Here is a 144,179-nt window from a genome sequence, read left to right on the forward strand (position 1 = left end):
GTATTTGCTAGTAAGCACTTAACTCAAAGTACACCGATGCATCTGGAAATGCCATTAGTTGGTAGTATGAAGTCATATATCAAGTATTGGGCAAATCCAAATTTTGACCTGATTATACCATTAGGGGTAAAGTCACAGGGTCAATCTAATCATAATTCATCCTCCTGTGAACATGAATGCCTGTATCAAGTTTCATGGCTATCCAGCAATATAGATATTTCAATTACAACCAAGATTGTCAACCATCTGGTGTTGCTATAGAGACAAAATAAGTGGATCACCAATGTCAGCAGGTTTCATCATCTGGGGGCCATGAATATCTGAACTGATCTACAGACTGACATTATCATCCTTAGACCCATGCCCCTAGCATGTCTAAGAATGAGATGAGTTTAAAAACAGACACCTGTTCGATCTGTCTGTTCTGTCTGTGGATTTTTGTTCATTGTTGTTTCAAAAGTACAAGATAACTCTCTAGATAAAGTCAATTCATCAGTGGAACAAGAATTCTCAGCAACTAAAAAGAAACAAAAAGACTCACTTTGTTAAATGTGAAAAGGTTATATTCCTTTTGCTCCCGCAACAAAAACAACCCATTCTGCAGCGCTGCCAATTTGCACTCATTGTTAGTCTTACACACTTAAAATGCAAGGGGAAGGTGACAGCAGATTGAGTTTTGTTTTGTTTTTCTTTTAATGTCTTCTGGTTTGTGTCTCAACAGTTGCAAAAAACATTTAAGGACACGTGTGTGCCTCTTTGAAATTCAATGATCTTTACCAAAATAGGCCAATGATTTAACTTTAAATCATCAGTTTGACTTGGGTCATACTTTTGTATCTTCGGCCATCATTTCTAGGGGTTATAATAACATGTTAACAACAGAAGTGATTGTTGAGATCTGGGAACACTGGGACATTGAGCGTTCAGTAATTAGGCAGGTTTTTAACAAGCCAACAGTCTACCTGTAAACTGTAAATGTTTGCAACAGACTGTTACCGCTGTCATTTTAAACTTCATTTTATCTACCATATCAATTTGGCCAAAGTGGAGAGTCATATAAAACGTGGATGATCGTTTAACTGCTTGCGTTTCCAACCTGATCTGACATCACAGTGTTCAGATCTCAGTAGTTAACTTTCTCAGATAATTACAAAATCCACATTCATCCCGCTAAATTAAACAAGGAAATAAAAACAAAGGAGATTCTGATGGTCAAAACTCTCCTCTTGACCTTTAGCTCTCACTCTCCGTGCCTCCCTCTCTCTTTAATCTGTCTCACTGTCTCTCTTGCCTCTCTCAAGCTCTCTTTCTTCCAATATTCTGACAAGTTCTGGCAGGCCGACGTACCGACCGAGGACAAATCAATACACCATCTAACAGCTGTCAGCTGAGTCCTCTTTGTGTGTGCGTGCGTGCAGACAAGAGTGTATCTGCTGCCTTGGGTATTGCATTCATTAGTCTTTCCTTCCTCTCGCATTTCCCTTGCTTTTCCCCGACTGTCCTTTTTAGTGTCGATGAGAACCCAATTAATATTTACAATGACAGTGCATCAAGTGAACAAGGAGGGTAAAGAGACCACCATGACATAAGACTGGTGAGGAGAAGTGTTTTAGAGTCCTTGTTGTTCTTTGTGTTGAAAACAGTCAGAGTAAATAGCATCATAGAACCATTTAACTTCTATTTCTACCTGACTTTAATTAAATGCAATTGAAATGTTCAGCCATGCTCTCTCTGTCTGCAACCACGATGTGATCCGTATTAACCTCTACATAGGAAAGTGTGTGTGTGTGTGTGTGTGTGTGCGTTGGGTGTGTGTGTGTGTGTGTGTGTGTGTGTGTTGTGTGTGTGGTGTGTGTGTGTGTGTGTGTGTGTGTGTGTTGGGTGTGTGGATATACCATCCACAGCCTGTCAGTTCCAACAGCCTTGCTCTGCTCTAATGACTAGCTTGACCTTTCACTGATAACTGGATGAATGACACGGCCTCTCCTTCCCTCTCAATTCTGCCCTGGCTCTCGTCTCTTTAGACACTCAACTGGCTGCTTCTCTATCTTTGCTACCAGACTTCTTATCTCTCCGTTTTACAATCCCTGTCTGTTTGTCACAGAGTGTTTTAACTTCCTTTTTATGCTACTTGTTTACAGTACCTAATCTCACTCTTTACTTACACATTTTTCTGCATCTTCATTTGATTTGTCCTTATTCTTGGTATAATTCACCCAGTTTTGAAGCCATATATACATATACATTTAATACATCAAAGCATGTGGCTGGTTGTGTACACTTTTGGTTTTGCTTTTAGCAGTGATGTGTTGTTTACTTTTCCCAAAATCTGTCAAACATAGTTTTTTTGAATGCAATACACATGAGAAACTGTGAGTATTACATTACTTAACTCCTTCTGTTTGAATTCACTGACCACTTTATGATGTACACCTGTAAAATGTCATACAATCCAATCCATCAGCTCTGCCATAAATCTATCTTTAGAATGATGCCAATGATCAGTTTCGATGGACACTGTCAAGGTGTTAATGTAACTGTTAATTAATAATGTTCATAATTGAGGTTGTAGTTTGCAGTGGCGTTAAAATGGACTTCATAAAATACATGCATCTTAATCAAACTCTAAGCTAAAAACCTTTTTCATAACTTTGAACGGCAGAATTTAAAACTATGTTACTTTCATTAATCTGTTTAATTAATATATTTACATTTAAATTTCACACTTTTGGAGAAAGAAATTAAATAAGTAAAAGTCCTGCATGTGACCACTGGAGGGCAGCAGAGATAACCTATTTCACTGTGCGCTGTCTGTGGTGCTGAAACATTCCAATGCTGTCTCTGTCTCTGTTCTTCTGCTTCTCTCCATGGTGCTGAATCATTGGTATAAAACTCTGATTAAATAACTCCTCTGACCTCATGTGACTTGCAAATTAATGAAGACCACCACCATTAAAGATGGTCTAGCGCATTTTGAAGTGTGCAGAAGAATTGGACGGAGCAGAACATCAGTATGTCACATTGCATGAGTAACCATTTGTTAGTGAACACTTAAGTGTGAAAGAATAGGCAAACCAAAAATGTCTTTCTCCTCCTTTATACTGGCCTGAGGCTGACTGTTCCAACAACTGTTGTCAGACTTAAACACAACAGAACACACTTGTTGTCACCGATGTCTATGAAGTCAATTACTGCTAGAACATTGGTGCGTATGGCATCCTCATTCTCCAAACTGTAGTACTTCTTATGATTGCATTGATCTTCAGTGATTGTCACTCTCTTGAACTCTCTTCAAATGTGTGGATTCCAAATTGCCATATATACAAGCTTTGTGAGTCAGGGTTCTCTGAAACTGAAGCAGATATGTCTTTCAAATTACAAAGCAACTGTTAACACTGTCACTCTGTTTAAAACACAGAAATAGAAAATAGAAAAATCAGGAAAAGTGGAGCTCTTTGGTATAAAGAAATGAGAAAAAGCAAATCACAGATTGAATTTGAATTCTAAATGACTACTGATAAAGTCAATTAGAAAAATAGAGAGACAGGCTCATTAGAGGCATTCCACTTAAAGGGATTAAACTGATAAAATTTTGAACTCTTAAAATTGGATTTTACATGACTGGTGAAATGTAAATTTAGTCTGGTGAAATGTAAATGTATTGCATGCCAAATTTCAGCATTTGAACTGACACACCCATTGAAGAACACTTCACTCAGTAGGATTGCCTGAGTTGAAAACGGGAGCCTATATTTTGTTCCAGTTAGGGTTCAATATTGGTGTTATTCTGCCTGTCGTATTCATATAATACAAATACTATCTCATCAAAACCAAAAGCAGCATTATTTGTAAAACAACCTGGGAATTGAGTATTCTTTCTGCACCTGTAAGAAGAGAGCCAGGCTGCAGACAGTGTCATTCACTTCACAAGTCCCGTTCATGTGTTTTCATTCTGTGGTCTCTTTAACCCTCTAGTGGTGCTCAGAGAAGCTGCAGCCACCAAAGGTTAGATCTCTTCTGTTAATGCTTTTATTAAATTACTCTTTGCTGTAGCTAATACAAACACCAGCAGCAAATTACTATAACATATATATTGGTCAGTTACCACATCGACAGTTTCATTCACCCTATGTTGCTTAGCCTTATACAGCTTTGGTTGAAAATGACCAGATATGACAGTGTGTTATTGCAGAATAAAGTTGTACGACATTTTTCTAGGTATATAGTCAATCCCGTGCAAGTTATAAACTTTTTACTGGAGGCTTAAAGTACATGTGTAATAATAACTTTGTTGGCTCACCTTAAGCTCTCCATCTCCAACAATAAAGTTAAAGACTGACCAGTAAAAAAAGACAGTGTTCCACAATGAATCCCTGACAATATGTGGTCCTAGTTTATCTTAGTAATGTTAAATTCAGTCCTGATCACAGTTCAAATCAGGGCCCAGAATGCCATAGGAGCAAAACCACCGTTGGAATATGTGATTTAATATATAGACTATGACATGTTCGACTAAATACTGAATAGGCTTAAAATTGAAATGTAAATATTTAATTTAGGTTGATTGAATTTGCAAAAGGTCACAACTGGACATTTTAATTATTTACATGTTTATGTTATGTCCCTCAAAGATAGAAAAAGTTTGTAACCCAACCAATACCAAACCTATATTTTAATTACATTTCGGTTAGATTCTTAAGATAAAACAGAAGTAGGTATAATATTTCACAACATAACACACTGAAGCTGTGTTAAACTTTTATTTTATTTTATCTTTAACAGATGCTTTTTTAAAAAATAAAAAAAAAGCAAAAAGACATGTGGGACATGGATTTGCTTTTCACTGTTTTTCCAAAAACATACTAGTGTTACATTACATTACTTCGAAATAAAACTGCTTAATGTGCTGGAAACAAATGAGATCCTCTAAAATTTAGAGGATCTCATTTGCATTTTTTCTCTTTGCTACTACAGTTGAGTAGCAAGAGATTAGATTTTTCTTTGAAGTAAATTATTTTTGGCTGTTGTTTGCCTGTAGAAAATGTTTTCACTTGAAATTACTCTGGAAAAACTGCAGATAGAGCCATAAGCAATTAATGAAACTGATTTTATTACTTTTATTTTTATTTATTTATGTATTATTTATCATTTTTATTTCATTTATTTCATAATTAATGTTGTTTTATAGGGAATACTCTATAGGCCATTTCTCTGACGAGATCTAGCTGTTCCGTCCGTGACCTGTAGGTGGCGGCAAAGCGCCGCCAGCACAAGTAGCGTACTACCACAAAACACCACAGAAGAAGAGTCAAGTCTGTGGGTCTGGTAACCAATGCCGGGTGATGGGGTGAGTAACGTTATCGTGATATTTATCGACCGGTTGTGCAGAACTGACTTAAAAAAACACTTAAATTAGACAACATACAATTTAATTATATGTTTTACTTGCAAGCAAAGCGTGTCACATTGTGAAATTCACTGGAGTGACAGCTGCTGTCCGCCTACACAAAGCAGCATCATTTAATGTCACTGCTAGCTAGTTAGCTCCTGGTTAGCTCCTGGTTAGCTCCTGGTTAGCTCCTGGTTAGCTCCTGGTTAGCTCCTGGTTAGCTGTCAGTGACGTCATCGTAGCTAGGTAGGACACAGTTAAAACGGTCTGACTTGTGAATGCCAGTCGAACAGAGATGACGTGCAGACACACAGCAGGTGGATGAAGAACTACAGTAACGTTAGCTAGTTAGCTAGCTAGTTAGCTAATTAAAACATCCTGCTCAGGGGCATAACGTGTGAAGACTGGTGTGACGTCAGCAGTGGCTGGATTCAGACAGGCTGTCAGTGGACTGTGTCCCACATGTTTATATGTCCCCTCTGGTTGCATAAGACAGTACATGAACACTGGTCTCTCACATGGGAAATGAGGAACTGGGAACGTTTAAGAAAATTGTTGTGAAATAGTTTCCTTCACTGTGTTAACATTTAGATCAGGACTCAGGTGAATGTGTCACATTTGGCTTAGTGTCTTCTGTGGTCAATTGTGGTGCTGGACAGGATTATTTTATGTTAAATATTATACCACAATATTATGCTATTTTATTTTAGTGGAGGGTAAAGCCCAACTTTCTAGTCTGTAATGCTCAATATGTGGTTATATTTGAGGCGGAAATATAGAGAGCATATTCATTATGACACTAAAACACCCTCATACTGGAACGTTTCCTATTATATGTATTACCCAATGTGCACTGTAATGTGTGTTGTATTCATTGTTTGTATTTAGATATGTGTATTGTCTTTATTTGTGAGACTATATCTATATTTGATTTTATTCCCATCTTTTCTTGACGCATATTGTCAAAGTCACATTGTCAAAACCTCATGGGAGCTATATTTATTGACCGATAACATTCAGTATTTGTTTCTTAAAATGAGGTGACGTTCATGTTTTACCAGCAGGTATTGCAGTAGATCCAAACAGAACATTTTAGCGGTACACATCTCAACATTTTTCTTTTAATGTAACGTTATATGAGTGCTTTGTGTTTACACATCGGCCCAAAGCCAGACCCCACTCTGCTTCTACTCTTTTCATTTCCCCTCATTAATCCCTCTCCTTCCTTCCTTCTCCAGCCTACCTGACTGTTGCTGATCTTCTGTGGTGCTCGGCCCCCACAGCCATCTGTCAACATGCAAGGATTCTACTCCAAGCTCGACTCCTCCCCCTCCTCGTCCCCGTTGTTGGGGGCGGGCCTCGGGGGCGAAGGTGCTCCCGTACCTCTCAGCCTGGCTGTGGAGACGGAGAAGGCTCAGGCTCTCCTACAGACATTCAGCTCCGCCTCTCTGCTGGCGTCAGCAGGACTTGGTATGTTCTGTGTGGTGGCGGACCACTCCCTCCAGCTGTCCGTCATCCAGAACCACCTGTGGCTGCGAGCTGCCCTGGACAACGCCACGCATGGATTGGTGGGCCTGTGGTCATGGGCGGTTGTTATTGGACTAAGGAAAAAGAGTGATCTGTATGAGGTGCTGCTTGCCGGTCTTCTGGCATCAATCATAGACCTGGACCATTTCTATATGGCTGGATCCCTGTCACTCAAGGTAAGATTTGATAGAAATGTACTGAACATGACAAATCTGCAAGGTGTGCAAAAGTGAGTAACTAATTCATATTGATCACGGAGAATGGCTAAGTCCACTTTTCTTTATCTATTTGAAAATAAATTCAAAATAAAAGGAATCATGACTTTCCGCTCTGTAAGGTTGATCAGTTCATGTTTTGCGATGAGTAAAAAGTATCTGCTGCCCTTTATCAGAGTGTGTAGGTGTTTGCATAATGATGTGTTTGTCTGCCACCATCCATCTTTCATCGTAGCAATACTCAGCTTCTTTTTAAGATGATTGAGCACAAGTAACGAACACTGAACAAGTATTCTTGCTATAGCAGCTTTTCAAGGAGAAAACAATACCAGAGAGAGTGTAGATGAATTGTAAATTATAGTCGTAGCCAGGCTTTTGTCAGTGACCATAGATTATTTAAATTATGTTTTTTTGGAGTATTCTTTTTCAACCAATACCCTCTATAGATGTCATCAAGTGACTGAAGCTACACAGCTGCCATGCCATCTTGCAGATTTGGACCTTTTCTAGTTATAACTGTTCTGACAACTTTTGTTTAATATCAGAGAAAATCTCAACGAGGGGGTGACAACAACAGGGGTGACACATCATTCTGCAGAACTCCTGCAGCACAGGGCTTGCAGTAACACCATTTGTTTCTTGAGTAAAGATGATATTACATCATTATTATGAAAATATTATACTTTGGGGTAATTCCCTCTCCCACTTTCTTGCAGGCTGCTGTCTCGCTCCCTCAGCGTCCTCCTCTTCACTGTTCCTCTCTCATCCCGGTTCTCTGTCTCTCCCTCCGGTTCCTCATGTGGATCGGACGCCTCAAAGACGCTTGGTGCTCCTTGCCGTGGATGCTTTTCATTTCCATGGCAACACACCACGTCCGCGATGCCGTGCGCCACGGCCTGTGGGTGTGCCCGTTCGGCAACACGGCTCCGCTGCCCTACTGGCTGTACGTCAGCACCACGGCAACGCTTCCTCACCTGTGTTCGGTGCTCATGTATTTGACAGGAACCAGGGATGTGATCTCCACCAAACATGGCGTGGCCATTGATGTTTAGAAGTCACCGACTTACCAACAACGTCTCATGCTGATCTGGTATGGATCGTCTCTGGGCAAAAATGATGCTTACGCTTCGCTGTTTGAAACAACTTTTAAGATACTTGACATTAATGGAAAAATCTGAAACTAAGGATCAGATTTCTTTGTCAACCCAGAAGGATTAGGAAACTGTTACTATATGATATTGGAAAACAAAAAAAAACATACAATATGCTTTTCCATGGATTGAGAAATCTGTAAAATAACTATTGGCTATGGAAAGTTCCAGTATGCGTGCCAATCAATTTTTCCTAGTGTTAAGGAAATGTATAAGAACTTGTATCTGGAGATGGTCGTTATCTCCTATAACTGTCTTAAGTGTTATGGAGTGACCCTTTAAAGCTTTGACATATCGTTTTACAGAGTTGTTCATCAACCCAAACCACGATAAGGGACCGGACACTTTATATCACTTCTTGGCCCCTGAACTCCAAGCAGTCTTCACCTGAACTATCACTGTTTGTCAACGTCCTAAGAAGGAACACTCAAGGAAAAGCCCACCAAAGGTCATCCACTAGCTGTAGACACTTGACTTTCAACCTCAGTGTGTATATTATCACTGTTATTTTACTGTGCATTTAAAATTGCTGATCTGCTTTAGTAGTGAAATGAAATGTACTGTACATCATTGTAGAGTACGTTTTAAATCTATTCGTTCCAATGACGGATCAACCATTAATCACCACAGAACACAAATTCTCTTTGGATGTTACCGCCTGTACTAGCCAGCTGTCACCACTCTGCCACCTCAGCATTCTTTCATTTTGCTGCTTGGATGAGCCTTATTTTTTTAAGATTTTCAGATGTTTCAATGCCAACCATTATTGATAAAAATGATTTGCTTGTGTAACCTGGTGGTAATTCTAATTTATAGATTTTTGGTTTTTTTTATATATATAAGTGTCTAGATATTTGCTTTGACATTGTTGCAATTAACTTATTCCAAAGGATCTGTATACTGTGTGCATGGATCCACCTGGAAAGGTGGACAAGTTGTGTTCCCACTGTGTCAATGACAGAGAACTGCTTTTATTTAATTACAATGTCAAACATGTAGGATCCAGAGTATCTTTTTTTAGATTTGTTTCAGTTGTTGCAGCAAAAGCTAAGGATGTAATGACTGTTTGATGGGTGTGTGGTGTCCCAAATGATCTCTCTATTTTACATCAGACATTCAAAAGATTAGGGACCTTGAGAGATGCTGGAAGTTTTCAGGCTTTGCTTGTAAAATCTTTATGTAACTTATTGATAGACAGAAATATAAAATGGGGGAAAGTGTAGTCTTATTGCTGCATTAACTTGCTGTATATTGATCTACTGCAGTTTTTGTGATGTTTCTGTAATTAAACGATTGATACAGTACATACCACATATTGAAATTCATAGTTGGCTTACAGTGGTGAAAACATGACTTGCAGAAGTACATGGACTGTTTATTTAAACTATTTATCTCACATGAATAATATCATTCATTAAGACACAGACCATTTAGAGGTAGGAAGTCATTACACTGTTTTAGATGTAGAAGGATAACACGTGTAGTCCTAAACAATGTTGTATTACTTTTTACATGATGCCCCATATGTGTTAGTACAGTGGATTTAATGGGTTTTAGGAACTTGTAGTTATTTGAATGTAGTTGCTTTGAATATAGAAGGGATGGCGGACTCCTTAAGAGGTTTCTGCTTCTATGTTTTTTAATTGGGACATAATTAGTTAAGCTTGTATGACATAATCACAGTAATCACAAATATCAATCATAATCAACAAATACTTAAGTTTCCATTTTAGTTTTTTAATTTAGTTTCTTAATCTATTTTCTTGTGGAGCTGCAGGTGATTGTAAGGTTGTAACGGTGCCTGTTGTCCATTATGCTGCTGCAGTAAGCTTTAGGGGTTCACAGTTTGCTAATTTGGCACATATAAGTGTGAGAATTTCCTAGTGGGTTGTAGAAAAGTCAATAGGAATTAAATTTAATTATGTATTATTATGTATTAGTTGACTTTTAGAAAGTAAAAGGTTACACAATAGCTGCCGTCCCATTTGAGTCCCCAGTGTTCTTTTGAGTAAAACTGTATCTTTTACTGCTGCTTATGTGACCTTCATTAATGTAATATGTAAAATTTTGCACATTGTGAGGTTTTTGTTTAAATAATGTTTTCTATTATTTGTTGATGTTTTTGTATAATGAAAGTTTGATTTCAATAGTAATAAAGCATAGATATTAACAGGATAGTTTTACAGTAGTGTTCTTTTATCTCAATAAAATATATCATGAGTATATATATTTTTTGTTTCTGCATTAATACATGCTTGACCCACTATGTTATGATCTCTTTATTACTTTCTTTTAACACTTTTGACCTTTTATAAAATTCTTCATGGCATACTTAACTGTGACATATTTGACCTTTTTGCCTTACTAATACATTTAATTTTATGACATTCCATTTTATGACATCTCTATGCCAAACTATGACATTTTTTATGAATGTTCCTATGACACACTATACTTTGACTTTTAAACATGCATGCCAATTTTCATGAGGCTTTTGAGACTAAATATATTAGATTTTTAAGTTGTTTTTATATGTTTTATAATACTTTTACAATTACTTTTATGGCATAGTATACTAGGACAGGTTTTATGACATGTAACTGTAAATTACATTTTGATGCTAACTTATTTTTATCATCATACTATACTATTACTTTTTAATGACAGTACTACACTATTGATTTTTTCAACTTTTTCAAAATACTATTCTATGACTTTTTTTAACATAATATACTATCACTTTTATGACTAAAAGAACACTATCTCTATTATAACTTTTTCTAAGTATTTTAGTCTAGCTTTTTATAGATTCTTTGGGATATACAATACTATGACTTTTATGCTGTTTTTCTACATGCTATACTGTTTTTTTAGGAATAATATAGTAAAAAAAATGTTTTTAGTCACATACTATACTATGACTTTTTTGCGTTTTTAATGACTTTTTAAACATACCATACTATGATTTTTTTATGACTTATATTTAGACATGTAATAGTATGACATTTGCATGACTTTTTGGACATACATTACCTATCACTTTTTTTCACTATTTCAACATACTATACTATGACTTTTTTTACGAGTTCTTTTAACGTACTGTAACATGTCTTTTTATGAATTTTCTCGACATACAATATTATGACTTTTCAATGACTTTCGATATACAATAGAATTACTTTTTAAAACTTTTTTCAACACGCTATACTATGACTTATTTAAACTTTTTCAAAAATATACTATGACTTGTTTTTGTATGTTTTGACATACTATACTATGACTTTTATCAACATAGTATAGTTTGACTTAGATATATATATATATATACACTTATACATTATTTACACTTTCAAGAGTTGTTTCTAAGGAAAAATTATTAAATAAAAAAATTAAATAAAAACTTTATCTTATCTATATTACAGGATCAGGGAAACTAAAGTGTACTGGTTTGTTGTAGATCAGGCATTTTTATATATACAAAAATGCCTGATCTACAACAAACCAAAACCAAAAGCAGATTCTTCTGTAACAACACAGGATAAAACAAACACAAAGATTTATTTGCAGCTCTGACATCAGAAACATTAAACTCATCACAGGTAATTTCATTCTTATTGTGTCAAACATGCTTATGTTGCAACAAACCCAACAATCAAACACACAGGCATCGATACACAGTGAAAACTGAAGAAACGTGTATAAACTGCAGGCATCAGTGACAATTCACACACAGAGGATTTCCAAAAATAAAAGCTCTTAGAGGTACTTGGATTGATTAGTTGTTTTGATATATCAAGCACAAAAACAACACAATTTCTGGTCATCTTTGCCTCTGCTTTGTAATCTATAATTTATAATGCATGAATATTTAGGAGCTCATAAACTTTACAGAGGATCAGACAGAAGAGTAAATAACAGGCACAACATGACTCTTCAAACTGTGTAAACTTTTAAAGTGAATTCAAAAAACTACCAAAATCCATGTAAAACTTATGGAAGAGATGATCTATGAAAAACATGAATCAAGACAGTGAAAATGAATGTCAGATATATACGAGTGGCACGTCTGCATACTGAATTTAAGGAAAAACGCATTAGAGGACAATCTGATGTGCAACGTAAGAAGAAAGGCTTAGATAAAAGCTGGATTGGAAGATTGTCACAATAAAAGGCATTGTCCATCACAAGCTGCGGCGCAATGGAAAATTTCTCAAATAGTGAAAAAAAACACCAAAAAATTGACTTGGCGCTGTTGATGCTTTTCATGTGTTCACTTTGTCCTTGCTTTGTTGTTTTCCAGTAGATCAAGGAATATTTTTAGTGTTTCATATTTTTTTATTAATAAATTTATTAAAATGAATAAACTACTTGCCAGTCATATTGATAAATAAGGCTGCATTTTATTTATAGAAGAGTAATTTCTCTGTAAGTCATGATTTAAACTGTTTAACCAAACGTTTACAAAAAACATGGACCCTTTTCAAGCTGCATTAATATCATTTTTGTAGTGATTATGTAATGTGAAAGGTGGCAGTCATAGTGAGCATAGTGAGAATGATGCCTCATGATACAAAGACTTTTTGAACTTTGTGTTGGTTTTATGGCACATTTAGTGTATGGTTCAGTCACAACCCCCTTTTCAGCAGCAGCAGGCTTCTGTTGTCACCGAACAAACTTTGATAAATAAAACCACTGTTAAGCAACAAATAGCAGACAGACAAAATTTGCATCATGCTTGTGACATGACTGGAACATTTAGCGGCTAAAGAGCAAGATATTTTTCTCAAGAGTTGGGAGAGACCAAAACAGATTTAAAGGAAGCGTGACCATTGGAATAACATTCAGCATAAGCACTCAAACTAGACTCCAATGGGATGAAAATGTTTAACAACTCTGGAGAGTGATAAAATGTCAATGCTGTGTTCTTAGGTAGTTCCACTGCACCAGTTATAAATATTTACTGCAGCTTTAACCACTTGCTAAACTGTAACTTGACTTGCTTCATTAATGAAAGTTGGCGCAAAGGAAACAAATTATAGAAACACAGTATTTCCTGGGAACTTTATAGCAATTATGGATTGGAAGAGAATGTTACTGTGTGAGCCAGCTCCTTTTGATTTTATAGACAGCAAATTTATATTTTGACACACTGAAACCAAACAGTGGTAGGTTTTTAATATGGCACTGAGATCAGCTGTTGCAGGTGACTTTGTTAGCCTTTCAAACGAAAACAGAACATTTTTCTATTTGTGAAGGCATTTTTTTTTTTTGAGTGAACAGCAGAATGAGGTTTGGATCTGTTGAAAACAAACGAATGTTAATTTGGCACACAGGTAGAATTAACATAGGTGACAGTGAGGGGAAACCACAGTACCATGATTATTTAAACTAGGATTATATTCATGATATCAGCAAGCACAACATTTAAATATTACTGATAAAATAATTAAATATTCAAATTCAGCAATTTATAATCTTTAAAATGACCACAGCAGTGTTTTACCATTGACGAGCCACACTTGAAGTATACTTAACATTACATTTGACCAATTTGTCAGCCCCTGGTTTCAGTACAATTTGAAAACCAACCTGCAGTAATCCTACTATTATGCAGCTGTGAGTTGGGACTGCTTTGTAGAACCTCCCCTTAGCTCACTGAAGGACAAAATAAGGATTTAGCTGCCAGCAGGTGGCAAGCGCAATGATAATGTCCGTCGTTTCTGGTGCACTTCAACTTGGCTCAAGATTTTTTATGAAGTAAGGCAGATCAAGGTGTTACTTGATTAAATGAATACTGTTGAGTTGCACTTAAAACAAAGAGATCATCTCAGACTCAGATATTTTTTGACATTGAAATTATTCGTTTTTGGTAAATTCAGATCTAGATGGGTTCTAAAGATGTTTTTTTGCTGTGTACAAGGATAGCATCACGGTACAAAACATGCAGCCTATTGACATGAACTCAGTGGAATTCTGTTATGATAAGGCATGAATTCATAAGGTGTTCTGCACAGCAGCGAATATATGGTCTGTTGTGCAATGAAAAATAGCAAGTGTTAAGCAACAAAAATTGGTCCATATTAACTTGCACTGTTAAGGCCAAAAAGTATTAAACAGTGTCTACTGTACTTCTTCAAGTGTATTTTCTTCATGTTAGAGATTCATTTTGTTAAATTTGTATATTTTGGGTGGGTTAATTAGACAACCGAGTTTAAGAGCACTAAAGCAATGAAGATACAAATTACAAATATGAATGCAGTTGAGATAATTTTCTCGGGGTGTGAGATGTGAAGGATATAACAAAAATATGGCAACAGAAATAATCTGTGTTTTACATTTAATCCATATATATAATTGGTCATGTATGGGGCCTTAAAGCGATATTTCACTTTGTTTGATTATCTGTTATAAAGAGATGAGAGGTCATTACGGAAAATCAGCTGCCCTGAGCTGCTGACGTCACCTGACTGGCATAATGTTGCTGATAAGATATAATCCTCCTCTCCACTCAAAAGTTAATTTAAACTTTTTATCAAATGTGTTTTTTAGGTTTAAGATTATAATTATTATAAGTGTTAATAAAGGTGACATTAATTCCCCAGAGTAGCTGATTTTGTGTCGCTGAATCTTCTCAAACCCGCACAGAGATTAAAGTCTGTCCGCCACAGTGGAATAACGTTTTAAAAGCCAAGGCAGTAGATCAGTTTGGAACAATATCCTGGTCTAGGACACTTTTTTAATGATATACATATATGAAGGCTTTTTTTTTTCTCCACTTCACATGTGCCATGCTGTACCCATATTAGTCAATGCAATACTATCTCTAAATCATAGTAAACTATAAATAGCTAAATGCTATTTTTTGGCATCAAAAGTTAGATAGACAGATGGAATTCAAAGAAAACGTGAATTACTGTATTGAAACATTGCAAACTGTCTTCTTTACTCTGAAACCCTCATCACCTACTTAAGTTAATATAGGAATTATGCTTATAGCCACTGCTAACACTTCCAAGCACTAATACCCTATGTTAGCTAGTTTGTGGCTAGCTAGCCACATGAACTGCTAATCACATGTGCAAACAGGAAGTCTGTAACAGTTAGGTCTGCTTGTCATATCAACATTTATTCCAAGTTTTTTCTCGAAAAATGAGGGTCAACGTTAATATTGTATTTATGAAGTGTTGTTCAAAAGTTTTAATACATGATACTCTTGTACATTATTATCTACTCTGACCAGTCTGGATACGAAATATAAAATACTCCACAGAGGCTATTTAACCTCCTCTGCTTTGTTTTGGGGGTATCTCCATGTTTCATTTACCGTTACTAATATAAAGTTTAATATTGTCGTGATATTTATCTGCACAACTCATTGTGGATTAAGCGGTCATTGCATTAAAGTTAGCTTTAGACGTTAACAAGCTGATATTGGCTTAACAAACAAAACAAGCAATAAGCTGCGAAGGGCACCTCTCAATCAAGTGTCAAATACCTCCACCATGACACCCTAGTCAATATATTAAACACAATTAAGTGCATGTTTAGCAAACAGACAAGCGAAACAAAAAAACTGCTTGGAACGGCTACAGCATCAGAAAACAGTGTGAAACATGGGAAAAAACTGGTCATACAGCCGCTCACTTTGGTCCAGGAGGAAAAGTTTCAGAAGAGGACCAAGACTTAGGCTAATATACACAGACACATAGCCTGACATTAAGCTTTTCATGCCCCAGATCAGACAGCCGAGGCACATTATGTGTCTGACAGTGATGAAACTTACTCATATTACCCTCATATTTTAAAGTCCTCCTAAACAAAGCTCAAAGGCAGACAGGCTGATGCTGTATTACCTTAAATATCCACCAGAGGGGGATAAGGTTGTTTCATAGCCCTCTGACAGACAGTTTGGGAAGGAAAATAAGAACACAGCGGGGAAGAGAAAAAAGAAAGAGGAGCATAAGATGGTTAAGGATTAGTTTTAGTGACAAGAGGGTGAACAGGAGTAGATGAAGAAACATGCACTCAAAGATGACAGAGAGGGAGAAGGTAAAAGAAGTAGGGAATCGTGGCGAGTAGAAAGGGCCGACGACAGAAGCGCTGACTGGTCTCTTCCTTCTTGATCTAGCATGCACATTTCTTCTCATTAGGCTGCACATCGCCGAGCTTTGTGGCCCCGTTCCCATTGGCTGGCTCGGCAGGCGGTTTGTCGACGCACTGCTCCATCCTCTTCATGACCAGGTCCAACAGGGTTATCACCGCCTTGTCCACCTCCGCTCCTGTCGCTGCACTCGTCTCAAAGTACGGGATCCTGTGGGCAACAAGAACAGAATTATTTATTTAAAAATGGTTTTCAGACCATTTCCAAATTATTTTCATCAGTTTTTTTATTGAGTTCAATTAGTTTCATTTCATTTCTATTGGAATCCACATGGGTAGACTTGAAAAATTCATGCATAGACCATAAGAGACAGCAACGATGGACATTTATTGTTTTGTCAAAGCTTCAAAATTATTTTACGTCATGAACACATCTTGAGTAGTCCTCCAAATATTTGCCAAATTGAGCCATTGGTTTATTGATCCGCTTATTCAGTTTAGCAATTAGTCAGCATAGATTTTTAAAAAAACCCACTGTTTCTTATACTAAATGAACCCCAGGAGGCTTTGTAGGGACTGTTTGCTGGAGGGGATTGTTCTTTCACAACATGTTCCGACGCAGGTTTAAACAATCAAACTCGCAGGACAAGAAAACAAAAAGTAAGGATGCAAGTTTTGTGGATTCTGCATTACAAAGACATTAGAAACTCCGACTTTAAACTATATTATGCACACTTGTCGCCCTCACCCTAAGATGTTCATACTGTCCCGTAGACTCTTAACATTTCCCCAGAGTTTAAGATTTTATTACTTCCTGGAACAGAATTTTGTCACCAGTTAACATCGGACCGAGTACTTGGCATGTTGGAATGACATAAGGAAACAATTTAGTTTCCTTGTCTAACAGGAAGTTATTTGTTGAGATATTGTTGGGTGCTGCTCACGAGTCATGCACTGCCTGCCTGTAATGTGGTGTCTTGTTTCACTGTTCGTCTTACAGTTACCTGCTCTTAATGAAATGCCTGCTCTTTACTGTGCCAGTGTAATGTGGGACACTTTTCAACTGCATCAAAGTTATATTGTGATATTAAAAAACCTGTTAAGGGAGTACCCTGCCTCTTGCCCAATGTCAGCTGGGATCGGCTTGAGCCCCACTCAACCCTCTAAGGATAGGCTGTTACAGATAATGCATAGATAATAACAAAAAGAAGCAGAAGAGGAAGAGTCACATGTGTAATTTGAAAGTTAAGGCCCTGTAGGCAAACTGTCAAACTGTCAGTTTGTATAACTGTCCTGACTGTATAAGATGAAAGCAGTTGAAATGTCAACTGATGTAAGTAAGCTGTGAAACGCCTACAACAAATACTGTGCATGAAAAAAAAAAAAACGTACCCGTATTTATCAGCAAGCTCCTTGGCTTGTTTCTCCTGAACCTCCCGCTGGTCGGCCAGGTCTGCCTTGTTTCCTACCAACACGATATCTGGATTCTCACAGTAGGCATTGGCCTGTAGCTGGCCTGGAAATTATTAAAAATAGACAACAGCAGCAAACAAATTCATGCAAATGTAAAACAGGAAAAAAAATGTACTTTGCAAATCTGAATGTGTGACAGGTGCATCCAGGGGGACTAATAGTTTCGAAGAGTTTTTAATGGCACCATAGAGGGATGCTTAAACAAGCTTAAACAATGCAGTTTTTTAAACACACAAAGAAAATATGACGATAGAAACATACTCATCCAGTTTCTGACATTGAGGAAGCTCTGCTGGCTGGTGAGATCAAACATCAGCAGGAACCCCATGGCATCCCTGAAGAACGCAGTTGTTAGGCTGCGGAACCTGGAACACAAATGCCAAAAGAAAAATATTAACACCACAGCTGAGATTTGAAGTAAAAACTGAACTCTGCGGTTCCTGGGCCTCATTGCTGAAGGAAAATTACGAAAATATAGAATTACATTTAAAAAACCTAATCTCTCACTTAATTCTTTTTATTTTGAGGATTCAAAATTAAAATATTAAGTCCAACAAAAATGTTTTTAGTGTGTTTCTTTGGTTTTAGATTTGGGATTTCTCTTGTTTAAAGTGCTTCTCCAAACATGTCTTTTGTGAAATATAACATAGTAAGTAAGGGTAACAAATATAGACACAAATCCAGAATCTATGAATATGCAAATATGAGTCATTTCAAAAGTGTAGCTTCTGGAAACAAGATGTTGATTGAAAGTGAGCAGAAATAAACTTTTCCCATCTTCAGCAGATGAATGTAAATAAATGTGAATAAATTAATATTTTGTATCAACAAGGAAACAAATTACTATGTGCTACTCCTAGTAATTAACCCACGGAGAATCTCCTCAGCTCTACATATACAAAACTTATTTCAACTGGTTGTCTTGGATATCCAACCCACAACTATGCTGTTTTGGTTTAACTCTCACAGCTCTCAGCAGCCTTGTTTTCAGCAGCAGCAGCAAAAAAGTTGTAAAACCCACTGTACACTATTTGATCAGCAACAGACAGATAGTTAGAGACTAGCTGGTGAACATAGTGGAGCATTTAGCAATCAAAGAGACAGATATTTCCCTCAGGAGTTGGAGGATACCAAACATTATAGCTAAAAATAGAGTGAATATTGGACTTACATTTTTCAGGTGGACGCGAACAAGACAAATAAATGCTAATATTGCTACAAATCTGCTGGATGATTAAATAGGCAACTTGTTTCCACTACCCCAAAGTTGCCATACCATCTGTTAATGCAGTTTTAAATGTATAAAATGCTTAGAGACAGAGAAACACTTAATTCAGCTCTATGCAGAACACTGTCAGCGTATTACACCAGCTTATTATTTGGTCAATAATATTTAATCGTCCGATCATAGAAATGACAGATGTAATGCTTTGCTGTAATAGACTTTCGGCTTAGGTCTTAATTAATAAAAACAGGTATGTAATGTATCTTTTGCGGCATGCTGTGCTTCTTGGTGTGACACCAGCAACGACAATTACTCTGTGTAAACGTCACTTACTATTCAGCAAATATGTAATACGCAAACAAATCAGGATAAAGCAGCAGATATGAAGTTGTTTTCACAGCAAACAGTCTGACTAACTAATCAAACAAGTGGAACTACGACTGAAGTCTGTGCTCCATTAGAATATCACGAAGATAAGTTTATGAAAATAGGAATTTCTTCCGTTACACTGAGCTGAAGAAATGAAGTTAGAATTATGTAACTAACACTGACTCATCCTGCAATGAGTCATCAGGCCTTTATAAACAGATCCAACAGATCAAGGCCAGTTCCAATTAAAGACCACACACAAACACACACACATATACATGATTGACACATACTTTACAAACGGGCAAAGAGGCACACTGACACACAAATCTGTTGTTTCTACCTCGAACCATTCAGTGTGATTATACATGTTCGATTTCAGCAATAAGTTATATCATTTCACAGTCTTTTCTCAAAACTGGTTTTGCCATGACTGAAACTTTTCATTGGAGTTAAAGCCAGCTGAAGCCATCTTTCCCTTAGTTTCCAGCTACATCCAAACTAGCCCCAAACTTACTGAGGAAGTAACTCCCGGTTTTCTAACCAATGTCAATACAGTCAGTCACATCAGCTCTGATCTTATCTGTCAGTGGCTGCTACCTAAAATCAACATTTAATAAACGTTTGAATAATGTTGAAGTTACATTCAAAACCTAATATAACAAAAGGGCAGAGAAGATAGGCTTGACTAGCACTGCTATACTTTACATGTTGGTAAAGACAACTGTGAGCAGAAAAAGTTTGAAAAAGTGTGAAAATAAAAACAGTAACTTTGAACTGTAATAATCCTGATGGTAAATGATGAGCAGCCCACCTCTCCTGTCCGGCTGTGTCCCAGAGCTGAAGGTGAACCTTGAAGGTTTTCCCTGCGGTCGTCCCATTGGGGTTGGCTGCTGTGTACACCTGAAGAGAGAGCAACATCACTGGTTTAGGTTTTATCTATTAGTTCTAGGCAATAGATTAAACTAGGAGGGACTTATATAGTGGCGACTGAGTGTAACATATCATATCCTTGAAGAAGTAAATTAACAGCAGATTTGCTGTGTATGACCCCATTTACGGGGCAGCTGTAGACGTTCACTGAGGCCCTGCCCATGTTCTCATGTAGCCGATGACATTTAACACAAAAACAAATAATGAACTGTAAGTAAAATACAAAACCACCTATTCATTTTAAAGTTGCTGTCAGAGAGGATTGACCCTCACTCAACTTTAAACCAACACAGGTCATTCTGGCCACGTGCAAATACGTGCAAGAAGAGCTGAAAAGTCCCTGTTCTGAACTCTCTGTTTGTAGACAATCTGTTATCTGGTTATGAGACATATAGCCACGTGAGTTGGTTGAACAGTGTGGATTCTAATTTGTTCAGTTGGTCGTACCTGGTGAGTTGGTAACGCCAACTAGCCAGCCGTCTGCAGATATCTGGCCTACACAAACAGCAGGGGCAGATAAATCAGTGTGCAGACTTTGATGCTCTAGCTCAGCTCAAACTGACTATTATACTGGATGTCTGCTTCTGACAGTCCATAGCAGCATTGGATATTTTTTGCGTCAATCATGTTTTAGTCTTTCTGTATTTTGCAGTAATAAAAAAAAGAATGATCGTGAATCGTCTGTGCGGTTACCTTGACTCTGTAATGTTTAGTTTAGTTTATTAACTTGATCCCCATTAGCTGATGCCTGGGCGGCTACTAATCTTCTTGAGGTCCACAGAAAGGACACATACATACAATACAATGATGTACTCTTGTGAGCTGCAGCTGGTTGTGTTTGTGTCTCCGGGGTCATTCACACCTATCACGCTCCCAGACGAGGCACTCTCTTTCAAAGCTGCGTCCCCACCAATCACACTCAAAACAGTTAAAAGAACTGTAGAGTGCTTATAGTTCAGTTTTCTGGTGATAACTGACTTCAAGTCGGAGGGAAAATGATGACACTTGTACATCTAACAGTTTGAGTCCTCTATAGTGAGACTCATGGTGCGGTTTCTAATCAAAGCTTACCGATACCTTTTTGTTTTTTCATTTTATGAAATTACTTTAACTTCTCAAATGCATCAATGTTTGATTGTTGTAGAAAATCAATATACTAAAAAAAAGATAATCCCCATTTATTTCATCAAAGAATAAATAAACAAACTCCCCTACGGTCTCACTGACTATTTGGTGTCAGTGGAAATGCAGGTTCAATATCCAGCCCACACTGAAAAAGTGCAGTTCAAGTGAGTCATAATATCTTATTTTTTCAAGCTAAATCATTTTATCAAACATGCATGTAACTTTTCACTGCAGAGTCTTTAAATAATAATAATAATAATAATAATAATAATAATAATAATAATAATAATAATAATAATAATAATAAGAAGAAGAACTGAAAAAATGAACTTCTCATCAACAATAAAAAAGAGAAGTAATATAAGAGATGTGGTTATTGATTCTGTAGCCCTCAGATCCTCAGGGAGTTCCAGTTGCCAAAACACTGCACAGTGGTTTGCAATAGTCACAGACAAGATAGAAAAAGTTAATACTCTGGAAAGTTAACACGCCTTTAAATTGCTAATTACTCCACCGGAAATATGCACTTCCATGTATGTGATTGTTCAACGCAGCATCTATGGCAGACATCTCATTGCAGCTAAAGTATATAAAGTAAATAAAGTAAAGTATACGTATAAAGTAAATGAATGAGCAGGGTGCAGGTTTTTTTTACACAGGCCCCAAATTTGTCTGAACATATTCTTTGGAACGGCCACTCTAACATCCTAGGGGAGCACGAAGCAGAGCATCAATTCAGCTTATTAAAAGATGATCAAAGACACAAGTCCAACTCTTAATTCACTAGTTACCAGTAAAGACCAGGGCAGAGCTAATATGTCGTCTTGATTCTGTACCAACTGAATGTGTGAGACAGTTTATGGCTGAAGACTATGAATTGCATTATTCTAGACAGACACAAAATGTTGTTGATTTAAGTCAGTTTAAAGTTACTACGAGCAACTTTCATTTTGTGTTGTTTTTGGTTATCCATGTGGACCAAAGCGGCAGTGTTTCCAAAATCAACAGAATCCCTTAAGAAAACCTCTTATTTAACAGTCTGCACGGCTCAGTAGTACTCCTAGCGGGTACAAGCAGAGCAGCAAGGCAAAGCTCTGCTCCTGGAAGGAGCTCAGACTGCAGGTCGAAGGTGGCAGTGAAGCCGGGGTCACTGCCAGCGGCCCTACTGGAGACAGAGTTGAAGGAGTTTCTGGTGATGTGTTATGCTGATTTGGACAGAATTGAACCTGGTTGCACTGATGACAAGCATCAAGAATAAATATAAAGAAATAGCCAATTTTCCCGCCAATGGTGTCGTTTACTTAAGTAGTTCATGTAGAAAGAAGCAAGTTAAAAGTTCCTCATAGTTACTTCAATGCGTGACAATGTAAGTACTGTCATGAATTCAGTGAACTGACTCAGTTAAGTGAATCACACAACAGTATCTACTGCAAACATCAGCTAATATTAGCCACAATGAGCTAATGGTAATGTAAAGCCCAGCAGAACAAATTAAGTGGGGACTGGTTATCATATTCAGCTCAGTTTACATCAGCAGGAGATATTGCTTCATTATAGCTTATCAGAACTGTCCATACTTGTTCAACGGCTCAAATGATAATCAAACTGGTCCACATTTAGCATTCAGCTTCAGTCTCCATGAAAGCCCTTAGGAGGAGCCCCTGACAGCGCCGAGCTACAGCTGTGATCATTCGTGTCTGTTTCTGTTAAGACTCCTGAACACGGGGTGTGATCTTCACACACACACACACACACACACACACACACACACACACACACACACACACACACACACACACACACACACACACACACACACACACACACACACACACACACACACACACACACACACACACACACACACACACACACACACACACACAAAGGAGGTGAGGAACAATAATCAATGCTATGAGTCATCCGGAGTGCTGGGATTAAGGCAGCATTTCCGATGTGCGAAGGCAGAATAGCACCAGGGTGACCAAACATCTGACCAAACCGAGCCTCGCCCACTCTCTGATTCAGATATCTGCATCTCACACTTGGAGTTCTCCAAGTATATTTATCCTGATGAGATTTCAGCAACAGGAGTTAAGGTTTTCAACAGGTTTAGTGACGGTCTAAAGTGGTACTCCAACCATCTATGTGAAAACCATCTATAGATTTGAGAGGTAGCTATAAACAGTTTCTGTACAGAGAACAGCAGCTGTGCTAAGCATGGGTTTCTCTCATTTAAAGTGGATTCCAATATTGACATGTTGTTACAGTGGAAAAATATCTGTTTAAATCTTCATTATCAATCAATAAACATGGGGCTAGAGCCAGCAGACTGTTAGCTCAGCTTAGCACAAAGACTGGAAACAGAAGGGAAAAGCTAGCCTGGATCCGTCTAAAGTTAAAAATCCACAAACAAGGAGCTCTGAAGCTCACTAATTACCATGCCATATCTTGTTAATGTGTTAATGCTTAAAGTGGCTAATGATGCAACAGAGATGGAGCAGGCTACAAAGGGCTGATGAGCTTGCTCCATTGTCACTCATGCACTCAAGCCACAAATACGTGACAAACTTTGAAATATGTTTTACAAAATAGATATTTTTTTCAGAAGGCATTTCTTAACTCCATAACAATTAATTCTCAACTTATTCTTTCTTTCAATAGGGTTACAAAATGTGGGCTAAACCTTTGCATTAAGAGGTGAACAGCAAGAGGTTTAAATGTCATATCTGACCCATTTCCAGCCCACAAAACTTTCCTCTCTACCTCTCAACTGTTACTTTAACTTACTTACCACTCTGGCACTCTCTCTTCCAAATGAAACAGCCACGTAACAATTCATGTAATGAAATAAAATGAAATCACACACTTCAGGATTCTACTCCTCCTGGGAATATGCTCCCATATTAATGGATTGAAAGCGTGGCATTTAAGAATGCTGCACATTTAGCAGGAAAAGCAACAAAAGTAATCTTGGTAAGTCAAGAGGTCAAACACCAAAGAACACAACCTTGCAAATAAATTGAACATTATCCAACAATGCAATCCATCAAGTCATATTTCAGGATGTTCTCTTACTAATGATTACATTTGGAGTGACAAAAAACGGGTTGTCTGTAATAGATTCAGATATTGTCCATGACCCAGGTATGATCTTCCTGTACAAGTTAATATAATGATTGTGACTCAGCTCTGTGGGAGAAAAGTAGAAGATAAACCAGACCTCACCTGACCCGCTGTGTGCTCTTTGATAAGTACGGCCTAAAGAAAATGTCTGGGCAAATGCCACGGTACAGTAACTATGGTAACTGGGCCTGTATTACCAGAGTGTGAGGTGAGCATGTGGAGGTTGGCGTTTTGGAAAACTGACGTCTAGTTGAGATGAAGATTAAAATGAATTAGAAAACTTCAGACCTACCAGAGACATGCACACATTTTTCCTGTTTTATTACTTAAATTAACATAAGATATTAGGGCTGAATTGATTCCTCGGGGCTGCATTGAGGCTTCATTTAACCCGGAAGGAAAGTTATAGCTGTTAACTGTTAGCAGTCGCTAGGCAGCACAGTCCTGCTTGGCTAAATAACAGAGCCAACAGCTAATGTTAAAAGGAGGTTCCATTAAGGTACATTATAATAAATAAATTAAATTATACATATATATATTAAATATTTTTCAAAAAAGAAACAAATACGTTGTCCTTTTGTATATTTACCATTGTTCCTTGATAATCAAAAACATTACTTTTTATCACATTACTTGATTAATCGATGGAATAATGGCAGAATACTCAATAATCGAAAAAATTGCAGCTGCAGCCCTATAAGAGATGAGAACTTACCACTCTCTTTTCCCTGAAGTCGATGCCGACTGTGGTGATGAACTTGGGGTTAAACTTGTTGTCTGTGTATCGGTACAGGAAGGTGGTCTTGCCCACGCCGGAGTCCCCCAGGGCAAGGAGCTTTATAAGGTAGTCATAATCCCCATCAGTCATAGTGATGCCTGCAATAAACCTGTGGAAAACAGACAGAAATGCACGTTAACATACAGAGACCCACGGAGAAACTTCTAGCTCAAGTTAAGTTAGTTATAGGCATTCTGGGTGTGTGAGGTGACGTGAGACAAATAAAAATAGAAGAAAAGACTAAATAAGACACAGAAACAATCACTGACATCAGAGTTTGAGAAGTTAAACAAGCCTGTGAATAGGAAACGTACACAGTGATGGGAAGCAGATGATGTATGCCTGTGTGCGCAAGTTGTTTACCCACTGTTGAATTATGGAAGTGTGGTCACAGGGTCGGCCTATCCAGAACAGGAGGTTACTGTGTGTGTGTCATCATAAAGTGTGGGTGGGAACGAGAGTGTGTCGGGTATCGGAGTGTGGGAAAGCAGTAGAAAGTGTAATGTGCTGTAAAACTTCAGGCTTATTATTTTACAGACCGACAATGTCAGATGTCATCCCAACGATTTGTCAAAGATGCTAAAGAGAAATTGCATCGTAAACTGAGTATGTTATCGATACAGAAAAGGAATCTGGTTTTTATGTGAAATTCTTGAACCAAGTGCACAAGTATCTAGTGTGTTGTAGTCTGGGGTCTGTTTGCCTCATGGCATAAATGTGGTATATTTAGAAAGAGGATCACAAGACTCTAATGCACTCAGCTGAGAGGAAGCACATATAACACTGTGCCTTATTACAGTGAGGACAGTGATTAAACAGCAGCTCAGATCTCCTCACAATGACCTCACTGTAGCTCAGACAGTACAGTGAGAATCAGAGTGACACTATTCACCAACCAGACTGAAGCAAAGATAGTACTACACTGTAATTCACCAGCAATCACTCCTTATAATTTCTAAACACAATTACGTTTGTATAAATAGCAGCCATTTACATTCAGTGTAGCAGTGACTGCTAGAGCGGCTTGTGCACACAGATGTTACATTACATTCTATTTGTCAGGCACATTTGACTTTTTTTCCCTTAAATACACTTAGGAGCCTATTGATGTCCAACCCACTTTACCACCTGAGCTACATATAGCCAACCAAATAGAAAAACAGAGAAAGCGGCCTTCAACAAACATCATTTCCAAAAGCCCTGCCATCACAAGTTAAACACCACCAGCTCCCCAAAAGAGGCATGTCCATAGACATGTTCAGTGGCTGTGGCTACAAGATCAAGAGAGGAACGAGCGGTGTGGACATTTTGTTGTTCAAAAGTTGAAAAAGATGACATTTAACAAAAGAGCAGTGGTGAGTATGAATATGGAAGAACCAAAAATGCTGCTGCAAGGTTTCATTTTCATGGGAGCTGTAGTGTTTAATTTGCTAATATATATTGGCCAATGCTACACCATGTTGGTGTGTCACGACAGGCTGTTGTCATTCACTGTACTTAAACATGGGGAACATCCAATTCAGGTTTAAAACTAATCTACTTAAAAATTAAATTATGTATTCATAAATAAATGCCAGTTTTAACTACATTTCTTGGTTTATGTTTAATTGCAGATTAAAAGAAAGCATACTTTCCAAGGATCGATAGCTCTAACAAATGCATTGCCACGTTGATAACTGACAACAAAAGCAAACATGATCTTCTCTATGTCGGATTAAGGAAGTGAACCCAGTGGCCTCCTGTTAAAAAGAAACGTATCGAAATCTGCGAGGTTTTCAGAAATGGTCCAGAGTAATGTTCAGTATGTGAAGAAAAACACTGATCTTTTAATAAGGTCTAGAAAACAGTCCTTATAACTCAGGTTTCCTTTATTTTGACACTGGCTCCACATGACAATAAACTAAGAGATGTATTTTTTTCTTCTCTTGCTCTCACACATTTAGCATCCATCTGTCCTGGCTTTGATGAAGCCCTCTGAGGGTTTGAGGTTGAAATTGAGACAAGGGGGAAGGGTGGAGGTCATTGATCTGCTGTCACTGGTGGAAAACCTGGGATGTTTGTAGTGTGATCATTCGGTCAGACACGATTCCCTCAGGGTGAAACAGTTATCAGCAGCTCGGTCAGCTGACGACAGAGAACAGTGCGACTCACAGTCACCCTGACAACGAACAATAAAACAGAACAGAATAAAATTGAAGAAAGTAGCAAATAATGTTTGTTTTTTTCTAAGTAGGGATGGACTATTTGATTCTGAATTGAATCAAAAATTCTTAAAATACATTAGATATTTTCATAATTCTTCCACGGGAAACTAGAGACCCTTTACGATGGGATCCCACCAGCACCAACGATTTGCAGGCTGCAAAAAATACAGGCGTCGCTTTCGCGGCTCTTTGAATGCACTAAGTGAGTCATTACACTCATCTTCTATACATTTTTGATCTCCTTAGATCACCTAGCAAGGAGTGTAGATGTACAGTTCTGCATCCACTACAGCATCATAGTGATCTGTTCACTAAATCACTGAAGGCTAATAAGGACGTCTTTTGTCTAAAGGAGGACGTGCACAGCCTAAGCTCAAGCAAAAAATAGCTAAACTTCTTACATCATTGTTGCGTATTGCTGACCTAAATTCCTCTGCTATTAATGGAAATGATGTTCCAGACATACAGTCGAACCAGTCCAGTGGTTTGTGGTTGAGCGGCTCCAGTCAGGGCGTTCTCTGGTCCAGTGTCTCTGGGGGACAACAGTTCCCTCGCTCCCCTCGCTCCCACTCTCCATTCCCCCTACACTCAATTTACCCGAACAATGGAAACCCTATTAGGTTATATTCCCAAGAGTGCGTCTTTGTGTTCTTATATACAGACCCAATATATTCACTAAGGTTTTTATTGAGAAATTCTATCACTTCCTGTCTTTTTATTGTACCCAAATCTGATCATCCTTTAAGTCAAGACAATTTCAACATTTACATTTCAACATTTGCAATCCCAATGGCTCATGATTTCAGTTTTTTTAATTGAATTGGCTCTTTCAATCTTAAACGTCCTACACGTGTACATGGTCATATTCTTGACCGTATTAAACTTGTGGCATTCCAGTCTACATAACCAGATAAATGTCAGTTTAAATTGTTCACCCCGATTGATAATTTTACAACCTGTCCAAAAAGCCATCTCTTTTCTTCAGCCTTTTGATAGTCACCATGAAGACATTTCTGTTGGTTTTTATTAATCTGTTCTCTGTGAAATCTACTATTTTAAATGATATAGCTAATATTTGTAAGTATTTAATGGTGTGTTGTATGTGAATTGTATGTACCTTTGCTGTACTCATTTTATATAATTGTATATCCCCCTTAATCATGTCTGTGCTTTGATTGATCGTAATCATCAATTAAATGATCTCCTCTCTATGTAATGCACTTTGGACCACATTTCTTATTTTTAAATGTGTTCTATAAAATAAATTGACTTAAACATGTTTAGAATTTTTAGATTGTGCCAAAAAATATATATTTTTTGTGCCAAGCAGCTTTCTTTACATTTTCAAAAGAATGCTTGAGGTTTATTCAGAATCAACCGCAAGTACATTTTGGCCTCACGTTACTTCTGCAAATTTGACCACCAGAATGCTTTTGCAGTTCTTGTTAGTTCTAAGCCAACACCAGCTAGGGACTAACGCACCAGCATACACTGCAAAGACCTGTCTACACTAATTTGCCCAGGGGCAAACAGAATATTAACAGAAATATATACTGACTTAATATACACACAGTTGCCAATTTATTAGGTAAACCTTGCTAAAACTAAAGTATCCTTATACAGCAGCTCACCAAGGAATCCAAATCATTATTTTTTTGTGTGTTATTAAAGTCCTTGATTTAACTGTATGGACATTTTGGACGCTTTGCTTATTGCTGCTAAACTGCATTGCCTTTAGTGTTTCTAATAGTAACCTACCACAATTTGATTTATTGAAGGGTTGTTAAATTAGACTGCATTATCTTCAGCTAGGTGTAGCTAATAAAGTGGTAACTGAACGTATATCTAATAACAAAATGTATACCAACTAATAGATATATTAGTTCACAGCTTTGCTACCATCAGGTTGTGGAGGAAAGGTTTTCCCTGGAGTCTGCTAAACCTTGTGTCTCAATAACAAGCAAAACCAAAAGCATAAAACACAGAGACATTAAAAATGTATAAGCTGTCACACACACACACACAATAGGAGAGAGAGAGAAACAAACAGAAAACAGGAGAAACAAATAGAAAGAAAGGAGTCTACAACAGTCCAGTCCTGCTGCATAGAGAAGAGATGATTTTGTTTGGGTAAACCTCAGTAGCATCACTATCAGAACATCTATCAGGAAGTCGTGTTATGCTCTTCCTCCTCTGTTATCTTTTACATGCGAGATAAAAAATCAAATGTCACAGCTTTCAGTCAGATTGATTCACAAACAGTCTGCAACTTCTTAAACTAATAGAGTTGTATAGTTATGGGTTATCTAATTAAGGCCTGTGTTGTGTTGTAAAATGTATATGAATGTGTCTCCGGTTATATGAACACATTGAGACATATTCTACATGTACTGTATGTCTACTTTGCAAAACAGATATCTTTTGGTCAGATATCTTTTATCAAAAATAAACTACACTCTACGTTTACATCTGAAGCATTATAAATTAAACAGCATCTTCCTCCATATTTACACCTTAATGATGTCACTAACTGAACTTTGAGCTTTAGCACACTGGCTGAGGGCTCAACAGAATAATGACTTACTGTTCTGGAAAAACTAGTCCTCTGACATGTTTGTCTTGCACTCTTACATGACAGAAAGACAAATAGACTGTATTTTCTACAAAATGCACAAGCAAACAAGACTAAGAGTCAACAGAACCGCTCGCTTGGTGTACTTGGGCATGCTAACATGATCACAGTGACAAGGTATATTATGTCACCTGTCCTGGCTCCCCATCACATGGAAAACATACAAAATGATTATGTGAGTCATTTCCAAATATAGCGCATTACTTGTGTATGAGAACAGTAGAGATGCACCAATCAATCAATCTGATCTGCCATAACCAGTGACTGGCCGATCTATCCCATAATTTTTTTTGCCGGTCACATTCACACACATAGACTAGATGATAGTTTTACACTGGCACACAGCAGCACAGACAGTAAAATATCAGCGGCACACACACACAACATGTTGTCGGTGTTTGGTTTCAGTCAAAATTAGTGTTGGGCAAAAGCAAATTACAATGTTATGATGCGAGTTATATTTCAAATGTAATCCTGTAAAAACTATTTTGTTGTGTGTTTTCACAGCAATATTACATTTTAGAGAGGGAATTATGACCTGTTTAACTTCCTAACACTAGCTTTAAGCAGCTTATGATACATCATTAAAGCTAGCAATGCCAAGATTGTTTTCATCAAAGCAAACATTTGAATAAAAAGATATACAATAATGTATTCTTTTTACATTTGTGTGTGTTTTATGCAAATAACCCCTTTAGATGAAAATAGCAAAGTAAATGATAACTTTTAGTTTCGGGATGGTTGAAATGATATTTCAGGACAGTGGTGAAAGACGTTAGTTTGGATCCCTGCTGTCAATTATAGCTGGAATTGGCAAAAAATTTGAATCAGCAGATCAAACTTTTAAAAAGTTTGATATCAGAATCAGCCAGGAAAGTTGGTGTATCTATAGAGAACACCCTGACTAAACATGTGATTACCTGTTGACAATATTACTATAATTGTTTGCTTTTATACAAAACAAGAAATGAATAGAAGTTAATAGATACAGGTTTTTTTAGTTGTAGATATTCTTTAAACATGATTAATTTTCTTGAATTCACCCGACAGACCCTGAGTGTTATTTCCCCTGCTGTGCTGCTCAAAACACACTGCATTAAATATGAAAAACGGGGCAAGAAGAAAAACGTGCAGATTGTGAGGGGGTTAACAGCATGTTTGCAGCTATGATGTACAAATATTACTCCTATACAAGATGGTAATTCAAACCTTTTGACTTTAGCATTCATTGTTTTAAATGTGTACTACCCTTTACTAATGACATTAAGTTTACTCATCATAGGCAAAAGTACAGACCACAACAAAGCCTTTTTAATTTTATCTAAATCGTGGCTTCATTGCAATGTAAATCCAAATATTGTTTTCACCAATTTAGCCTAGCGTACTAGCATGTTAACATTAATGCATTGTTACTGCTCATATCCCATCAGTCTTTTATTTCCCCAACTCTGACAAGCACTATGTGCTTTTTGCATAGAACATTACTATTACTATAATTATCATAAATGAACAGTAATCTGTCTCTAAATAATTCAGTCTTGGAAATAGTAAGAGGGAAGGAGGAAGGCAGATGAATATTCATTGCTTCTTCATGAAATCGTTTTGTAGTTCATTATACTAGAAAGAGAAAAAACAAAACAACAGCATATATCTACCTCAATAACTTCTCTTCCTCATTATCTACAAATTACTAGTGATGAGAAAAGAGGGTGTTGTGTCTTTGGGGTTCATTAGATCTTTATACATAACACAACCTTGATCCTTTAATTCAATCAATAAATAATTAATATCAGTGTAATATGGTTTTATCCAAATCCAAGTTAGATTTTCAAATGAAATGTATTCTCATTAGACCAGATGGCTCTGTTGTAGAGTGCACAACGACATGTTAGGCAAACAGATTTTGGAGGATTTTGAGGTGAGTCCACCAACAAGACATCAGATAAAAGGTTTCAAAATGATCAGTAAATGTCTTACTGGTGGGTTTTTGAAACTGTTGGCACTTGTTTGTACAGTGAAAGGCTCCAGAAAAAGATATAGATGGATATTTTTAAAGATTTTCATTGTACTATTGAAAGCAGCAGGGGAGAGATGGCAGCATTAATTATTGATTGACAGGATACATCTGTCACTTCCCTCTGAAAATGCTAATCTTGGTTTAAGGTATTTCCTAAACGAAGATTTAAATAGTTTTAATCGGGGTGGAAATACAGGGAGCTCAGCTCCCCGGAGAGCCTGATTTGAGAACGATTTAGGAGGAGCTTGTCATAGTGTAATTTTTGGTAAAACTTTTTCCATATACGTTCATATTTTCCCTTATATTTAGGTTCCGGAAATAAATGATTATAAAGCACTGAAGGGCGTGTTTATTCCTACATAAACATGCCCTTCAGTGCTTAATAATTTTATATATTATAATTGAATTGCGGACTATACCACTAGCAATGCAGAATACACATTAAGAGGTATTTGCGAAATGTAAAAACGCTGAATATATATTGCAGATAAAAAGGTGTTTGAAATAATGAAAAACTCAAAGATTATAACTTCAACATAAGAAGTCAAAAGCATTAAGGTTGCTTGTATTTCAGATTCATCCTCCCAATCTGTGGTTTAAAAACTTTTGTTTCCCAAGAATCTAATATATATTAAAAGGTCAGCTGACATTTGTCAGAGACCTTTATGTCTGACCGTGGTATCTGAATCATCTTAAACGGATTTGTTTTTCATCTATTCCAACGGATTCTGCTGGGGGCCTTTGCTGTCGTAAACCAATCTATTCTCCGGAGTCAACGATCAATAACCGCTAACATGGATGAGGATTGACCGTTGATTATCCAATTTGTCCCGACATCCTCCAGGTTCACCTCTTAGATTGTTCGAAAACCTTTCAGACGCATTTAGTAAAGCGATGAGGCAAATTCGAGAAGGCGCAGCAGAAACATCACTGAAGTGGACCCAAACAGCAGCTGGGTGGCATGCTGTTTACAAAAACCTCAATTACTACCATTACCTCTAGCTATTCCTATGGCGTACTGAATAAGCAGTCCGCATGTGCAAACAGATGGATGCTTTCATCCAACCAGTCTCTGGTTTTAAAGAGGAACCAAATAGTCAGACTACATTCAGGAGACGAGTGGCTTTTGACTCAAAACCAGATCAGATATGACACACTTGACTCAGGTGTAAGGTATCTATCTATTTATCCACCTTTGAGTCCCATCAGGACTTCCTTAATCCCTCCTTAATCACACAACAGGAGGTGGGCTTACATCTGCATAGACAGCACACACAGCTGGATCTGATAGGGCATGAGGAGGTCAAGTAACAAGGGCTTATATTTCAGGTCTATAGCAAGGCACTAACACTGGCAGGCTGGTGGTTCAAATCTGGAGTTTTTGAGTTCAATGGGATATAATGACAAAGTGGCAGAACTTAGGTTTGTTTTTTCATCCAACCCACACTAAGATCCGGAGAAAACTATCCCAACACCACAGCCCAGATTTACATGAAATGTCTTCGAGAATATTCTTGATCTCCAGCGGATGAATCCTAAATATTTTCATGACCCCCTGACCTTTATATCTATGCTATCATGTATCAAAATACTTCTACAGCCTACGGCTATGCTAGCAGCTCAGTGAGGCTGTACTCATACAGTTAAAGTGTGTAGCTTCACTCCTAACAACTACACATAAGGACCAGTGACTGAACAGATTGTGTTTACAGTACTGCAGTAAAAAACCTGTGACATTTCCATCTTAACCAATATGTACTGCTGGTCTCTGTCTGTGGTTGATTTAACACAGCAGTGATCCAGCTCACAACAGGTCATGAAAGCTTTTCCATTTTTTCAGTCTGGTACTTCTCTGCCGCCGCACAGGAAGTGATGGCTTTTACTATTTAAAGGTTTCTTTGCAATACAACAGAATTATTAAGAATTATTATGTAGTCATCATGCACAGTGATAGTGCCACCTACAGAACCCCAATCCGCACAACAGAAAATGCAAAAAAAAAAGACGTCACTGTTCTCTTTGTTTTGAAGTGATTTTGGGGAAATGCAATTGAACCAGCTTCAATGCCAAAAATGGAGACCGAAAACACAAGAGGCACTAACAAGTCAGTTTACAAGAAGATGAAAATGTCATCATATAAAGTTCTTTCTGTCCTTACAGAAAAAATAAATAACATTTCAAGTGCAGAAACTAAATTTGACTAAATCCAGTCAATCAGAGCAGAACACTGTTACTGTGGAATTCAAACTAATTTGGAGGGTTTGGCAGCAACCTGCAGGTCTTATGAATCCAATAGTCCTGATGTGTTTAGTTTAACCTATTTATATTTTACAGACCATCCACTTGTACACAACAAACTGATGAAAAACACAAAAACTATGGGCAGCAAGTGTGGGGAGAGCTGTATAAGGAAGGTTTGGAAAATTTCATTTTTCAACAAGTCTAAGAGTGCATCGTGGCTGTTATACCATGAAGATTTAACATAAAAAATATAAAGATAGAGATCCTGTGTTTAAATTCTCACTACTTCAACCGACATGACACGGTCGGCGAGATAGTTTTACCAGAGAAAATGAACTGCTTTATTGGTCTTATTGAACTACAAATAAGCCAATTCTATTTGTGGTCGGAAAGCGACGTTAGATAAACCATCTTTTGCTGTATAAATACAAAAGAGTGAGGAGGGAGAATTGATTAACTAAGGCTAGCAAATCCAGGTATTTTGCCAACCTAGAACCAGATCCAAAATGGAATTAGCTTTCAGACTGTAACCGGTAGGCAATTTGTTAATTTATACCAGGGGAGACGGATCCTGTTCACTTTTCAGAGGAAAAGTCGCAGTATGCAAGTATAACCTATGATGAAAGAAGCAGTTTTAATATTAACTTTAATGCTATCACAGGTGAAACCTAAAACAATTGTTAATTTCCACTTGGCTTCCCTAGTAAGTTATAATAATTAGCCAGTGTACACAACACCAGGGTCTTGAGACTGGCACGCCTTAATAGAAAGCCATCTTTACAATATTAGTTACACTTGTGTGTCGAGTCTACTCCATTTCTACTTTTTCCATCTATCAATCATTCTCCACTCTTTTCAGTTGCGTTCTAGACAACACTATTCTACAGTATGTGATTTTTCACTGCGGTTTTCCACTCAGCTGTATTCTCCTTTTCTTAGATTCTACTCTCTTTTATTGCTTATTGAGTTGGAGGTCATGTGGTCAGCCAGCTGACTGAATTTGTGGTCGCCACAGGACAGTAAAACACAGTATCAGGTGGGCGCCCACTCTGCTCTCCAGTGTCTCCTGGTTCCAAAAGCAAGCAAAAAATGATTCAGCACAATCATCAACTAGCGTTAACACTTCTGAAGGTATAGTGATTGTCTACACATGCTGCTTTTGCTTTTGAATGTTTGTAACAGTGAATAAAGACCTACCCTGCCTCCAAAAAAATATAAATTTTGGTCAAATTAAGCTTCTTTCCTTCAAAAACTCTGCCTTGAAATGCTCTCTTCACAGGTCTTTATATATATATTCTGCGCATCATCTTCCATCTCGTCATCGACACTAAATGATTAGTGAGTTCAGGATTTCAAATAAACTGTTGAAAACATTAATCTTCAGTTTACCGTAAGTCTTTAGCAAATAAAAATAGCACCAACAATATGAAATAAAATGTCCTTGTTTTAGCCAAAGATTAAAATTAATTAACAATTAAACAAAAAAAAAAACAATATCAAGTATTTAGTAAAGATTACATTTCACAATAATGTAGTCAGTTGCTACCATCAAATTATAAATAATATCCCTTTTAATTTCCATAAAATAGAATCAGTGACAGTTCTGCTGCATACGTAATGCTGGTGATGTTGATGTAGCGCTCTGTGGCCACTCGTTTTACTATACTATACTTACTACCCACAGGAAATGGTTTTCTAAACCACACCGTCTAAAACATCAGTGAAAACCCATTTACAGGCAAACAGAACCACAAACAAGACATGGTCACCGTGTGAATACTGAAAATGTAAAGAAGTGTAACTTATTAATTTACTTCTTCATGAAGAAAACAATGCAGACCAAACTTCTCGATTGTTGATTTTAGCGCTGACTAAAATCAGTTTTTACATCCCTTTAGTGTCAGTGTAGTCCAGCTGCTGCCTACATTTATGGTTTTTTAATGAACTTCCTGTTACTATGATTGGGCAACTGCTGCATGTTTGTTTCTATATTTTGTTATGTCCGTGGTGCTTTCGCCGGTCAGTGCTGAGTTAAGATTTTGTGTGAAATTAATGAAAAAAATCCACTATACAATGTCTTTTTCATGAACAAACACGTCTCTGTTTTCCACTATGAATAGACAGAAGTGAGCTATACACTACCAATATGTCACATGTCTGACTTGTTAAACACAGATGAAGAGAGGAGGGGGGTAGTGATTTGCCTTTTTATTATTATTAATAATCTTATTGAAGTAAACAAAAAAAAAAATGCTGGTCTTTTCTAAGTGGTATTTCCCAGAATATTAGTAAAGCTGGTGTTTGAGGTAAGAAGATAAGTAAAGTAGAATGAATAAACATGGCATTTTTAAGGCCTAAATTAACATTAAAAATGTTTATTTTAGTGCCACAGTCTGTACAAGAGCAAAATATCAATATTATTATGTTTCAGTGTTTTATTACAACGGGGTGTTTCTTATACTGGAAACAAACACACATATCACATTATTTTCAAAATGGCTTCTGTATTTTTACCATTTTGTATGCATGCCTTAGTCAAACATTTACCTCAGAATCTCTTCTGCTATAAATCATAAAAAAGGAAACTGATACGAGAGCATGAGAGCGATACATTTAACAGCACACGTCAATTCAACATTAACACTTTCCGTCACATCCAGTGAACCTGCAGCTAATTACTGTTTTCTAACATCTTACAAACTTAAATCTTACATTATTTCCTCTCTGTAGTTAAACCTGTTTTAAGAGAATACTGTTTCAATGAAGCAAGTGGGCTGTTTCTTATTTTTATTTTATTTTATTGGTTTTACACTCATGAGCAAGTCTGCTTTATGTTTTTTTCTTTTCAAATGAGCTTTAAGTAAGTTAAAAGTGCTAAAAATGGAAAGATATAGTGTAGGAATGTCTACCTGAGCAGAGGATGAAGTCACTCATCCTCTGTGTGTGTTCTTATCAGAGCTTCTCCTTGCTTTGTTGACAAGCCTCGCATGCTTTTAGTGAATGTGAGCTTGCCCAACTGGCCGCCACTTTGATATGCGCCAACGCATCTGCGCCATCCTGAATGACAGCATAGTGGCGGAAGCGTAGCACTCACGTTTGGGTTCCCCCTCAGGTTAATACTGTCAGCTCCGTCAGCACTGTTGCCATAGTTTGCACTGTTAGCAGCATCAGCTAACAAGCCCATCGGGTCCAACTGAAAACGTAGATCCTTCAAAATGGCAGCTAATTATTTGAATTTATATTAAAAAGGGCTCAGCCAATGTCTGAAACAGCTGGGCATTGTTGTATTCAGAACTGGGGTAAATTGTTATTTTGATGGGGACTCTTTTCAGTGTTGGTTTAATACACATTTGGTGAGTATTTATGGCAGAAGGATGTTGCTTTTTGTATTGACTCAAAATAATCACTGATTGAGGGAAAGTATTTAAACAATAGAAGCTTATTGCACAGGAAAATAAGTTAATCAGGGTTATGCTTTCGTTTAAGTATCTTTATTTTCAATTTTTTATTGATTGATTTATTTTAAGGAAATAAGCTTATTTTAACAATATTATAAAATGTGCTCTGTAACAAGGGATTTGTAAAGGTATCATTTTGGCTGCCTGTTAAAATAAATAAAAAGGCTGACTTTCTTTTTTTTTTTTTTTTTTAATCTATGCTATTAATGATAAATGATTCAATAAATATTTGGTAAAACTCCTCCTCGTTTCAGATTACACAAAACAACTTTTCTTAAATTGATAGATAACAGCAACTAGAAGTCAAACTGGTTTTCTGAACACGAAGTGGTTCAAAACAAGTTTCAGTAGAAAACAACAGCTGTTGTTGATGCTTTCCTAAAGCACACAACCACTATCATGAGACTGAGCATGAGAGAAAATTCATGACCAGAGTCCAGATAACAAGCGGCCTGGTTGATGCAGTTGAGTGAAACAAGATGGAAACGGTTATCAGCTTGTAGAAAAGAGTGTGGTCACATTCCATAGCTACAGATGCACAAAAGTTTATTTCCCTGTTAAAAACTATTTTTTTGATTTTGACTCTACATCTGCACACAAACTCTCTCCCATATCGCCCTGCAGCTCATCCCATGCTTCCTCAAGTCAGCAAACACCTCCGACATGTACTCAACAAACTGGCCAAACAAACATCCTGCTGAGCACCTGAGCTCCTTACCTCTCAGTGGCTCCTTAGATGATTCCACAGTGTAAGATCCTGAGGGAGATATGAGCCGTCCAGAGCAGCTGACCAGCAGCCCTGCATCTACACCCACCGACCGACTGACCAACTGACTTAATGACCAAATGGCTGACTGACTGACTGAGGGAAAGACTGACCGACTGACTGACTGAGAGGCTGGATCACTGGGTCGCTGGATCACTGGAGGACAGGATGACTGGAGGACTGACTACAATTCAGCTGAAGGCAGCAGAGCAGAGAGCAGAGAGCCACTCCCCTCACCCATCAGCTGACTTGCTGCCTGGCTGGAGGGATGGAGGGATGGATGGATGACTAGTCTAATGGCTCTGCCTTGCTGACTATCTTTGTGGTTAACCTGACTTACTAAATAACTGAATGAAAGACTGACCAGGAAACTGACCAAGACACTGACCAACTGTCAGTACAAAGAATTTACTGAATAAATGACTAACCATACATGATAAACTGCCCAACGGATCTAATGGTTGTCTGACCATCTAACTAACCAACTAACTAACTGATTGGCTACCCAAGTTTACACCTGAATGACCGACTAAATTATTAACTGACTAATTGACAAACCATCTGACTAATTAATTAAATGACAATTACTGATTGACATGTTAAATAACAGAAAAATTAAAAAACTTCCTGACTGAATTAACAAAAATACTACTATTGCCAACTAACCAACTAACAGACCATCTAGTTAAACAACTGAATGACCGACTAAATGATTAACTTCCTGACTGACCAATGTACCAACCATCTAGCATAACCGACTAATTGATTATCTGACTATCCAAATAATTTGTTGACCAACTAACTAAGTAGACGACTGACTGACTGACTGACTGACTGACTGACTGCTTGTTTGCTGACTTTTACTGACTGATAAACCAGTTAGGTCTGTCTCTATAAATAACTGATTTCCTGACTACAAATTTCAACCAGTAGCTGACTGGTTGCCTTACCAGCTGAACGGTTGGCTCACTGGTAAACTGACTGACTGGTTAGTTGCCTACTGAGGTCCAGAAGCAGTTTTGAGGTTTCTCTTTTTTTGCTACTCCCTCTTCCATCTCTGCTACATTCTGCTTCTCTCTGTCTCTCCCTCTCTGATCCTCTGTGTAATGAAAGGGTGGGGCTGAGCTACAGTAAGCTAGCTCTGGACACACACTACAGTAAGCTAGCTCTGGACACACACACACACACACACACACACACACACACACACACACACACACACACACACACACACACACACACACACACACACACACACACACACACACACACACACACACACACACACACACACACACACACACACACACACACACACACACACACACACACACACACTCTTATCAGGTTCAGTAGTAAGTGCAGAGCAGCCTCAGGTCATGCTGGTGGAGGAAATTGTGTATGCGCGTATGTGTGTGCATGTGTGTGTGTTGAGTTAGCAGTAGTAAAACAGAAAGTAGTTAAAAAAAATTAATTAATTAAATAAATTCTTAAGCAGCGGAAATTCATCATCAGTCCTCCAAAGCCAAAACAAAACTAAGTCGTCTACATGTAATAAAAATATTTCCATATTTAGAATGGATGGTGAATACACTCAAATAAATATTAGTTTTTAATTGGAGCATGAGGGCGGAGCTGCAGGTTTTCCTTATGTAGCATTGTATGTCAAAGTAAGTTTACTTTGAAAGCATAACTCAATACTCTGTCTCCTGGATAATAATAATAATAATAATAATAATAATAATAATAATAATAATAATAATAATAATAATAATAATAATAATAATAATAATAATAATAATATAATTTATGGTTGTTTTCTGGTGGTATGTGCAATTTAATTACATTACTCATGTACTGTTTTTTGAAAGTATTGTTTTTACTTATTCTTGTATCAGAGGTCCAGATTTAAATCATGACTAAGTTTTAGACTGTATTTCTTTTTTAAAGTTTGTGTACAGCTACTTGTGCTAGGACAACATTTAACGAGGACACCTTTGTTCTTTGGCTCCACCCGCTGATATTCACCAGAGCCAATGAGGATATTACTACTTCCACAGCAGTTCTGCCCATCTACAATCCGTTTATCGCTTTCAGTCCGATCTGAGCAACTTCGTAGCAGCCGCTTGTCTTCAACTGGCCGGCAGCCTTGGCGGCTTCATTAGAAACGTCAATCATCCAAAGTGACGATAACACGAGGAGACACCAGCAAAGACCAAGGAAGGAGGGTGAAAGGATACAAACAAAAGATACACCTATTCATCTTACTCTTCCTTCTGCCTTTCAGTGTTGACGTATAGAAAGGGAAAACTGAGTTCTGGGCTTGTAACATCAGAGAGTGAGCCATTTTCTAAGGGGCGTCTAAACAATAGGCGGTCCCCACAAAAGGCACCATTTGCAGCAATTCCATTAAAACGAATTGATTTGGCTGCACAATGTCACTCTTTTCAGTCATGCAGCACTTAAGTGAACCTTAACCCTTAAGTGTTTAGTTAATTTCTCTGGGATCACAACAACAATGAAGAAAGTAACACAGGAACTGCCTGAATTCATTGAATAGGACACAAGCATACCTCGCTGTAACTCCATTTTATTTTTCTGATGCCAAAGGTTCTTTGTTTACCCTGATAGCAGATGTGGACAACTACTGCGCAGCCTTAAGCTTAAGAGAAATATACTTATTTATTATTCATAACAAACAATTATATTATAATATATATATATAACATGAACAGGGGCAGACACAGTACATTTATTTTGTGTCTTCTCACAGACCATTGTTCCGAGGCTGCGTTTGTGCAAAAAACATTCTACTGGACAGATATAGTTGAAAAAGCTTAAATAATGAATGAGAAAATATCTGCTGTCCCCTCTCAGCTGGCTAGGAGTCTACATGTGTCCAGGCAATGAAGCATCATGCAGCTCATGTTGGTGACCTTTAGGCCTTTAAAGGCCACCTTACCACAACACTGACAGTTTCCATGACAAAATAAGATCTATCACTGAAACACTGACAGTGGGAGACAATACTCTGTTATACCAGAATCTATTCATTTCTCTCTGGTCTATCTTTTCTTTAAGATAATACCAGGCTTGATCTGGGTGTCAGGAACACATCATCTCTCCCATTATCAATTATATGCCGTTCCATTTTGCACTAACTTTTTCTTTGATCAAAAGATCCTTTACTGTATACGTAATCAGAAAAGCAAACACGCTCCATTCAGCAGCTCAGTTACTTCAAGATCTAACGGCCTTGTTTCTTACCAAGCATTTACCATTACTAACTTTTATTTTGTGGTAAAATATTTTATTTTAGCTCTTGTAACTGAAAGCAGAAGGTTTGCTAAGTAAAAAGCTCAAACAGCAGGAGTCTAGTCTGGGTGAATATTGTTGGCGGCGTCAGCCGGACAGTGACATCACTCCATGTCAAGGATAGTTCTGTCTTTCATTGTGTTCCACATGATTTGTTTAATAGGAAAATGCACTGAGGCCATGCAGAGACATTAAAGGGCACTGGACCAAACAATGGATTTGCTGAGACAACACAACCACTCACATCACTGAGTTTGATCTTTTTCTTTAGCCCTTATAGGGACATTACACATGCATGTGTTCGTGTCTTTCCTTCCACCAAATCAGCACCAACAGCGGCACCAGGCTCTGTCCCCCAACAGCAGGAGAGATGCTTTGAAACATTTACAGTCCCTCAGCCCCCATTGGCTGAATGTGAAAAGGGCAACGGGGTCCAAACCAATCTGCTAAGACTTTGACATCAAGCGCAAAACATGTTCCGAGTCGGGGAGCGCAATTCCAGCAATTCTAGAGAGAAGTTTTTAAAAATGTATTGTGTTAATATATTGGATGGGTCTGACTGGTACAGAAGCAAAACATACAGCTAAAATGGAAATGGAAAGGAGTTCACAGTAAGCACTAATGTTCACAATAAAGACACACACACTGAACCCAATGGAACCGGCAAATTTTGAAAGCCAGAACCAGATTTTATGATTTCGGAAATGCTAAGGAATAATGTGAGGTATCAAGATTTTGTACTAAGAGATGTAAGGCATTGCCAAGGACTGTGCGTTTCAGGATCCAAACCAACTATCAAAATTTAAGCAGTACCACCAGTGAGCTCTCAGTTGAGCTGAGGGTAGGAAACAATGGGTCAGTCATGCAATTCCCATAACAGCCCTGTTAAAAACACAGAAAGAATGTCCTCTCCTATCTAAAATTATTATCCCAGGGACATGCACTCAGCAGAACACAACAAGCCAGTCATTCTCCTAAGAGTTTGACAGCTTGTAAGCAAAAAGTCACCAGTTCAAATACCAGCATGAAGACAAAGCTTTGGTGATGCTGCTAATGTGTAGTTAAAAAATTAAATCAGTATCAATTATAATTTCTAGGTGATTTTGGCCATGCTAGCCGCATGGCTCTATGGACAGCAATGTTGGTAGGTCAGTCCACCACTTTGGTCCTGATTGAAACATCTAATCAACTACTAGATGGATGCCATGAAAAGATAAAAATATACAAGAAGATGAATTTTGATAACATTAGTGTTCTCCTGACCTCGAAGCTACCATGAAGTTGACATTTTGGATTTCAAGTGAAATGACTCTACAACAGAGGTGAATCTTGTGTAAAGTATGAAAGACAGAAGTTCATGTTTATGCTTCAGAAGCTCGGTTACGTCACCTCTAGAATGAGACCTCCTGCGAGAGACCAGCATGCCGTCTCAGCCGCTTCTCACAAACTGAGGTGAACAGCTATTAATTGTTCAGGCACACCGTGGCAAAATGTGACTCAGTGAGCACTCACATTGTTGTTTCCTGCCAGCACAATGGAGGCCTTTATAGCTCGACTGCTGATCATCATGTCATAATGTCACGCTCTTCACAGGTCGCGCCGATGTCGGCGAGTCAGCAGAAATTGCTGATGTAATGACCACCTCCTGTTTCAGATTAACACTGCAGCTCCAGTCAGCAGTAAATCGGTTAATGGGGACAAATGAAATAATATTTATTGATTAAGTCAGTCCACGAGGATAATGGCAGGAACAGATGTGCGGTGTCTAGGAGTATTAATAAACTCAAATGATTCACATGAGCTGCGTTTAAAGAGTTTAAATCAGGACAACAGATATTCAAAGGAAATAAGAACACCCCAAAAAAGGAAACAACAAATTGTAGTCCTGTACAGACCATGTTTGCTTTCGGAAGTATTTTCTTTCAACCATGATGCCTATATGAAAATGCTCAGAACAAAGTCTTTGGATAGTCTTGAACAACCGGGTCATGATTTCTGGAAAGACCCATTGCAATTGTAGTTTTGGGCACTTTGAGCACCACAAACCGAGTGCCTATAGTCCCCATTATACTGAAGAGAAGGCAGACATCCCTAAAGCTAACATCTCCAAACTAGGAAACTCACAACAATATCATCTATAATGATAAATATGATGACAGGTAAGAGGCATAATATGCATTTTTGACATGTTAACAATTGTCATTGTTAGCATGTTGGCTAGCTGACATGCTATTTAGCTCAGAGCTGTGTCTAAGTACAGTCTCATTGAGCTGCTAGCATGGCTGTAGAGTCTACAGTGAACAGCTGGATGGAGGCTGTGAACGCACAACTAAAACTCAAACAGCTAGCATGCTACACTTGTCTCAACCAGAAAGTTTAATTAGGTCTACACCTTGTTTGGCTCTATTTTCTAAATGATTGGGTTTTCTCACATTAAAGCTTGCAAGATCGGGAAATCCCAATTTATGAGAGTCTGGTAGGTCCTGTCTCCAGTTTGTCAGCAGAACAAAATTAAAAGAGCCATGAAAAGTTGCCTGCTTCTGCTTTGTGTGTTTTGTCATGAAAAGTGATGGTCGGTGCATTGTCTTGGTTCATCTTTTCTCTTCATGCCCTTATAAATGGATAATCTATAAGCTTGTTCGTTATATGAATTATAAAAAAAACACAAACAGAAGGTACAGCGAGCGCTCCCGCCGCCGTGTGTGCGCCACTGTCTCAGACCAAAACTCAAAATGTATTGAAAAAAGAAAGATGCAATCGTATCCAAATTTCAAAATGTTTTAATCTGATGAATTATCCTGCTTCAATTTGCTGGTGTTCAGTCTTTCATCTTCCCTGCATTTCAAAACTGTTTTCTCTCCACACTTGCTGCCATGTGCATGCAGTGTGTGTGTGTGTGTGTGTGTGTGTATTTTTGTGAACTTTCCACTGAATTTTCTTTGTTATTCACATTTCACACTTTGCTGATGGTATTCATGTATGTAACGAAGAAAAAGACGCCTCTGTTTGATTTATTTGAAAGTTTTGTCAGCTGGAGCTCAGCGTAAGAGTCACGAGTCTCCAAATGAGGGGGAGGAATAGAAAACAACACAGCCAAGGAAGGGTAAAGAGATGAGATGGAGAGGGAGAATGGAAGGAGGAACACAGGGAGAAGCAAGGAAAGGAGTTAGAAGACAAAGAGAGGAAAGACCAGAAGATGTGGGAGGAGGTAAACCAGGGGTGTGAGGAAGAGGCAAGGGAGCAAGGGTAGATTAAATAAAACAAAGAGGAAGAGGAGAAAAACTACTACGAGAACAAAGAGGAGGATGAAGGAATAAAAGGAACAGAAGAAATTGAAGAAAATAATAAAAAAAGAAAATGCAGAAGATGTAGTAAGAGGATGAAGTAGACCAGAAGGAAAAGAAAGGTAAAGATAAAGAAGAGAGGAAAGACAGAAGGACTTTGTGTTCAGACAGAATGCAAAGCAAATTTTAAAAGGCGGTATTTTACATTACATACAAAGTCAATGTGAAGAAATGATGTGACACAAATTCACGTCTTTTTTCACATATTTTCACTGACTTTATATGCAATCGCACCGCCTTTAAAATTTGCCTCACGTTCCGTCTGAGCACAGGAAGAGGAAAGAATAAGGAAGAAGAGTACACACTGAAACAAAGGGAGGATGAAATGAAGCAGGATTCAACAAAAACTAGCTGCATAGACTACTAAGTTGTTGTTGTTATAAGTTCCTCCAAGCTGAGTCTGAAGTGAGCTGCAGCAGAGTGAGCCAAATGTTCTATCACACAAGATCACGATAAAATCGAGAAAAATATTTTCCCCAAATTTCAGGCTCTAGCTAAAACATCTCTAGATAACTATAAACAGCAAAAAAGAAGGCCATCCAGACATCCAAGACAACAATAGAAAGCAGGGAAAGGAATGGACAGACACCTTTGCCGACAAGTGCTTGGAAACACTACTGCTTCTGTCCACAGAGACCGCCAAAATCAACACAAAATGAAAGTTCCTCGTAGTAGCTGTTACTATACGATGTAATGTCTCCGTGTAGATTTTGACACCAGTGGAATGGGACTTTTATAGTAATGTAGAACAGACGTTGCACATTTAATTATAACAGGAAAGGGTAAAGTGGACCAAGGTTCTGCCGGGTTCTGTTACTGTTACTGGAGAACAGAATAAGGGCGGATTTAAGAAGGGTCATTTAACACTAATTCTGTGAGCAGACCAAACCACCAGGGTCTAGTTACTACGCTCTCTGCACGCCAGTGTCTGGACCATTTGTTCTCGACTGCTGCGCTGAACAGAGCCATCGTTAATGTTATTAGTGCCACCTGTACTTTTCCTATTATGACAAATCGCAATGTCTGTTGTGAAAAAGGCCTGTTGGAAGAGTAGGAGGAGACAGAAAAGGATGAGAGGGAATTAATGAAGAGGAGGAAGAGAGGGAACACGAAGAAAACAACGTTGAGAAAAAAATGGAAGGAGAGGACATGAAAGAGTTTAGGGATAGGACAATGGTAAAGAGAGAAGACAATGATAATCACACTCACAAGCTATAAACTGAGGATGTACTAAGCTGCTTCAATAGATACTTTCATAGTGACAATGTATTAAATGACAATGTGACGCTCATAGTGATGAACCTACGGAGAACTATCAGCTGAATCTGCAGCTCCCTCTGGCATTACAGAGATTCATAGAGAGTTTCAGCTCGTTGTTTAGCCATCCGGCTGCTGCTTTATTGTTTTGATTCACTCTCATCGCTCTCAAAGGGCCATTTTCAGCAGCAGTAGCTCTAAAACCCCACCGTACACTACCTGCTCAGCACCAAACAGCAGTCACAGTCCACATAGTGGAGCATTTAGCAGCTAAAGAGACCTAGACATTTTCCTCAGCAGGTGGTAGAGACCAAAACTGAGCAAAAAGACAGTGAATGTTGTACTTACATTCATCAGGTGGACAGAAACTCCAATGAATGATAATGCTGCAAATTCACCATATCAATTTTAAGGTTGACGATAGGTCCCCAGATTTAAGCATCCGTTCTGTACTGCCTTTTCAATTTTTTCAACTTTTATTGTTACTCGAGGGCAGGAAAAATGCATCACCAACACAGCACTGTCATAATATCACCTTATAAAGTTGTTTATGGCTAACATGTTCGCAAGCAGTTTCCCACTTCCACATGCAGCACACAGAGCAACATTTTTATCCTATTGGGAGTCATGATCGTGTTAATCTTGTGAACCTAAATCCACTCAGAATTTATCTCGGGGTTTGTTCCCCACCAATGCCTGAGAGAAAACCTCTAATTGGCAAACTTCTATTTTGTTTTAATGTAGAAATATATGAATCAATGGAGCTCTAACTAAAGAAGAAACTGTGTTTTCATAACTTCGCTTCTGTGATGTAATGCTGTTGAAAAGAGAAAAGCATTTTGACTGGATGTGAGATTGTGATATCTGTGATGCTTTAGTGGAAGAAAGGCAACAGAAAAAAGCACTGCTGTCTAAAATTATGATTTGGGCTGCCAGTTTGATAACACACACTCATTACAGCAATTTAAATCATAAATCATTCAATAATACACACAAGAGGTAAAGACTGAGAGCCAACACCTCTTCTTCATCCTCTGAGAGAGCGCAGTGGGAGGGATGGCAGCAGCAGATGTGGCATCGTGACCAGTAACTCTTTGCACTTGGAAAAACAACTCTTCTCCTCCTCTTCCGCCTCCTCCTCGTTTGCTCTCCTTTCTTCACCTTTTCTCTCCTTCTGCCTCCGTCACCAGGCAACTAGCCTTTCCTCCCTCTCTCTGCTTTTTCTCTTTTGCTCTCATCTTTGTCACTCCCCCTTTTTCTCATGCATTAAACCTCCCTCCCTCCTCCTCTTGCTGTGTTTGATGTGTTGGGTTTATACTCGTAACTGGCAAAAAACATTTCAGTTCGACCTTATTGTCAGGTGAACCCTCAACACTTTGGGTCTCAGGTGTTTGCATCTTGTGATGGATGATGCAATTGGAAATATGTCTGTAAAACACCAGCAGTGACATCACGTAAAACCTTTTCAGACATGACATGTAGAACATCTACGGCTTGATTGGTCTGTTAAAGAAACCATGTCTCTTACATTTTCTTATTACTAATTTGCATTGTAAACTGTTCACTGCCAACGCAAAATACTGACCATGCCTAGATAGCACTGGCTGTCAACATATTTCATTTGTTTTCCTACAGTATCGCAGGAACATTTTTATGGTTCCATTTAATAACTCTAGGGATGAGGCGAGTTCTCAGCCTTTCCTCAGCTCTTTTTTCCCTAAAACGTAACATTATGTGTCACAAAATTTTTATAACTTCCTCTGACGTTGGCAAAGACGTTATTTCAGGCAAAGCGACGCGTCTCGGTTATAATATGTACCCCTAACTCAAAGCACTTGATCAATGTTAGGAAAGATATGATTTTTTTATATATATTGAAGAGACAAGACATGTCGACGTCTACCATATTCAACCAAAATCACCATATTTCATTGACCTTGACCAAGTAGCCTACACCTAACCATAAGAAGGACGTGCACCCTCGTATTTAGTGTCAAAGTCCTGACCTTCCGGTAAAAAACATTGCCGATGAGTGTCAAAAAGGCAGCTATTACATATTCTCAAATTAGTAAAAATGTCTGCTTTGAAAATTTCTATGTTGACATGAAATTGTATAAACTGTGATAAAAGATGGTATTCTCATCACGCTAATTTGTGACTTACTAGTATGTAAGATCTGACAGGATGTCTAAACATGCAGTGTTTGTGCTTTCTCTACCTCAAATAACTTAATATGTTACTCTCATTCTTTTCTTTCTGCCTCCATTCTGTCATTCTCTACGTCTTTTTTAATCTCATTCATGCATGCCTCTTCTCTCCTGCTGCTTCTCTCTTTCTACCCTTCTATCACTCAACTCTCCTTGGGTTTGCTTGTTTTTAAACTAGCACGGTTTTCCCCTTGAAGCCATTCCTACGATGAGCCGTGCAGAGACTTCTGACGTACATCAACCAAACTCCTCACAGCAAGAGAGGGGAGACCGGGAATCAACACGAGCAATATAAAACCCTCTCAGCCCTTAGAACTTTAAAAGGAGAAGAAGGATCAGACCACATATAAAAGTTTGGTTTTTTTCAGTAAATTTCACGGTTGAATTCAAAGAAAAATTTCAGATTAATTTACTGAGACGTTTAACTAATAATTGCTCGGAAGCTGTTGGATTTATGAGGCAGGTTTAGACATTCTTCTCATACGCTTGAAGTATTATCTCATCCAGGATTCAATTTATAGTATATCCACTATGATAGTCACCTTTGACAACTGTTGAAGCAATGAATTATGGTCCAAGTTTTATTACATTCTAAAAACTATTGGCCAATATATCATTGTCTCAGTCACATACACACAACATGGATCACATACACACATATGGAAAAGATGCAACATTTGAGAGGAAAACAAAACATGCTTTCTCTCTCTCACATACTCTCACACACACGCATACATACACACAACCTGCATGCACACTCCCCAGCGTGGCATTTTTGTGAATACAGTTCATCCACTGCTGCTGGTTACATTTATTATTAATAAGATGCAATTAGTTTCTAATCTGCTGTTTCCTTTTAGAGCACAGACAAAGTCGGATTACCAGACACATGAACACGCCCTAAAAACATTTAAGTACCAATAAAACATGCTCAGTTTCAGTGCATGCTGTACGCAGTAATCTATCAGATGACTTATAACAAGCCTGTCAAAAGATTCCCAAGGCACAAAGCAGCTTTATTTTTTATCGGCTGAACAACAACTGCAAGACCTAAAGAAAAGAAGAAAACGAAAAGCAAATACCCAAATTTAGTGTTTGATACTTTTACTTGAACCATAACATAAATAATTTATTCAAATTGTTGCTGATTCATTTTCTGTCAATCCACCAGTTTATCGGCCAACTAATCTTTTGAGCTTTGGTGCTTGTAAGAGGAGGTTTGGTGGTTCACACTTGGCAGGAAAACCTTTGGGGTTGAAAACTTCAACCCCGAAGGGATTTGCAAAATTCCGACCTTGGCATGTTTGTGTCTTCCTTCAGGGATCTAGACTTTCACACCTTGGCAGTGTTAACAACTTGATTTTGGAAGCTAATATTCTTCCAACCCTGACAATGTTCGTGCCTTGCTCTAGAGATGAGAACTTCCCAAACTGGCACTGTCAATGCGTGGCGTAAGAAAACTGACCTTATAACTCTGGGGGTTTTAGTGCCTTGCTTAGTGGAGATGGACATCCAAACCCTTGCAGTGATAATGTATTTTGGTGTTAAGCTGTATCTTCTGTGTTCAAGTCAAGCTACACATCAGAAAATAAAGAAATATTATTAAAACATAAACTAAAATGACACATTACTTTCATATGCACTTGCATTTCATTTCATTTCTTCTATACAAGTTTGAATTTTCGACTAAGGAGGAGGTCTAGCTAAAACTCAAAGTCAATTCTTGGATAAAGTGACATTTTCCATTGCCCATTTTTCTTCCACCAGGCTCATTAAACTGTGTGGTAAAAGAAAAAAAGGACATTCTTGAAAAAATGTCCTTTTGAACTGCTAAAACTGAAATATTTTCCTCCCACAGCGTGGCAAGGGACATAAATGAAAAACAAGGATGGTACCAAATCACAAAATGTCAAGGTAGCAGTGTAATAGGGGACCACTCTGCCCTTGCCTGACTCCTGCCTGTCAAAGTGGAGAGAGCGATGAAGAAATAGAAATTGAAGAAAAAAAAGAAAAGAAAAGAAAAAAAATGACCTTGACATTTATATTTATATTATATATATATATATATATATATATATATATATATATATATATATATATATATATATATATATATATATATATATAAATATAAATGTCAAGGTTTCCCCAGAAACAGAGGACATTACAAATGCTGTACTGAGGCTCTGCCTGCAGGAGCCCACAACTCTGTATTAAGGGCCTGTTGGATGCAAAGGTTTTCGAAAAATGTTTTAATTCAAAGCAGGTTACAGAAAGACAAGAGACTGAGGCATTTTCATCTTGCCAATATGAGAAGAGCAAGCCTTCATGTGAAAGATGGAACAGGCAGCAATAAAGACCAAATAGGCGAATAGAGAAGACACATGAGAGAAAGAGACAAACAAGTACAGATTGTGTTTAGTCCCATGGTGTTTTCTTGGCAGTGACATATAGATCTCATTACTTTTCAGTTTATTAATTCATGGTCAGTTCATCTAAAAATGATTTCAGCTCTCTGGTCCCCAAGTTGATCAGATGCTTCAATCATCTCCATCTAATCTAATAACCTTCTTAGTTTTAAGGATTACTGATCAATATCTGCAAAACACAACCTGTTACATAGAAACAGAAGTACTGCTTCAAACACCATTCTAGTGGGACTGGACGGCATTAACTCACCTTTTACACCACTCATCATGCTAAAGGTTGGAACTACTTGTGTTTTTTTGAGGGCTGCAACTAATGATTGTTTTCATTGTTGATTGACAATTATTTTATCAATTAATCGTTTGGTTGATAATTATGCTGAAACAATTCCTTGAGAAACTCGAGTACTTCAATTTCTAAAAATATATTTAATCCCTATTTTAGTTCAGAAAACATTTTCTTTAAACCGTGTGCAAGAAAAAAAATGTTTTTCCTAAAAAAGGAAATTTATCAGTTGTTCAGCTTGTTCAGCTTGTTCAGTTGTATAATTTGTATTTATTATCCGATGACTTGATTAATCACTGGAATAGTCAGTAGACTACTTGATTACTAAAACATTTGATAGCTGCAGCCCTAGTCTATAAAACATAAGAGAATTGTAAAAAAAAAATGGCCATCAAAATTACAACGTGCCCATTGTGAAGTAATCTAATATCTTAGTTTTTTCCGACCAAGTATTAAACCCAAAGATTAACTACAATGTAAACAAAAGGAAAAGCAGAATATGTTCACACTAGAAAAGCTGGAACCATCAAATGTTGGCCATTTCAGCTTGAACCATGAAAAAAAGTTGACTATCAATTAATTTTCTTTATTTTTTTTAACTGTAAAATGTCCCACCCAGAACTTATTGTGGCATTAAACAGAACATATATTTTGATTTTTTTACTCTCGAATATCAAAATTGGTAACACTTTCTAAAACGGCTTGGTGTCCAGTCAATTGAAATAATTTAATATTTGCCTAAACACCCAACCCTAGTCCACCTGGATTGAATTTTACTCATCAAAATTTTACCCCAGGAAGAAAAGCCAAATAATGTGGATCCAAGTAAGCACCATTTCTGCTTCATTATAAGCAGAAATTCAGTAAATGATACCCAGACTAACACTGAAGGTTGGTTAGTTCGTCTGACCCTTGACCTAATCAAAAGCTGGTGAAATGCTTGGTGAAAAATGTGATGAGTGAAAGTTTAGATATTTAATTAAAGTTGTGAGAAATTTGGCTTGGAACTGGAATGATAGAGAATAAAAGCATCTTAGAAGTATTTTTAAAACAATATTTATTTTGGTTAATGCCCCAAAAAACAGCCAAAAGATAACAATTCATTGAGGCAAGTGTTCATTTTAATTTAAAAACAAATCCTGAATTTGCTCAAAAAGAGAGAGACGGTTTTAGAAAGAGACGTTTCATGTTATCCAGTTACTGACGCCTGATTTGTAGACCGAGGCAGAAGGATGGTGAAACAGCGTCTATCCATCTTACCAAGGCCTCAGAGAACAGTGTGCCTGTGCTGTATATAAATCAACAGCAGCCTCCATCATTAAAACAGCACTACACTGCGAGGAGTTCCCCATCATAACAAGTTGTAATCCTGGTATTTACGAGTGAACATAAAAGTGGCAGCTGAGGCGAGAGAATGTACTGCCGAGCTGATTTACTGTCCGGCAGAACAGCCTGCATTATTGATCCCACAATCATACCCACATGTCTGTTCTCACTCTTTCAAACGCTCCGTTTCTCAGTCACAGCCTCCGTCTCTCTCTCTCTCTCTCTCTGTGGAGTGGCAAACCTTTAGGAAAGTATTTTTTTACCAAATAGTCTCAGGAATAGACCTAGAGACTGAAAAATTGGCTGAGCCGATATAAGCCAATTCAGCTTCTCGCCAATTCAGCTTCTCGCCAAAGCATCGGTATTAGATATCAAATATGTCCGCCGATAAGTTCGATGTACAAAAATGTCAAAACATGTAAGATGGGTCAGCCCACCTTAAGAAAGCCTGGCTGGTTGTCGCCAACTTCAGGGATAACCCCCTTCACTTTAATTAACAGGTTGCAAGCAAGACAAGGGAGCTTGGCTTGGGTCTTGAGGAGTTGTAGCATTTATTCACAGACATATAAACTCTTCGCACAGTGCACTGCTACGCTCACACAGCTGATAATTGCAGCTTAAGAAATTGACGCAGTGGAGACTTCTTGAGAGAAGTGGCTGCATGTGTCACGACAATGAACACAACAGTGAATGCTTACACTCGGGACTCAGCTGAGGGTGTTGCGATTACACTGCAGCTGGCTGCTAAATGATGGATTTAACCTGTTGGTGCATCTGGTATTGTGCAGCTGGGCAGCTTGTTAGGAACTTCAACCACAGCACCCCTGCATGCAAGGCATTAATCTTGACGGTTAACGCTTAATGATCGTTTAACATGGGTCAGCTGTCGGTCATTAAAAAAAATCATACGTATTTTTCAGATCCTATCGGTAGGGCAAGGCGTTTTGTGATCAGCCGCATCTAAACCTATCCAAACCTCTGGTTAAGGTTAGAGAAAAATAGTGCTCAAACCAAAGTTGGCAGTAGACAGGATGTGAACATCAGTCTCCTGTGTCAAAGTCAGACTCTTTCTTGACCCATCCATCCCCTACGATCTTCTATCTAACCTAAAAAGGTAATACATAAGTTTTGTTACTGGCTCTTCTTCTGCTACATTTGTACATTTTGGATAAGGTTTGCTCCACAGTTTCACACCATGTGTTGATCCTCCTGAGTGTGGTTTTTTTTTTTCTTCGTTTGTATGGTTGTCTTATCAATCCTCTCTCTCCCTCACCCACTCTCTAACTTATCCGGCTGTGAATTATCCAAACTGACTGGCTGAACTGAGCGAGGCACTTGAGATCAAATCGTTAACCTGAATGTGTCACACCATCTCAATCCTCACACTAGAGGACAACTGCAACCACTACAGGGAGCTTAAAACAACACACATGGTGGGAGCATTTACAATTACGGATGCAACTCATTCTCATTATCGATATAATTTCAATTTGTGTATTAATCATGCATCACGTTACCTTCACAGTATCAAAACTGCACAGTGCACTGGACTTTGACCAATCACAATCTTGTGAAATGATTGTAAAAAAGCACTTTGAATTCTGTCGGTCACTAGAGATATGATGGATGACTGATGGTGACATATATAAATATTACGTATTTCACTGCCTGTAGATGGACTTGCCATCTGGCCATAATGTGTGATCATCTGACCACAATACAACAGATTACATCATGCAAAGTGCAGATGTGCAGCCACTGTCAGAAGACACAGTATGTCCAACTCATGTTTATATGATCACAGCAGCCAGGGACTTTTTTTGTGTTAAATGATCTTTCAGGAGAAGCCCTCAATGCAGTAATCAATACTCTTACCAAAAGGTAGTAATATTTATAAAGATACAACTAAACATCATTTTTGTTATCGGTTATTCCATTGATAAACTTCACAATTAACCAGTTAATCATGTGGTCTACAAAATGTCAAAAAGAAGTTTCACACAAATTCCAATAGCTCAAACTGACAACTTCAAGTTGATTGTTATTTCCAACAAATCATTTCAGAGTATTTCTATTGCCTCTCAACGACTTTCAATATGGAGACGGCTGAGCTGGCGGCTCGCGGCAAACAGTGCCAATAGGATTAACATGCAACGTGCAAACATTTGGCCCCATTGCTGAGGGGGAACCGGATGGGTGGATGCCATTCTTCCTCGCTGTCGCCATCGGTCGGCATGTATTGTCAGCTGTAACCGCCTTAAGGCAGCAGTGCAGAGCAGCGGTTGTGAGCTAACCAGTGGGGATCACATGCGCTCACATGCACTCAGTTGCAATGAAAGCATATGCAGCATCCATGGCTATGTCAAGAAAGCACAGGGATGCTTTGATTACAACACACAGCAAGAGCAACTTCATTCTCTGCTCAGGTAGACATTTCTCTACCGTTTCCTTGCAAAGCAAATAGTTGTTGGCTGCTACGTTAATTGCTCTGAATATCAAATAGAGAACCGTTAAACAATTAATCAATTGTCAAAATCGCAGATCGACCAATCAAATAATTTACTTATTGTTTCAGCTCGATTGTAAATGTGCTTGGGGGTAGCAGATACAAGCTATAAATGCGAACTTGTTGGAAAAAAACATTGTTTATTTGCACACTCAGCAGATACAGAGCAACATCAGTCTCCAGTTCGTGTTCAACTGCTGAATCTAAGTCCAACATTCGGCAACATTCTCTTTTAGCTCTGTTTTTGGTCTCCACCAACTACTGAGACAAAAATGTGGATTTTAAGCTCTTTAATGCTCCACTACGTTTACCAGTGAGTCTCTGACTGTGTCTGTCTGCTGATCTGGGCTGCGCAGGAAGGGTGTAGAGTGGGTTTATCATAGCTTTTTCTCTTAAAACGCTGATGAGAGCGTTGAAAATTAACCAAAACAGAAATGTTACAGCCGCAAAGCCAAAACAATGAGTCAAAAGAGCCTATAAATCTCTTCAGAGCTGAGGGGAAATGCAGCACGGCAGATTTCTCCGTGGATTCATCACAAAGAGCGGTTCCTTTCACATACAAAGTCATGTGATCGATTATTAAAAAACATTGATTACAGCCGCTTTAGTGCAAGTTGAAAATGCCAGACATAAATTCTTGCTTTTGAGAAGTACCGCCTCCAGTGGACTTGTTACAGTCTGGTTCTTTGGCTCCAACCGGCTGCTTAGCTTTAAACAGATTATTGCTGCCAAGAAACGTTTCTATCTATAAAAACTAAATTCTGCTGACAGCCAATCAGGAAAGCACACACACCATGCTTGACTTGGAGAGAAGTGTTGCTGCAGTCAGGCCCTTGCTGTCAGGTGGCAAATCTTATCTATGCATTAATCATCTTAGGAAGGCTGAATCCTGCTGTTTCTGGTCAATACACTGCAGGTGGGTGGCAGGAGGAGGAGGAGGAGAGAGAGGCAGTGACGGAGACAGAGAAAGACAGGGAGCGAGAAGAAAAGGTTATACCGGTTAGGGAGAGCCGTCCCAGAGTTAAAAGGTCACAGAGAATCATTGCAGCAACACACCCCACCCGGATTCTCACAGGCTTTAATTCTCTCTGGATAAACCTTAAAAGTACAACTGGATTTCCTAACATTACCATGGAAACTGCTGATGTACCTCCTGAAAGCTAAATGACACTGGCACAAAAGGTCTACGGGCCTGAACATGTGCAAATAGATTTGGCCGTGACTGCAGATTATTGTTATCTCAGTCAGAGTGCTATCATTCAGTGGCCCGCTGCAGGAAGATGAGGCGGCAGACAGAGAAGGGAGGGATGTAAGACGAGGAGTGTTTCCCAACCTGAGGGGTTGTTCCCGAAAAAAAAAAGGAAAACAAACCCACAGTTCTGTGGCTTAGAATTCTGTTGATTTTTTCAAACTTTGTCAAAACTCTGCTTTTTGTTATGTTCTTCTTGTTTAACACTTAAGACTGTAAAACTGATGTCACACTTTGGTTTGTGGACTACCGTTTTGAAGCCTTGAGCATGGCCATTTTGGCTGAAACCAACACCGTTTACTAGGCTACATCTACATTTTGTTGTGGAACCCTGTACTGCAGAATGCTAATGAATGATCCTTGAACCTTGAACCAGGCCCTAAAGAATACCCTGCTTTATGGTCTATTTTACTCTGAATGGTACCATAATTTACCAAGTGAACATCATGCTGTATTGAAGAAGAATTGAAACTAGCGATTGAGACCATAAACTCATGTTTACAATATTTGCTGAGGTAATAAATAAAGTGAGAAGTAGAGTCAAGTTATTTACACTCAGACTTGTTTTTGCAACCAGAGGAGTCTCCCAATGCTGACTATTAGAAACAATGCAGGTTTAAGGCACTTCTGCATCGGCTTTCATTTCAGAACCAGGGGCTGCCACCACTTCTTTTAAAAACAGTCATCATTTTACAAATAGAAGTTTCTGGAAATTTGAAATGCGCTAGGCAAGATATCAACTTGGGCCCCTAAGAAGACTGATCTTTACATTATGATTTAATTATTATTTCAACAATGATGTTATTATATTTACTTTGAATTTTACTTATGTCTTATCCAATGTTTGGGATATGATATGGAACATAGCATGGTGATTAATATCCCTGTATGATTCAAACAGTATACAGGTTTATGATGGACTGTGTCAGGTATTCTTCCACTTATGGCTGTCCTAACCAGGGTTTGTGATCCGATATTCATTTAAATTGTACATACAACTAACAATACACAGTTTAGGTCTGTGTTACAATTAGCACTGCAATAGGAAAACACAAAGTGCAGGTTTTCTATAATATTTTGAATAGTTTCGAATGAATTACTTTTGAGTGAGAACGTCAGTGTGGATCTTTTGCCGGATGGTCTGGATGGGAGTGTTACAGACTGCTCTTCAACCTCAGCATAAGCTCAGGTTTTCAACACAGCACTTTAGAAGTGAAATAAGAGACAAAAGGGCCGTTCGCTGCCTTCACACACACCAACATTTGCCACTGTTCTCAGTTGACTTACTGACTGAAACTGAATTTCTTTATATTTTGTGGCTTGACAGGATCCAGCTGAATTTATAGCAAATACTTAAAAATAAAAAAATAAAAAGCCTGGATTGATTCCAATCATGATCCCATTGACATCAATTACTTTGATAGTAGTTTTGTAGAAGTTTGATGTTTACACCTTTTTTTTGCTTAATTTGCTGACTATGACCGGAGTTGAGGACGTACCTACGCACATATTAGGCTTATCCAGATGTGGTGTTTCTATTAAACATAAGTCTCCTGGTTATTCATTCATACATGATTTTTACACACAGTTGTGAGCTGCAGGCTCTCAAATTAGGAGAGCCAGTAGTTTCAATTTATGATATGATGGCAAGTGTCATACACTAGAGTATCTCCCTGCAGAGTCTGCCCGTAGGCTCCTCTCAACATCAGGTTCTTTAACAATGTATTGACAGACTTTTACTCTAAAAACTATATTAGTGCAAGGAGGAAGAACGATTTAGTTCAATTGCTCAAGACTTCACAGACATGTGGAACCTGAAGAGTCACTAGTACACATTGCTTGGCTTTAAACAAGACAAAACGATTGGGGACCAGTGTACCACGGGTCTGTAGGGTGACATGGGTATGAGAGTAGTAAAAACTGAGAAACACTTGTTGAAACTTTTTATGAAATTTCATCAAATTAATAGACATTTTGAGGAAACTGAGGCCTTCAGTTTGAATTATAATACCAGCAGGGATGACAACCCCACGAGCCAAATGTAATCTGTATTCTTCATTATGAGTTCATCAGCGAGGAATCAACTTGGATTGATACCGGAGACGTGAAACAATAAAGCTGCCAGCAGCTCAAGGGACGCAGGGTGCATTACCAAACCAATAAAGGCTGCTTCCACTAATTACCTCTGCTCCTTGCATCTTTGTTTACAAACTGATTTATGAGTCAACAAATACCGTGAGTCTGCCTATGGGACGGAGAGTGATACCCATTACTGTCACACACTGTGTATCTGAATTATAATCAATCATTCAGAGAGTCACCTGGATGAGCAGTTTACAGTGAGTTTAAAGCAAGCAACGCATGCAGACAAGTTGTGGTATTTAATTTGTAACAGACACTGAAAATCAGACTGACGTGTACCAAATACAAATACATTATTTTGGCATGCACAGATAAAGACAAAAAACTATTTGTGTCTCTCACAATGCTGCTGGTAGCCAAAGCGGCAGGAGTTTTCATAAATAAATTGATGTGTATTCGTTCACTGAGATTCATCACCAGATAGTGCCCCATAAACCATTGTAGCGATAGCATAGACACTGCAGACCAACTGTACTGTAATCCATGCTATATCTACCCTTCATTTTGTGATGAAAACCATGCAATTAAGACTTGTAAATTCAGTTTACGGAGTTCTCCACAGATCGTTAACTCTTACTGAGCTTGCATTTGAAATCTCTTTAGGGACAGTTCATTCTGTATTTACTTCAGGTAAATGTTTAAAATATAATGTTATTTTGGTGGCTGCTAAACAGAGTATAAATGGCAGTATGGTTAACTACTTAATGCAGAATAATATATTTTGCTGTAATCCCAATACAGGTATTTCTGTGACATAAACAATTACAGATGAAGATACAGATAGTAGCTCCTAGTACACGCCTATTTAACCATCACACATAAAACTATGGTTGAATTATTAGTATTATGAACAACTATGTCAGAAAACATCTTCCTTTTGGTTCAAAAGGTAACGTAAAATATGCGTGAAAGGTAAACAATGACTCCCAGGATGCATTTCTGTGATGGAGACCAAAAATCTTAAAATTCTCATTCAAATATATTTCTGAAACTTGATTGCCGCATGCAAGTAGGCCTTCATGCCAGCAGGAACCCGTCAATCATATCAGGAACATGATGGGTTTTAAGGGATTTTAAGCATGACACCCATATGTGATAGTTGAACATGTTACAGAAAGGTGGGCTTTTATCTGCCGCTACAACTGATTTTGGAAGCTGGCTGCAGGGATTTGTTCCCATTCTGACACAACCGTTGGCTGATAAGGCCATGGCTCACTGTCAGTGCTCCAGTTCACCTCAAAAAAGGTGATGAAGGAGTCTTCTGAGGTCAGAGCTCTGTGCAGTACTACCCTGAGCCTTCCTCGTAGCACTTATTGCACTCGTATTAGTTGTTGCACTTACTGTATTCGTATCAGTTCGCTGCACTTATTGTATTCGTATTCGTTTACTGCACTTATCCTATTCGTAGTAGTTTGTAGCACTTACTATATTCGGATTAGTCTGTTGCAATTATTGTTTTTGTAGTAATCTGCCTCTGCACTATACTTTTGCTCTGGTTTATGCTTTAAGATGCTTGTTTAAGAAAGGAGATGCACTTATGACTTCTGGTGACTAGTAGTTCTCTTGAATACCTATGTTGAATACACTTCCTGTAAGTCGCTTTGGATAAAAGCGTCTGCTAAATGACTGTAATGTAATGTAATGTAATGTAATGTAATGTGCAGGACAGTCAAGTCTTCCACACCAAACTGGGAAGAGCACTTCTTTACGGGCCTGTTTTTTTTGTGTGAACAGGGGACACAGTCTTGTTGAAACAGGAAAGCTTCACATACACACTTGTATTGCCACAAAGTTGGAAGCACACTATTGTGTGAAACATCCCTGTATGCTGGAGAGCAGCATTAAGATGTTCCTACACTGGGACTAAAGCCCAAAAGTAAACGCTTTCATTTCTTAAAAACCCTTTTGAAAGTCTTGCCAGGTGAAAAAACTATGGTTGAATTATTAGTATTATGAACAACTATGTCAGAAAACATCTTCCTTTTGGTTCAAAAGGTAACGTAAAATATGTGTGAAAGGTAAACAATGACTCCCAGGATGCATTTCTGTGATGGAGACCAAAAATCTTAAAATTCTCATTCAAATATATTTCTGAAACTTGATTGCCGCATGCATATCCCTGTATGCTGGAGAGTAGCATTAAGATGTTCCTACACTGGGACTAAAGCCCAAAAGTAAACGCTTTCATTTCTTAAAAACCCTTTTGAAAGTCTTGCCAGGTGAATCACCCACACCCACACACACACACACACACACACACACACACACACACACACACACAGTCATTTGCAGAGGTGCAGTGCTTTGCATGTGCATTGGCTGATAAGCACTGTGTGTGTGTGTGTGTGTGTGTGTGTGTGTGTGTGTGTGTGTGTGTGTGTGTGTGTGTGTGTGTGTGTGTGTGTGTGTGTGTGGCTTCAGTGGCTGCAGACACTTTGCTCTCCATCTGATCCTCCAGCAGCCCTGCACCGAGGCTATGACTCATCCCACAGCCTGCCTTCTCCTCCCGATGCTGGAGCCGGTAAACAACAACCAAACAAGCAAGCAATCTGAAAAACGTCCCTGCACACATTTCCTTCCTACCCTTTTCTCTGCCACTTGCCTTTCTTTTGACGTTATTGAAACTCAGATCCTCCTCGCAGGTGTCTTCTGCTTCTGCTGGATGGCCAGTTCGTCTCCTCCTCCTCCTCCGAGACGTCGCATGTCTCCCACAGTCCTGGTGGAGAGGAGAAATCCGGCCCAACCTGCCCGGAGCTCGGTGTGACGGGTCCCGGCGGAGTGCTCTGGTGGTGGTGCAGCCTGTGGAGCTCTTGAACGCACCTCTGAGAGCGAAGGACGGAGTCTGACGGATGTCCCTCTGCTCGACGCTCCTGCCGCATTCAGGGACCACTCGGAAACTCGGGTTTTGCAAAATGCTGCTGGTGATTTTATGCTGTCATTGAAACATGCTGTCATTTTTTTTTTTTTTTTATTCTGAGTACAAAATGTCCTGCCATAAATTTTAGATTTGGAACAATCGTTATGCTATAAATAAAAAATTTAGGGACAGTTCATTCTGTATTTACTTTACTACTTGTTTTTTTATTTTATTTTTATTTTTTTATTTTCATTTTTATTTTTATCTTGTCTTTCTTTTACTATGTCTCTTGTTTGCACTTTAACTCTATGCTGCTGTAAGCCTGCAAATTTCCCCTCTGCGGGACTTATAATGTTATTTTGGTGGCTGCTAAACAGAGTATAAATGGCAGTATGGTTAACTAATTACTTATGTCTTATCCAATGTTTGGGATATGATATGTTTTTTTATTTTATTTTTATTTTTTTATTTTCATTTTTATTTTTATCTTGTCTTTCTTTACTATGTCTCTTGTGTGCACTTTAACTCTATGCTGCTGTAAGCCTGCAAATTTCCCCGCTGCGGGACTAATAAAGGATTATCTTATCTTATCTTATCTTATCTAAATGTTTAAAATATAATGTTATTTTGGTGGCTGCTAAACAGAGTATAAATGGCAGTATGGTTAACTAATTACTTATGTCTTATCCAATGTTTGGGATATGATATGGAACATAGCATGGTGATTAATATCCCTGTATGATTCAAACAGTATGTGCAATAATAGTTAATATAGTTTTTTTTTCTGTCTGTAAATATTATATTTCAGTTATTGTGTTTTTCTACTGTTTTTATTGCTTATTTATAATACTTGTCTTTTTATTTTATTTTTATTTTTTTATTTTCATTTTTATTTTTATCTTGTCTTTCTTTACTATGTCTCTTGTGTGCACTTTAACTCTATGCTGCTGTAAGCCTGCAAATTTCCCCGCTGCGGGACTAATAAAGGATTATCTTATCTTATCTTATCTTATCTAAATGTTTAAAATATAATGTTATTTTGGTGGCTGCTAAACAGAGTATAAATGGCAGTATGGTTAACTACTTAATGCAGAATAATATATTTTGCTGTAATCCCAATACAGGTATTTCTGTGACATAAACAATTACAGATGAAGATACAGATAGTAGCTCCTAGTACACGCCTATTTAACTATCACACATAAAACTATGGTTGAATTATTAGTATTATGAACAACTATGTCAGAAAACATCTTCCTTTTGGTTCAAAAGGTAACGTAAAATATGTGTGAAAGGTAAACAATGACTCCCAGGATGCATTTCTGTGATGGAGACCAAAAATCTTTGGTGGCTGCTAAACAGAGTATAAATGGCAGTATGGTTAACTAATTACTTATGTCTTATCCAATGTTTGGGATATGATATGGAACATAGCATGGTGATTAATATCCCTGTATGATTCAGTCATCATTTTACAAATAGAAGTTTCTGGAAATTTGAAATGCGCTAGGCAAGATATCAACTTGGGCCCCTAAGAAGACTGATCTTTACATTATGATTTAATTATTATTTCAACAATGATGTTATTATATTTACTTTGAATTTTACTTATGTCTTATCCAATGTTTGGGATATGATATGGAACATAGCATGGTGATTAATATCCCTGTATGATTCAAACAGTATACAGGTTTATGATGGACTGTGTCAGGTATTCTTCCACTTATGGCTGTCCTAACCAGGGTTTGTGATCCGATATTCATTTAAATTGTACATACAACTAACAATACACAGTTTAGGTCTGTGTTACAATTAGCACTGCAATAGGAAAACACAAAGTGCAGGTTTTCTATAATATTTTGAATAGTTTCGAATGAATTACTTTTGAGTGAGAACGTCAGTGTGGATCTTTTGCCGGATGGTCTGGATGGGAGTGTTACAGACTGCTCTAGGCCTTGATTCTGCAGCACTTGGTGGCATTGATATGTTAATGGGAGATTTGATTTTCATTTGAACATTTATGAGTATTTTTGGCACCCCTTTTACCACCAAATAACTGAATAATAATAATAATACATCTCAAAATGTGGAACTATTCCTTTTAATTAGTCTCCCTTGCTGGACTTGTTTGTATGTATGTGAGGTTCTATTTAGAAATGAAACACCACATATCTTTCATAAATCAAATGCTAAACAGCATAACTGATGTCAAATGACCAAGCAGTCTTGTTTTGTAAACTTTACACAAACCATTAAAAAATAATTGTCATTTTTTAGAGATGCAATGGCTGATTTATTTTTAATTGATTGATTGATTATTGAGCACTCACAATTCACCATAATTAGATGCCACCACACATACGAAATGGAAAGCTGATATTTCTGCTGCTTTTGAAGGCAGCATCGTGTGTGTAACCTGAAAAGATGTGAACCCACAGGGTCCTAGCGCCTGCAATTTACTTCCCCATTCACTGTGCCCTAAATGTTCAACAGGTGGAAACCCAAACAATACTGATATTTTACATGACAAAAAGGAGGAAAGATTAGAAAGGAAATGAACTAAAAGAGATTGTGTTATTTAATGCTTCAGTAAATAAAATGATGCTCTTTAAAAAGAAAACTCCACAGTGAAGCTGTTTGCAGTTAATCACACAGTATTACTTTTACACCAAATCTGTTCATCCAATTAAAAAACATAGATATACATTTTCAGAGACCTGAGTCATCAACACCAAAATGAATTAAATGCTGTGAATTAAATGGTCAAATATGCTGATGTGTGATCTATGTATCCTGTATTCATTATGAAAATATCAAAGGCCTTTTTTAACATGCATTTGATCATATCGTATAAAAAAAAAAAAAGATCAACCAAACTGAGGTTAAAAGCAAGTTTACACTGAAACAAATGAGGACATAAACAATAAGAAAATATTTATAATAATAAAAAAAAAAGTGTGCCACATGATCCAATGACCCGTTCACTAGAGGTAGGTTTGCTAGGAAACTTAAAGATACATTTTTATATTACTGCTTGATAATAGCAAATACTCATTGTGAATAAATGAATGAAGTATCTCACAGTATTTTTTTTCAGAGAAAACCACTGATTACTATTTCACACATTGGAAGATGAATACCTCAGCCATTTCAGTACACTTCCCCCATACCTTTAGTGCCCTCCGTCAGCATTGTATGCAAAGAGTAGACATAAGTAATAGTCTTCAATTAAAATCAAGACCAAACATAATCACAGTCCAGCTACAAAGTAGCAAGGGTACCTGGGATATTGAATAACAGAATAACAGGATGAAATGCAAAATAACAGAGCTAAAGAATAGCAGGGTTACAATATACCACAAAGAACTTAGCATTAACTAAATAGAGCATTTATACAGTTTGGTTGAAGTTTTGTGGAGTGAATTAAATAAAATAATTAAAGGATAAGGCTAGTGATATCATATGTTTTTATTACTGTCAACAAATGCCATGGAAAAAACAACAATGAACTAATCCTACTAACAGGTATTGTTTGTGTCCCCAAAGCCTGATAATTCTTATTGTTCTGTGCCATAAAGCTCAATTGTTGTCGTGAAACACATCAGGAAGCCACACTGCTGCTCTGGCTGACACACACCCAGCAGTTTATTTTGACTCAATCCCACATACACTGTCCTGTTTCTCGAAATGCTCTCTAGAGCACTAAATGTGGATTAGTCCACGGTTGAAAATAGTCCCTAACAAATACACAATTTAGTCCTTGCAATATCCTTGAGCAGGGTTTGATAACAACGACAGCGCCCTGATGTTTTAGAAAATGACTGAGTTTAAAAATAATAAAAAATATATATTTAAGACACTTTTTATCTTCAGTTGGAATAAATGGGCCTGTTGCTGAGACGGGGAAGACAGAAAGTATCAAGAGACAAACCTTCATTGTTGATTCTTTCCTTTTCGTGGGATCTATTGACAATATGATTAAAATAGAATATCAACTGCCTTATTTTTAAAACATTTTGTTGTGTTGTTTATTGTGTATTGAGTGTGTTACTGCTACTGATTATTATTACTGTGGGACAAGAACTGTTGTGTCCATCTAGGTTTGTTTCTATGTAGCGCCTTACACACTATCTACTGTTTTCTTTCACAAATGTCAATTACATTTTGAACGATACCTTCTAAATGGGCTTCCTTTGCTGTGTGTGTGTGTGTGTGTGTGTGTGTGTGTGTGTGTGTGTGTGTGTGTGTGTGTGTGTGTGTGTGTGTGTGTGTGTGTGATGTAGGCATGCTTGAGTGAATTCACATTTGATCATGCATGTGTGGCTTTCAGGATCAAAGTTTCTCCACCACAACCTGTTGCCATGGAGACATGAGAGTGGATCCAGCGTGTCATGTTTCTCTGGCAGATTTTTCAGGGCCTCTTGTTGAATAAGATTTTTTTAAAAGATAGTGGACAGAAGAAGAACTGGAGAACCTGCAAATGTATGAATTTTGTAAACTATAAGGTTACAACTTCTGTCACGGACCCTGAATGTAACATCCAGCTTTGCCTCACAACATATTTAAATGGCAAATACTTTCACTTCTCACATGTCCTGCACAAACTGCCTTTTTGTGTCATATCCTACATATCCTTTGTCATATTTTTCCTTTAATTTCATGTACATTGTCTACATTTACAATGGAAGACTGATGCATTTGTCATTTTACATTACAGTCATTTAGACGCTTTTATCCAAAGCGACTTACAATCAGTAGTATGTTACATATCATTCACCCATTCACACACTGATGACAGGCTACCATGCAAGGTGCCACCATCAGACTCTAACTAACATTCATGCAACATCCAGTCCACACTGATGGCAAGCCTTCGGGAGCAACTTGGGGTTAAGTGTCTTGCCCAACGACACATCGACTGCCGAAGCCGGGTATCGAACCACCGACCCTCTGATTGGAGAACTACCTTGCTCTCCACTACACCACAGCCGCCCCGCATATCCTTTGGGCTTGGCTGAATTAGTTTTTCCTTTAATTTCATGTCTACACAACACAACAACATTGTCTACATGGGAGTTACCAATGGAAGACTGATGCATTTGCAGGCTACTCCTTAAAGGATCATCTTCCTGTGCATGACAACTGTTGCACAGCCAGAGTATGCATAGGTGTTGTGTCAACCAGTTGCCAAGCAGCAGCCTTCAGTCATACTGAATATCAGAGACTGTAAATGAAATCAACCTATGGGACTATGAGTGTGCAGCCATGCTTGGAGTTCTATGAGGCTATATTCAGAATATAGCTTAAAGAAAATGCTAAAAGACACCATGCTAACACATTGACAATGACATTGCTAACATGCTGATGTTTAGCGACTATGGTTACTATAGTCACCATCTTAGTTTAGTGTGTTAGCATGCTAGCATTTGCTAAATAGCACTAAAGCTGAGGCTGATGGGAAGTCATTCGTTTTGAAGATCACAAACCAAAGTATTGGACAGACAACATCAAGATAAATAACAGAGAGTTAGTTACTGAGCTGCATAAGAAAACCAATGAACTACACAAACTGAGGAGAACAGATGAGGACAATAACTGGCACTGAATGAATATTAACCCAAGGTGGGCCTCTGCTGGTGAAAAACAGACAGGACAAAAGAAAAAACAACCAAAGTGAAGAACAGGAGTGGAGACGAGTAGTTGAAAATAGCCCTGACATTTACACTTTTGCTGAGAGGTTGCAAGGACAACGCCTTTAATAAAACAGGGAAAAAAACAAAGTATGAAGTGGTGCTCTTTGATTGGTCAATCAGCATCCAGTGTAAAAGTCCTTTGCACTCTAATGGGTAAATAATTCCCTAAGCCAAAACAGTACAGGCACATTTTAATGGGAAATGTGTCTGACTGGGTTTACAAGAATTTAATAATTTGTAATTGTGTTTTATTGTGATACTGTTAACTGTGTACCCTACTTTTAGCAGAATGTGTTGTCTTGGACTACTTGTTATGGCCCTTCTGCCCTTCACATAAACACACGCTGCCTCACTGAAACTGCTCCTCTTCCTGGAATGATTGTGAGCCCAATAACCCCTCCCCCTCTTCTGGCTGTCCAACACAGCCAGTCCCAACTGTCCAGATATTTCCTGCTTCCTGCCTCTTTCGCAGATCTGACAGTGTACAGTTGAGTGTAACGAACATGTTGTAAAGTGAAGCCCCATTCACTGCAGATCAGCAAGCAGACATGAGGAAAGGGAACTAAGCTTCGGTTTGGAACACTTCTCAGTTCTTATCTTATATGAGAAAGTGAAACTATTTTACATTCCATGTCTCATGGGGTGAAATGGCGCAGCAACTAAATTTGATGGATCGGAAAAAACTCTGCTGTTCCATCTGTCTGGATCTACTGAAGGATCCAGTGACTATTCCCTGTGGGCACAGCTACTGTATGAGCTGTATTAAAAGCCACTGGGATGAGGAGGATCAGAAGGAAAACCACAGCTGTCCTCAGTGCAGGCAGACCTTTAGACCGAGACCTGTGCTGGTGAAAAACACCATGTTGGCAGATTTAGTGGAGGAACTGAGGAAGACGGGACTCCAAGTTGCTCTGGCTGATCCCTGCTATGCCGGACCTGAAGATGTTGGATGTGATTTCTGCACTGGGAGAAAGCTGAGAGCCTTCAAGTCCTGTCTGCAGTGTCTGGTCTCTTACTGTGAGCAGCACATCCAGCCTCACTATGAGTCTCCTGCCTTTGAAAAGCACAAACTGGTCTACCCTTCCAAGAAGCTCCAGGAGAACATCTGCTTTCATCATGGTGAGATAATGAAGATTTTCTGCCGCACTGATCAGCGGTGTATCTGTATTATCTGCTTGGATGAACATAAAGACCACGACACAGTCTTAGCCTCAACTGAAAGGACTGAGAGGCAGGGAGAGCTCGGAACAAGTCGTCAAAGGATCCAACAGAGAATCCAGAGCCGAGAGAAAGACGTGAAGGCGCTTCAGCAGGAAGTGGAGGCTATCAATTGCTCCGCTGATGAGGTTGTGAAGAACAGCGAGAAAATCTTCACTCAGCTGGGCCGTCTTTGCAAGAGCAGAAGCTCTGATGTGAAGCAGCAGATAAGATCCCGGCAGAAAACCGAAGTCAGTCGAGTTATGGAGCTTCAGGAGAAGCTGCAGCGGGAGATCACCGAACTGAGGAGGAGAGACACCGAGCTGAAGCAGCTCACAAGCACAGAGGACCATGCCCAGTTTCTACAAAACTACCTCTCACTGACAGGTGTTAGTGAAGCCCAAGCCTCGCCCAGCAACAATATCCGCCCTCTGCACTACTTTGAGGATGTGACGGAGGTTGTGTCAGAGGCCAGAGAAAAGCTACAAGACATTCTGAGCAATGTGTGGACCAAGATCTCAGTGCCTGAGGTGGATGTTGTACCGCCACAACCAGAGCCTAAGACCAGAGCTGCATTCTTACAATATTCATGTCAAATCACACTGGATCCAAACACAGCAAATGCACGGCTGTTATTGTCGGAAGGGAACAGAAAAGCAACAGTGACGAGTGAAAAACAGTTATATTCAAGTCATCAGGACAGATTTACTGACATGTTTCAGGTTCTGAGTAGAGAGTGTGTGAGCGGCCGTCATTACTGGGAGGTGGAGAGGGGCGAATGTGAAGTTTCAGTGGCCGTCACGTACAAGGATATCAGCAGAACAGGATATGAAAGTGGTTTTGGAAACGATGACAAGTCTTGGGCATTAGAGTGTTTCAGCAACAGCTATGAGTTCAGACATAACGGTTTAAAAACGTTTATCCCAGGCCCTCAGTCCTCCAGAGTAGGAGTGTACCTGGACCACACGGCAGGTATCCTGTGTTTCTACAGCGTCTCCGCAACCATGACCCTCCTCCACAGAGTCCAGACCAGATTCACTCAGCCACACTATCAGGGACTTGGTGTTTTTGCTTCGCATGGAAACGGGTCTGCTGCTGTGTTCTCTAAGCTTGAGTAGAAAGGTGATAGGAGGATGACAATGTGATTTATTATTTGTGTAAAGACCTGTGAGCTATAATTGTGTAACCATTGCCTAAACAGAAGGCAACGCAAATACATATTTCATCAGACATTATTATTATGTTTTTTTGGCTCACGACCTTAATCTGGTTGATGTCTTTCTTTGCCATGTCTGCTTATGAAATTTGGATTAAGTGATGTTTAGTCCTGGCACATTTTGATTATGAAGGGGGAAAAAATCACCAATTATTTATGGTTGCATTTATAGTCAGTCAGAAAGACACAGTTAGAGTAAAGGTGTGACTTGTTGCAATGTTTGCAGAGTCTAACTTTTTTTTACTACATTCTAAAAGTATTAGCCACAGGTACAAAGTATGTAGCTGAATTTTTGTTTAAAGTTGCACTGTATTTGAATTTGCACTAATAGTTTTCCTTTTTTATGTGAATAATTGCACTTTTACTTTTGATTGAAGACATATTTTGTGATTTATTTTTTTACATAAACTTGGTTTATGATCATTGTGTACACCTATGATGAAAAGCACTTTGCAAATAAACTGACTATTGTCCATTTGGATTCCTTGGCCATGAGATTCATTATTGGATTGCATTAAAAAAGAAAATTACAACTGAAAGCAACTGAGTGCAGTGAGTTAAAGATTTGTTGTACCTTAAGTACATTTTTAAAGTGCTAAAATGTACTTCTATACTTTTTACCTCTTCATTATTCATTTTAACACCTAATAATAATATTGAGCCAAGTGAGTTAAAGATTTGTTGTACCTACTTTAAGATACTTATTATGATGACTTATTATTTATATTGATTGAATGTAGTCAATGCCTATTTATTAATGCATTAAATTTGCCTATTTATTAATGCATTAAATTTGAATGATAAAGGTTATTAATAACACATAATGTTAATAGATTACGTCTATTAAACATATTATTTATATCATAAAATCCATTTTTGGGCACAGGGGGAAACATGATAAAGGTTATTAATAACACATAATGTTAATAGATTACGTCTATTAAATATATTATTTATATCATAAAATCCATTTTTGGGCCATGAGATTCATTATTGGATTGCATTAAAAAAGAAAATTACAACTGAAAGCAACTGAGTGCAGTGAGTTAAAGATTTGTTGTACCTTAAGTACATTTTTTAAAGTGCTAAAATGTACTTCTATACTTTTTACCTCTTCATTATTCATTTTAACACCTAATAATAATATTGAGCCAATAAGTACTTTTGATACTTATTATTTATATTGATTGAATGTAGTCAATGCCTATTTATTAATGCATTAAATTTGAATCACAGGGGGAAACATGATAAAGGTTATTAATAACACATAATGTTAATAGATTACGTCTATTAAATATATTATTTATATCATAAAATCCATTTTTACAACACTCGAGAGGGAAGCGGAACCTTCGGTCGATAGAAGAGCCTTCTGCACCAACACGGAATGTTTCTGTGCTGCACTTCAGAACACGGAAGTGAAACGCTTGCTTCCGTGTTGATGTTTTCGTCATGGCCGTGAGCGCCGTTCACCTGGAGTCGGACGCCTTTTTGGTGTGTATGAATCACGCCCTCAGCACGGAGAAGGAGGAGGTGATGGGGTTGTGTATCGGAGAGGTGGAGGTCACCCGGATCGTCCACATCTACTCCGTCATCATCCTCCGCCGCTCGGACAAGAGGAAGGACCGGGTGGAGATCTCCCCGGAGCAGCTGTCGGCAGCCTCCACGGAGGCGGAGCGGCTGGCAGACATGACCGGCAGACCCATGCGTGTGGTCGGCTGGTACCACTCCCACCCACACATCACCGTGTGGCCCTCCCACGTCGACGTGAGGACCCAGGCCATGTACCAGATGCTGGACCAGTGCTTCGTGGGACTCATCTTCTCCTGCTTCATAGAGGACAAGAACACCAAGACGGGCCGGGTGCTCTACACCTGCTTCCAGTCGGTGCAGGTGTGGTGGAAGTTACATTACATTACATTACATTACAGTCAGTAGTATATTACATATCATTCACCCATTCACACACTGATGACAGGCTACCATCAAGGTGCCACCATCAGACTCTAACTAACATTCATCATCCAGTCCACACCGATGGCAAGCCTTCAGGAGCAACAACTGCTGAAGCCGGGTATCGAACCACCGACCTTCTGATTGGAGAACTACCTTGCTCTCCACTACGCCACAGCCGCCCCCAATGTAATCTCGACAAGAGTTATTAGCATTGTTTCCATCCATTACATTACATTACATTACAGTCATTTAACAGATGCTTTTATCCAAAGCGACTTACAGTCAGTAGTATGTTACATATCATTCACCCATTCACACACTGATGACAGGCTACCATCAAGGTGCCACCATCAGACTCTAACTAACATTCATCATCCAGTCCACACCGATGGCAAGCCTTCAGGAGCAACTTGGGTTAAGTGTCTTGCCCAAGGACACATCGACTGCCGAAGCTGGGTATCGAACCACCGACCCTCTGATTGGAGAACTACCTTGCTCTCCAAGCGGCTGTGGCGTAGTGGAGAAGTTTTTCCAGAACTTCAATTTAATTTACTAATACCCAATTTGTACTAGTACTATCTATGTCCCGAGATGAGTCCCAATGAGCGTTGAAATAATGATCAAATGACAAATGAAATGTCCTTGCGGTATTTTATTTCTTTGCATGAAAGAGCCAGAAGTTTACAGGGTCACCGGGAGCCTGCAAAGTACTGAACTCACCCCTGTATATATGGGAGCCGGGGTGGCCAGGCTCAGTTCTGAGTTAGCATCTCCTGACAATGAATGGGTGAAGGAGGGGGGGTATGAAGAACAAAGGAGAGGAAGAAGACCAAAAGGTGGGTATGAGTCTCAGGTTTGGAGGAAGGACCAAGGTGTGAGAGGGTCAAAAGGTGGGGGCATGAATGACAGGACATAAGGAGCGTCTCCACACAGTGTAACTTAACATACAGAGAGACGAGGTTCTCCACCTTTAGAATACACATCATAGTACATTTCATTCAAAACCTTTAGAGTAAAATCTTCACATCATAGTACATTTCATTCAAAACCTTTACACTATATACTTCCAACATACACTAATATAATTTTCCATTACACAGGCGCAGAAGGGCTCCGAGTACGAGCGGGTGGAGATCCCCATCCATGTGGTGCCCCGCGATGCCATCGGTAAGGTGTGCCTGGAGTCTGCCGTGGAGCTGCCGCGGATCCTGTGCCAGGAGGAGCAGGACACGTACCGCAAGATCCACAGCCTGGCGCACCTGGACCCGGTCACCAAGATCCACAACGGCTCGGTGTTCACCAAGAACCTGTGCAGCCAGATGTCTGCGGTGAGCGGGCCGCTGCTGCAGTGGCTGGAGGACCGTCTGGAGCAGAACCAGCAGAGCATCGTGGAGCTGCGGCAGGAGAAGGAGAGGCTGCTGCAGGAGCTGGCTGCTATGTGAGCCTGGAGGACAGGGGGGGGGGTTGAGACTGGTATCTGTTGTTGTTGTTGTTGTTGTTGTTGTTGTTGTTGTTGTTGGAAACGGACCTCCTGGTTTTGTTGCTTTAGGTTCTTCACCGTTTTGTACCATACTCAGAAGAATCGAAAACTGGCATCGTTGTCTTGACTGCTTGTTCTTGATGAGAAATATCCTTATTCAAATGGCTATTTAATTACATTTATTATATTTAGGGGAATTCTTGTTCAAATGTATTGTGTGGCTGCATCTAAAGAATGCTTTCATTAACAAATAAACTGCCAACTATTTTCTCACTTCCTCGATTAATCATTTGGTCAGTATAATGTATGAGAAATGTCCAAGAGAAGGTCTTCTCCGAACATAAACAAATTTATTATTTTTACTATTATATAACTATTTACAATGATAAAACAACATAAACTCTACAAGTCCTCCCATTTAAGAAGCTGGAACCAGAACATTTTGGTCAATTTTGCTTGGAATCTTTTTCTTTTTTCAAATGTATTGATTGCACAGTTGTTTTCTTCTGTCGATCAACTGATCAATGAATCAACTTATCGATTCAGCTGGAGTCCCCAGAGCTGCTATCTAAAGTCTGGTCAGATTTGTAATTTTGCATACTTGTTTTTTTGACCAGACAGCTCCCTGATATGAGATTTTGTACAGCTCTTTTGTGACAAGAGAAAGTTAAACTCTTGAGTCATTTGAGAAGTTACCTTCTATTTGTTAAAGAAAAACAAAAAATGTTATAAACTCTTAAAAGATATAGTTTTAGTTTAGGCCTCATTTTTTTCTGAATTAGCTGAAATAATGTGATGGAAAATGTTATCCCACCAGCTATCGATGGAAAGCTGGTGGTGTGAAATATTAAGTAATTTATGGTTAATGATCAGAAACACACTAAACTTAAGTTGGGTCATGTTTTTATCACTCTGAATCAGAGCCAACTGGACACACTGAGCCAGGACTAATAGCTGTTACTGTGTGTGTGTGTGTGTGTGTGTGTGTGTGTGTGTGTGTGTGTGTGTGTGTGTGTGTGTGTGTGTGAGAGAGAAGAGAGTGAACAACATTTGTTCACTCTGCTTGCTTTGTCTTTTTCTTCTGCCTTGTTTTATCCCAGATTTGTAAAGCCTGATAGCTTCCTGTGAAGGAGCATTATTCAGGTGTCACTAACATGTGATGTTTTTTTCTGCATACTGTAAAATAAAACAGCTGATGTAACTATACTGTGACCCACCCAGACCTCACTGTCCCTTCACTTTGGTTCTAAAATAACGAGGTGATAATAACAACTGAAAACAAGTTTCCATTTTGGGTTTCAAAACTGTTTCAGGAATTATTATTATTTAAAAGGAAATATTAAATATTTGAGAACAGCTTTCTAACGGAGTTGGTTTTAAAATGACCATGAATTGGATTCACAGCATTTTTTTCTAGGTCTCTTTCACACTCAGCAGCAGTGTTTAGTTACTGAGCCAAATCTTTATTCAGTATGGCTTACCGAGGGTATTAATATCCCTGATATTTTTTGCGAATAAATGTCCATAAATGTGCCTATAGGACAAAGATGCTTGTTAAAACTCCAGAACTTGCCTGAGAATGATCATGTTTTAAGACTTCTTTATTTTCAAAGTAATCCAGTGATAGTAGTCTACATATATGGGAACAATGCAAACAGGGACTGCTAATAGCAAATTTTTGATAATTTTAATGGTGCTAATTGGCCAAAATAGAAACAAATATAGGCAAAAACATGATTGTATTCCACAGTGTTGCTAATTGAATCTATAGCAACACTGAAACCCCCTGGTTTAGTCTAATGTCAGAAATTAGGGGGAAATTGCCGTCACAATTTCACAAAAGAAAAGTCACAGAAGGAAAGCACAGGTGTGAATTAATGATGGCTGAATTCCATTTAGCTGTTTAGTTTACAGGCTCCTTGTATTGTGCGTGCTGGCACACAAGCATAATAGTATGGCTTACTGGAAAAGAACACATATAATTAAATCCATTGATTTAATTATATGTGTTCTGTGTTACTTTGTGTAAATATAGAACACACCCATTGTAATAATTAAATCCATGGATTTAATGAATTATATTTACGATGGGTGTGTTCTTTTCCAGTAAGCCATACTATTATGCATGTGTGCTTTTACTACTATGACAAGTCAAAATATCTCCTGTGAAAAAGACCTATTCCGTATAATTGTTTTCTTAAACATGCTTTTTTTGTTTAACTAACAGTCCAACACTGATCAGCAGTAGTGTTTTTCCCCCAAAGGGCACAAGGTAATCTAGCCTTTTCCTTATTAATCAACCTACTGCGGTTATCTGTTAAAAAATTAAGCTGTAGCCATTTAAATATGACACCTGTGTAATTTACATTTAGGCCTACCTTTTTCCATACTATGTGTATTGGCTTCATTTTTAATAAACAGAACACACTTTCACGAAAACCCTCCCTTCCAACCCCAATAACACAATATTCTCAGAGATAAAAGAAACTTGACATTATCTTTAGGGAATGTGGCCTTGACAACAGTCGGCAGATTGACGTCAACGAGGCATTGAACAAACAAGCAAATACTTTATTGACTGTTTGACTTCACACATCCAATCAGCAAACAGCAGCACCATATACAATGCACAAAATGTTACAATTTTACAGTATTTCTTTTTACAAGTATTCTTTGAATTCTTTTTTATTTTATCAGTGTCATGTAAAACTTTGTTACCATTAGACAGTACCTGTAAAAGTCTTTTGATCTATTTACTGAGCACTCTGTTGAAACATGTAGCTGTAAATCTTCTTATCTGTAATGCTTCTTATGAACTTCACATATTCAATCATAAAATTATTTTAAAGGACTCAATCTTTATCTTTCCATCTACGTATTCACTTTATACACAAAAACTATATGCTAAGTATGTCAGCAATCCAATCTGCAAAAATCCAATGATGAATCAGAATAGCCATTAAAACTTAAGTACACTTTTCTGAATACACTGTATTGTGGGAAAATAAACACATAATCAACTATTCATCAGTTCTGATTAAAAAAAGGAGACTTCACAGCCAGAGCAGAAAATATTACAGCAACAATACAATTATAGAACGAATAGGACTAAATACACCACACACGGTTGAATATCAATTAATGTTGCATTACTAAATGAGCTGTCATAACTTAGACTCAACCTCTATCTAATTTGCCAAAGCCCTCTCTGTCTGAGGGAAAAATCCACTCTTGCTCTTTGTCTACTTGACGTCACAAAACTCAGCTGTAGATCCTTTATAATAAACACCAAGTCCAGCATAGAGTTCCTGACTGAATGTGGTCTGGACTTTGTGAAGGAGAGTGATAGTTTCAGAGATGGTGTAAAAACAAAGGATACCTGCCTTGTGATCCAGGAACACTCCTACTTTGTAGGACTTAGGGTTTGGAATGGTTTGTTTTATAATGTTACTGTTATGTTTGTAAGTATAAATTATATGAAAATCTTTGGCCACACACTCTATTGCCCAAGACATGTCATTCTCACCAAATCTACTTATATCTCCTGTTCTGGCAATATCCTTGTATGCAACTGCTACTGACACTCCTAAGCCACTCCACTCCACTTCCCAGTAATGACGCCCAGCCAGACTTGTTTCACACAGAGCCTGAGACCTGTTCATGAATCTGTCCGCGTTATCAGTGTACACCTGTTGATCTTTCGTACTTGTTGCTTTTCTGTTCCCTTCAGATAATGACATCTGCATGCTCACTGTGTTTGGATCCAGTTTTAATTCATTAACGCAATCTGCATATTGTAACAGTTCAGCTCTCGTCTTGGGGTCTTGTGGCAGTAAAACATCCACTTCAGTCACTGCCATAGAGATGTTGTTCAATTCTTTAATACAGCTTCTCTTTAGTTTCTTTCTGGCCTCGGACACAAATGCAGTCACATCCTCAAAGTGTTGCAAAGGATGTGTATTGAAGCAGGGTAAGGCGGTAGATTTAGGGAGAGGTGACAGCGAGGCGTAATTGTGCAGAAACTGGGCTTGATCCTCTGTGGTTGACAGCTTCTCCAGCTCAGCGTCTCTCTTCCTCAGATCAGTGATCTCCTGCTGCAGCTTCTTTTGAAGCTCTTCGGCCCGACTCACTTCAATTTCCTGCTGGGATCTGATCTTACTTTTCACATCGGAGCTCCTTTTCTCAATGAGATGAATCAGCTCAGTAGACATCTTCTCACTGTCCTCCACTGCCCTATCAGCGGAGTGATTGATAGCCTCCACCTCCTTCTTAAGGGTCTTCACAGCCTCTGCTTTGCTCTGGATAATCTGCTGGATTTCTTGTCGCTGTGTTCCGAGCTTTCTCTGCTTTTCAGTAATTTCTATTGAGACTAACACTGTGTTGTGGCCTTTATGTTCATTCATTAAGCAGGAAACACAGAGACATTGCTGATCATTCAGACAGAAAATGTTCTTCACCTCATTATGTTGGGTACAGATGTTTTCCTGAAGCTTTGCAGCTTCCACCAGCTTGTGTTTCTTTGATGGGGCTTCATAGTGTTGCTGGATGTGCTGCTCACAGTAAGAGACCCGACACTGCAGACAGGACTTGAGAGCTTTCCGTTTTCTCCCGGGGCAGACATCACATCCCACATCTTCAGGTCCGGCATAGCAGGGATCAGCAGGAGCAACTTGGGGCTCCATTTCCCTCTGTTCCTCCACTAAATCTGCCGACATGGTGTTTTTCTCCAGCACAGGCCTCGGTCTGAAGGGAAGAGGAAATGGGTTTAAGTATTGCCTCACCCCAGAAAGAGGAGGGGTTAGGAACAACTGGGGTGTGTTCTTCCCCTTTATCTAGTTTGAACTTGTTACTCCTGTTAACTACATGAACATTATGTGATACAAAGAAATATCATTTTTTTCAACTTATTGAAGAATTTATATATGAATTATTCATTTGTGTTTTCTTATTGCTTTTGCAACTTAAAATGTATGTTTGTAATTAACATTTTTACCTACGGCTACTTTTGCAGCTTTCGCTGTCTTAAGGAGAGTGATCTCCCTAAGAAGTGCCTCACCCAAGTTTTTTTTTCACATGCTAATGTTTTAAAATATTTTTTCAATTCAATTCAGTTTATTTTGTATAGCCCAGAATCACAAATTACAAATTTGCCTCAGAGGGCTTTACAATCTGTGCACATGCGACATCCTCTGTCCTTCCCTCACATTCACAGGAAAAACTCCCCTAAAAACCCCTTTAACAGGGAGAAAAAAGGAAGAAACCTCTGGGAGAACGACAGAGGAGGGATCCTTCTCCAGGATGGACAGAATGTACAGAATGAACAGCATAACAGAGATACAACACATTCAATGTATATGACATAATATGTTGCAATACTAGGAGGTGTCACAAACATTGCATAAGATGTAGGGTGGAACAGGGCTTGACTTGACCAGGTTCTCTCAAGATATTTCACAACCACATTTAGCCTCAGGGCATTATGATTGAGCAATGAAAGGGTTGTTGCATGATTGGCGAGAACAATTTAAGGAGTGGTTTCAACAAGGCATTGTGGAAATGGCCTTTCTCAATCCAAGTTGTGTGTACCAAACAGGGATGTGAATGATACTAGAATACTATTAAACTTAGTATGACATAAAAAAATGTGTATGTACAGTTGTGCATTCTAACTGGATTTTGTGTATGGGAGAAATTCAGGGATGTATAGCTATTAGATTCCAAAGAATTTCTGAGAATGAGAAAAAACTTTACTGGACATACTAAACCGTTCTAAAATGCATAAAGGCTTTTCAGACGGTTTAAGTAATGATTGGTTAATTAAGAAAATATGAATGATGGTAGGTGACATTTAGGAATGGTTAAGAAGAAAAAGAATACAGGAGCTCACAAATGATATATATAATTAAAATAATACACATTTAACACTACGATATAAAATCATTTTAATTTGTCCTTAAATAATGCAGGAAAAAATGTATCTGAGTGGAAGAGGTCATGTTGATTTACATTTGTGATCATTTTGATTAAACTGTAGTTGGGACCAGTAACGTCGTCATAGATACAGCCAATCGTCAGTGCAATCCCTGAACCCTTGGCTGCCGGTATGATGAGGATAAGCCTCTTGAGGTAAATGGGTTATATTCCTGGGGTTCCAGATGCGCTTCCATGCCTCCAATGCCAAAAAGTCCTGTTGACTAAAGATCCAGCGTTTGACTGCAGAATCTGTTTATAGAGATTGACAGCCTGCTGGTAATGCTATAGTTAATTATTAATTTAGAAGGGCACAGGCAGTATGCAGTACATACATGAGTATGTAGTATGCAGTGCGTTAATATACTTTTTCAAACACAACCTTGTCTGATCGAGCGGGTTGAGAGAATGTGTATTAGCCATTTCCTCCGGTTGAGCGGCCAAAAAATGGAATTGACCAAATGGATCAAATTCTGATTGTACAAAGACTCGTTTTAGGGTGTCTGTAATATGACTTTTTTGGAGGATACCAACTGTAACCTGTACCCTGTACAGTCACCTCCCATCTGACTAGGTATTTCTATCTGTTGACTCGTTTTAACTTTAATTTTAACATGGGAAGTGCACACAACCAATAAAGAAAAAAACATTAGATCATGGGACTGACTATTATTTCATAATCATTTCTTTCTGTGATCTAACTGTTACAAAGGTAAGAGGGCCATTCCGTTTCACGTTTAACTGCAGAACTAACACAGAACACTGTAGTAGTATACAGTCAGACTTAAAGGTAGGCTTACTGTATGACTAAAACGGACAGCTCTGAGTGAGCAATAAGGTTGATAACAACATACAGTAGAGCTGAAAGCCATCCACATAGGAGGGGAAGTTATAAATAAACTGTCAATTAAGCCCCAAAGAGGGATCGTATAGGAAGGGAAAATGTTAGGAAGGACCTAAATCATTAAGAGTGCTGGATTACAAATACCCATTATTGTGTTAAATGTGTGTGTAAATTGGAACATTTAGATTGTAGGCTTCACCGGAGTCAGCTGATAGAAGTAGATCATTAACCATTTGGTTAGGGTGTAGCTACGTGGTCTCAACACAGACTGAAAATGCTCAAAGGGGTTAATAGAAGCAAGGTAAATTGTACGTTGACTGACAACTAAGAATTCAAAGGTGTTGAATGGAAATGAAGTATAGATCTTAGATCAGTTACAGTAATCCTGGGTCTAGAGTACGTTTCTTGAGGCTTCTAGACATTTAACCCACTCAGTCTACTTTTATCATCCCTACATTTGTTGATCGTTTCTTTCCAAGATCAAATGTAAAACTGTATTATTTAGCTGAGGAAAAGTTATTGAGTTGAATCGTATCAAAAGGTTTAAAACTCCAAAGAGTAGCTTTCAGTAAAGACAGAATCAAATACCTCATTGTTTAAAGCTTTGAATTATGAACAAACACAGTAGTCAACCAACTGAAGTATTTATTTATTTATCCTAAGAATAGCAATAATTCATAAAAAGTTCTATAATTGAGCAGAATTCGCCTGCTTTACAGTGACTGTATGTGTCTTCTGTCCTCAGTTAATTATCTCCCTGTCTGCTGGGTGACTTTTGTACTTTGGACAGATGCCTTGATCCTTGTTTGCTTGTGTGGGTGTGGTGGACAAGGGGCTAAGCGGGGGCAGCATGGCCTGGCCAGGCGGCAGGGCGTGGCCTCCTTTATGTGTCCGGACGCCAGTGTTGGTGCGGCCTCTGAGGGTGGGGAAGGGGGCGAGCGGGGGCAGCGGGGCCTGGCCTGGGGGCAGGACGTGGCCTCCTTGACGGGACAGGAGGCCAATCTCTCTCCTGAGGGCCTCGGCCTGCTGAGACTGGGTTTTCACCAGCCCATGGAGCCTCCGAATCTCCTCCTGATCCGAACGTCTCCTGTAATCCTGGAACTGTCTGCCCTGGATACACACAAACAGATATCTACAATAAACATGCAGTATACATATGGACAGACACAAACAGACTCACACATATATATATGTTACTACACATAAATAGTCACCATTGTACCTTCACTCAGTTGTGCACACAGAAACAGAAGAAAGCAGGCTAAAGTGCTGTCAGGACATTGTGGGTTTAAATCTGACCCAGAACCTGTGTCCAATAGCCATTGGATCTGACGGAAAAAGGTTAAAGTGCCCGAAAAATATTGATTGTTTGGGAGCCGACCAAACAAGCTGGAAACGACTGAAAATGCAACACAATTAATGAATTATTAATTTCTTGACATTTTTGCTTTTTGTTTATTTGATAGGGAGAGAGTGAAAGGAAACTCAGCTTTAATGGTCAATATCTACACAGTGAGCTACCACAGGGCCACCAATTTTATTTTATTTGTTTATTTCAACTTGTTTTTAAAAAATCCTCATTTTTTTTAAGCATGGTCAGTGAAAGGAAAGTTTAAATCTACAATGTTAGCATTGTGGTTCCCACCTTTGATCCATATTACATGTGAAATAATTTCAATACACAGAATTCACCATTTTCTTCTGCCTGGCGTTGAGTTGATGCTCCAGTTCCTTCTTCTGGTCCAAGAGGTTGGTCATGCAGAGGAGCAGCTCTGTGTTACACCTGGTTACCTCCATCAGAGCCTGATGTGCCTCTTCTACCTTCATCTGAATATCACACAGACACACATAAATCCAGGAAAAAGATCAATAAACATACTCCAATTTAAACTGTTTTTAAAACTATATGAAAATAAAAGGCTGAATGTTTAACTTTAGGTAAAGAGAATTAAAACAAAAACAGAAACTCAAGCTTGCCTAAGGCCGGCACACACACACAAATAAACACACACACACACACACACACACATATACACACAGCTCAGCGTACATCCCACTGTTTGATTTCCTTGGCGTATGTAGCTTCTCGGAGGAATTTCTCCTGCTTGAGTTCCTCCATGCTCCTGTTCCCCGACAACGTCTGGAGAGCCTCCAGATCCACCGGCCTCCCAAACTTCAACATCATCAGCTGGTTGCACTGCTTCTCCAGCACTACACCGACACACAACAACACACTGATCAGAATTTAACAATGTCATTTTCTGGCGCTAGCAATAATCATTTATGACCATCTGAATTTTACTGGTATCTAACCCTAACACCTAATCAGAGGTTTCAGGTTAAGCCAGGTCTATGCCAGTTGTTTGCCTGTGGGGACCTCACCCTGGATGTTGGTGTCCATGTCCTTGCGGTCATGGAGGAGCCTGACGTGATGCTTGCGCGCCTCACAGTACAGATCTCTCTGCTCACTCTTCTCCTCCTGCAACTGATGGATGCGCTCCTGCAGCCTGTTCAGCTCCGTCATGTTCAGCACCAACGCTGGGCTCAGGTCTGGCGGCATTGAGCCGTTTAAGACGAACTGAATCTGGTGGACGGATGGAGTGATTGCAGGAGATGTAATAAGTGAAAACAACAAAATGTAACAAAGTTAAGTTGAAATTCTATAGTGCCTGATAAAGTTAAAGCCACATAACACATAAAGCTGTCATAATGACCATGTTAGTGCTACTGAAGTGGACCTTTATGGCTCCTTTTTAATTCCTATCTATATTATTAAGGTTTTAGACAATTTTGTTCATATATCATTTATAGTATAGTATATATAGTTTTTTGACAATATTTTTGGATTTATGGAGTGATGAAAAGAGACATCCAAAATATTTGACTCTAATATCTCAACAAAATTAAACAAGAAATATAAACCTAGCTTTATCCAATGTTCAGATTCCTATCCTGGAAATGTATACAAATTAGCACATATTTAATAAAAATAACTACTCATTTGCATTAAACATACATTTTAAAAAAAAGGTATAGTACAAAATACTAAGTTCAATGTTAGTTAACTGGGGAAGCGTCATGCCAATATCTATTAGTTAAACTTTTTATGGAGTGTTTGTCAGTAAAGTGAAGCTTTTTTAATATGTCAAAACTGCCAAACTGGGCATTTAGAAATTGTGATGGGCAGTTTTTTCTGAAAAGACTCTCCTTCCAAAAAATTCATCCTTTAATCCAGAAAATAATCAAAAGATTAAAATTCTCTAGTAAAATTCTGTGAGTTTGTTTTTCTATGCTTGAAAATAAAGATAGTGGGGTAGGGTTGCAGGATAGGCTTCTTCTTTTTCAACCTGTCCATACTTTCTTTGAGGTGGTTTATTTCTGGTAAAAAAAAATAAAAAAAGGCCAACGTACAGGAATACTTCAAACTGGAATATAACGGCTGAAAGGCAGCTGGTAAAACAAGATGGACAGAACTGAGTGAGAAATTCTAAATGTTCCTGATGACATGAAAAATAATATCATCAAAATAAATGCTGCTTTATTTCACGTTGAGGTTTTACTTCATCGTGCTGCACTTCTGACCAAGGTTACGAAAAATGCTCTTACAAATATGTTGAGTAGAACTTTTGTTTGGTCTTCACTCGGTTGTTTTGTCATCAGTGAACCTTCACAGTTTTGGGCTGTATACCTGGTGCAGTCTGAGAGGAACCACCACATCCAGTTCGTTCATTTTCTGCTGCTTCTCCCTGTTGATCAACTCCAAGTCGTCCTCTGCAGCCTTCCGACTGGTCTTCACCGACTTCTCCTGCAGAGCCGAGCAGAGAAAAACAACCACACAAAAGTTTCTTGGTAAATGAAGCTTAAAGTACAATCTACCACAATCTATTTTTTTGGTTATATGTTAGAAATGTAGCGAGGGAAAAGAACCCCCACTTTGAGTCCACAAGATATTTTGGAATTGCTTTCTCTTTCGCCAGAGAGTTAGATGCTTATCACCAAATTTGTGAATTACTTCTATAAAGTTTCTGTATCTGTCAACTGTTTTAACAAGATTTGGGAAAGGTAAATCAAAGCTGTGTTGCCTGCTAAAACATGGAGGACTGCCCCTTCCTGTATTCATACAGTAGTTGTTCAATAATCTGCAGACAGGTTTATTCAGTTCCAAGCGATTCCCTGTTTGCATTATTCTAATATTGTGCTACATACATTTACCCCTCTATGTCTCCAATCTGTACATGTTGGTACATTTATTATAATATTATTATTTTAGAACCTTCCACTAATTCATGCACTCTGGTCAAGAATCTTTTTTGTTTTTTTCTGGGGTTTACCATAAGACACTCTTCTAACAGAGGCTTGTCTCTCTTTGGATATTTAGAGGACTATTCAGTTCTCCCTTCACACATTCAACAGCTCTAATAAAACAATATATTCTGAAAACTAGAAGACATCAAATCCACTTGGCCTCAAAAACTGACAGCATGAAGTTGTTTCGGTTATTCACATGGAGGAACTGTGAGCTAATAATTTGAAATGTCAACAGGTCTCCCTTTCTGTAATATCTGCACTCAATTTGACTTCATTTTTATTTATATTATTTATTATATATTGATTGATTTTGGTCTTTCTTTTTTTTGTTTCTATTTCTGATAAGTTGCATTTTACGATCACATGTGGATGATATGAAGTGATATGAAGTTTTGTGTCTCTGACACATGGCTAAGTTTAATTTCTCTGAGTAATTGATCACTCCTTAGGGTTTGTGTGTGTGCGCGTGCAAGTGCAGGTGTGTGTATCTTCAATTCGGGTTTCAGGCATTGATTTTTGTATGGCTTGTATGGTGTTATCAAAAATATGTCAAAGAATAATACTAATATAACACACACACACACACACACACACACACACACACACACACACACACACACACACACACACACACACACACACACACACACACACACACACACACACACACACACACACACACACACACCAGTATGTGAGCTGACAAAAAGAGCACATGGTAACAGGTAAACAAGTCAGATGAGGAGACAGGAAGTTGAAAAGCAGACTATGACCTTCTTGATGAGGGTGTCGCACTCCTTCTTCAGAGCTTCAGCACTCTTCTTCTCCTCCGCCAGCAGTTCCTCCAGGTCCAGCCGACGCTCTCGCAACTGCAGTGTGTTCTCCAACAACTCTGGCTCACAGCCTGAGACACACACACACACACACACACACACACACACACACACACACACACACACACACACACACACACAGATTCATATTTATAATTGAAGCCAAAGTTATAGCATGTTAAACTTGAAACACACACATCGTATCTAGTTTGGCCAGGTCAAAATAATATTCAGTGTATTCAGCACAGGTTGAGTCCAGATGTGTGGCCAAAGAATCACATGTACTGTAATATTTTGGTCTGTTTGGGTTGACCGCATTTTGGATGATACTTTAGCTGATACATGGTTATTGCAATTTAATTTTGCTATTGGCTGATCTTGAGCCTGTGGACTAAATGCTCACTTCTGTTACTTGCACAACTGTTAACAGTTGTTCTTGCGGGCAGAAAGAAGTTCTTCATAGGTAAAGCTTCTTAGTTTTGCTCTAAAAGTGCACCAAATTGATGCATTTAAAATCGTATTTAAAATCCTGTGAGAAACACTGAATTAAGTTCAACAAGTTCATGCTACATCCACATGATCTTGTCACAGTGTAGGAGCACACTCATAATCAACACTGATTCACACAAAAGAAAAAATAGATTTTTGCTGTACTGGGATTTTAACGCTACATTGATTAAGAAAAATGAGCCAAGCAAAGTTGTCGATCAAGAGAATCACAGAAACGAAAGACCCAAATGGGTGTGTCTTAGCCCCCGTCCAAGCCTGCCCATGTTGATACTTTTTTCAAGTTCTAGAAGCATTTTTTTTAACTCAGGGGTTCAGTTACTCTTTAAGGTAGTAGGAAACCGACTGCAACACTGGTAAGAATTTAAAGGTTACTGACCTGGTGGGCAAACACTGTCGTCCACAGCAGCTCCACCCTCCTCTGCGTCATTGTCATAATCATCATCATCATCATCATCATCATCATCCCAGTCATCGTCTTCACCACTGTCCTCCTCTTCCTCTGCAAACACACAATTGGATCATATAGGCTACGTTGATGCACACACACACACACACACACACACACACACACACACACACACACACACACACACACACACACACACACACACACACACACACACACACACACACACACACACAGCATCACACAATCACACTTGTGTTACTTCCTCTGACCTTCATTTTCTGTCTGCTCCTTCTTTTTTACACGTTTGATCTTTTTCTTGAAAACTTTGGTCAGAATCTCTTCAAACTTGTTTTCTTTGCCCAGTGAGGCCTGGAAGGCAGCATATAGAGACTTCTCTCTCTCCTGCAGCTTTGCTATGTCTCCCTGTTTCAGTGCCAGCTGTTCCGTAAACTCCTCCAGCTCAGACTGAGAGGAGAGAGACGGGAGGAACAGAACGGAAAAGTACATGAGAATCCATCAATATCTGCGCAGGATGCGTTGCCTGAGCTCATAGCACTTCACACACAATCACTGTAATAATGCAGGCAAAACAGAAGCAAATAGCCTTGAAGTATGATAACCTGCTATGAATTATGTGTGACAGCTGTATTTTTTTTTTAATTGAAGTATATCTGTTTTGTCAGACGGATGGCAGACGACTTGAAAACTTGACTGAAACGACCTTTCCCAGGTCTGTTCTCAGGTCTGTTAAACAAGTACAAAATCAAACTGTTACTTTAAAACTCACTTTAAAATATACTTACAGAAACAAAACTGTATTACTGCTCAGCTGCAACTGTGTCATGTTTATTAATGTTGACTTATAATTCAGTAGTTCAAATACTGATTTGTATTGTATACTGCCATGTAGTGGAAAAAAGTACAGTAGTGTATAAACTCTTTCCAACCGTGATGCTGCCCTCCTCCTTGATGCGTCGGTTGAGGTTCTCCTGCAGGCTCTCCTCCCTCCTCTCAAACTCCTTGAGGAACAGCAGCTCCTGGTAGAGCGTCAGCTGACGGAGGTCGGCCGTCTTCAGCTGCCAGTCGAGACACAGCTTCTGGTGACGCAGCAGCATGAGCTCCGCGTCAAACTGACACACCGAACTCTCCATCTGATGATGAGAAAATACATCCACGCATTATACCACAATGTTATATACTGTCAGCCTGAGATGTTCAGGAGGTTCCAGAAGATATTTTGCTCATGATTACATGTTAAACGTCGTTGTTTTTATTTGATCAAAGAGTCATCATTTAATGAAAAACAGACCTGCTCCAGCAGAGAGTCCTGCTCGTGCAGCAGTCTGACCTCCTCCTCCCTCTGGAGCTCCCCCTCCAGCTCGCTCAGCTCTGCGCCTTCCTCTTCTGCTGTCTGTTCTTCTTCTCTGGTTACAGATGAAGCTGACTGACTGGGAGTCCCTTTCTCTCCTCTCTCCTCCTCTTCCTCCTCCTCTCCTGCCATCTCTTTCTCCAGCTGCTCCAGCAAACGTGTGGCTCCTTCCTGCTCAATAGTCTGAAACCTGTTTGAATATATAAAAAAAAATGACTTCCATTAAAAGTATACAATCAGCAGCTGATCAGAACATCCTGGGGCGGTTGCTCTGTCATTAGCTTAGCTGTGGTTTCTTGTTTAAGGCAGTCTGTTTTAAAGTCAAATGGGGACTTAAACCCCATTGCTGTGTCTTAAGAAGATGAAGTTTAAATTGCACTTGAGGTGTCTCTGATGCTGGTTGCTGTGTCCTGTAGTTATCACCTAAACTCTTGTAGAGGTCACTGTATCAGAGGTTTAACTAAAACCTGCTGAAAACCTGGTTGAACTGGGGTTTAAGTGCAGAATCAGGGCTGTTTCTACAGTTCAGATTATTTCATTAATTTCTATAATAAACTAGAGACCATCTTGCGATGTGATCACACCAGTCACAACACCAAATTGGGCCATGGTCGTTAAGTGTTATATCTTTGATTTTTTTAAATTATTTTTCATGTAGTCCCCCCTTCCCACATTCACTTTTTATTTATCTATCCTTTTTTACTTTACTCTTTTCTGACTTTAGACTTGGTCTTGGATCAGACTTAAACCTGGCTCTTGTACCTCTGTTCTCTCAGAACCCTGTATCGCTTTAGGGTGGCGTGGCTGTAATGCAGCCTTTTCTCTGGGGTTTCCTCTGGTAGTATAACGGGCGGGGCAGGTGGAGGACGGTGGAGATGGGCTGCCAATCGCTGCTGAACCTTCTGGACCTGCTGAGCCTGAGCATGCAACTGAGACACTAGACGAACTTTGGAGTCCCGCAACGCCACGATCCGTCCATTCATCTCAGTCTGCTTCTCACGGATCTAGTGGGATGGACGGAGTCTTTAAAATAATCTGTTATGCTTGCAACCAGACTATTTATGATTTCTGTGTGTGAGTGTGTGTGTGTGTGTGTGTGTGTGTGTGTGTGTGTGTGTGTGTGTGTGTGTGTGTGTGTGTGTGTGTGTGTGTGTGTGTGTGTGTGTCTGTTCGTGTACATTTTCCTCCAGGCCTTTCAGCTGTTCTCTTTTCCTATCAGCATTCATCCTCAGGTGTTTCGGCACCGTAAAGTCTTTGTCTGACTTCAGTTTTAAGTCACCGATGTTCTCTTTGGCTTCGCAGATGGCCTGCACATCCTGCGGATCCTCACAGTCCTCCTTTGGCTTCTCTGCGTAACTGAGACACCAACAAGCCGTCACAATTTTGCACCAGCATTGCAATCGTTTACAGTAGTGCCCCGTCGCCCTCCGGCGGCTTAATCGGGCATTACAATTTTTCTTTTTCTTTTTTGGGGGGAGAAATGATGACAATCATGACAATTAACAAAAATGGAGAATGCCATGTACATTGAATTTGAGCTCAGAGGTGATGTTGTTGAACATGACACTCACAGTTGGACCCATTCCTGCTTCCTCTTCTCTATCTTGGCTCGAGCTTGTTCTGCTTTTTCTGCAGCCTTTCGGAGCCTCTCGACCTGCCGATTTGTCAGCTTTATTCCTGCTGGACGAGCCGCTGGGCGGCGCAGCACCTCCTCCTCTGGAGAGCACACACAGGTGTTAGTTCAAGCTTGTCTTCAACACACTTATACCCTTATATACTGTATTCTGTCAGGAAACAAACTACCACTCCTACCACTGTTAGACCTTATGATTGAGCTTTTTAAGAACTTAGTTTTATTTTTTATGGACTTCAATTTTGAACGATGAAACAAATGTAAAATCCAGCGGGGGGGGGATTTTAATGTCTTTGTTAATTGCTTTTGTTAAGTGTAATGATGAAAATTGCTGATACTTCTAGTGCACTTGAAAATGTTGTCCTTTGCAAATTCCCAATAATTGTATTTTTACTGAAAAAAACGCACAAACACTTTCCTACTTTCTATTATGCTGCTATCTTTTGCAGGTTCGGCTCTTGATTTTCTGTGTTCTGGTCCAGCAGCTCCGTCTAGCCAGCTGGGTCTCCTCTGATCTCCGAGTCGGGATGAAGGCTCTGCGAGTGCCGGCAGACGGTAAGTGGAGACTCTATGGTTGGTGCTGATGGCAACCACAGTGACCATGCTGGCCTCCAGAGAGTCCTTGAACCTGAAAACAAACACAGGAGATAAGGGTTTCATTCTGGAGGCTGGTTGTCTTCACTGCCTAACTTTCTACCTACAAGGGCAAAATCAGTCGGCTGGAATAAATTAAGTCTTTTGTTTCTGTTGACTCCGAAGGGGTGATGGTTTAACCGCCATGAATGATTATTAGACAATAGTTATCAACTATTATAAACTGTAATTAGGTAAATGATACAGCAAATATCTGATTTATTAGATGTCTTTTTGTATGTGTGTGATTAATCAGTACCAGTCTTGCAGTTTGCTCAGCGCTATGCTGCAGCGCTCCTCCTCCCAGCCCATCTGCCTCCTGACCTCCCTCACACGCTGGGCCTTCACCCTCTCTGCCTGCTCACTGAAACGCCGGTCCAGCTGCAGCTCCTACACACACAAATGCATACATGTCAAACACACAACTGAGCACCTCGCTCTGATATACATACATTCCCTGGAGACTTATTCAAAGCTTAATGATAATATACCTCACCCTAACCTGTAACACAAACCAGGTCTTTATTCAAAACTTTAATGGTTAGGTTTTTGAGGGCCAGCTTGTTGTCCAACATTGAGAGATGACCACAATCAGTGTGTTTGTGTGCACGTTGTCCATCTGGGATAGGGGATTAGAGAAACCTGAGTCCCCCTGCTAGACTTACTGAAGGTAAAGATAATCACATGGAGGAATGCCTTCTTGTATTTTAAATAATTCAACTGACTGCATACTATTTTTACCAAGTGCAAAGACCCATAGAGGCATTTCTGATATTAGTCAGCCTGTGATAAAAGCTGCTGAAGGGACAGCTGGGACTGAGGACAGTGAGGTAGTGGAGGACAGGGCTGATAGGGATTGGACGGACAGATGCCTACGCACCATTAATGTGTGTGGTTTCTAGCGTGAATCTTTTAGTTTTATAACTAAACTAAACAGCAGCTGCAATGTCAAACCATGTGATGGTGTGTGTGCGTCCGTACCGCAGGTTTCAGGCGAACATGCTCCGGCAGACGCTGGTTGTCATTCAGCAGCTGTTTAAACTTCTTCTGGAGCTCGGCCAGCTTCTTGTGCTTCGCAGCAATCTTCAGGCCGGCCTCTCGACGCAGACGGTCTTTCTCCAGCTTCTGCTTAGCCGTCTCTATGCTGGAGGTAGTCAAACAAACAATACAATATTGTCTTCTTCTGTACAAATAACTTTGTATACAAATCTATAGAGACACAAAAAGTAACAAAAGAGAAAAACAGAGATCCCCAAAGACAAGAATAAAGTGACAAAGAAAAAGAGGACCAAATTATTATAAACAGATAATTCATGCTCACCTGTAGGCAGCTGGGTTCTCAATGTCCTGGGCTAATGCCTCATTCTCAAGACCAACCTGTTAGAATAACATGTAAACTTGATGATAACCTTTTTCATTGATATTAATATACAACCATCTATTTGGCCAACCTGCAACACTCCAAAACTGTTTATTTTTGCCCCCAACAACAACCAGCATCTTCTCCTCTGCCGTAGACTAGTGCAGTTTCAAAACTCAGTAGCTTACAAAATGTGAAGAACATTGTTTTACTATATGTGTCACTGTCCTTTAGTTTTCACCTGCAACAGTAACAGAAAAAATAACTTTAAAGGCTGTTTGTTCCTGAAGGAAATACATTTCACTGCAGGAAGATGTCGCAAAATGATATTTACATTTACCAAACTCCATTTGTTACTGCATTTATAAGCTCACATACTCGTACCTGGCTCATGTAGAAGGAGCTCACTGCCATTGTCTATTTTATTTAAATATCAATCTGTACACCCTCTGTCCTTAGAGCCTTGATCTAGATAAATCAAAAAAGTCCCCCAAAAAACCAAGAAGCAAGACTAAGAATCTACAGCCATGCTAGCAAGGTTGTACTTAGGCACAGCAGTGTGTTGAGCTAAATGCTAATGTTGACATGCTAACATTCTCACAATGCCAATGGTAACATCCTGATGTTAAGCAGGGTTGTTCGCCCTGATTACCATCTTGGTTCAGCATGTTAGCATGTTGAAATTTGCTGATTAGCATTTAACAAAAAGAACAGCTGAGGCTGATGGGAAGGTTATCAATCTTGACCTGATGACAGCACAAGACGAAAAGTTATTGGAAATCTGTCACATAGTTATGTAGCTCAAAACCGCAAATGTGTTTGCCCCAGGGTTATTAGAATACATCCTCTGGGAACCATGATTGTCTGTACCTAATGTTGTGCCAATTCATCCAGTAGATGTAGATATATTTCTAGGTGAAAATTTTGACCTGCTGGTGGCACTAGCGGAAATATCAAAGTTTCTAAGATTCATCCTATGGGGAACATGATTGTCTACAAAATGTCATTCTATTTCTGTCGATCCATCCAATAGTGGTGGAGCAACTGACAGATTGACTTTGTTCATCCATAGAGACACAATACATAAAATGTTAATAAAATGTGGACTGACCCTGGGTGAAGGAACCCTGGCTCTCTTTTTCTGCAGGCCTTTCTGTAGCTCCTCTGGAGAAAGCATGCTGAAGGAGAAGATGTTGCCGTCATCTCCAGCGGTCAGCACAAAGTGGTCGTCATGGCTACAGCGGATGTGCCGCAGATGTCCATACTGGTTGTCGTGGACACTGAGAGCCCAGTAGGCCTGCATGGAGGTGAGGCTGTGGTCGCCAGGCTGCAGAGGGTAAACCCTGATGAAGCCCGAGTGCATGCCGCAGAGCATCAGTCGCCTGTTGGAGCTACAGAGCAAAACACCAGGAAGGGAAACTTATGGCACGTACGAGCAGTGTGGTTCTAAATGTGAAAGGGTCTCTAAAGTTTACCTTCAAAAGAGTTCCTTGATTTCTGGTCTATTTCACACTTCTTTTGCTTAAGAAGATTTCTTTGTTTTCCGTGTGTTGATGAATTATTTTATTCACTCTCCTTTTAGCTCTGTTTTGGTCAAAACTAACTCTTGTAAAAAATACCTGTCTCTAAATCTTTCATGCTGTCTTCACCAGCTATTTAGTAACTGTGTCTGTCTGTGCAATGTGTTTATCAGAGCTAGTTGGTTGCCCGTTGCTGCTGAAATTAGGGTTGCTAAGAGACTGAAACAGCCAGTTAATGACAGTTGATGACGGTTCTTTTTGGGTTCAGCACTACGTGTGACATTTTCACATTAGATTTAGTCATTTGATCTTGGAATCATTGTTGATATAGTGAATACAGATTTGTTAGCTTTATTCCGGCTACCTGAAGGTGACAGAGCGAATGGGGTCGTCATCTGTGCTGTGGACAGGCAGGAAGTGAAAGGGCTCATCCTGCTGATGGTCTGGATCCTGGTCCTGCATCTCAGAGAACTTACAGTGATACAGGAAACCTGAGTCAAAGCCACCCTGCAGGAGAAATGGATTAAATCTTTAGGGAATGACCAAACGTCCTCTGGGATTATTTCTGTGATAAAGTATAATCATTTAAACTGTTTCAATTAAACTGTGGGCCTGGGTATTGTTTAAACTTTTTTGATAATAGTTTCAAAACAAACCCATGTTATGGTACAATTTTAGAGCGGATTTAATATATAATTAGTTTTTTTCCAAGTAGGACTAAATGCTGCAGTCTGGGTCAGCAGGTGTTGAATCCGATGATAATATGGGCTAATGGGCCATGCTTCTCTCATCTCTCTATCCACTATCTCATCTAAATTCAACTTATGTCTCTGAATTCACTCGTACAGTATGTTCTTATTTATGACTGTTGAGACTAAAAGAAATCTGTGTGAGTTGTTGGAAACAGTCATCATGTGTGGTTTTATATGAAAATAGGAACTGTCGGATCACAGAATAAGATAAGATAAGATTACAACTGCAAACATCTGACCAAACATTTGAATACTTTTGGGTATACAGCGTTGTTAAACCGTGTTTTTTATGTGTAAGTGACATAATGAAGATCCGTCATTACGTTGACGTTGCCTTTTTACACTGGACCAAATACTGCCAGTATCCAGTAATAATGCTGCCCCAGTGTGAGTTATCAGACAACATGCCGGCATTCTGGAAGCAAAAGAGACGTGACTTGTAAAAGAACAGCCTCAGTGTGTGGCACCATGCCGGCTGCCTCTCTTCCCCATAGACTTTGATTTGTCTCTTATACTACCTCCACCGCAGGCGGACAACTCCTCCCATTTGGTGTTCCAGATTTCAGATTTTTTTTCCCTCCGGGAGACAGGAATTAGAACTTCCTGCTCTTTTTAAGACTTATTTTCTGCTCCTGTAAGTCTTCTTTCATCTTCCTGTATGCGTGTCAAATGTTTGTGTAAAAAAAGGAGTTGGGTGCCAGTTGATTGTAGCTGAATGTATATATGTATGTTATGTATACATTTTTGTCTCCTGACTGAGATATAGTGGTGCATTGATAGGAAATACATAGGGTGTGTGAGATCCTGACTTATGCTCCCTTCCAGGACACATTTTAGACTAAAGACCAGTTAATTGGGGACAGGTTGTCCAATTGGGGACAAAAGCTGTGTCACTGTTGGGAAAAAGCGGATTTTTGGGTCAGTGGTGTAGGTTAGGTGAGGGATGTGGTTAGTGGAGTGTGTGTGTGTGTGTGTGTGTGTGTGTCTGTGTGTACCATAGAGAGCCAGAACTGGCCAGGCTGTGAGTAGAAGCCACAGTAGAGAGGACTTGGAGGGTCGGGGATGTAGATAGCGGGCAACTCTTCCTCCTCTTCTTCTTCCTCTGGCTCTGCGTCCAGCTGCTTTGATTCTTTCAACCTCTCTTCTCTCTCTTTCTTTTTCTCCTCCTTTACGGCTTGACGTCTTGCGATTTCTTCCTCTCTCTGAAATACACAAACACACAAATGAAAATGCGAATGGTCTAAACCCCACATCAATACCCTCCAAACGAAGTCCAAGACAGTCAAAGCACAGACCTTGATTCGAGATTTGATACTTCTGAACCTGAAAGATCTGCTGGGCAGTTCAGGCAGCTGGAAGGTTTCGGTCGGCCTCTGGGCCTGTGGATCAGGACTTCGCACCTCTACCACATGACCGCTCTGACACAGGACGAGCAGCCTGTTTTCACTCTGGGTAAAATCGTAACAGAAATCAGTTGAATATATAATTTTTCATCACAGAGATATTTGGGTACAAGAGGGTGGGAGACCAGCCTTACGTGGGAATGAGGTGACCACTCCAGCGCCTGCACCGGCCCAGGAACGCGGACAAAGCCGATGGGGTTGTATTTTTCCCCCACGGTGAAGAAGAACACAGTGCTGTCGGAGCTCTGAGAGGGAGGGCGGAGGTGAGAGGTCAGAAAGGTGAGACGAATAACAATAAAAAAGGAAAAAGTGACAAAACCATGGGCTAATTACGTGTCTATAGAAACTTTTCAAACCACTCCACCAGTGGTGATGACCACCAGATTACAGATAGGTTCAATTATTTCCTTATTGAGTCTGAATTTAGAGAGTAGGAGCATGATACGAGCAAACAATCCTGCCAGACAGGAATTGAACCACAGACTCACTGCTGAGGAAATTTGCACCCATGTGGTATGCGCCTTAACCACCTAGCTATCAGGTCTAAAGACATCTTAAACTTAAGGAGACTTCCTCCTCAATAAATATTGCTCAACTACCTAAGAAGCTTCCAGAGTCCTTAACAAAGGAGCAAAATACAAACCTTTCAGAGACACCTTTCAAGCCCACTGGCAGCGAGAGCTAACAGTCAAACATTTAAGTCTATTTCAAAACATACATTTTCCAAAACCAGGTGTTTTTTGTAAAACCTCTTACCCCCGTGGCTAAGATCTCTCCATTTCTCTCATATGCAACAGCAGTTACATGGGCATTATGGGGTTTGAAGGCCTGTTTGAGGCGCAGCTTGGCATCTCCTTTGGGGCTGCGCCCGGTGACAACATGCAGCCTTTGAGGGTCGTACAGCTCCAGTAACCGGACCACCCCGTCCTCAAAGCCCGTCACCAGTAAACTCCCACTCTGGTTCACCTAAAGACATTAACGCCAGAGACTCATAGGTCATTTCTGTGAGTGCTAATTATATGTGATAGTGTGACACATATTCACCGCGTCACACTTACCAAAGGTGGAGCCCAGCAGAGAGCAGTCCCACCCTGATTGAAGCGACTGCTTGTCAGCTCTCTTTTTGCGAGGAAGTCAAAAACTTTGACTGAACCTTGAGATCAGGGACAGAGGCAGACGGTGTACTTGTTATAATATGTGTGAGTAGTTGTGTCCATGTATTTGCAAACATGTACGGTAGGTGTGCAGGTGTGGAAATGTGTGGCACTGACGGTCTAGAGCGGTAGTTGCCATCAGGTGAGATTTCGTGGACACGTCCAGGCCCTGGATCGGCCCGGCGTGGAAGGAAAACAGGCACTCTGGATCAGGAGTCTGCACACACAGATGATACACCAACTGTTTCTTCACTGGGAGAGGACACTGTGTTTATTCATCTCACTCATCTATCATAACATGTAACGATACAATATGCTTTGCCATCAGGTTTGCGGAGTAACAAAATACATATGGAACGCCAATAGAGTAAGAAATTAGGATGCAAAAAAAGGTAGATGTATTCCGTTACAGTTACAGAAGAGAAAGACGTAATCAGATTACCATTATATTTAGTGATGATTGTGGATTCTTGGCAGCATTACAATTTCTAAATACATTTTAAAAGAAATACTAAAATAAAGTTATAAAATAAATAAAAGATATAATACCAGCCACATGCGCACACATTTCAACACGAGTCTCACACAATGGACTCTAATGTATTGAAAATGCTTTCACTAGTTGGAAATCTTGCAATTATTTTGTATGTAAGGCATCACAGAACGGTGCAAGTTATCACAAACAGGATGGTTTGCACATTTTGCAGTTCATCAAGATTATTACTTTTTTTTTTAAGAGAGGCCTCTCAGGGTGAGAAGACGGTTCGTAGGAAATGAGCAATATGCTTCAAATTTCTGTTCAAGTTACTTTAATATTGCAATACTTGGGTTATGTTACTGACTTCATTTTTAATTAGTAATTATTTCAGAATACATTCTAAAAGTAACCCTCCAAACCCTGTTTGCAATAAAGTTTTCTATTAGGACTAGACAATATTATCTATACATGACTACAAACACTTAAAGTCTGGGTAAAGTAAAATCTGAGATAAGTTCTAAACACTTTCCCCTCAAAAAAAAAATGCAATGATTCCTTTCTCCTGTTGGTCCACCTTTGAGATGTGTAACCTAATTAGCTACAATCTGTCTAATTAAAGATTCTGAATGTCTGGACAGTTGGCCCAATTTGCTGAGGTGTGACATGTTTTTTTGTGTGATGAGACACTACAATAGTAAAGTGTTATTCCAAAAAGTGATATACATGGTATACACTGTTTTCGTTTTTACAGATAAATACACTGACTTCTTTAAAAGTTACAGATCAATTTAAACGATTTTCTCTCCTTACACATCCAACAGCTCAGAAAAGATAAAAAAAAAGATCATCAAAGCATAGAATGAGAAATGTTGTGACACCCTAGTTGGCCAAGAATGAAATACTTTGCTTCATACAAAGCTTAAATAAACAAAGTGTAACATACACATGAAGTCGCTCTAAAGAACTCACCGTGTAGGTGAATGACAGATCCAGTTTCCAGATGGCTCCGCTGGAATCCTACAAGACCACGTAGTGGAGAGAATAGGTTTGGAATTTTTGATCAAGTTACGACCGGCGAATGTATTGCAAATGGTTATAATTAGTGACCTTTGACCTTTGGCCCTCTGACCTGAGCAAAACAGACGAAGGAGTCCGGCAGGGAGCTCCTCACCACAGAGGAGAGGCAGACGTTGTGCCCAACCACCATCTCATTCATGGGCTCCAGCTCAAACCTGCTGCCGTCGCTGTTACTGTCGGCAGAGTCGATGCTCTCAAAGTCCCAACCCTGCATGGGGCAAAGAGGGGGAGGGTTAAAAAGTCATACTGATTATAAGAAAACTGATAACAGAAAATCTCCATCTGGATCATCATCCCTGCTCGATTAGGTTCATTAGGAATGCCAACAAGGGTCAACCCTTCAAAAACCTAAAATAAATGATCTAATTAAATACAGAGCCTCTCCAAATGACCGTGTTGTGTTTTGGTGTGCTCTGCTTGGACTTTATCTCTCAAAGTTTTTGGATAGAATACTGATACACAAAATGTGTATTTATCCCCCACTGAACATAGTACCCAACAAATGCAATATCTCCTCCTGTTTGAGGAATATTTTCTTAAAATGACAGTGCCCAGTTGTGTTAGGAAATTAATGAGCCTTTTTAAATATGAAACTATAAACTTTCTGAGATGATTTTTAAACATTTACATCTCCAGTAGTAACCCATTGGCTAAGGGCTCAGCGCCACAGACAGGGTAGGGGAAGACAGACAGTATTGTGGGGTGGACTAACATTGTTGTGTTCTTGGAATTTGTTAACAATACAGATTCAAAGGATCAGCAGACAAAGTTCAATACCACAATGTTTCTGGCCACAAAATACCGGTCAATATAATGTGACTGCCTTCAGAAGATATTTAGACAAATGGAAAACAGACAAAAATGGATAAAAATGAAAACTACATCTGACGACAAGCTTGACAGACAAGTTCTAAAAGTGAAGCATATTGAGGTTGTGTTATTGTAAGGATCTTACCCGGACCACTCCATCAGAGCCAAATGTCATCAGCTGTCCGTCTTCCAGGACGAACGGCTGGACCATCCCAGCGTGGCAGTTCCGTCCCTCCTTACGGCAAATCTCCACCTTGATGCCGTTCCCATCCCACAGCAACAAGTTGCCCCAGTCTGAGCCAGACACCACCTGACGGGAGGAGACGAATCAAAGATATTTTTTGAGAACGGAAGTTTGACCTTGCAAACAACAATCTCACCACAAGGTTAAACCAGTTGTTGTTCAATAGATTTCGATTGTATCACAAAAATTGTTTATCAATAAATGCTCCAAAAAAGAAGCTGAAATACTTTTTGTCAGACACATTTAAGAAAAGGAAATAATTATTTTGAAGGTCATTTTACTTTTGTCCAAATTTTAAAAGGATACTCCAGATTTATTGACGAGGGTTTGTATGAGGTACTTATCCATTCCGTTGACCGCCATCTACTGTAGTTGTAATACACTGACTATGTATAAGTACCTCATACAACCCCACTTCAAAACTTCCAAACTATACCAACACTATCCCTTTCATTCATAGATTTGAAAACCCCAAGCTGTCAAAACAGCAGGGCACTGACCTTTCCATCAGGAAGTTCCACGTATCCCTCAATATCAGTCGCTGTAGTTTTCCCAAAATGTCCCATAAGTCCTTGCAACTTAAGTCCTGTGAATGTGCTGGCTGTTTGCCAGAACCTGAGAGAGAAAACAGTGGAGGGTATTTTCACCTTATTTGAAAAAAAAAAAAAAAAAAAAAAATGTAATCAGTGTAAGGGAATAATTTAGCTTCTGATGTCTGAAGTCATTTTCATAGCAGTGCTTTAACAGAGTTGCGGTGTTTTAGGAGGAAACAGTATGCCCTTTACTTGATGTGTCCAGATCCTGATGATGTGAGCAGACCCGGGTTGTATGGGGAGAAGCTGACTCGGTAGACCTCCTGAGAAATGGCCTTGCAGCTCAGCATCACCTTCTCCTGCCTCCAGTCCCACAGCGTCAGCATGTAGTCAGGTGCGCTCCCCACGCTGGCCAGCAGGCTCCCGTCAGGATTAAAATCCACAAAGCTGTACGCCCGCTCTGTACCGCCTACACACACGAAGGTTAAAAGATTATCATCGATAAAACGTCACATTTGATGAAAGTATATCTCAATGCATCTTGGTCCCATTTACCTCTGAGGATGCAGACCGGTCGTAGCGAGGGATATTCATATACTATGATGTTGGGCTTGTTTCCCTTCTCTGCTACAACAAAGTACTCCTTGCTTGGATGTGCCTTGAAATGCACACACACACAGAAATTATTTTTAAGGAATAATCAGTGATGCAGTTTGTTTCCACATACCTGTGAATGTAGTATATCCCAAATTAGGAGTTAGAAATAAAACATTTCAGTATGTGGGTATTTCTGAGAAATTGTATTATACTCAATTAGTGACCTCATTTAAAATCTTATATCATATCATATATTATAGTAGGCATCGCTGAGCATACACCTGCAAAACCAAATATGCAAAGCATTAGATAATGCCATATTTCCATATTTCAACATAACTTTTCAGAAAATTTGTAACATTAAAAAAACGATTGTCTTAATGTAAACTGATCAACTGGGGGAAGTTTCATGATGATATATATTAGGTCTTTTTTCCACTTTAGTGTCTTGCAGAATGTATGAAATTTTACAATACATATCTTTAAAGGCTGTCTTCTCAAAATTAGTTTTTTTTTCAAACTCTGAGTCAGAGGTCTCCACTTCAGAAGCACTTAATGTATTAAATCACCATGGAGAAGTTCCATGGTTGTATCTATATTAAAATGTTTACCCTATTCACCTGGGGTGTCCCCCTTTAATAGCTATACCACTGTTTTTTTGCTCCTGAACCATACATCACGCATTCAGTATTATATATTTTCTGACCATTTTAAAATGCCAGCTGCAAACTCTATTTTCCCCACAGTTCCAGGCAGCCATTGATGTACAGTACCAGTCAAAAGTTTGGACACACCTTCTCATTCAACTACGGTACTTTGAAGAATCTAAAATATAAAACATATTCTGGTTTGTTGAGCATTTGTTTGTTTACCACATAATTCCATATGTGTTCCTTCATAGTTTGGATGTCTTCAATATTAATCTACAATGTAGGAAAAAATATATAAAAAAAATAAAGAAAAACCATTGAATGAGAAGGTGTGTCCAAACTTTTGACTGGTACTGTACATTATGGTATGATTATCTGTTAGAGCCCGCTTTAAACTTGATTGAGTCATGTTATCTATCACAGTGAAGTCTGCATACATTTTGTCCAAAGGTGCACTTAATTTTGTGTAAGTGCAGATTGTTCAATTCACTCTACTCATAACCAGATGGCTGCCTAGAATAGTAAGGACAAGTATACAGACCCAAATTGGAATTTTTGAAATAAGCAATACAAAAAGTACTTGTAATGTAGTGTCATATATATAAGAACTCTGTATGAACTTAGCAAAAGTATCAATGAAAGGTGTTGATTTACTGATGCTTCAACTTGAAAATAAGTACATCTGAGGTGAGCCTCCATATTATTTTGCCAAGTTGATACTTTAGCAATGCCTAATGATTAAGTTAAATTCTGCTGATACTGCAGTATTTTCCTCTAAAATATAGCACAGTCAAAGTAGAAATCCTCAAACAGCTACGCGAGTACCACAATTTCAAAGTTGCACTTGAGTAGGCCTAAATGTCTGTCTGTTCATCCATCTCATTAGTGTTTCCTGCATTCACTCACAGACAGACTGGAGCCTCAGAGTTCAGTCCCACGACATGTACTTTGACGGTCATCTTACCGTGATGGAGCCGATTCCTCCTCCACTGCAGGAGCGGAGGTATCTCTGCTCCTTGGTGGAAACGTCCAGCAGGACGAGCAGGTTGCCTGCTATAAAGATCAGAGTTCTGTCATCCAGGAGCTGCAGGTTCCCCCTGCGCCCACTGTCATAGCTGAAGGAGTGACTGAACGCAGGACGGATTAAGGATCAAGATCAGATTCACTGAAGCATCACCCAAGGTTAACTTTAGAATTTTTTTTATCACATTCTCTCACCACTTATTTGCAAAGCATGATGAGGAAAAAGTTAGAGGAGATGTGGCCTAAAATGGTTTTTAATGAAAATCAACTCATTTTTGGGGCGGCTGTGGCGTAGTGGAGAGCAAGGTAGTTCTCCATTCAGAGGATCGGTGGTTCGATACCCGGCTTCGGCAGTCGATGTGTCCTTGTGCAAGACACTTAACCCCAAGTTGCTCCCGAAGGCTTGCCATCAGTTTGGACTGGATGTTGCATGAATGTTAGTTAGAGTCTGATGGTGGCACCTTGCATGGTAGCCTGTCATCAGTGTGTGAATGGGTGAATGATATGTAATATACTACTGATTGTAAGTCGCTTTGGATAAAAGCGTCTGCTAAATGACTGTAATGTAATGTAATGTAATTTTCAGAGAAGGATACGAGAGGTGCAGGAGGTTCTCTGGGATTTCAGAGTCAGGTGTGATGGACGGTCTGGAGTGAAGTTCCTCATACTTGTAGCACATGTCTGCAGAGGGCTGATCTTTTGATCCCTCTTCAGCCTCCTGCTGCTCCACTAGTGTTCATTGTGAGAAAAGGAACATTTGAAGAGGTAAAAACTCCAGTAACACTTTATTATTAGACCAGGGGAGGAGGTAAATGTAACAGCAGCTTCCAGACACCATAATGTTCATTTTTCCCTCAATAACTTAATATTTAAAAACTGAAAAGTAGTTATATTATTATGTGAATTAACTGTTTGTTCTGTTTCAGAACGCAGCTTTTTTTTCTGCTGAAGTCTACCTCTGGTTGCTATGATACGTGACATCCGGGTAAGTAGGTTTGTCCCGCCCCTCCTCGGCTGTGATTGGACGGCTGGGTAAAAAAGTGACGTTGACGAGCGCAGCGTTTTACCCAAAGTTGAAAGTTTTCCAATTCTCGTAGATTAAAAACTTGATGCAAAATAGATAATAATAATAGTAATAGCTCACAGCCTTGGTCAAATGGCTGTCGTTTGTAGAATTGCGTAATACATAATCAAATGTGCAAATAATAAAAAATAACGTTACCTTCACCCGCAGAAGTTGTGTTTTCTTCCAACATTTCCGCTGTTAACGTTGAACCAGCTGTTGAATGTGGTATCAACTAGCTAACATTACATTTACAGTTATTCTGTGTCCTTCTAACACTTAATACAACGTTTTACGTCAACTTGGACTGGATGAATGTCTGCTAGTCCGTTTTTGTTTGGAGCCGTTGCCAGGCAACAAGGAAAGTCACTCCTATGCCGAGCCTGCTGGTTAATGTAGTTCTCAACCATTTTTTTTTTTTTTAGGCTTGATTGCGGATGTCTTTTGAGTTGCTTCTTTTGGGATAATAAAAAAACATGCCTTCGCCATCCTGGGGGGGAAATATATCGCAAACGGTTAATGTTAATGTAACTACCACTTCTTGTCGGCGATTTTAAGAGTTGTTGCTGAGACGTGTCAGAAAGCATCTTCCGTGTTTGCGACAACCGACGCTTTACGACAGCGAAGGTTCAGTTTGATTGGACGTTTTTGTGCCGTAAACCGTGCCGGTTAAAGAACGCATGGGATTGAGCTGGGACATCGTGTGTGTGTACATCTGAAATGTAAGTAGCATCAGAAAAAATACACATATACATGTATATATTGTTATTGTTCGCATTACGTAGTGCGGATACACATAAGAACAAGTTATCGACAGTATTCATATGTGTCGTAAAGCATTGTTTATTTATGCTAGAAGCTAGGTTATTGCTTCGGGGGAAAGTACTCGTACTTTTTTAACGCTAACATTATCAAGGAGACGTGGTGATGGATTCTGAAACTAACCCTAATCAAGTTGAAGTAAATTCACGTTACAATGTGATCGGTAAGGTCATTGTATCACCAGCAAAACGTGCTAAAGTATATCAAAAGAGTCATGAAAGCTAGTTTCTTCAGGGTGTTCGCTGACGTTATTTAGTAGACGGAGGTTATCTCTGGTTTTCTGTGGGCTGACTTTTTAAACAGAGCTTCTTATTGTAAGAAACTGTTAATGTTTGTGATTAAAATGTCCCTCTCCAAAGTGGCCGTAAACAGATAAATGTTACGGACACAAATGTACTTTTAACCATAATTAAGAGTATGTAAAGTGACGTGATATTTACTCTTAACATTAGCTGTTTGGGGTTGGACAATTTCCCACCTACTTATATTGAAGTCATTACATTGTCTTAAGTAATTCTTAATATTCTAAACATGTATATATATATATATGTGTGTGTATATATATATATGTATATATATATGTGTGTATATATATGTATATATATATATATATATGTATATATATATATATATATATATATATATATATATATATATATATATATATTTTTATTATTTTTTTTTTTTTTTGAAGCCCAAACTAATATTCCTCTCGATGCTGACCTTAATATGCTTATGTTGATTTAATGCAGTAACTTGTTGGGAACAGTCCTGTTTTATATACCTCGAACTCCTTTCAAACTGACATGCAGACAACACTCAAATCAAACTTTCCAGCGAGCTTGTCCAACTATTTATGTTTAAGATACTTAACAACAGTTAAGACTACGATACTTGATCTTAAAATGTTTTATATTGTAGTGTTTCATTTCAGCAGACACGTTTAGCTTGGATAGGCTTACTGCTCAGCCTCTAAATAAATATGCCTGGAAATATGTGGGACGTTGGTTTGTGAAATCTTTCTGATTACTTGTTTGTCGGTCTTTCTGCTGCTGTCCTCGTCTCCATTTTCCTCTGTGATGCCAACAGAATGGAGGCTAAATCCAAGAAAAACGCTTCTCCTAAAGTAGGAAAGAAGCTCCCGCAGAAAGGAAAAGGTAAGCTGTAGTTTGCATTAACCAGCTATGTACACCCATCACTTCCAACCAGGTTTGTCACTAGCATTTCTCACTCTGTCCAGATTCCATGGGGACCAAACTTGGTGGGAAACCAGGCGGTAAGCCAGGTGGTAAAAAGCCCTACAAACCTTTCAACAACACAGAGAGAAAGGGCAAACCGTGGAAGGGTGGAGATGGCGGCAAGAAAGAACACAAATTCCCTTTCTCTAAAGACGGCATGGGGCCGCAGAAGAGGAAAATGCCATTTAAAGGGAAAATTAAAGAAGAGGGTGAAGGTGAAGGTGAGAAAAGATTTGCTTGTGGTTTTTTCTCGTTGATGCTGAACATTATGACCAGTTAGTGTTTTCACTCACAGATCCTTCTTGTGCTTCATGTCCCATAGCAATACACTAAATATAATGGCTTGCTAGTAATAATTAAAATAATACACAAAATATCCAACAAAGCTCAAAATACTATATATATACTTTACAAATATCAAAACAAAAAGGGACATCAACAACATGAACATGGTCTTGGTTGCCTTGTCTTCACTTAAACTCCAGTGTGAAATAATTTAAAGTGATTTCTGTGTGTGTGTGTGTGTGTGTGTGTGTGTGTGTGTGTGTGTGTGTGTGTGTGTGTGTGTGTGTGTGTGTGTGTGTGTGTGTGTGTGTGTGTGTGTGTGTGTGTGTGTGTGTGTGTGTGTGTGTGTGTACACATTTGTGATCAGGTCCGGTGTCCAAGAGGATGAAGAATAGTGAGTTTGATCCGAAGACGAAGGAGCTGTCGGAGGAGGAGCTCAAGAAGAACAGGCATCAGATGAAGAATGATCTGAAGAAGAGCAGACAGCATGCTGAGAGAAAGGACATGTTCCAGATCATCTGTCAATGCAAACAAGTGTGGGGAGACCTCAGGAGGTACACACACACACACACACACACACACACACACACACACACACACACACAACACACACAAACTCCGCTACAGGTTCCCCAAAGTTCGAATTTAAACTCTAATGAAACTTCAAAGTAAGTTTATGTAACCAATTAACAGAAGTTCCGCATATGGGTCACCATCTATAACTATCAGCTTCAACTTTAAGCCTAGTTACAAGTAAAGTTCAAGGACCACTTTGGTACTAAGACCTGGTTAAGAGAGGAACTGAGAATATTTTGGGTTGCCTTGAACCCCTCGTTCCCAAAAACGTCTCGTCCTCTTTGTTCCCGGGCCACGCCCCCTTTCACCTCTGGGGAACAGAACACCTGGCTACTTTAACTTGTGCAAGGTGACAAGTTAAAGTAGGGTGGGATGAGAGGGACATAGTGCACCAGAGGTTAAACCTTGCAAGGTTGTTAGTAATTAAACCCTCTATTGTTTAATGCAAACATGTGCTTCCTCTGATTAAAAAGAAAAAAACGCAGGCTGGTTTAGTAAAAAAAGGTTAAATCAGGTTTAACTTTTGCTGCAACACAATGCAACAACCACCATCAAGACATTGCATTGAGCAAATCAAACAAGTGCTGGCAGACACTCTTGGTAGATGTACAGTGAATGCCATGCTGCTACCTGCTAACTGATGATGATGATGATGATGATGATGATGATGATGATGATGATGATGATGATGATGATGATGATGTGATGGTGGTGGTGGTGTGTGTGTATATGTCAACAGGAAGAAGTGCGACAACGACTTGAAGAAGAAACTGATGACGGATCTTCACGATCTGGTCCGCGGGAAGATCAAACAGGTGAGTCGCCTTCTCATCTGTTTACTGCAGATTTGTTATTTAGTTTGTGCGGTCCCTCAGGAAATAATGCTCACTCACACAACAGAATCCTTTGAGGGGAAAAAACACGTCTGGTCAGCATATTTGGTGCTAAGTGCCCACAAATGACCTGTCAATCAAACTGTGTGGGACATGACTGTTTTAAGATTTTATATAGATGATTTTTTTTTTTAATTCTGCTGTCAGCTGCGATTCAACCAGTGGGCATGGTCACTTAAAAATCTCGAAGGTACCATGAGAAATGCTGTATTTTTACGCCGACTTATTATTTTAGTTTTGGCTTTCTTTTGGAATCTCATCTCTGACTGTGCTTTCCTGCCTCCAGATGGCGTTTGCTCACGACTCGGTGCGAGTGCTGCAGTGTTTCATCCAGTTCGGCAGCCACGAGCAGAGAAAGGAAGTGTTCGAGGAGCTCAAAGGTGAGCAGACAAGTCCTGCTTCCTCATCTGCTAGCTTTCTGTATGTCTGTGATTTCCATGTTTAAACTGGTTGGTGTTACAGTAATAGGACAACTGTTTCATTTGTTTCATTACTGATGATTTTAGCTGTAGTATTGTCTTGATTCCAACATAGATCCCCATATTGTCTTAAAAATAAACAAACAAACTTAAGCTACACAAGTTATAGTGAGATTCTGAGAAGATAAAGTATATTACCTAATGTTTTTGTTTAATGCACAAACTGCAGTTGAAACATGTTGAAAAAGGCCAAAAGGGAAGCCCACATGTTAGCTCAGAGTGCAGAATTGAGTATTAGCAGCAAGCCCTGGATTTAAATAAGGCAAGACAACTCAACTGTTGCGGTGTGTTTGTGGCTGTTGAATGATGTATATTTGATGGACATTTTATGGTCAGACTGCAGCCTGTTGTGGGTAGACTTTCCTCTGTGGCTGATGAATAAACTTTTCATAGTTTAAACCTTTTATTGATATAGTTAAGTTTTGGTTGTATACTGCTCCTGGTTTTTATATTTATGCCGTACGAGTAGAGCAGTTAATAACACATATTAACTGTGGGTGCTTTGTTGTCTCTCACAGATGACATCATCGATTTGTGTAAGTCGCAGTACGGCAAGCACGTGGTTAAAAAAATGCTGATGTACGGGTGAGTCATCTCAGATTGGTTTCTTCCTCTCTTTAGCAAACGTCAAATGTTCAAATCAGAATTTGGTCCGAATAAAATATATAGATTTCAGTTTGTGTGTGTGTGTGTGTGTGTGTGTGTCCTCCACAGGAACAAGGAGCTGGTGGCGGTTGTGATGCAAAAATTCAAAGGTCACGTGCGTCAGATGCTTCGCCACGTCGCCGCCTCGTCCATCATCGAGTACGCCTACAACGACAAAGCCGTGCTCGCTCAGAGACTCATGCTCACCGAGGGGCTGTACGGGAACACCTTCACCATCTGCAAGGTACGCACGCACGCACGCACGCACGCACACACACACACACACACACACACACACTTGTGTGCAATAGTGTGTGGCTGCTTTCAGATTATACACCACGGTATTTGACAATTTAGATGGCATCGCTGTGACTCCGTATTGGGTCAACTATGGTTATGTGTGTGTTTGATATCTGCTGCTCACTGACCGATTGGCTGTGGACATTTCTCTGCTTGTGCGTCCAGTCGACTGTGTGCAACACCATCGAGAAAGTTGCAGAGGCGAACCCGGACAAGCTGAACAACATCATCGACGAGATGAAGCAGATTCTCACACCCATGGCTGCGAAGTAAGACGAGAATTTTTTTTTAAAAAATGTCACATGCTCTCCATTTCTGATTGGCATTTTTCACTGTTATTTGCAGCTCTACTTAGTAAAACACAAAAAGAGAACTAAGTAAAATCATGTTACAGGTAAATAGCACTGACATGGAAGAGAAGAGAAATTTCCACAGTTGAGGATTGGTCTAATGTGACTCATGATATTTATGTAGTGGAAGTAATTACATTTGCTTTGAAATAAGAACAAATTTGAAAGCTGCTTTGATCAAGTTTGAAACACAATTTACTTGATATAAGTTAAATGTAATGGGACGCTATGTGTATGCAACTTTCTTTCTTTTTTATTAATTTCGTTTCGTTTCCCCTTTTCCTAATCTAGTTTGTCATTTGAATTGCTAGGATGAGATTTATTTGTTTCCGTTACTTTGATTGCTTATTATTGCTGTGTAGAATTGAAACCATGTAACTAATACATCTGTTGTTGTGTTTCAGAGAACAAGTGATCAAACACTCTCTGGTCCACAAAGTCTTCCTGGACTTCTTCCTGTTCGCACCCGATAAACCGAGAACGGTAAGAAGCCCTTTGGCATCTCACATGAGGTTGTAACTATTTGAGTAGTAATATATATATTTCTCTAGTAATGCGCTTAAGAAAGCTAGTAACAAATAAATCAAAATGCAACTTAAGAAAGCAAAAAATCTGAGAAATTTTACCAGTGAAGAAGACAAATATTTAAATTTTTAAGGAAATCATGTCACAATAAAAGACAGGTTGATGCATTTATAAAGTGCTGACTGTATTTACCACTGATATGCTTCCTGTCTTTGGTTTGTATTCTGATATGAGCAGGAGATGATTGAGTCGATCAGAGAGTCTGTGGTCTACATGGCTCACACACACGATGGAGCACGAGTGGCAATGCACTGTTTGTGGCACGGGTCGGCTAAGGTGTGTGTACACACACACACACACACACACACACACACACACAGACACACACACAGAGACACACACACACACAGAGACACACAGACACACACACATCATACTGATAGTGAAAATAAAAATCTGCCACCCTTCCTGTTGATTTCCAACCAGTGTTGATGGTACATGTTATCAATTGTAGCTATAAATTCCTCAGTGCATGCTATATTGACCAAGAAAGTTGACTTATCCTGCTCGCAGAGCCATGTTGGCAGAGCCTACATGTACCAGGATGCATTGTGCTATCTTCTGGTGACCGGAGAGTCTCTGGCGGCCATATCCTCTTGCCCGGTTCATGCAGCTGCAGCCTTGGTCTCTCTCCGCTTTACATCTTTGTCCAAAAGCTTGAATAAATACGGCTGAATATTCTAGTCAGACAAAACACTCTCGCTCTTCCAAAAACGTCCAATGACGTCGCTGGATGCAGGAAGAAAAACAGATTGTGATGCGAACTCAGTTTACTCGGTCAACATAGCACACACTGAGGAATTTCAATCTACTACATTTACCATCAACACTGATTGGATATCCACATAAAAGATGGCAAATTGTCCTTTTAGATCAACAAATTTTTGGACAAATATATTAGAATATTATAATTATCCATCAGAGATTTGTCCTTTCAAGTTTCTTTTTTTTTTTTTTTTTTTCATGTTTCAGGACAGAAAAGTCATCATCAAAACTATGAAAACCTACATGGTGAAGTTTGCCACGGTGAGTTTTCAATGCTGCTCCTTCCATTCCTAATAGAAACAAGCTTTCAATGCTTTGTCAGCTCATTGGATTTTTTGGAAAAGATCAGAAACTAAATGCTGATTATTTACCAAAAAGAAAGGTCTGAACCAAGCCTGTCATTTGTCCACAGGGAGAGTTCGGTCACCTGGTTCTTCTGGCCATGTTCGACTGCGTGGACGACACCAAGCTCGTCAAACAGGCCGTGCTCTCAGTAAGTCTGAGGTCATGTGGTTCGATGATGCTTCATGAGATTAATGATAGTCCTCATGATTGAGATTGCTACTGCACTTTTTGTAGAAAATCAAACACAAGAACGATTTGAAAACTGATTCAGTGAGAAAAGTTGTTGTTAATGTTAAAAATATCTCATCTCACCTGTTCAGGAGATCTTGTTGTCTCTGGATGAGGTCATCGGTAATAAATACGGTAAGAAGGTTTTGCTGTATCTGCTGAGTCCCAGAGACCCGGCTCACCTGCTGCCGGAGATCATCAAGGTGCTGGAGAAAGGAGACGGAAACACACACAGGTAACAGCTGGGTTTGTGTTTTTATACTCCATCTTCCAAACAAAAATCCTGTTGCTGTTTAAAGCTAGGGGTTAACTAATCTGACATGTCAGTAAGAAAGGGAAGGGAGTACAATGTTCACTGCCATGTAGTGCAAAAGGACAGTAGAAAATGTATTTTATTATAACACATGGGAGCAAATTTTATTTCTCATGCTGGTGACAAGATGACATTAATGGCGTTTTCCTTGACTGAGCTGTAACGTTAGCTAGCTCAGTGGTGCAACTGTAGTTAAGCTAGCAGAATCGGGTGTAGAAGCGATCCTGTGGGCGGATGTAGTTGGGTAGAAAGAAAATAGTTCCTACATGATTATCTTGTGCAACGGAATAATGATTTCTGGAAATAGACATTGCTGTTTTACATTATTATTTTTTTATAAATATGTGCCGTCTAGTTATATAATATTTTAGAGAAAACCGGCATCTCTATGGGTCGATATCTCAAACACCTCACCACTCACACCAAAACAAAAGCACTTCTAAAGTGCTATTTTCTAATGACCTGAAACAAACAGCTTCCTGAAGGAAAGAAATCAGCCTGTTAGCAAAGAGGGATGACAATGATGACAAACTATTTAAGGTCCAATGAATGATCAGCTCCGTGTACCTCTCATCAGTAAAAAGGACATGGCGGTTCGGAGAAAGGAGCTGCTGGAAGTCGTGTCCCCCCCGCTGCTGGAGCATCTCCGCGAGAACGCCGCTACCATGGTGATGGACAAGGCGTCCAGCGTCACCATCAGTGACATCCTGGCGTCGGCCTGCGGGGACCTGCAGCCCGCCATGACGGCTGTGGCTCAGCTGGCCAATCATGAGTTGGTACCAGGAGGGACCAGCGGACAGGTAGTTAGTGTGATATTGGTGGGATGGAGGTTTTCCTCACAAACTAATGTAATCCAACAGAAGGGCAGTTCTTCACTGTGAGGTTTTGTTTCTGCTGCAGCTTCACATGGCGGAGCATCCAGCAGGACACCTGGTGCTGAAATGGCTCGTGGAGCAGGACATGACACTGGCTGAGGCCGGCAAGGAAGGTAAAGACGCGCCTACCAGCCAGTGTAGTGGTCGTTATAAGAATGGTTTTGGATCAGTTTATGTCAACATGCTATGAAAATGAGCTTAGACAGACTTAAAGTCACTGGAAAACTTTTATAAATCAGAGGCTCACAAAAAAATAACTCAATGTACTTATGTTTGCAACTGGGATTGAATAAGAATCACGAAAAACTAGAAAGAATGTTAAAGAGCTTTGCCTTTATGCCTCACACACACAAATGTGACTTTGTGAAAGAGTGAAATAATTTAATGTAACCACAAGAGGGCATCAACAACTTGACCTATGGCTCAACTTTCTACCACATTGCATTGAGAATCAGTGAAGTTTTCAAGTCAAAGACGACAAACATCACCTCGTTGGAAAGATACGAGTTGAACCATAACAGTGTCCCCTGTCTCTCTACCTCACTTTCTGTCCCAGAGCGCTTCGGCAGGATACTGGTGGACACAGTGGGAACAGACACACTGAAGACCTGGGTCAGAGTCAACAGAGGAGCCATGGTGCTCTGCAGGTCAGTGTGAATACACTCACTCACTCACACCAACCACTGCTGTCCCTTCAAGGGTCAGTTCACCCAAATCACAAGCTTCCCTCACAGGCACTTTAGCGGACTTGCATTGCCTGTGAGGAATCGCCCCCCAGCTATTAAATAGCAGCCTGTTTACCCCCTTCAGTGTTCATCCTTAATGCTGGACTTCGACACAAAAACATGGGGAAAATAGTGTCCAGATTGAAAAGTACAAAAGTTAGGCTTTGAACATAGTTTACGCAACTGGTAATAATCGCCCATTCATCTTCATTTTATCTTCCTAATGTCAGATAAAACATGATACAAAATTTGATTAAAGTTTTTTTGTGATTTTAGGATATTTATGGGTGTGTCCCAACCAAATAAAGTGACCACAATATAATGGGACTGAAATGTTTTAAATCAGCGTTGCAAAGGCCAATACAAAGATGCAGCCAAATATGTGGGTGGACTGACCCTTTTTTACCAGAAGTGGTTAACAACCAAATCAAACATGAAGCCATGACAGCACATGTTAAACGAAGAAAATATTTATTGGGTAATATTTGGATTTCTGGTCCCAAACTAACCTTTGATCTTTGCCCGTGTTTCTGAGTGCAGCCTCCTGAACAGCTACGACAAGTCTGTGGCCGCAGAGGTGAAGGCGGCGCTGGAGTCCATCAAATCAGAGCTCGGCAGCATCAGCAACAATAAAGGAGCGGAAATCCTGCTGGAGCATCTGAACAAGTAGAGACTTTTGATTCCAAACAGACTTGTGATGTAAGAAGGCATCACTTCCTGTGCAGAAGACTGCGAGTGTTTGTAACTGCGAATGAGAACGTATGCAGGAAGTGGATACAACCTGAAGAACGGTTGTCTTGTCCGTCCTTGATGGAAAAACGAACATGAATTTGTGTGTAAATGTTGAGAATTGTATCTGTGAGTAATGAAATGAAGGTGTTTCTGGACGAGGTGATGCAACGAGAAAACCGGTTAAGATACACAGATGCCTCTCGTGTGTCGGCAGCAACAGTACACAATGTAATTCCATCACTGTCAAGCTGCTTTCAATGAAACTCAATATTTTTCACATTAAAAGCTTGGCCAAAACCGTCGCTATGGCTGTATACAACCTAAAGTTTGTCTTGTGGTAATTTGAATGAACTGCCATCCTGTTTTTCATTCCAACATATTATACCCTTCTGAGAGATAATTATATCAGCTAAAAATAACCTGTTTTTGCAGATTAAAGATTATTGTATCTGATAATTTTATAAACAGATGGTGAAGAATGAATAATATTCAATGTAATAAACAGGTTAGAGGATGTTACAGCAAACATTCAAAAGGGAATATGTTGAGGTCCAGGGCTGCTGATATTAAAATAAAATGCAATAAAAATGATGTACTCTTGTGCACATGACAAAAAAGAAAAAATTAATTTTCACGTCAGCACTGACATTTAAATGAAAACTATCGATAAGTAGTTGTTAGTTTACTACAACACTCCCTTTGCAGTTGAAATGGACTCATACAAACTGGACTTAAAAATCTGAACTCGTCCTTGTTTTTCTACCTTTGTGGAGAGCCTGGCTAGCTGTTTCCCCTTGTTTCCAGTCTTAATGCTAAGCTAGGCTAATAAATTGCTGGCTGTTGCTTCAGACATGACTGGTATCCAAGTACTAATGTCACTTTGCAAGAAAGCAAATAAATGTTCTTCCATAACTCCTACTCTATTAGCTAAGTAGCCACCTATCCAAACATCGATCACCTCATGATCCTATATGTCGCTTCAGCTGTCAGCTGTCCCACGGCTCATGACAAAACAAAGAGACAAAGGTTTTTTTATTAAAGAGAGGGACATATGGGGAAGATAAACAGGTCTTATATCCATCGTCCAGATGTTGGGTCTTCAACTTGTGATTTCATTCCTATTGTCGTTCGCTCTTGAATCCTGGATTACATGTGAGCTTTAGAGACAAATGGAGTGAGTGTGGACAGAGGAAGAGTAGAGGTGGTAGCGATGTACAATATTTAGATTAAAATATAAGGATTAGTATATAGCATTTTGGCAAGTAGAGTGAGAAAGGTTAAGATATTTTCTTTTTCAATCTCCTCCACACCAAACTGATTCACAGGGTCATTCCCTGACGATAAGCTTAACAGGAATAAACAGGAATGGAGTATGGATGGATGAAAGGATACACTATCAAATATCCCTTCAGTTAAAATAGTCCTGGCCTTGGAGTGACATTCTAAATTGTCTTAACTCAGATCCAGGCAGTTGGGAATTTCTCGGCAGGTTATTGGTTCAAACCCGCCATGACTCCTGCCGCCAAAGGGTCCTTCTGCCTACTACACAAATCTTACTGTAGACGTTGGAAACCTACAACCTGGCTCACTGCAGTTGGGATGTCTTCGGGCTGGGCGACGTCCTCGCAGCACTCGGCAAACCTCTTTGCCGCCCTCCTGGCGAAGTGCACCTTCCCGCGGGCCTTGCTAATGGCGGTGTACTCGTGGGACTTGAGCTTGCCGTAGTAGTCGGAGAACTTGTTGTAGAGGATGGAGATGGGCATGCCGTTAAGGATGACGCCGAAGGAGATGCAGGCGAAGGCGAAGATACGGCCCAGGTTGGTCTCGGGTAACATGTCGCCGTAGCCCACTGTGGAAATACTGACCTAGAGGATACAAGAGACCGGACATGAAAATGAATATAAAGGCACAATAAGATGCTGAGAATATGATCATCCCTGCTCTTTTTCTACTCAGGGCTTTTGATTGAAATGTGTAATGTTATTTACATATATCATTTCTCTAACTTACTGTTTCCTGAAGTGATTGAAGCTGTACATTTCTTTAAACAGGCTAAAATCATAATTTAATTTTTTAGATTTGAATACACAATATACACTTTTTTAAAGTGTATCTACATTCTGTAATCAGCTCTATATGCTGTAGTAGTTCATTATTAGTGGAGGGATTCACCGTGTTCAATGTATGCATGTACTCTCTTACAGCAGATTTAATTGGCTTTTATTGTGAAGCAGTCACAGGAAATGAGATGTATTTGTTACCACGGTTAGGGCGGACAGAGTAGCTCAATTACATCAGGTGAGGACCCAACCCTCACCTGATTAATTGTGATCTTTAAATACCACCGAACAGATTAGAATTAGTCAAATATTTAGGGGTGGCACAAGGCATTTCTAAATAGTCGTGTTACATCACAGCAGCACACAGCCTGACCTCTACCCACTACTGTGCCCGTCAACTGTTAGCTGCAGCGCTCAATCTCAATATAAACAATGAAGTGACCTCCTGAGGTGTTGCCATGGTGAGTTATGTTTATGTTGTGTAAAATGTAGTGGATTAAGCTTTTAATCCTCCAAGAACAAGTATGCAGGAAAACATGTCACCAATGCTACCACTTGTGTATGTGTAAACCGGCTGGTGTATTTTGGAAGAATTCTCTAGCTGAAGGTGATGGGTGCCAGTGAACAGAAAGAAAGTAGGATGATCGACAGGTTGGATGTTAGTGCACTCACAGCGGCCCACCACCACGCTTGCGGAATGGAGGTAAAGTTGGTGTTGGAAACGTCGTGCTCCACAGTGTACACCATGGCTGAAAACATGAAGATGCCCATGGCGATGAATAGCAGCAAACAGCCCACCTGCACACAAACAAAAACATTTGATTTTGCATTTCCCTGTGTGTTTACGTCATGATTCTGCTCATAACTGTAAGGCGTGGAAGTCTAAGATTCTTTAGTATCTATCCATATCGGCCATGCCGGTTTTCCACTCAGAGATTCTTTGAGAACCTATGCAATACTTTTTTCATCGCTCCTACTAGAAATTTCATCACTGGAATGCAAGTATAAGAAAATATGGTTTCTTTGACACAAGCTGAAGGCACAGTCAGACCTGCTGGTAGCACTGTCTCAGTGTGAAGCCAAAGGCTCGGAGGCCCGTCGAGTGACGAGCCAGCTTCAAGATCCTGAAGATTCGCATCAGACGCATGATCCTCAGAACCTGACCCACCTACAGAAAAGACAAAACACAGGAGAACAACCAATGTGTATAGTTGAAAAATTAATCTAATCGTCTCGTCCTAGCCGCTCCCAGCAGCCCCCCTTTTACCTTTCCAACACGTGCCACGGTCTCGATGTCTGAGTGCAGGTGGGTGTCATCATCGTCGAAGCACTCCAGGACAATCTGCAGGTAGTGTGGCAGGATGGCGACCAGGTCGACGGTGTTCAGCACGCTGCGTACGAAACACTTGAGGTCGGGGGTTGATACCAGGCGCAGCAGGAACTCCAGGGTGAAGAAGGTGATGCAGAACGTCTCCGCGTACTCGCCATAGAACCTGCCGCTGAGCTGGCCCGACGCAGTCTGTAAGATTAATAGACAACAATTAGAAGAGTGTTTGTTTGATGACATTTATTCTTGGAATTTGTATGTTTTCTGAAATTTGTTTTACTGTCTGGAATATCCAGATTTAATTGGGGCATTCTAAGATGCCTGAAACTTTTAGTTTTACTTCTCTCTACTTCATGTTTTTACACACTTGCTATTGATTTATTTGTTGTCTTAAACACATTTCAATCTATGAATTTAGCATGCTATTTTAAACATAAAATGATATAATTGTGTATGCATTTAAAACTGTACTTGTAATATACATACTTTCCCCTTTCTCATACACACTCACAAAAGGTAAAACACACACCTTGTACTGCATCTCCTCCACGGTGTTGAGCGTCATGGCGACCAGAGAGACCAGCACGAACATGGAGGAGGCGACGGCCATCAGCTTGGCTGTGACCGAGGAGAACGGCTTCTCCATCATGTTCCAGATATTCTTCCGGGTCGGCCCAAAGGCCAGGCCGTCAAATAGAACCTCGTTTTCCTCCATCTCTAGCTGGACGACACAAGACAGAAAAACATCCAATTTAAAGAATTGAAAGGAAAAGGTTCTTTTTCATGACAATAAAGAAATAGACATTTTTTTAAAGTGTCCAACTATGGCCAATGATGGAAATTAAATGATTTTCTGAGAACTAAGTAACTTTTATCAAGGATAAAACACTGTTTCAAAAACAGGGAGGACAGACAACAGAATGTCTAGATCACAAACTAAAACGCAAAGAAGCAAGAACTGAATGTCAAGAGAACACAACGGGGAAGAAACTGATACAACAAACTGCATCAGAGTGGGACCTCTGTGATGGTAACATCTGTGCCAAGAAAAAGCTTATTTTCAGCTCTCCATCTGTCAAGACGGCAGAGCAAGCAGTGATTTATAATGTAGGTCAGCCGGTCTCAGAGTAAACCAGAAGATTACTAAATCTCATAGATACAAATATAAAAGCATGAACTGCTGAACCACTGAAGCTGGAAGGGGATGACTTCTTGACATCTTTATTTGCAGTATTTTTGGAGACTGAAGTGAAGAATTACATAGTTCATAGGGACTATTCAGCTCACTGAAAACTGCCTCCAGTGTGTTCTGCAGAATATCCATAGTAGCTGAAACACTGTTTATTTTAATTTTATAAATGCAATTTACAAATGAGCACTACAAAGTCATTTCCATTAACCTCCATTGTATTTGGGTAAAGATATGACTCTCAAAAAAAGAAAACCAAAACTATATGTATTCATGACACTAGAGCTAATTCAGAAAAAATGTGAAAAATAAATTCTCATCCCCTAGACCAATTACTAAACTTTGTCATGATAGTGTGAAAAAATATATAACTGAACAGGAGCTAACTAGGCCTCTTATCATAAGCATGCTAGCTTGCTCACAAGTTACCGTCGTTTGCCATTTTAGCCATCTTAGTTTAGCGTGTTAGTATGCTAACATGTTCTAATTGGCTCAACAAAAAGTACAACTGTGGCTGATGGGAATAGCTTTTAGGTATTAGGTCATGAATATTTTGATGTGGGGACCATTACATTCTGTACCACATTTTATGACATTATGACTGACATTACCAGCAATATCATCTGTATTAATTCTTTATTTATTCTTCATGGAGAGCAAAAAGACTACGGGTTTTTCTTTTCGGCCAAGGATTCTGAAAACGTACAAACCTGTTACAGACTAATGTTGTGTTTAAGAGGATTCTAATAATGTCTCAAACTATTTTGCCACATACAAAGGCTCTGGTTACCTCGGTTATTTCTCCAGAACACCTCTTTAGGTTTAGCTTACAAATGTGTGGACAGGTCACCGATAATTCAGAGATCTGGAACCTGGCTATCTTCTGCAATTCTCCAGAGGTACAGGTAGGCTACATGCTTCTCTATAACCATTACAAAACTATAAAACACCCACCTCTGCTATCAGCTGTCTCTGTATTTTCAGTTGCTCGTTCAGCTCGTCTTGCCTTTCTTCGAAGGAGATACGACAGCAGCGTTGGCTGTATTTTATTCGGACGCCCCAGTAGTTGATCTCCTCCAGGAAGTTGCGGGGACACAGATCGTCTTTAATGCACAACACTCCAGTTCTGATGGGGAAGACAGAGACGGGTGACCGGGGTCCAGAATTATTCCAAGAAGTCATAGGAAGAAGACGGAACTTCACTTCCTCTTTTAGTTTTCAATGCGTATTATTTTAACCTGTAGAAGTTGTAGATGTTGTGAAAGATTTGAGGGTCCCGGTCGAAGAAGAACTCATTGCTCTGGACGATGTAGTCGTCACACAGGTCCAACTTCCTGCTGTGGTCTGTGTACGTGGCCAACTGGCCGATCCGTGTCTTCGGATACCTGGCTGCTAACGCGTAGGGCAAGTAGTACACCTGGAGGAGAGGAAAATAGAGAACTGTGAGATATATAATATAAGTTAAAATATATCTCGAATGGCAAAGTAAGAGGAGAATTTGAATTATTTGTGAATGAAGCTGGATCACACTGGAAGACTTTTATAATGGTTGTCGAGGGTGAGAAAACACACATTTAATATAAAAGATTATAACTGTGTAAAGTTTATCTGAGCCCAAGTTCTTGTCTTCAAATTGCTTCTTACGTCCAATCCACCTAAAAAGTTTTGAATTTACAACAGCACAGAACTGAGAAAAGTTGTAAATCTGAACCTTTGAGAGGCTCGAACAAGAAACTGGTTTGATCTTTTTGCTTGATAAATTTCAAAAGAAACAGGAGCAGTTGAAAGAAAAGGAAGTGCAGCTTTAACGCGCATTGGCAGCAGATGTCACAATAGTTCAATTTACAAGAGGTATGTTTTTCTTTGCCTCTAGGAGGCGACATCCACATATCGGCATCCTCAGGCTTATAACTTAAGGTGCTTTCACTTTACTTTTTTTTTTTTACATGTGATGCTTGTCAGCAGGTGTAGAACTGATCTGACCATGACTGAACAGCTTCCCCTGGTGGAGAATGTGCAGGCTGCTCAATGTGGATGAGTGAGTTTGTGAGTGAGTCTGGTTTTCAACATATCCAGCCGAGCAGTATGTTTGTGGTAGGAGCAGAGTGAAGTTACCGTTCCTCCGACGTTGATGTTGAGAGTGAATTGTTTGGTCGGAGAGAGCAGCAGGCAGGACTGAGACACCGGGAGTCGATCTTCCTCCTCCTCATTTTCATACTCAGCGTAAATATCATAGATGTCTCTGCCCAGATCCTTCACAAACAACACAACAACTTTGGTGAGGAATTCAGCATGTTAACCTTGTATACAAGTTAAAGTAGACACTATTAAAAAGGGATCAGGTTAAGCAGAATACATCTGAAAAACTTTGGAAAAAGATTGGAACATGTATGTGAATAGTAGGTATGACTCAAGAGATATATAATAAGTAAAGAATATGTGAAAAGAAAAAAAATGATCAACAAACAAAGAGACAAATATATATAAATATATAAATCCCATATCTGTGATCCAAGATGGTATGTTACCCGCAGGCATTTTTTTTCTTTTATGTCTTCTGATTTTTTCGGTTTTATTAATCATCTCAATCGTTTGTGAAGCACTGAAAATGAAAAGGTTCCCCCTGCTTCTCAAATATGTGAATTTGCTGCTTTACTCTGGCTTTTCTTGGGCTCTGGAACGTCAGTCAATAAAGAAAATATTCACAAGTAGCAGCCCTACAAATATCAAACATGTGATCAGTAACAATGTTTTTTTTTTATCTATCCATTTACACATCATCAATAACATAGCTTTGCATTCTTTATATTTTGCTCTGCATTTAACTTGACAGAGGCATGTGATTTTTTTTTATTCTCATTTGAAAACAAAATCGTGAAGAAAGTGAAGAAAACGGGAGCTTTGAGAAAGAACAAAAAGAAGAATGAAAAAAAAAACCACACACAAACACACAGTCTTGTTTTAATGACTTTTGGGGACATTACATTTACTTACCCTGCCCATAACCATAACCGCTAGCAGCCTTATCTTAACCCTTCCCTTAAAAAAAACTTGTAATGTAATCATTTAAAAAGCCATTCCCCACAATGTGACTGTGTAATCAGACCGGGGTCCCCTTTATGAATGAATAAATACAATATCTGACCTGCATGGAGTTCCATGGCTTCACAAAGCTGCTGGTGAAGTCCAGATAGTCGGCCGCTTCTTTGGCAGCTTGGGCCCGGCCGCCGGGCTTGTAGCTGGAGAACACACTCCTGCTTCGGGCTCTGAGGTGGGTCAACATGCTTTGCTCCTGAATCTTAAATCGATTTAACCTGCTCGGAGAGACATCCTTGCAACTCTTAACACCATCTCACACGTGCACAAAACCTTTACCACACACACACGTTGACAAGACAACAGTAGCCGACAGGTAAATAAGCTTGCATCCCCAAGGACGGGAAACGTTTTCACACCAATTCGTAGAGAAACCATGTCAACATACAGCTAACACGCACAAAAACACACACACGCACACATAGTAATAAGGTAGGAAATGACTCTCGTCCTCTTATGCAGCTGACTAAGATGATGCAGGAGCTTATCCTCTTATATCCATCTCTCTCTCTCTCTCTCTCTCCTCCCACCTACTCTACTGTATGGTATAGCTCAAGTAAATATAAAATTGTTATACAGATTCAAAACGTTTTTTTTGTTTACAGAAAAGTGACAAAATAAAGAAACAATAACTGTCTACAACCATACTAGTGACTGTGTGTGAGACAGTTGTGCTTTGAGCTAAGCATGCTAACCATTTGCAAACAAAATGTATTCTTTCTTTTTTTTTTTACTATATTTTTAATACTTTTATCAAGATATTCCAGTTAAGAATGAAAATAAAGTAAATTCCGCCATTTTTACAGGACTTTGGTTCTATTGATAAAGTATTCTGATAGCCGTTAATTCTGGTTTATATTATCTGCAAAATGTAAAGAAACAAAAGTGAAAGTCCTCATGTGCAGTATTTGTTATTAAACGAAAAGGTGAGAACTGGCTTGTGTGATGCGACCCATTTTAATTAAATCTCCACTTAGTGAAAACAACAGCTGGTGAAGCTGGCTCCGGGTCATCTTTTCATTGGTTACTGTTTGCAGCTGTTGCCACGCTGCATTGAAATATGGAGATATTTGTACATCTCATTTTAATAATTAATGATTCAGGGTTTTTGTATGGAAGCCCTGAATCAGTGCTTCAGTCATTCTGTGTTAATGACTGAACAGGTGGAATAAAACATGTTTTGGAGGATAATGTTTCTTTTTTACATGTTTTGTTGATGTAATACTCATCTGGGCCACAAGAGGCTGAAGTGCATTCCCAAGTTCTAAATAAAACTAAAAGCATTCATTATTTCTTCGGGGGGAGTTTTGATATTTCCATTCACTCTAAAAACACCGTAGGCCATCATATATTGTTTGTTAGCAGGTCATGTAAATTTGAATCTCTAAACTGCATTCATTATACAAAATCTGAGGTCAACGGGACAAGCTCTGGGGTTTCTGTTTGTAATCCTAGTTGTATTGACCGAACACATTTGAGCAGGCTGTGGTTGGATGCAGGTAAACAGTTGGTGTGGAGAGCAAAAGAGGCAGAAAGCATTATGGGAACCTTAGAGCTGCGTTTGAATCTGACATCTCATCCTTAATCCAAGTGTGAGTTTGTGTTTTTGTTTTTTTTTAACTGATGACTCGAGCAGTCTCACAGGTGGAGATTAATCCCTGCTTCAGTTAAACTGGGATAATGAACGGATGGAGCCAGACTCGTTCCAGAAAAACCCACAAATTAACAACTGTCCCACAGTCTCGACAGACTTCACAAACACGCATCCTCCTGTTAGTCCCTCAACTGGGTGATCCGGCTAGAACGGGTTTTTGGCTTGGATTAACTGTGTGCTGTATGCACAGAGGCTGCGAGATTAGCTACGAGAGTTTGATACCCGACAGTGGCTTTTGTTGCACGTCTTTCTGTGTTTAACCGCTACCTGGAACACATCCTTGAGGAGTGAGGTTCATCTTGTTTGCAGTTTGAATGTCTCCACTGACATTCGACTCATCCTCACCATTCCCTGATCCTCAATCAAACTTCTTTATAATTTCATGTTTAGTTTCTGGCTTTGGGGAAGCCATTAAGTAAAGTCTTGTCATGTTTCTGATTGAATTTTGCAGATTTTTTAAAATTTTATTTAACTGTTCAAACCATCCAAACTTTAACAAGAAGTCTGGAAGATGTACACAGAGGTGTGGCAGAACTTTGATTTGCTTCTTGTATCTAATCATCTCAATCACTACAGTTTGACTCTTTGGAGGAGACCTGCCCTTAGGTTGGGTAGCAATGAAGGAAAATGCTACTTAGACATAGATCCATCAGTATTAATGAACTAATCATGTAAAAGAAGCATTCATCAGCCACAACCCTTTTTTGCAGAAAAATACTTTTCATATGAATAACATTTTTTTTGTATTTTTACTTAAGTAGGATTTTTTGAACAATGTATTGGTACTTTTACTTGAGTTAAGGATCGGAAACTTCTTGCACCTATAGAGGCATTGTCCTTTCAAAAAAACAAACTTGAGACAGCCCCAGACTAAAAATACACTGTCGATATAGCTTCCACACATGTATGATATTAAAGACAGGACGCCATGTTTTGAACAACGTTGTAGATTAAGTTTTAATTCAAGTGATTTTCAAATCAGTTTCTTCACAGATAAAGAGCTTTGAAATTGTAATAGTATTCCCCCTCACTGTACAAGGCTAGAAAAAGTTCACAGCAACAGCACACAAACATACAAAATAGTTTTTTTTTTACCAAATTCAGTTGTGTTGTTTTGTTTGTTTTCCCGCTTTTTCTTCCTTGTTAAATACATCTGAAGTGTAACCCCGGTACGATGCCCAACCATAGCAAAAAATTGATTTCAAGTCAAATGTATACAATCTTATTTACACAAGGAACATTTGAGCAAAGTGCATTGAAGAGAGTCCTGATTGACGGTCATGTCTTTGAGGGATGATAGGTAAATATATACAATGTTTACAAATGCTGTAACCATGGCGATCCTTACGCAGCTTCTATAATAATAAGAATAACAATTATGAACACTGGCTGAAAAGCTTGTAAGAATGCACTCCATGAGGTACTGTTGGAAAGAAAACATAGTAAAATAAAAAAAAAGCAAATAAAACAAAACTTACATCTATGATATTACTGCCAAAACATGACCGTACATAAATATTCATACATCTGAGCCTGTTTGATCAGAGGAAGCAAGACAGAAATGTTGGATTAAGTTCCCCCATGAACACCTCCCCTCTTAATGACCCTTGACCCCTGTACACTCCGAATAAGGTCAAAAAGTAGTCTCTCCATCTTTAACGAGTCCAGTCGGATACTGTCCAGCAGTCGTTTGCAGGGAAACATACTGTGTCTTCTTGTCAGTTTTCCACTTTAGTTTTTATCACAAAGCCCAGAAAGAGGCGATCAAAGTGTGAAAAAAAACTCGCATTTCTCTCAACTATAGTGAAAAATTGGTGTCTGACACCTTTGAGAGGACGGGCCAATAAAAAAAAAAAAAAAAAAAAAAAAAAAAAAAAAAAAGACAGGAAGTTGTGTTACCAAAATAATAAGGACCAAAACAAAAGAGAAAAAAAATCCATCAGTAATGGTAAATCTTATTCATTGGACATGTAATTCATTGTAGTATTCACATAATAAATAACATTTCCTCAAGTCATCCTCTCCACAGATAATGACATAATGCACTTCAGAAGGCATGTGGTCGGACTGTAAGGGCTGCTGCTGCTGCAGGTACCGACAACCGTCGGCATGGGAACCAGGTGGTGCCATGCAACGCTGCAGGTTGCGGTAAAAAACAACAACAAAAAAACCTTAAGACGATCATGATAAATCGTCTTCTGTGCTCACTATTGAAATCTGGAGACAGAGAGAGGGAGGGGGAGGAGAGAAAGAATAGGCTCAGTCAAATGTTTTTGTTTGGTTATTGTTTGTTATCAGTTTAGACTGGAAGCAGAAGAAACTGCTTGGCTGGCTTTGTCCATAAGGAAAACACAACTACCAACACCTTTTAAAGTGTATCAATCAACACGTTGCACGATTGATTACCTTGATTGTTACCTTTGTAAACAAAGAGAAATGTCCAATGCTGGTGTGAGGGTGACTGCAGTGTTTAGGTGTGTGTTGATCTTGTGGCTCTCTCTGGGTTTAGATTAATCTCTCTAATCTGTGTACAGAGAGATGTGCCCTCAATGCACTAAGGATTACTAAAGGCCACAAGGTCATGGTAAGAGTAGAGGTCTCAGTCTCCATCGCATGTGTCCGGATGAAATCATTTAAACTGACCAGTTGAATGAATTACCTTAAATTCTAACTTAAATTTGTCCCTTACACAATAGATTTCCCTTAACTCAGGAGTTTATTTAGGAGCGTTGCATAAAGCCTCTTAAAGGTTCTCCTCTCCTCAGTGTTTAGACCAAGGCTGTCATAGCAGTTATTTCATGCTACAAAACATGTGCACTTAAGTTACCATGGCTTCACTTCAGTCACATCACCACTAACTTTTACCTGGCAGCATTATTGATCGTGTTGGCTAGCTTCTCAAAAATGGACAACAAAGAGAATATAAAAACAAAAAGAAAGAAAGTTATTTTCCTCAAAGTATATGGAAAGCTCAAGGACATAAAGTAAATTGAACCAAGCCATGAGGAATACACACAGCAGAAGACGTGGAGAGATATTCCTGACTAAATCAATGTGAGAAATCTTACCATGTGAAGTACTGAAGAAATATAACATAACCGTCACAGAAAGAAAGGAGACGACAAAAACAATATTACTAATGTTAATATGGGAGACAAATTATGTTAACGTCTGGCCAGCTAGCCAAAAAGTTGCTAGTGTAAACGCCAACGGTGTTAATGTTGTAAATAAGTCTAAAAGCCATCCGTCTTGGTATGTCCTCATCTTCAAATACCATAAATTCAGCCATTGTCTTATGTTCCACAAATGAGAACGGTATGGGTTCCTTAAAAAAGTGGAAAATAGTTACTAAGGACCTTCTAGCAACACATATGTGATAACTTGCGTAGCTATGGTCAAATACTTAAATCAGAGGGCAACCTTAGCCTAAGTGGTTTATTGCAAAAGGACACAGATTATTTTTTTTATTTGTCAACAACACAAGAGCTCCTTTTATCATGCGAGAGGGCTTGTCCTGATTTTAGGGCAAAGCGCTCTTAAGGTGCTGTAACTGATTGCGGTTGTGTTTTGTTATTAGTACACGCAGCCGGAGGGCGTTTACTCACCGCGGGGTAGGTGTGACCCACGTTGGCGCCGTGCCGGGTGATGTCGATGTTGAGGTCTTCTTCCGTGGTCTTCAGGTAGACGGGGTTGTCAAAGTTCATGCTCTTCTGGTTCTTCAGCTGCCAGTTTCTCCACATCAGGTATCCGCCCGCCGCCGCCATCGCTATGAGCACTGAGCAGAGGGGCAAATGGACACCGTCAGATAATCCATAGTATACAGTATCAAGGCTGATAGGCTTGTGGTTCCCATATGTGTATTAAGGTGCATTTGTGTGTGGTTGTATGTAGCCTAGTAAATAGCTTGGCAGAGGGGGTTGGGGTCTGGTGACGTTACCATAACTGCATTTCAAGCTTTGACGATAGTATTTATCTACAAATGAACACGTATCGGTGTTTGTTTCAGTACAAACAACAGTCTCTAAAGTGTGTGTGCTAGTGTGTGTGGGATTTATACGCACAGACGGGCAGTATGGCCCAGGCAGCAGCAGACCCTCTGGCTGTGGAGTTCACCTGGATCGACGTGCTCACGTTTGCCTCTGAGACAAAAGACAAAACAAAACACAGGTCATCACTTTAAACCCAAGACACATAAGGACATATTGTTCAGTCTCGAAAGCATGATTATTAGAACATGTTGAAAAGGAAGAAGGTAAAGTCAGATATGCGTTTTATGTCAGATGTGTATGATATTTGAGAAACAGGGCCGCGATGATTGTGAGCCTTCACAAGTCCAGCTGATATTTAAATGGCCTCTTTTTTGATTCACCATGAACTGTTGTTAAGTTATAATAGAAAAATAAAAGAATAGCATGCATTTGATAAAAAGGAAAACATTACAGGTACAAACACTGAATTGTTTCATTTCATTTCACAATATCGAAGTTGGCTCCAAAACTTTGTTACAGCACTCTGTAACGTTTTCTTTGTTTTTTCCCCTGGGTCAACATAATCCAGTCTCAGAGCGTTTTGGTGTCAGCGACATGACTGGCAAACAGCTCGGCTGAAAGACTTCAGGACAAAGAGACAAAAAACAGGGTTTGTTAACTCATGTTCTTCCTGCCAGTCGGTCTGCTGCCAAATGGCCTGGTGATGTAATCAATATGCCAACTACAAAATTGCAATGCATTAAAGGAAAAAAGGTTTATTATCCTTCCTTTTCGGCAACAAATCCAATGAAAAAAACCCCAAACCCAAAAAGTGTTAGTCTGTCTCTCAACACTGTACGACTTCCATCCCGTCTGTGGTACTCAGCCCATTGGTTCCTGCTGCAAAAGTAAATATTTACAAAACAGCTTACATGAAGTGCCAGAGTCCTTGAAAGAAATTAAAGTATATATTTTTAACAGCTTTGCACCGTAGTTTTTTTTTTTTTCCCCCAAGTCAAGAATTACTTAAACAGGGGAAAATAGAGCATGTGTTCTGGTGTATTTTCAGCTGCAGATTAAAACACATTTGGTTGCTCTAGTGACTGTTTTCCAGCAGCAGGAAGGTGTGTGTGGGATTGAGTCCAAATAAATGACAGTGTAGGAGTTCATTGTACTGAAGGAACATGTCATCCAGTGCAACAGTGTGGCTCATCAATGCGTTTTTAAACAATGAAACTCTATTGCACAGAAGATAAATCAGGCTTTGATACACACCTAGTACTTGTTAGTAGGTTCAGTTCATTCATTCATTAATGGGATTTGTAGACAATAAAAATAAGAAAGTAGAAGTCTGGTGATAATCTACTTTTAAGTTTTAACACGTTTAAAATTATGTTTGTAGACACTGTACTAATCCAGGGCTGTATTCTCCATAGAAGAATACAAAAAATAAAGAAAAACATGCCTGCAAGATATTCTTTTTTTTAACCCATGGAGTGGGCATTCATTATGTTGTGTACCCCAGAAAGCTGAAATCTCAGAGTAAGACATCAGAGAATCTCAAACTCATTTTCTTTTGCATGATTTTAGGCTTTTCTTCTTATACAACTCTGAGTTTGTGTGTGCAGTAATACAACAATCACACTTTCACAATAAACTTTACTATAACCATAGTGGAACTTGGTTTTGGTGGTTTGTCTGTACTTCCTTGTGTCTGCCACTAGGTGCTGCTCTGATCCGGGGCTTTGCTTGCAGACAAACATTTCTAGCACTGAGCTTGATGCTAAACTGTGGATCAATATCCAGAATATCTTCCTCCCCGGCTCATTCCACAGTAACAAAGAAGAAGAACAGACAATATGCTCAACGCACTGTGCAGATGCAGCCAAAGAACTCTACAGTTTCACATGAGCAGCAAGGATAAGTTAGCAGAAAGCTTTTACCACCAATATGGATCAAACACAAAAAGGAAGGTCAAACTAACTGAATTAAAGTCATGAGATGTGCTGTAATCAGAAACAAACAGCAACTCATCAGCCAACCTTGTGATGCTGATTCATGTGAAACTCATTCAGCAACTGCTTTTTTCCAGAGGATTACGAGAGAGGTCATGAGCAAACACTTCATTTCTAGCACAAGTTTACAAATCACATTTTAAAAACTTGGCAGTCTGAAATGCTTGCGGGACAGAGCACTCTGGCAAAATGTACACACACATGGCACATACACATGTTACATCCAAACTTAACTGAATACCATGAACAACAAATCATTAAGGGGAAAAAGGGAGCAGCCTCCCTGATTAGATTCTGGCCTCACATCAGTGGCACAACAGGAGGGACAAAAGTAACCGACCTGAAATGTTTTGGATTCTTGAGTAGAGACAAAACATTTCCCCAGCGGAGAGAAATTCTCAGAGCTATCCTCCAATCACAGCACAAAGCCCGTGTTGATTTGAACTTTGAACAGATTACACGTGACAATGAGAAATATGAAGAAAACAATGAATGACACATTTTTCAGTGAGATAAAGAGAACATTTTTAGAACAAGTAAAACATGAGTAATATCTTTTCTTGGAAATCAAATAAACACACCAGCAAGGATTTCTAACAGCCACAGGTTGTGAAAAGGTTGAATCAAAGTTAGAAGCGAAGCTGAAGACATTGTTTTGCTGAAACTTCGGTTACTGCCCACTATAGACTCTTGTTATTGCTCACAACTTTCAGGCCTGAATAATGGACCAGAGGATTGTTTGAATAGAACAGCCCCTTCATTACCAAGCTTCAAAAAAGGTATATATAGACTTAAATGATTTATCTGAAACAAACAAAGGCCCGCAACACATCTGAAGATGCGTTATAACCCAACAACAAGCCCCAAAGCACAGACAGAAGCCATCATTATGGAAAAAGAGACGTTCAACACAGAATATTAAAAACATCTTCATGGCACTTGGCACGGAGCTTATATTTTGGCTGTATGGCTGATTCGAGAGCAGACGTTGCCAATAAATAGACAAATGCATTGCAATTAAATCTACAGCCAAAAACAATTAAAAGGGACGGAGGTTCAGTTTAACAAATAAAATGGAAAACCACCACCAGATTCCATAGAAGGAAAGGAGTAACTTATTGAATTTTTGACCAAACCCCAACATGCTTTAGAGCGAGTCAGCAGAGCATACAACAGCTGACGGTTTTACCTTTGGGTGGCTGTATCAGAGCTTTCCCATCATCCTTTGAGGGACCTTTGGTAGAATGGTCTGTCACAGAAAGAGCCAAGAGTCATGCTTTTGACAACAAAACATAAGACTACTGAAGTTGCCCTATTTTTAAACTGCGCACACACACACACACATCCGCGAATAGGCCGTCTTTGAAAATAGACCAGATCTCAGGAGACTAAACTAGTAAATAAACGCTCGATAGATGAAAGCAGGATCATTTGATGTTCAGCGAGAAAGCAGCCACCACCGAGCTAAGACACAAGACCTACATTCATAACACCATCGACAATGTGCACAAACAGAAGCAGCTATACATATCGGCATGGAGACAATCCTCATGGTGTTCCTGCAGTTAATCAAGCCAGACGCAAACAAAAGCGGGAAAAGTGAGCGGATGACATTAAGAAGCAAATTAACACATCTAAAGCCACATTGCACAGTAAACTGTATTGATCACAGCGTTTCCATCAGAATCTCTACAACCGGGACAGGCAGCTGCAGCAACAATAAAGTCCTTACAGACCAATCAATGCAGCCTTGATTAGCAGAGGCAGCGGAGTGTTGCTGTGTTTACTGTAAAATCACGGGGCCGTAAGGTCTCCTGTGTAGGAGTTGGTAATAAATGCAGATCAGTCTTACTGCCAAACAACACAACAGTAAGCACAGCCCAACTCTGACGAAAACGCTTTCCAAAGCATTCATCTACAGGACTCTAAACTGGCGCTGAAACAATTTATCAGTAAGCAGATCAGAGGATTAATGACAATTTTGCCTTTTATCAAGCCAAAATGGCATACATTAAGAGTACTCAAACGCTTTAGCATTACCCTGTCAGATGCACAATGGACAAATAAAAAAGACATAATGATCACAATTGATGCAGCAGAACCAGAGACAATGGTATTGTTCCACACAGTCTCTCTTCCTTGTTGGAAACTGGCATCACAAAGAGCTCAATACAACCTTTTCCCATGTGCAGTAGTGCTCCCCATGACCTGTAAACACACTTTGATGTATTAAATTAGCTTCCCTTTAACGAAATTAGTTCCCCTTTAACGAAAATTTGCTCTTTCTTTTTTTTAAATAAATACTAACGGATACATTGGGTCTGTTTGTTGGGGGAAAAAAACAAACAAGCAATTTATGTCATCTTGGGCTCTGGGAAATGATTTCAATATTTGTGGACATTTTATGAATGGTAAAAAACAGATTTGATAACTTTTAGTTGCAGCCTTCGACTGTGCTTTTCCTCTGGTTACAGTCCAAACACATGCAAGTTCGGCCAAGTGGCGACTCTTTTCTTCCTGTAACTTTCTATGTGTAACACGATGAGTGCCTTCCTGAACAGATTGGCCAAACGTGTCCACTGTAAGAAGAATTTGTACAATTCATCACACTGAGATCAAGGCAGGCAAAACAAACAACTCTCTAGGAAAAAACTGAGGAATCAATATGCAGACCAGAGTAGGTTATGACGGCAGGCTTTTTGCCCGGCTGTCAACTGTGGCTAAAGAAATAGTGAGTGCAAACAAAACTGTTCACAATAAATACTTTTAAGGGTACGTTTGACAATGCTGGACGTTTAATTAAATCAAATAAGGAATTGGAAATGATTTGCATTGATAGCATGTTTGATTGAAAATAGAGCTCGGATAAAACATTGAATAAGAGTAAAAACCCTCAATCTGAAAACAAAAGACAGGTTAGACTAATTATGAATTATGTCTTAAGAAATAAGGTGTGGAAGTAAGTGGAGTCTCAACATTCTCTATTTCATCCTGAGTTTGTTCAGCCTGAAGGAAAACACTCCCCAGTTGCCTCTAAAGGCTGTTATATAAATCCCTCAATGGTAGTTTCAGGTTCAACCCCTGAAGTGAAGAGCATTACTTTTTTACTTTCTTTCACTAACAAGATTAGAGCCGGCCAAAGCTGCAACCGCACAATGCTCTACAGTTCCTATTCGCTTCAGCTGCAACGGCTGTAAAATGGGATAAATATGTTAGCTGGCGGTTTGGTAAAGAGCGGCGAGGCTTTTGGCTACATCCCAACTGGGAGCCAGGCGGAGTAGCATTCAGCCGGTGACAGGCATCCCTCTTTAACCCCTCCCACACTATTTCAATTCAAACAGTACCAGAAACACAGCCAGGCCTGTAAACACAGCTGTAGAAACACACGTACGCATGCAAAGATACTCACAAGACAACCTGAGCATGCACGGAAACTCAGAGGTGCCAACACAAGCGCTCAGGACAATTGCGCTTGGCTAAAAACAAGTTTGCATGAATTAACATGCTCAGAAACGAACAATAGAGCCTCTTACACACTCTGCTCTATTTTATACAGCTTGTGAGCATCTCTTTTTCTGCAGAGAAAACACACACACACACACCACAGCTGCGGTAAAAAGCCTGGAGGCAGCTCCGGATTCCCAAACAGCCCGTGAGGAGGCGAGTCAGGCTGCAGGGACACTCACTACAGGAAGACTATTACATTTCTGTGGACAAGGCGGGCTGTAAAACCTTTTTTATTGGCGCTTTTATTGAATGCGTCTCTCCCTACCGCACCATACACAGGATCCAAACCTCAAATTTTTGTTTACATACAAAAAGGTCTGGTGTTTCAGACAAAAGGTGAGAAAGAAAGCATGTTATGAACTTTTTTCCTTTTCTCATTTCAGACAACTTGTGTCCCTTTTTGTGTCTTCAATCACGCACACCACCATGAAACGTCTTCGAGGAGAGACTCTTAAGTATGTGACATTATCCCCATATTTGTAGCACTATTGTGTCTTGCCCTTTTCTCTTCATCTCTGAGTGAGGCCTGTACAAAACAGGGTTGTTTCTAGCATACAGACACCTTCATTCTGGTTGTAAGCTGAAGTAAATAAATATGTGAAATGCCAATGTAATAAGGTTAGCAAAACTCAGATTATAACAGAATAAATCCATGGATTGCATAGTTGTTGATTTATAAACAAACTACTAATGCCAACTAGGGTTTAAAGGAAAATTCCAGAATTTTTATCTCACAATTGTGGCAACTTAGACAATAGGTCATGACAGTTTCATCCGACCTCTGCTGTGTTGTTAAAGTTTTCCCCAAAAACTTAAATGTCTAAAAAAAACATTTCAAACGCTGGTCTCAAAGTCAAAAGTAAACGCAAAAATTGGATTTACTTGTGAGCCTTTTAAAAGACAGAGTTGAACTTTGTGTCACCTCTTTCGTTTGCAGAGTATAAATCAGGTTAAATTAAAGCAGCATTTACGTCTGCAGCTAACCTCTATAATTCATGACAACAACATCTGCTCTTTGTATTTTTAAGTAAAACCTTGGTTACTTCAGCTTCTTTGGAAAATAAGCCCCTGGTTGTACAAACAGTCATTTTAATGAGGTAATGTCTAAATTTACTCTGCACATGATAGTCAAAATCCATTTAGTAAAGAGAGACACCCGGAAATTCTACCTACTTCCAATATACAACATGAATCTCAGAAACATTTGAGGTTGATATAATTGGAGCAGAAAAAGATGGAGGCGGACAGGCTGCACAAACTGTCAAGAAACTCTGGAAACAGACTCAGTTCTCACTGGGAAGAAAGTAAAGAAGAGAAGTCTTAAGAAAACTGAACAGGCTAACTAGGCAGACTCATTCAGGAGGGCAGGAGGGACGGAGTTACCAGGGAGATGTTCCAGTACTTTGTCTACGCCAGTGTCTCGCTCTACAGTTTGAGTCCAATTAGGAGAGTATTTGCACTCAATTCAGCTGTCAGGTTCCCATCTGCCGCTGCTTCAGCATGAAAAGGCTAATCTGTGGGAGTGCAGAAAGGAGCTGGGCGGTTAAAGACTAAAAACAACTGGAGCAAAGTAGATCAGGGAGAAAGAGAGAGGACAGCGTTTCCCAGCAACCTTTTCACATCAGAGAATGAGAGACTGATGGAGGGCGGGGCAACAGTTTGAGTTTAATTTGATCATATTGAACGCAACATCGACGTAATGATCAAACAAGTACTTTGTCATAGTAAACATGGAAAGAACTTGACAGCTCAGTTCAAACGTGACAAATAAACAGAGTATAAAATGCGATGTAATTCTCTACATAGCGTGAATTGAGGCCAATACACAAATTGTCTGAAGAAATGTGTATATATGGGGTTGTTGTAGGTTAGGCTGAGCGTCTTAGTTTCAATGGAAGTATATTTTAATGCAATATTATCTTGGGGAAGGCTCTTTCCTGTTTCAACACAACAATGCCACTGTACACAAAGACAGGTCGGTAAATAAATGGTTTCCCAGTTTTTTTTAGTGATATCTTGACTTTCCTCTACAGAGTCCTAACCTCAATCACCCAACACGGATAAATTGAAACCTTGACTGTGAGCCAGGTTGGCTACAGAGAGCAAAGCCCTGCAGTCTGGTAACACAATCTTGTGGAAAGCATCCTAGAACAGTGGAGGCTGTTATAGCTGCAGAAATACTTCCATGGTTTTGGAATGACTTGTTCAGCTATCACATATGGCTGTTTAAAGGCAGCTCAGACGAGGACTAAATTAACCAGAGGACAGGAACGAACAGAGCCAAAGAATGTCTGGAAGGAGCATCAACCTATAGGGAACTCGCACTAAGATACTTTCGATGAGGAGACAGAGCTGCAGCCGAGATGTGAACAAGGACGGTGTCAAGACGAAAAGACACTGAAAAAGTAGAGCACAACAATGGAGTCAGCTACTGTTCAGCTGTCAGACTACTAACACAGACGGACAGCTGGGTTTGTCGCTGGCATGGATGCAGATAGAAGACAAGAGTCGCAGAGGGAACACACTCACACCAGAGAAACATGCTTGACGATGGAAAACCGAGGAGAAAAAGGGAGGGAGGGAGTGAGATAAAGGCTCCCTTGTTGCATCAAAGCCAGTTTTACCCCAAGAATTTGACTCAATTATTCGGTTTCTTACAAATTATTCTGTGTTTTGGGGGATGAGATCCACAATGAAGCCCGGCTCCCTTTAGCCTTTTTGTTTTTAATCAAGAAGATGCACATTTAAGACAATCAGCACAGTAAAGGGAAGACAAAGCAGAAAGGAATGCACAATACTGACATTGTGTGTAAAGTAATTGAAATAATGCACATAAGCACGATGAGCGGCTACAGGTTTATAATGCGTTTGGTGGTTTAACCCTCCCCGGTTTGTGCACCAGTGTGGTGCGTGCTCTCCAAAACATACAATCAACGTTTTCCCCAGATGACATCCACGCGGTCATGTCGTCAAAAGGCAAATTAAAGATCATCAGATTGATTATTGCTAATGTTTACCCAGTGGTGCCTTTAAGTTTCTATTTAGAACATTCTTCCTTTTCTTGAAATATTTACAGTTTTGCATGATTCCCTATGGATTATTAATATTCTAGCTAAAAATAGCCAAATAAGCAGGATGACATAGATCCAACAGAAAATCATGGTTCGTTGGGACTCACCAGGTCTGCAGCGTTGGCCGTCAGCAGCCAGCTCCTGTCCCTCTGGACACACACAGGTGTATCTGGGGGAATGTTTGTTGATTTGCGGTGCAGGTAGACACATGTAGCTACAGCCGCCGTTTTCTCCCTTCTCTGCACACCAGTTAGTGCCTGCGCACAAGGGTCAATAGCTCTGATTAGTTTGACAAAAATATTTGAAAATCTGCAATCAGATTATAGTTCAGAAGTCATTCAACGCATAAGATTAAGCCAGTGCTGGTTTTACGTGCACGATAACGTCTTCACAAGCCTCTTATGCTATGTTTGTCACACAACTGTTTTGCTCAGTTGTTATGGAACTGTAAATGTTCAAACTTTTCATTTTCTAATGTAAATATTGGACTTTTTTTTTACCGTGTGAAAGCAAGTAAGTGCACAAGACTTATTTGTACTTCCATAAATCAGTGGCTAGTAGACCGTTGTCAATAATAGCTGCATGACTAAAATGATAATCATTTTTAGTGGTTACTGCACCTGTGTAATGGGCAATTACAGTCATTTCTGATTCACTTTCTCGTCAATAACCTTCATTAAATCCCAGCAGCAGATAGAGTAAAATAAATAAATAAATAAATAAATAAATATATCTGAAAAGCTCTGAATTTGAGTTTGCTCTGGTGTACATGTAATGTAATGTAAAATGTAATGTGTCACTGAGCTTGCAGGTCTCCGATGAATAAGAAGATTTTACAGCTCAATAATCATTCATGTCTATCCTTTCCTCCTGCCCCTCTCTGCTAGTTCCCCCCGTAGCAGGTTCTTACCAGACAGCTGGATCAGCTCGTGGTACACTATGATGTCCTGGGGATCATTCAGGTTGCTGGCCAGCGTCACCACGTCAGAGCCTGTGAACTTGTTTGCGCCGTAGATGGCTTTATTTTCACCATCTGTCCAGAAGACTCGATCCTGGGGGGAGGACAGGAAGATAAAGCAAGTGTGATAGCTAATAACTACAACGCTGGAGCTATCTGGATAGAAGAAATTAAGAAACAAGTTCAAAGTGCAGAACACCTCCAACCGTTGTATAGGATCTCTCAAAAGACTTTCACTATGGTAATTTATCAAAATGAAGGAAAACCGTAAAACAGAAAACTGTCATGCATTTTAATCTTCCTTTGACTTTAAATAAGTATCTTTGGTTTAACCAACCAACATACTGTTGCCATGGTAACTGCCATGGCAGCTTGCAAGTATACTGATGCAAATTGATGTAAATCCTAAAGGCTGTAGTTTCTGTGTATATGTGAAAACTGTCACAGTACGGAGTTCAGGGTCTGGTGCACGCAGAACACACAGCATGTAGATTAATGCACATAAGGTGGAAAACAAAGCTGACAAGCGCGATTTTCGCCCGTAAACTGGGGGCTGTGGTTAGCACTACAAGCTGATTTGACGGGCAAGTCAAACACATTGTGGCGAGAGCAAATGAAACATCGATGTTTGACTGCAGCGAACAATGACTCCTAAACCGGGCTAGGACACAGAACTACAACACCTCTAGTCAATACAAACTTCCTGCATCACTACAATCAATTATATCTTCAGTAATAAATACTTTCACAGAAATTGTTCTGTACATAAACACACCAAGACAGCTTGTCCCCTGCAAAGCTTATTTTCTAATTTCAACAAAATAAAGTGATTTCCAGGAGATTGAGATAAGGTTGAGCAGTATTGTCTTTTTAAAAATCCCCTTTCAAAATATGATGTTATATTTTATGATTATGTTTGGATGATTTTCCCTCACAAACGGGTGTTAGGGAGTTGTAGAGCATAAATACTGTGCAAAATGGGGATGGAGGGACTCTACATCACATCTACATTCAACCATTTGTGTGCCAAGACCATCTATGTGGCTTTCCTGCACATCACTTTGCAGCGGCCATCTGTCAATCAATTTACATCTCTGCTTATTTGGGGGCACTTTGTTTTGGCCTTTTCAACCTTAGTGGCTTTCACCGCTCATGTTAAAATGTTAATCCTATTCTTTACACATTTTCACCCAAAAAAGTGACTCATTAGAAGTTGGATCACATTTCTATTAAGCTAGGAAAAGGAAGAAGCAACTTGTGTTTTTAATAAAACTGTTACTTTAACTGTAGTGCTACGGGATACTGTTTAGTTAAAATCCCTTAATGTTTAAATTGTACATTAGTGTGTTCAGACTTGACTTGTACCATAAGCACATGTGCCTACTTGAATGTGAATAAATGTGGCAGCTGTCTGAGTGAGAGCGAGGTAGCAGGTGTATGAGTGGGTGTAGGTGAGAGAGACAGCGATAGAGCCACATGTCCATCCCTCAATAGTCAGAGATGCGAAAGACACAGTACTGATATATGTATAGTCCAGGTTTTAACCAGCAGATATCATTGTTAGTGGGACAGTCCTTAAGATTAAGCCATTACAGTTTTCAGATAAAAGACGTGATCCACCAAGTGCAGCTGCTTTCAAAAGGAATCTAATTGTAGTCTTTGTTAATAGTGACCCTGCAACATCCCCCGTCTTTGCACAGTCTCAGACTTTAGTCTTTTTAAAGTTGTTCTAGTGCAGAGGTTCCCAGACATTTCAGAACAGTACCACTACGTACCAAACCAAATGTCCCCAAGTATCACCTTCTACTGTAGATAAAACCAATGTTACAATGAAAGAGTAACATTGGCCTTTACTGTTACTCTGGCCCGGTGACGGTAAATCCCAGATTGATGTAGCAATGTAGTTAGCCTGATAGCTTCATTTTTCAATGACGATGTCTCAAATGCAGAATCGTCCACAGCATGTACAGGTATTGACTCACTCTGAACCATCAGGGATAGCTTTTTCACCTGCCCTCCGACCGATGGACCAACACATTCTGCTTTAATCAACGACTGAGGGGCCTAAATCCCACTGCTTTTAGATACCACTAACATTAATAGTTTATGCTATGCAAGACGTCATGTCAAACCAGATTTTATTTTTTAAATATTTTAATGATGAACAACTTATCATTGTAATGTTATGCGTGTAAATAACGCGTTCATCATGAAATGGGCCAGTTAGAGTGAACATGTTTGAAAATCACTTCTCTAGTGTATGGTAGGTGGTAAAGTGAGCTGTGATTCTGAACAAACAACTCACAACACACTTCACTGTTTGCACAGCCTTGATTCAGGAATGTTAAGATGGACCTTTGTACATAGTAGGATGGTCTTGTGTAAAAGAGACTTTAACAGCAGCAGTACCTCAAACACAGTGAGAGCAAAGGGATGAGCCAGGTAGTCTGGAGATTGGAGGACTTTCTTCCTGTTGTCTCCGTTCAGGTCGACGCTACAGAGCATGTGCAGCTTGGAGTCCACCCAGTACAACCTGCCTTTGATCAGATCTGGGAGGAGGATGAAGTGTAAGAAGAAACGGGAGAGGAGAGCGTCAGAGAAGATATTAAGATGGAGATGGAAGAAATAAGAGAAAGATGGATATTAAATGGGAAACAGGGGAATGGAAAGATGACAGAGGGAAGAAAAATACAGGAGGGACAGAATAATTACACAAGGTAGGAAAGGAAAGAAAGGAGTGATACAAGCGAGAAGGCCAGATGAACATTGAATCAAAGTGTTGATAGGAAATGAGACCAGGGAGTTGAAGAATAGAGGGATGAAAGATCACAGAAGAATACAGAAAGAAGATGAGGCATGGCAGGTATAGATAAGAAAAAAAGAAAAGAGGGAGAGAGGAAACCAAAATCAATACAACATTTCATTAACAAGGACAAATCGATGGCATTTCCACAGTGTGAGGGATACACAAAGAGGAAGAAATAGAGACCCAACAAAGGAGAGCATTGTGACGTTGGATGGTATGGATAAAATGTAAATACTGAAGTTGAAGAGTAATAGTTTTGGTCGTAATTGTAATGAATGCAAGTATAAGCACTGCAATTAATGGAAGTGACAGTTGAAATAAAAAGAAGGCAGTGAACCAAATTGAAGGTGCAGATAGAATTGAAAACAACAAGGAGTCCAAAAGCAGCTACAAGAGAAAGGAACAAGATCATGGAGTTGAACTATAGCAGCTGTCTGACAGCGTGTTAGGTTGGATGTTCCTTTCCTTTAGATGGAACAGCAGTGAACAACAATGTGCTGTGATGGTAGAAGTATACTTGTGGATGAGTCATTGGTTCCTCTGTGTCTGTGTGTGAGTGTGTTCCTACCCAAGGTGATTCCATTAGGCCACTGGATGTCTGTCGCTACCAGAACCTGTCTGTCCACTCCGTTCATACCAGATTTTTCAATCTTGGCTGGCTCTCCCCAGTCAGACCAGTACAGAAACCTACCGCACCAACACAAACACGCAGACAGAGTTGTAAATTTGCAGTGTTGATTACAGTTAAAAAACGTTTTCAACTGACATCGATACACAAACTTTTTCACCCACCCAGACAGCGGATCCACAGCGATAGATGCCGGTTCTTTGAGGCCTCTGTTGAACAGAACTTTCTGTTTGGTTCCGTTGAAGTTGGCTACCGAAATGGTTTTGGTGCCGAGATCAGACCAGTACAAGTTTTTATAGATCCAGTCCACGGCAATTCCCACGGGAGTCTGGACATTGTCGATCACTTTGTTGTGGGTGCCCACGTCCCCACGTTTGTCCAGCACAGTGCTGTGAGGAAACAGTTTTCAGTGGAATCATCTCTTGCTTTATTTGCCACAAAACAAATCTACACTTTGTCTCAAAAAAATCCTGATGTGAAAAAGTCTGATATATCCAACTTAGCCATTAACTACTGTGGTTCAGGATAATTAAAGCCAAACTTGAGCTTAATGCTAACAGATCTTAGCTAGCACAGTACGATTTACTAATCAGCACTAAACAAAAGCACGGCCGTGGCTGATGGGATTATCATTAGTTTTGCAGGTATTTGGCAAATTAAAATGGTTTATTTCCTGGAGACTACAGATTCACACCAATCTGTACTATAGTTTTTGCGATATTTCCTTGTCAACCGCATGGTGACTCCAGTAGAAAAGTCAGGGGATCACCAAAGTCAATCATCATCTGCAGACAATGAATTTCAAACCTACCCATATGCTGCTGGTTCATTGGGTTTCATGCTGCAGTCAAGTTATGGATATATTTCCCTCTGAACTGAAGTGTTCGACCGACCGACTAAACTAAACTCACACACCACAGGCAAAGACAAGAAAAAGCCTTTTAAAAAAGTGTTAGATGCAATTAAAAAAAAAAAAAAAAAAAAAAAAAAAAAAAAAAAAGTTTAAAATATTGAGTGGAAACAGCAGGTGACTGAAAACTACTATTGACAATTATGTAGGTGTCACCTTCATGCCACATGTTTCTATAATGTTATAAAACTGCTTAAACAAACCTGATGCGACTGCAAAATTGTAAAGTGCGTGTGTAAAGTGCGTGTGTAAAGTGCATAAGTAATCTACCTATACATGGCCCTCTGGCCCAGGTCAGCCCAGAAGATCATCTGCTGTCCAAAGTCTGCATCCAGAGCCACTGTGTTCCTCTGCTGCTCAACAATCTGAGTGTACTCCTTCCTCTCCAGACCCAGACGACGGATGTCACGGCGGTTAGTGAAGATCAGGCAGGGCTCCTTACCTGAGGACATGGTTAAATAAGAGATAGAAAGACAAGTTCAATCTGTTTTCAAAATTTAACTCAATTTGCTTTGTTTTACTTGCTGATGCTGGAGACATTCACAACTTTTAGACATGATGACTCTCTGATAGAAAGGTCTGCAGTGGAATCAAAGGTGTTAAATCATGTTGTTAAAGTGTGTGGGCTATTTATTTTGAAGTCATTCATGTATTCAGAATCTGTTTGAACATAGCAACCTAATTACTGATTTATTGGTAACATATAACCAAGATATCATTTGAGTAAGAAAAGAAATAAAAAAAAATCCAAAGTAGTGATATTATTATTAAGATCATGGAGATTATTGATTGAAGAGTTATTGTATTATAAATAAGAGTCCATAGGATTGCATGAAAAATCATTTTGGAAAACAAAGCAGCATCAGGCTGAAAGATACAATGATGGTCTTTGTCAACAGGCAACACAATAGTCCTTTACTGCAGCAATGACCAAACAGCATGTGATCACCAGACGAGAGGATGACATCTACAGCTCCAGCAGCAGGACAACTCCAGAGCCTTTTGCTGATGATTTGAGAGTTTTTTTTTTTTTCATCGTTCAATGATAGTCACTTGAGGTTCATTTCTGCAGTTTTTCCTTTTTATGACTTGCTTGTCCACTTTTCAAGCCTCTTTTTACATTTATATCATGAATTTGAATACTATTACATTTCTTTGTGTATGAAGCCAATGATTCACAATCAAGTGGGCCAAAATATATATCCAATACTAGAATATTTTATCAAATATGTGTATGATTTGCCATTTTTCCCCATTACTCAAATTATTATTTTTTAATATGCAGGCTTACGCAGGACTCATTCAAGAAATACTTATACACATTTTTACAACCAAGAAACACTTTGTTATTTGAGTGTTATCTAAAGTATCATTAAAGAGTTATAAATTAAAGCAGTCTAATACAACAGCCAAGGTCGTTATCACTTTTGTTGCAAACCATGTTATATTTTGTCTACCGAAATTGATAAATGGGTGGACAAAATACTGGAATGCCTCTCAGTGTAACCCATTAAAATGCAACAGCATTTTTATCTCAAACATTTTCAGTCAAACAAAAACACACTGACAGCAGCCTGGTGTTGTGTGGTGCGGCTCACTGCAATGCTTCCAAAGACATCTCAAAATATACTTTGTACCATATAATTCTACTTTTTTTTTTAAGGTTCTTTAGCAGAAATCATAAAAATAAAAAAAAGCCCGAGACATAAAGAAAGAAAGATAACATTTAGTACAGTACTTCAGTGTGAATGTTATATTTCAGGCAGTAACTCTGTATTCCCAGCCATCGACTCACCGACAGCCTTGCAGACTCCGGTGGTCGGATCCATCTGGTAGCCGTTGTGGCATTCGCACTTGTATCCGCCCTTCAGGTTGATGCAGATCTGACTGCAGATCCCAGGGTTCAGACACTCATTGATGTCTGCAATCAGAGAGAGAGAGAGAGAGCGAGAGAGAGAGAGACGAAGAGATGATGGAGGGATGAGAAAGAGAAAACAGAAGGAATACAGCTGGTATCCGACATGTGCAATAATCAAGTCTGCTGAATGCTTCAATTTGGGCAATCAGACACGGCTCTAGTGCAAAGCTAAAACTAATGAAAGCACTTACTTTTTTTCAAACATCCCAATGATTCTTATTGCACGGTATTGTGAGCTGATGTGAGTTTGGGATAGAATAAGTTAAAATTTAACTATAATTGCTGTTGATGTTTTCCCGGAACACTCTTTAGCAACAAGCTGCTCTCATCAGAATTAAAAGTAAATATACACTTGTTTTCGGGAGATAAAGTGGTTAGTTTATACCTGGGAGTAGATTAAGCGCCTTTGCAAACCAGCGGGATGCATTCCAGATGGGATTATTCACATTCCCCAATATCCAAAACAGTGCTTGAGGCCAAGACTGGCTCAATAACAAAACTGTGTCAGATAAGTGCCTCCATAACAGAGGCACTTTAGGAAAGAAACTCACATTACACAGCGAACCCTTATGTGGCAAAAAGTTTACAATAACATGCAAAAGCCATAAGAGAAACATCTCGAATTCACAACAACAATCTACAGCATGTCTGACCCGGCCCGTTGGATTTGTGATTCCTAATCAAGACAAAAATAGTAACACAGATTCAGCCTTGCAGTCTCTCCAGTCCATTTTCTTTTCAAAACATCCAGGACAATAACATGACACGGTCATTGTAGATTTTGGATTAAGTCAATAGTTATGTCTGATCTACTTTTCATACAATTGAGGTTTATGGCTGCCCTGCAAGATAAGCACGTCAGTGAGCAACAATGAGCTGAGGTATTCCCCCCCCCCAAAAAAAGAAAATCATTTTTGATTTTGTCTGCATGAGTCACTTCGAAACGAAGACATGAGAAAATAGGGTTGAAAAATACCGAAGTTCCCCTTGAAAGATAAACACAATGTAAAGGTCACCTACCTCCACAGGTCTTGTGGTCTATGAGCTGAAGTCCAGGTGTGCAGTCACACTCAAAGCCAATCACCATGTCTTTGCAGATGTGAGAGCAGCCGCCGTTGTTCATGAGACACTCGTTTAGATCTGAAGCACATGAAGGAAACGGGGCTTTGTTGTTGTTTGCTAAAACGGTTATCGTGAAAGCATACGCACAAACTGTAGATGCCATCTTGCATAGTAATCCTGTCACACTCGCGTTCAGTTAACAGCTATAAAATGTAACATCAATGCGAAAACAGATTTTTGTTTTCATTCAGGCATTGACAGTTTAGACAGCAAACAACAAGAGAGCGGGATGATACAATGATTAAAGTGTGGATTCAAACTGACATTACAAGGAAGTTGCTGTATGGTCCAATATGCATACTTCTACCATGAAATAGTTCTATACATTGAACAAAGCAGGCAGTGAACAAATACTTGAAACAGGAAATTCAGTTCATCACCAACTGTACAACACTTAATTCTAAAAACCAATATATCCGGGTTATTTTATCCATTAAATTGTTCATTTACATAATATGCCAATCTTTTTCTCTGAATGAACTGCAGCACGATTTATTCTGATTGTGGAAAGCATAATAAATTTTTGACTGAGTTCTTTGATAAATGAAAGAGAATTATTTAGAAGTACTATTCGTTCTTGCACACTGAAAAGCAGGACGCATTAAAGCTGCACGAGGGGAGATTTTATAAAAAAAAAAAAAATCCACATATCAGCATTAATCTATGTGCAACAGAGAGGAATGTCATGTAGTTTTACACTGTTTGCCATAATTAAAAGCAATTTGTTTCCTCAACAGTGACCCGTCTTCTTTCTTCGCTTTGAAATGCACGCACAACATTCAGAATCAGTATTCTGGGAACGCAACCTCGAATATATAATAAATAATTTTCATGTGGCTGACATTTAGAGCTCCCACCTGGGAAAGCACTACAGGATTTTTTAATTTTTTTTTTTAAAAACACAAGCGACATTTGCAGATTACCATAGACAAACACTGTCGGTTGATCACAGTTCAAACTACAAGATAATTCAAGGTAACACAGACTCTGATGTAACTATAATATTTAAAAAAACCAAAAACTTATCGATCAGTCTACATTTGTTCTGCCACTCAGCTGGGAAAGTTGTGAAAATATTATATTCATCAGTAGTCTTCCACAACAGTTTTTCTGCAGAAGCAGGAAATCTTTTGGTTTTGTGCACGAGTCGTGTCTACTCCTGTGGCCATTGACCATTAAAGTCTGTTGAGTACATCCTTGAGTTCAAATGAATGTTTGAACCAAATTTGAAGGGAAAATCCCTCCAGGTTTTCCTGAGATATCGCATTAATGAGAATGGGATTGACAGATGGACAACCCAAAAATATGATCCATCAGACCAGGGCAATCGCAAGTGCAGAGGCATAATAACTGAAGTTTGTCAAGATCAGATTTTGGAGAGTCTCCATTTATCACCAAACCGACAAGAATCTTTAGAATCTTGAAAATAAAATCA

The 144,179-nt window shown here is 39.3% G+C and overlaps 9 protein-coding genes across 12 annotated transcripts in view; 4 read left to right on the forward strand and 5 right to left on the reverse strand.

The window, feature by feature from the left end:
• Window positions 1–5,312: 5,312 nt before the first annotated feature.
• On the forward strand, window positions 5,313–10,465 carry tmem267 (transmembrane protein 267). 2 transcript variants are annotated; one of them, XM_054612657.1, is made up of 4 exons: window positions 5,313–5,347; window positions 6,628–7,092; window positions 7,848–8,221; window positions 8,588–10,465. In XM_054612657.1, the coding sequence occupies exons 2-3, from the start codon at window positions 6,685–6,687 to the stop codon at window positions 8,181–8,183; spliced, it is 744 nt and encodes a 247-aa protein (XP_054468632.1). In that variant the 5' UTR covers window positions 5,313–5,347; window positions 6,628–6,684; the 3' UTR covers window positions 8,184–8,221; window positions 8,588–10,465. The 2 variants fall into 2 exon arrangements, with proteins under 2 accessions (XP_054468632.1, XP_054468631.1); XM_054612656.1 differs by having other exon boundaries at window positions 7,848–10,465.
• Window positions 10,466–14,905: 4,440 nt separating this feature from the next.
• On the reverse strand, window positions 14,906–61,658 carry LOC129102541 (ras-related protein Rab-27B-like). 2 transcript variants are annotated; one of them, XM_054612733.1, is made up of 6 exons: window positions 61,390–61,658; window positions 25,349–25,520; window positions 20,264–20,352; window positions 18,117–18,220; window positions 17,775–17,898; window positions 14,906–16,593 (listed from the first exon to the last, which is right to left on the reverse strand). In XM_054612733.1, exons 2-6 carry the CDS (start codon window positions 25,499–25,501, stop codon window positions 16,407–16,409), a joined length of 657 nt encoding a protein of 218 aa, XP_054468708.1. In that variant the 5' UTR covers window positions 25,502–25,520; window positions 61,390–61,658; the 3' UTR covers window positions 14,906–16,406. The 2 variants fall into 2 exon arrangements, with proteins under 2 accessions (XP_054468708.1, XP_054468709.1); XM_054612734.1 differs by lacking the exon at window positions 61,390–61,658 and adding an exon at window positions 61,371–61,388.
• Window positions 61,659–67,802: 6,144 nt separating this feature from the next.
• On the forward strand, window positions 67,803–70,219 carry LOC129102039 (tripartite motif-containing protein 16-like). Its single transcript, XM_054611971.1, has one exon. The coding sequence runs from the start codon at window positions 67,985–67,987 to the stop codon at window positions 69,650–69,652; it is 1,668 nt and encodes a 555-aa protein (XP_054467946.1). The 5' UTR covers window positions 67,803–67,984; the 3' UTR covers window positions 69,653–70,219.
• Window positions 70,220–71,156: 937 nt separating this feature from the next.
• On the forward strand, window positions 71,157–74,295 carry brcc3 (BRCA1/BRCA2-containing complex, subunit 3). Its single transcript, XM_054611976.1, has 2 exons — window positions 71,157–71,643; window positions 72,807–74,295. Exons 1-2 carry the CDS (start codon window positions 71,203–71,205, stop codon window positions 73,146–73,148), a joined length of 783 nt encoding a protein of 260 aa, XP_054467951.1. The 5' UTR covers window positions 71,157–71,202; the 3' UTR covers window positions 73,149–74,295.
• Window positions 74,296–75,778: 1,483 nt separating this feature from the next.
• On the reverse strand, window positions 75,779–77,913 carry LOC129102040 (tripartite motif-containing protein 16-like). Its single transcript, XM_054611973.1, has one exon. It carries the CDS (start codon window positions 77,899–77,901, stop codon window positions 76,429–76,431), a length of 1,473 nt encoding a protein of 490 aa, XP_054467948.1. The 5' UTR covers window positions 77,902–77,913; the 3' UTR covers window positions 75,779–76,428.
• A 2,815-nt stretch (window positions 77,914–80,728) lies between these two features.
• LOC129102034 (cilia- and flagella-associated protein 44) lies at window positions 80,729–102,587 on the reverse strand. Its single transcript, XM_054611964.1, is given in 34 exon segments — window positions 80,729–81,110; window positions 81,693–81,827; window positions 82,051–82,211; window positions 82,383–82,584; window positions 83,689–83,805; window positions 85,082–85,212; window positions 86,028–86,150; window positions 86,309–86,525; window positions 87,008–87,211; window positions 87,370–87,619; window positions 88,192–88,433; window positions 88,608–88,785; window positions 89,001–89,145; window positions 89,485–89,690; window positions 89,955–90,085; window positions 90,677–90,839; window positions 91,017–91,072; window positions 92,167–92,446; window positions 92,940–93,082; window positions 94,323–94,529; window positions 94,623–94,775; window positions 94,865–94,975; window positions 95,487–95,696; window positions 95,789–95,883; window positions 96,002–96,101; window positions 97,332–97,379; window positions 97,492–97,647; window positions 98,395–98,559; window positions 98,994–99,108; window positions 99,279–99,495; window positions 99,582–99,684; window positions 101,238–101,400; window positions 101,893–102,025; window positions 102,519–102,587. Coding segments are annotated over 34 exon segments (5,463 nt in total). The 5' UTR covers window positions 102,553–102,587; the 3' UTR covers window positions 80,729–80,741.
• A 376-nt stretch (window positions 102,588–102,963) lies between these two features.
• Window positions 102,964–112,858, forward strand: pum3 (pumilio RNA-binding family member 3). The gene is made up of 18 exons (XM_054611967.1): window positions 102,964–103,081; window positions 104,271–104,338; window positions 104,422–104,640; window positions 105,072–105,258; window positions 106,020–106,095; window positions 106,460–106,553; window positions 107,171–107,237; window positions 107,367–107,541; window positions 107,763–107,866; window positions 108,352–108,430; window positions 108,710–108,808; window positions 109,505–109,558; window positions 109,710–109,790; window positions 109,963–110,105; window positions 110,761–110,983; window positions 111,084–111,171; window positions 111,615–111,705; window positions 112,324–112,858. The coding sequence occupies exons 2-18, from the start codon at window positions 104,272–104,274 to the stop codon at window positions 112,451–112,453; spliced, it is 1,977 nt and encodes a 658-aa protein (XP_054467942.1). The 5' UTR covers window positions 102,964–103,081; window position 104,271; the 3' UTR covers window positions 112,454–112,858.
• A 1,210-nt stretch (window positions 112,859–114,068) lies between these two features.
• On the reverse strand, window positions 114,069–120,374 carry kcnv2a (potassium channel, subfamily V, member 2a). Its single transcript, XM_054613092.1, has 9 exons — window positions 120,237–120,374; window positions 119,207–119,344; window positions 118,330–118,508; window positions 118,046–118,217; window positions 116,432–116,623; window positions 115,843–116,094; window positions 115,627–115,743; window positions 115,248–115,373; window positions 114,069–114,380 (listed from the first exon to the last, which is right to left on the reverse strand). The coding sequence occupies exons 1-9, from the start codon at window positions 120,372–120,374 to the stop codon at window positions 114,069–114,071; spliced, it is 1,626 nt and encodes a 541-aa protein (XP_054469067.1).
• Window positions 120,375–122,789: 2,415 nt separating this feature from the next.
• vldlr (very low density lipoprotein receptor) overlaps window positions 122,790–144,179 on the reverse strand; it is a 51,955-nt gene continuing 30,565 nt past the window's right edge. Inside the window, exons 9-20 of one of the 2 annotated variants that reach the window (XM_054611965.1) lie at window positions 142,643–142,762; window positions 141,500–141,625; window positions 139,975–140,146; window positions 138,959–139,183; window positions 138,735–138,853; window positions 137,770–137,909; window positions 135,313–135,454; window positions 134,510–134,659; window positions 129,014–129,073; window positions 125,903–125,980; window positions 125,447–125,616; window positions 122,790–124,058 (exon numbers count right to left, since the gene is read on the reverse strand). In XM_054611965.1, the coding sequence (XP_054467940.1) occupies window positions 124,023–124,058; window positions 125,447–125,616; window positions 125,903–125,980; window positions 129,014–129,073; window positions 134,510–134,659; window positions 135,313–135,454; window positions 137,770–137,909; window positions 138,735–138,853; window positions 138,959–139,183; window positions 139,975–140,146; window positions 141,500–141,625; window positions 142,643–142,762 (1,538 nt within the window). In that variant the 3' untranslated portion in view covers window positions 122,790–124,022. The remainder of the gene's footprint in view (window positions 124,059–125,446; window positions 125,617–125,902; window positions 125,981–129,013; window positions 129,074–134,509; window positions 134,660–135,312; window positions 135,455–137,769; window positions 137,910–138,734; window positions 138,854–138,958; window positions 139,184–139,974; window positions 140,147–141,499; window positions 141,626–142,642; window positions 142,763–144,179) is intronic. The other variant, XM_054611966.1, reaches the window with a different exon arrangement.

The sequence above is a fragment of the Anoplopoma fimbria genome, chromosome 14, assembly GCF_027596085.1.
Source record: "Anoplopoma fimbria isolate UVic2021 breed Golden Eagle Sablefish chromosome 14, Afim_UVic_2022, whole genome shotgun sequence".
NCBI classification, from domain to species: Eukaryota; Metazoa; Chordata; class Actinopteri; order Perciformes; family Anoplopomatidae; genus Anoplopoma; species Anoplopoma fimbria.

Excerpts from the sequence above, each read along its gene's own strand:
- kcnv2a (XM_054613092.1), bottom strand. The coding sequence starts at position 120,374 with ATGTTGACCCACCTCAGAGCCCGAAGCAGGAGTGTGTTCTCCAGCTAC. Across the intron at positions 116,624-118,045 it reads AGAGACAGCTGATAGCAGAG|CTAGAGATGGAGGAAAACGA; the intron begins GTGGGTGTTTTA and ends TGTGTCGTCCAG. Across the intron at positions 115,744-115,842 it reads CCGTGGCACGTGTTGGAAAG|GTGGGTCAGGTTCTGAGGAT; the intron begins GTAAAAGGGGGG and ends TCTTTTCTGTAG.
- brcc3 (XM_054611976.1), top strand. The coding sequence starts at position 71,203 with ATGGCCGTGAGCGCCGTTCACCTGGAGTCGGACGCCTTTTTGGTGTGT. Across the intron at positions 71,644-72,806 it reads CCTGCTTCCAGTCGGTGCAG|GCGCAGAAGGGCTCCGAGTA; the intron begins GTGTGGTGGAAG and ends TCCATTACACAG.
- pum3 (XM_054611967.1), top strand. The coding sequence starts at position 104,272 with ATGGAGGCTAAATCCAAGAAAAACGCTTCTCCTAAAGTAGGAAAGAAG. Across the intron at positions 104,641-105,071 it reads AGAAGAGGGTGAAGGTGAAG|GTCCGGTGTCCAAGAGGATG; the intron begins GTGAGAAAAGAT and ends ATTTGTGATCAG. Across the intron at positions 106,096-106,459 it reads TCCGCGGGAAGATCAAACAG|ATGGCGTTTGCTCACGACTC; the intron begins GTGAGTCGCCTT and ends TCCTGCCTCCAG.
- LOC129102040 (XM_054611973.1), bottom strand. The coding sequence starts at position 77,901 with ATGTCGGCAGATTTAGTGGAGGAACAGAGGGAAATGGAGCCCCAAGTT.
- LOC129102541 (XM_054612733.1), bottom strand. The coding sequence starts at position 25,501 with ATGACTGATGGGGATTATGACTACCTTATAAAGCTCCTTGCCCTGGGG. Across the intron at positions 18,221-20,263 it reads GACACAGCCGGACAGGAGAG|GTTCCGCAGCCTAACAACTG; the intron begins GTGGGCTGCTCA and ends TTTGTGTTCCAG. Across the intron at positions 16,594-17,774 it reads GAGCTTGCTGATAAATACGG|GATCCCGTACTTTGAGACGA; the intron begins GTACGTTTTTTT and ends TGTTGCCCACAG.
- LOC129102039 (XM_054611971.1), top strand. The coding sequence starts at position 67,985 with ATGGCGCAGCAACTAAATTTGATGGATCGGAAAAAACTCTGCTGTTCC.
- tmem267 (XM_054612656.1), top strand. The coding sequence starts at position 6,685 with ATGCAAGGATTCTACTCCAAGCTCGACTCCTCCCCCTCCTCGTCCCCG. Across the intron at positions 7,093-7,847 it reads CTGGATCCCTGTCACTCAAG|GCTGCTGTCTCGCTCCCTCA; the intron begins GTAAGATTTGAT and ends ACTTTCTTGCAG.